Source organism: Sycon ciliatum, chromosome 3, assembly GCF_964019385.1.
Source record: "Sycon ciliatum chromosome 3, ocSycCili1.1, whole genome shotgun sequence".
NCBI lineage: Eukaryota > Metazoa > Porifera > Calcarea > Leucosolenida > Sycettidae > Sycon > Sycon ciliatum.
The window spans coordinates 28,104,420-28,245,593 of NC_088645.1; the positions used below are offsets into that span (position 1 = coordinate 28,104,420).

The 141,174-nt window shown below is 46.4% G+C and overlaps 3 protein-coding genes and 1 long non-coding RNA gene across 6 annotated transcripts; 2 read left to right on the plus strand and 2 right to left on the minus strand.

Annotated features, from left to right (window-relative positions):
• Window positions 1-4,124: 4,124 nt before the first annotated feature.
• Window positions 4,125-4,698, minus strand: LOC135812626 (uncharacterized). The gene is made up of 2 exons (XR_010552881.1): window positions 4,483-4,698; window positions 4,125-4,308 (listed from the first exon to the last, which is right to left on the minus strand). It is a non-coding gene; the product is annotated as an uncharacterized LOC135812626 (long non-coding RNA).
• Window positions 4,699-10,868: 6,170 nt separating this feature from the next.
• LOC135812968 (uncharacterized) lies at window positions 10,869-22,420 on the plus strand. The gene is made up of 3 exons (XM_065326187.1): window positions 10,869-13,335; window positions 21,408-21,972; window positions 22,408-22,420. Exons 1-3 carry the CDS (start codon window positions 10,869-10,871, stop codon window positions 22,418-22,420), a joined length of 3,045 nt encoding a protein of 1,014 aa, XP_065182259.1.
• A 3,604-nt stretch (window positions 22,421-26,024) lies between these two features.
• Window positions 26,025-43,291, minus strand: LOC135812627 (uncharacterized). The gene is made up of 10 exons (XM_065325927.1): window positions 43,191-43,291; window positions 38,107-38,157; window positions 37,006-37,323; window positions 36,199-36,585; window positions 35,586-35,765; window positions 33,792-33,959; window positions 33,376-33,480; window positions 29,906-30,073; window positions 28,993-29,097; window positions 26,025-26,651 (listed from the first exon to the last, which is right to left on the minus strand). The coding sequence occupies exons 1-10, from the start codon at window positions 43,249-43,251 to the stop codon at window positions 26,350-26,352; spliced, it is 1,845 nt and encodes a 614-aa protein (XP_065181999.1). The 5' UTR covers window positions 43,252-43,291; the 3' UTR covers window positions 26,025-26,349.
• A 16,525-nt stretch (window positions 43,292-59,816) lies between these two features.
• Window positions 59,817-119,338, plus strand: LOC135812628 (uncharacterized). 3 transcript variants are annotated; one of them, XM_065325929.1, is made up of 8 exons: window positions 66,553-66,655; window positions 66,731-66,779; window positions 84,512-84,585; window positions 90,889-90,945; window positions 91,177-91,482; window positions 96,805-97,212; window positions 109,433-109,630; window positions 118,207-119,338. In XM_065325929.1, exons 3-8 carry the CDS (start codon window positions 84,561-84,563, stop codon window positions 118,278-118,280), a joined length of 1,068 nt encoding a protein of 355 aa, XP_065182001.1. In that variant the 5' UTR covers window positions 66,553-66,655; window positions 66,731-66,779; window positions 84,512-84,560; the 3' UTR covers window positions 118,281-119,338. The 3 variants fall into 3 exon arrangements, with proteins under 3 accessions (XP_065182002.1, XP_065182001.1, XP_065182000.1); XM_065325930.1 differs by lacking the exons at window positions 66,553-66,655; window positions 66,731-66,779 and adding an exon at window positions 59,817-60,006; XM_065325928.1 differs by having other exon boundaries at window positions 66,553-66,779.
• Window positions 119,339-141,174: the final 21,836 nt, after the last annotated feature.

Below are 141,174 nucleotides of genomic sequence, written 5' to 3' on the forward strand. Positions count from 1 at the left end.
CCACCATCATCCCGCCACAACAATTTGCGTACAGACGGCATCACTCATGTGAAGAGGCTCTGGCTGTTGCGATCGACAGCTGGCAAAGGGATCTCGATTCGAAAAAGGTCGTTGGCGTCGTTCTCGCAGATGTGAGGAAGGCGTTCGACAGCGTCAACCATCAGCTGCTACTGAACGAACTTTTTAATTGTGGAGTTGGTGATGCGGCTTTGGCATGGTTCAAAGATTACCTGAGTGACAGGACACAGCAGCTCATAGCGCCGGACAATCTGATACGTGCATCGTGCAGCCAAGGAGTGCCGCAGGGGTCTGTGTTGGGCCCAGTGCTATTCAGCATTTACGTAAGAGGCCTTCCTGGATGTGTGAGTGCCTCATCTGTACTTCAGTTCGCTGACGACGTTAACATGTATGCAGCTGGTGACACTACTGAAGAAGTCGTGGACAAATTGAACGGCGATCTTATTAAGTTATCGGATTATCTGAAAGGAAAGCGAATGAAATTAAATCCGGCTAAAACGAAGTTCATACTGCTCCACCGCAAGACCACCGATGTCCCGATGTCTGCCTATGTCACCATTGATGGTGTCCATGTTCCCTGCACGCAGTCTGCTCGCTACTTGGGTATTGTACTTGACGAAAACTTGACTTTTGGCCCACAAATAGACAACCTTGTAGGCTCTGTCAACAGGAAACTTGGTGCGTACCGCTTATCCCGCCATCTTCTGCCATACCATGCTCGGCGTACCTTCTATTTAAGTGTCATTCAGTCAACCTTGGAGTATGCAAGCAGCGCATTGAGCGCATTGAACATTGAGGAAAGAAGAGGACTTGTAAGCTGATGAATACAGCGGAAAACAAAAATAAAAAGCCTCAAGTTGAGACGAGATTCGAGGGAGTATAACTTAGCGTGCCGCAAAACAAAGACAGTCGGGGTACGGCGAGGGAGACCAAAAACCTGTTTCATGCTGATATGACTTAAAGTAACAAGGCGAGAGTATAAAGATGGTGTAAGACAGTGAGCATACGAGTTGCTGGCGTATTCAATAGTGGATTGGATGAGGGATAAATAAAATATTCGCTTAATTGTGTGATCTACTGTACGGCGGCAGCGGCGGAATGCTCCTATCTTCTTATAAACAGATGTACACACATGGTTGACTTGATCCTCAAAGGTGAGGTGTTGGTCAATAATGAGGCCAAGATGACGCGCTGTGGCAGAAGGTCGAATATCGACACCACCGCATGCAATGGTAAGATCCGGCGGAAGAGGCAGAGCCTTCTTCCGAAGCACCATGAACTTCGTTTTCTGGGCATTCAAGATGAGACCAATGCTTCCAAGGTACGTATTTAGTCTGTTCAACTCACTTGTCAACTTGTGCTGAAGTTCTCCAGTAGACTGACAGTGTATATAAAAGGCGATATCGTCAGCATACTGTTGGGACTCTGCGTGGCGAAGTACTCCAGGGACATGTCGCACGTACAAAGAGAATAACAGAGGCCCTAGCACCGACCCTTGCGGAACGCACGTACGTCAGTCACACGACAGCCCGCCGAAAAAAAGTTACGGTCGGGCTGAAAAATGTACGGTCGGTCGGGTGAGTCGAACCACAGACCTTCTTCAGTGTGGCCTTATTGCCAAAACACACCAGGATCCTCTGTAAATTCGATAATTTGTTCGGAATTTGCCGGCAATTTCTTTTCGTGGGAAATTCCGATATTTTGCTGGAAGCATTGCCGGCAAATTTGGGCGAGGCCTACTGCGCATACCTGATACGGTGGTGCGCTTATGGGCGGGCTGCCTGGGCCCCAGATGCCTCCCTGATGCGCCAAAGGGTGCAGTGGAAGCACCTGTATCACTTCGTTGATCCAAATGCGAATGCAGATTTGCCGTCGCCCGCCGGCCTGCCGCCTACGGGACCAGCCTGAGACTGGGCCTGCCGCATTTGGCGCTTCTAAACGCTGGAATCCGGTAGACAGTTCACTGGGCCGCCAAATACGTGACTGGCTTGAGGACAGTTCCATACTGCACGGCAGGGCGCCCAGCTCAGGTCGTACGCCGTAGCGGCGTGAGCTGGGTGCTGTGAGGGTTGGTGATAACTACAGTTTCCTCCTTCCTCCTCCGGAAACTTCCATTTATCACTCCCCCCTTACGTGACCGCGGACTCCTGCATATACACTCACACAATGGGGCTGTTAAGTGTGACGTCACGGCCCCTTCGATACGCATAGCAACGGAGAGCACTGGGGACAAATAAAAGTCGCGTCCTCTGGATGGAACCAGATGTCAAGGGCAACAGCATCTAAATGACTGGAGAGACAGTTGTTTTTCTTTGCTTTTTCTTCAAGCGATTGTTGTCGCTCTTTACTCCTTGTTCTTTCCTCTACAAAACTCCTGTAGTCGTCGAGTGCCTTCATGATAGCTGTGAAATTGGCTACCCACAGTAAACCTCCGTGTTTGAGAGTGCTTTGAAGATGTTTCGCGTCCTGATGGATCAAAGTATGAGCGCTCCTTGTGAATTCGATTATATATAGGTGAGTTGTTCAAGAAATCAGTGTCTTCTTTCTGTCTCTGCCCTCACGCTGGCACAATATCAGCCTCTATATCCATGACAGCTCGCACCTCCCGTAAACTGCATGACTTAGATATATTTTCGCCCTCCGTGGTGATTGAAGACCCATGGAAGAATTTATTATGTTCAGAATGATGTCCTAAGAATATAAAATAAAATAATTCTAGGGAATTGTCATAGGGTATTTTTGGAAGGATGGAGACAGAGAGAGAGAGAGAGAGAGAGAGAGAGAGAGAGAGAGAGAGAGAGAGAGAGCACTGTTTGAAGTGTTTGCCTCACTGTAAGTCACGCCCATGCTCCAGAGGAGTGCCCCAAGGCTCCGTTCTGGGCCCAGTCTTGTTTTGTATCTACATTCGCGACATAACACCATGTTTTAGGTTTAGCCAAGACCAGGAATATGCCGATGATATTGCATTTTATGTCCGGCATAGTGACTGTGATACTGTGTTGGAGCGTCTCACGGCGGACCTTGCTGCTCTGGACAGCTACCTTACAGGGAAGGGACTGGTTCTTAACCCTGATAAGACACAATTTCTGCTACTACGTCGCCCAACTAGTCCCTTACCCACCACTGTGTCCATATCATGCCGCAACTCCACTCTCTATCCTGCGCACACAGCCAAATACCTGGGCCTCATTGTGGATGAGCACTTGGCATTCGATGCTCAAGTAGAGCGAGTTTGCATTGCCGTCAAGCAGAAGGTCGGAGCCTACAAGCATGCCAGGCAGAACCTGAACCACAGAGCGCGTCGTCTTTTCTATCTATCTATTATTCAATCCACCCTTGAGTATGCTAGCTCTGCCTACATTAACTGTCTATCTCACCGTTCATACAACCAGCTGATCACAGCCAGCCGTACTAGTCTTAAAAGAATATTTGCCCTTGACCGCAGAACTCCCACTGAGACCCTGTACGCTTACACCAAGATCTACACACTAGAGCAACGCTTAAATTTCAAGCAATACGTCTTTGTCTTTCGCTGTCTGCATGGTTTATCTAGCCCACTTCTCAGCCTCCTATTCACTCCCCGCTGCACTGGCCCACATTCTTCTGCCACAACTCGGGGCCAAGCTACAGCTGCTCTTGTCTTGCCTGCCTGCCACTCCCGGTATGGTTTCCATTCCATTGCGTATCTTGGTGCCGACAGGTGGAATGCGCTGCCTCCATCTTGTCGCCTGGCCGAGTCGCCTGCTTTGTTTCGCGCTCACACAAAGTCTCATTTAGGGTTCCCAGTAAAAAGGCAACATTGCCTGTTGGGAAATCCCTAACAAAATAAGAAAAAATAATAATAATAATAATAATAATAATTACTCCAGATTATTGAATGTTGTATGATCTATTCTATATTTTCTATCATGTTTTTTCCTGATTTGCGGGATCTCTTCTTTTGCTGTTTGCGTGTTTACAGGAAGTGGCTGTCTGGTGTAACTGCACCAGATCCTGGGGAAATTAAGTCAGATACAGAGGCAGGGTCGTCCAGTGATGCAACGCTGCCGTTCTGTGTGCAACGTTACCGCTAATACCCCGGCGAAAACACAAAAAAGACTAACACGTGAAAAGACTACAGTATTGACCGTTCTGCTAATAAATGCATGACTGCTCCGACAGTCGATAATCGAAACACAGAGCACCAGCATGATGTTTTCATATTGGGAACCACACAACAGCTCAATTCTCAAGCCCAAAAATTGATGAATACAAAACACAGAGCGACGCAACAAGAGATCATCCGGCAACCTGGCTTCTGACCGCTGGAATTCTCTTCCAGCTGACATTCGCTCTTGCTCATCGCTTTCACTATTCCGCAAATCTGTACGTGATCACATAGGGTACCCTGTAAAAAGGCCTTAGGCCTGTGGGGATTGCCCTATTCAAAATTTAAATAATAATAATAATAATAATAATAATAACCAAACCAACCTGGGTCTAATGCACTGAATAGTCCTGAAATACGCAGGCCAGACAAAGCAGTGCAAGCACATAATGTTACAAGGTACATGCATTGCAGAACAAAGTGTAACCAAAGATACACAGGGTTATAGCTGCACACTTGTGCATGTGCTCGCTCAGCCCAAGAACACACGATCATGATGATAGAAACAATCCGGGGGAAACACGCTAACACCGAAGTAACCATCAACACGTAAATAGTGCAGCTCTGAAAAATTACATTGACATGAACATTGGTGTGTCGAGTGGTATCAGGCTTGAATAATCATCCAACCAAGACTTCATCAGGTCCCAGACGCTGAGATCGCACGCCGAATGTGAAGTGCATCTAGCCTCGCACAAGGCACACATATATGGCAAAATGACATCCACTCTGATGATTTCCAGAGACCAATCATGTCAGAACACAGAAATGAAAGCACGGGCTCAACCAAGTAAACGCAAAGGAAGTTAGTCAAAATAATCTATGCAGTGCTCTTTTAATTGCAGCGCTGATTGCAGTGTTGCGTCATAGCCCGATACCCGCTGAGCACAGACACAACTCCATTCGTCAGGGGCAAGACATACTCTTTTGGTATAAAGTCATAAAGTACAGCGTTCCAATGACATTACGGACACCTCGTGTAAATGCATGGTCTGTTCATCTGGCCGACTCGGCCACGCATGAGAGTGTGCATGTACATGCGCGCGCTTGCGCCCACACACACACACACCATGTATTCGGTGCGTATGGTGTACCAGCTGCGGGACAATGAAGATGGAATCATTATCATGATGTTACATGTACATCTACAGTGTATGTTTGAGTGTAAAGTAAATGTTATTTTATTGCACATTTCTTCGACACAACTAATTACTTACTTCACGTGTTCGCATTTCTCATAATCGATCCATCTGCACTCCGTATCAGTCGAGGAAAATTCTCCCAGATATACACTCGTCACCACTGCCATGTGATGACATTGGGATGGGCTTCAAGCACGATTGCACTCTCTAGTTACAATAAATTTGGCCAGATTATCTGTGAAGACAAAATGCAATGCATAGCGGCAATCGATGAATTAAGAGAGAGTTTATAAATACCCATATCTTTCCACTTGTTCAGGAGCTTACCTTTTGGAGTTCACATCGTTTACACGATCTCTCATGCTGTCTTGCACCTTGGTTTTGTTGACCCTGATATACGCCAACTCAGAAAACATTCTACAGGAGCTACTAATGCAGAGCGTTTTTCACGCTCGATCTCGGCGATCTACCTTGTCACGCCAATAAAATCTTCCGTGACACTGGCTACAGTCACAAGAGACGTCTCAGTAAGGTAATGAGAACGACAACATCGTCGAGTTCAAAGACAAAGAGAAAACAAAACACTCACTGAAAACAGCAAAGAAGAAACGGAGAAATGTACACGATTCCTATATGTTGCCACTGACAACTGGGTGGGTGGAGACGACGCTACTTTTGTTTGTACCCAGTGGGATCGTTGTTATGCGTATCGAAGGAACTGTGACGTCATCACTTAACAGCCCATGGGGCTGTTAAGTGTGACGTCACGGCCCCTTCGATACGCATAGCAACGGAGAGCATAGGGGACAAACAAAAGTCGCGTCCTCTGGGTGGAACCAGTTGTCAAGGGCAACAGCATCTAAATGACTGGAGAGAGAGAGCAGTTTTTCTTTGCTTTTTCTTCAAGCGATTGTTGTCGCTCTTTACTCCTTGTTCTTTCCTCTACAAATCTCCTGTAGTCGTCGAGGGCCTTCATAATGGCTGCGAAATTGGCTGCCCACTGTAAAACTCCCTGTTTGAGAGTGCTTTGAAGATTCTTCGCGTCCTGATGGATCAAAGTACGAGCGCTCCCTGTGGATTCGATTAGATGTAGGTGGGTTATTCAAGAAATCAGTGTCTTCTTTCTGTCTCTGCCCTCACGCTGGCACAATATCAGCCTCTATATCCATGACAGCTCGCACCTCCCGTAAACTGCATGACTTAGATATATTCTCGCCCTCCGTGGTGATTGAAGACCCATGGAAGAAGTTATTATGTTCAGAATGATGTCCTGAGAATATAAAAATTAATGAAAAGGGTTGTCGTGTTGTATACAATTATTAGTTTCTCAGTTATTCCTGTATTTTGCCTCTTAGGTCGATGACGGCTTCTCGCCCGCCGATCGTCCAAAAAATATGTGTTGAGGCCCCTATCCTGCAACAGGCAATAAGTGTGGCCGGGGCCGGGAGTATGCGCTAGAGGCCAGTCAGGACCGGCTGGGTGCCCGAGCTACGGTGCTAATAAGCAAATGCGAACAAGCAAGCTCGAAAGGAGATCTTCGGTTGCACTCCCCATCTCAGCTGCAAACAAACCACGCTCCGAGGGAGAGCTGCCCCTGCGTTTTGAAAGCCTAGCTGTAAATATACAAAGCTCCAAGGGGAAATGTCCCTGCATTTTGCAAGCCTAGCTGTAAATATACAAAGCTCCAAGGGGAGCTGCCCCTGCATTTTGCAAGCCTAGCTGTAAATATACAAAGCTCCAAGGGGAAATGCCCCTGCATTTTGCAAACATAGCTGTAAACATCCAATGCTCCAAGGGGAGCTGCCCCTCCATTTTGCAAACATAGCTGTAAACTTCCAAGGCTCCAAGGGGAGCTGCACCTGCATTTTGCAAGCAAACTAATAAACATCCAATGCTCCCAGGGGAGCTACCCCTGCGTTTTGAAAACCTAGCTGTAAACCAACAAAATCTTAAAGGGAAGCCGTCCCTGCATTTTGCAAATGTAGTTGTAAGCATCCAAGGCTCCAAGGGGGGGGGGGGGGGGGCTGACCCTGCATTTGCAAACATAGCTGTAAACATCCAAAGCTCCCAGGGGAGCTGCCAATGCATTTTGCGACCATACCTGTAAACATCCAACTTCCAAAGCTCCAAGGGGAGCTGCCCCTGCAGTTTGCAAGCATAGCTGCAAACATCCAAAGCTCCCAGACGAGCTGCCCCTGCGTTTTGCGACCATACCTGTAAACATCCAACTAATTACTTCCAAAGCTCCAAGGGGAGCTGCCCCTGCAGTTTGGAAGCATAGCTGTAAACATCCAAAGCTCCAAAGGGGAGCTACCCCTGCGTTTTGCATACCTAGCAGGAAACCTAGGAAGATCAGAGGGGAGCTGCCCTGCATTTTGCAAACCTGGCTGTAAACATCCAAAGCCCCAAGGGGAACTGCCCCTGCATTTGGCCAACATAGTGGTAAATATCCAAAGTTTCAAGGAGTGCTGCCCCTGCATTTTGTCCGCACAGCTGTAAACTAGCTAAAGATCCAAGGGGAGCTACCCCTGCATTTTGCAAACGTGGCCGTAGACATACCCAGCTCCAAGAGACCTTTAATTCTTTCTTTTCTTCTTCTTCGCAAACAAAGCTGTAAACATACCACGCACTAAGGGGAGCTGCCTCTGCTTTCTGCAAGCATCACTGTAAACGATTACATACAAGGCTCGAAGGGCTATTACAAATTTAATAAATAATAATAATAATAATAATAAGAAAGGGTTTGCTCCCCACACCGGAGCTCGCGCTATTCCGCCGACTTTACTTGACACTTGACTGACTCACGACTGCCATCCAGAGCACACGAGAAGTCCATCGAACCTTCGACTCGGCAAACCTGCAAGAAAGCACCACTCCCTGCTCAATACACAGTGTTTCGGGGAATTCACCCCTCATCAGTTGAACTTGAGTAGGCTGAGGAAGATTGTGCCTGAAGAGCACCACTTATATAGTGCTCTCCAGGCACAAACATCACCAGGGATACAAACTTACAGAGACGCTCTGTTTCCAGCGCGACACACACCTCTTGAACACCAGATAGTAGCGTGAGTCAGTGTCGCTCCTGGACGGTGAGACAGACGTCGAGGACCCTCGGTCATTCGCAATGCTGTCACCTCCAAACCAACTAGTCGCAAGCCCGCGCTGGGCACAACAGTACGAAGTAGTGGTTGCGACTTCGGCGATGACTTGTAAGAAAGGGTTTGCTCCCCACACCGGAGCTCGCGCTATTCCGCCGACTTTACTTGACACTTGACTGACTCACGACTGCCATCCAGAGCACACGAGAAGTCCATCGAACCTTTGACTCGGCAAACCTGCAAGAAAGCACCACTCCCTGCTCAATACACAGTGTTTCGGGGAATTCACCCCTCATCAGTTAAGCTTGAGTAGGAAGATTGTGCCTGAAGAGCACCACTTATATAGTGCTCTCCAGGCACAAACATCACCAGGGATACAAACTTACAGAGACGCTCTGTTTCCAGCGCGACACACACCTCTTGAACACCAGATAGTAGCGTGAGTCAGTGTCGCTCCTATCTGGTGTTCAAGAGGTGCGTGTCGCGCTGGAAACAGAGCGTCTCTGTAAGTTTGTATCCCTGGTGATGTTTGTGCCGGGAGAGCACTATATAAGTGGTGCTCTTCAGGCACAATCTTCCTCAGCCTACTCAAGTTCAACTGATGAGGGGTGAATTCCCCGAAACACTGTGTATTGAGCAGTGAGTGGTGCTTTCTTGCAGGTTTGCCGAGTCGAAGGTTCGATGGACTTCTCGTGTGCTCTGGATGGCAGTCGTGAGTCAGTCAAGTGTCAAGTAAAGTCGGCGGAATAGCGCGAGCTCCGGTGTGGGGAGCAAACCCTTTCTTACAAGTCATCGCCGAAGTCGCAACCACTACTTCGTACTGTTGTGCCCAGCGCGGGCTTGCGACTAGTTGGTTTGGAGGTGACAGCGTTGCGAATGACCGAGGGTCCTCGACGTCTGTCTCACCGTCCAGGAGCGACACTGACTCACGCTACTATCTGGTGTTCAAGAGGTGTGTGTCGCACTGGAAACAGAGCGTCTCTGTAAGTTTGTATCCCTGGTGATGTTTGTGCCTGGAGAGCACTATATAAGTGGTGCTCTTCAGGCACAATCTTCCTCAGCCTACTCAAGTTCAACTGATGAGGGGTGAATTCCCCGAAACACTGTGTATTGAGCAGGGAGTGGTGCTTTCTTGCAGGTTTGCCGAGTCGAAGGTTCGATGGACTTCTCGTGTGCTCTGGATGGCAGTCGTGAGTCAGTCAAGTGTCAAGTAAAGTCGGCGGAATAGCGCGAGCTCCGGTGTGGGGAGCAAACCCTTTCTTACAAGTCATCGCCGAAGTCGCAACCACTACTTCGTAATAATAATACTAATAATAATAATAAGGGGAGTTGCCCCTGCTTTTTGCAAACATAGCTGTACCAGGCCCCAAGAGGAGCTGCCCCTGAATTTTGCAAACATAGCTGTGAACATACAAAGCTCAAAGGGGAGCGGCCCTGTGTTTTGCAAACATAGCCGCAGCGCCGGGCATAACGCCACCCAGGCGAGGCGCGCTGCCCCTGCCTTGACCAATGCCGCCGCGCACAACACGTGCAAAGGGGCGCCGCCCCTGAATTTGCTCGCATAGCCGCCATATCAGACCGCTGGGTCACCCGTCATATCAAACCGCTGGGTTAGCCGCCGCCGCCATATCAGACCGCTGGGTCAGCCGCCATATCAGACCGCCGGGTCAGTTGCCATATCGGGCCGCCGGGTCAACTGCCATGTCGGGCTGCCGGGTCAACCGCCGCATGGGCTAGGGGCGCTGCCCCTGCCTCTGCCGCAAACAGAGCTCAAAAGGGAACCACCGCTGCATTTGCTCGCACAACCGCCGTATCAGGACCCCGGGTATTCCGCCGCACGGGCGATTACGAAGGGGAATTGCCCCTGCCTCCGCTAGTACAACTGAATAAACAGCATGGGCCACTCGCCCTGCCCGCCGGGTGCGCATAATGTGTGAGTGTGTGTGTGTGTGTAACGCACATACGTGTGTCTGCAATCTGCCCTGCGCGGTCGTGACGGATTAATCCGTCCCACCTCGGGTAAAGTGTTAATTACTGAAAGTAAGACAAGGTCGCCAGCCCGCGAAAACCGGCACTTACTGCCGGCTCGCCGTGGTATCTAAACAACAATGGCAACAGCGACAACAGCCGCAAGGAAATATGATAACAGCTCGCCATGTCCAAACAAAGCCCCAACACAGCAAAGTAGACCCCACATGCTGAGACTTGGTGTAATGCCGCCTAGTACGAGAGTAGGAAGGGGAGGGGAGTGACAGCAAATAGAGGCGAAGCAGGGTTAGGGATGTAGAAGAGGAGGATAAAGAGAGAAAAAGAGAGAGAGAGAGTATGTGTGTGTGTATGTTATCCATCCCGGAGCGCGACTTGTACGTCGTACTTGGTGACTTCAACGCCCGTGTTGGCAGCAGCCCAGGTCATGAAGAGGACGCATGGAGGCAAGTGCGTGGTCCTTATGGCGTTGGTACCATGAATGAAGCTGGTGAGGAACTGTTGAGCTTTCTATCCATGTTTAACTCTCGACTCTGTAATACGTACTTCCAGAAAAAGGGCATTCATAAAGTTACCTGGCAGCACCCACGTTCACAGCACTGGCACTGTATTGACTATGCGATCACCCGGCAGCGGGATTTTCAGCGCTGTACAGATTGCCGTGTGTACCGGTCTGCTGAGTGTGGGACCGATCACAAACTTGTTGGGTTAACGGTGTCACTTGGTTGCCGCCGCCGTTTCTACCCGCCAAAGAGCAAGGCCCCTGATCGCCGTCGCTTTGATGTATCCCAGCTCGGACCTGCTGACCCAACTGCATCAGAGGATGATGATTTAGTAAGGCAAGCAACTGTGGCGGAGTGGTACCATACCTCATCCGACTGTTTGCAAGACGCTGCACCAGGGACCTCAGTTCAGGATCAATGGAGTTCACTACGGGACGCCACAGTTAAAGCAGCTACCTCTGTCCTAGGCAAGAGTCGCCGTCGTCAGCCAGATTGGTTCTCAGCCAGTTCTGCCACTCTCGAGCCTCTCCTTGCACATCGTAACACTCTATTCCAGAAATCTTTAGCAGATCCATCACCTCTGGTCCGGCGAGAGTTTGTCCGCGCGCGCTCAGCTGCAAGGGATGCTGTTCGCAGTGCTAAGGAGGACTGGTTCCGTAAGATTGCGTCTGATGCCGAATCTAGGAAGTTTGGGTGTAAGGCTGTGTGGAACAGCATCCGGGATCTACAGACCGCCCGGCGCGGATTGATTCCCACTAAGTCGTGCCTGATCAAACAGACTGATGGCTCACCATGCTCGTCCGTTGAGGCACAGCAGCACCGCTGGTCTGAACATTTCGAAAAGCTGCTGAACCTTCCAAGCGGCTTTGTCCGATCTGAAATTGACTTGGTCCAGCAGCGGAACATCATGGAACACCTGGCCACCTCACCCACTGCTGAAGAGGCCCAGCGCTGCCTTCGCTATCTTACGAACGGGAAAGCTGCTGGAAGCTCCGGCATTCTACCGGAAATGGTCAAATACAACTGTGACCTATTCTATGCCAATCTGTTTAAGCTCATTACCGCGGTTTGGGAGGAGGGCGTAGTACCGCAAGATTGGGTGAATGCTGAGATAATACCGATACCCAAGAAGGGTGACCTCACTAGCTGCGACAACTGGCGTGGCATCGCACTCCTCGACGTCATTGGCAAGCTGTTCGGACGCCTGCTGCAAAATCGATTGCAGAAAGTCGCCGAAAGTGTGCTGCCTGAATCACAGTGTGGTTTCCGGAAAGGTCGCTCCTGCACGGACATGACGTTTGTTGTTCGCCAGGTTGTGGAGAAGTGTCACGAGCACCATTCCCAGGGATTCCTGGTGTTTGTCGATTTGAGGAAGGCATACGATTCTGTTCCGCGTGCTGCACTGTGGATTGTCCTGCTGAAGCTGGGAGTCCCGGAGCAACTGGTCAGCCTTCTGAAGTCTTTTCACGACAACATGACAGCCACGATCATCGTTAATGGTTCCCCCACTGAAGGCTTCCCAGTGTGCAACGGATTGCGCCAAGGGTGTACAATGGCACCAGTCCTTTTCAACTTGTTTGCTGGTGCAGTGATGGAACGTTGGTGCGCACGCGTCCAAGAGCGTGGAGTGTCTGGTTTTCCACTCCGTACCTGTGCCGATGGTCAGCTTTTCAAGAGATCTAAGCGTGGTAATGATATGGTCATCACAGATGGTGAGTTTGCTGATGATGCAGCCTTGTTTGCACCCAGCCACTCGGATGCTCAGCGTATGCTTGAGATATTTGCGGAGGTCAGTGGAGCATTCGGGCTGTCTCTCAACATGGCAAAGACAGTGTTCATGGCTGTTGGGCATCAGATCAACGACAGTGACCGTACCCCGCTAAGCGTACAAGGCAACGCCATCCAGCATGTCAGCCAGTTTACATATCTCGGCTCAGTGGTAACACCAGACGGACGATGCCACAGAGATGTGTCCAACCGCATAGCTGCTGCATCTAAGGCCTTTGGCAGCCTCTACTCGTCAGTTTTTCGGAACACTTCACTAACATCCAAGACGAAACAACACACGTACACATGCTGTGTGTTGTCGGTGCTGTTGTACGGGGCTGAGAACTGGACACTGTTGCGTGCCGACATACGTCGCCTTGAACAATTCCACAACCGCTGCGTTCGTGTCATTCTCGGCATCTCGCGTTCCAAACAGTGGGAGGACCACCTGTCATCTGCCTCGCTGCATAGAATGTGCGCTACAGAGCCAGTTGCTGACATGGTTGCCCGTCGACGGCTGCAGTGGCTTGGCCACATTGCCAGGATGGACGACCACAGGCTTCCAAAGGCAGTGTTGTTCTCGTGGCTCCATACTGCACGCCCTGCTCATGGCCCCAGGCGTCGATGGCGTGATGTGGTACGCGATGACCTCAAGGCGTTCGGTCTATACACCGGTTGGTACGACCTCGCAGCTGAACGTGGCGAATGGATCCAGTCCATCTCGGATGCTATTGTTGCACGGCGTTTACGCCTTGAAACGACAGCCAAGTCAGTGTGTTGTGCGATCTGTGAGCGACTCTTCGCCAGTGAAAGCGGACTTCGGCGGCACAAATGCAGGGAAGAGCGACTGAAGCCGATCCATGAACAGGCCGGTGCTGTGTTGTGCGAAACGTGCCATCGTTGGTTTGCTAGCCGAGGTGGATTTGCTGTGCACAGCTGGTCTCCCAGTCTTGGTGACGCTCCAGTTCCAGAGATTGTTGCACCTCGCCCACCTGATTGCAGCCAATGTCATTACCACTGCCACACCTGTGACCGCTGTTTCCGGAGCAAAGCTGGGCACCGCCGGCACAACTGCAACTGCAACCGCAGAACATGCAGCTCTGGCTCCGAGCGCCGCACCATCCCATGCCCGACCTGCTCTCGGAAGTCCACACGTCTCCAGTACCTGGCTCAACACAAATGCAAGAAGTAACTCTGCCCTCCTTGCCTCTTTGAGGCACTGCATCACCTTTAGGTGGCAGTTTTAAGGTTCAAGGTGTGTGTATGTATGTGTGAATGTATGTACTTCCTCCGTATACAAAAACTTCGTGACTTTTTTTGAAGGCTGCGCACAGCTCTGGAATTGTTCCGTTTGACTCGGAATAATACTTGTGGCATTGTCTAACCTGTTTACAAGCTATATTCAAAGAAAAAAGCAACTCAGACAAATGAGATTGAGTTTATTCAGAGTCTTCGTCGCTCCTGTCATTGTCACCTGACGACGCTGATGCCGCATCGCCAACAGTCGCTGCTTCCGCTCCCACTCGTTCAGATTCTTTTCAGCTGCAGTGATGATCTGATGCGGAACTTTGGCTACGTCCTCTTCACCTCCAGAGCTGTGTACAAATCGGTGTCGACTATATTCAGTCGTTCCAACCCGCGACCTCCATTATGTCGTGAAACGAGTCGCTCAAGCACACCCACACGCTTCGCATTTTCTCGGCAGGATAATCCTCCCAGCATTCTACAACGGCTTCGAGGAGGTCCCTGCGATTCCCCTAGACGACGACGGAGACGTCTGACTTGAGAGAGGCGAAGAAAGCCAGGTCGTCGACATTCCGATCCGGAGTCAGCGCTGGCTGCACGGCGACTGAAATGTTTCATCTTGCCGTGCGAGCGGAACCGATTTATGTTCTCACGTTGCATATGGGGGCCGCGCACCGCAAGTACGAGCCTGGCCAGTTTCAGGGCAGCGAATGCTGCGTGACTCCGTGTTCCAGCCGCGAGCTCCACTTCGTCACCGTGTCAGTTTCGAGCAAGTAAGTGTTAGTTTTTTTTCATTTGACTCGTGAGTTCCTGTCGGCAACGTCCTCACACGCATGGCTTCGGTGGAGAATCTGTTCGGGATCAACCAAACCTACCTCAAAATGAATGTGGGTGGTCGATGACAGCCTTTGGCGTGGTTCGTTGAGCAGGTTCTTGCTCAAAAACACCGTTGAAGAAAAGTCACGAAGTTTTTGTATACGGAGGAAGTATGTATGTATGCGTGTGCGTGTGCGTGTGCGTGTGTGTGTGTGCGTGTGCGTGTGTGTGTGTGTTTCCGTGCTTACCCACGTGTGCTGAGAGAGATAGACTACACAGCGCACGAAAAAGGAGGCACGCATTGGTTGAGAAGATGTTCAGCCAGTTTGCTGCCACGGTTAGTTGCTACCACATAGCATGAGTTCGGGACTAAGCCGAGTCCAGCAGCTTGTTAAGGAGCGGATGAGAGGAAATGGACTAATCGTTCACGTGAAAGAGAGCCCGGAGCGGAGTTGTCCGTGTCCGTAATATGGGTAGTCAGCGAGATAAAGCCTTGTGTTCTGCTACCATGCGGGGGCTGAAGTGGGCTAGTTCCGTCACTGTTGGATTTCGGCAAGTCCCGGATTCCAGACTGCTCAAACTGCCTTTTTGTCGCCGTGCAGTATGAATTTCTTGTCGGACTAATTAGGGCCCCAGAGGGCGTAAGCTCGTGTTGCAAGGTGCGATGGTGCTGAAAGTCTGCCAGGCCTCGACCCAGTAGATTAGAGATTCAGTTTTTCAGTTTTTTCTCTTGCCAATGACAATTTCACTCAGTGACTGCCATCGGATTGATTAATTCTAACACGTTTGGCTGCTGGCTGCGTGTGGGCAGGACATGAAGGAAGCATTGTGGCCAGCTCGAAGTATTCTGCACGCCGTATTGTCCTAATCGTCTCCCTTGCGCCAACAAATGCGTCGCCCCGGCCGGCATCATAGCGCCTCCAAGAAACTCAACTGGTCATGCACGACAGTGTCCATGCCTGCATTTTCGGCCGGCATGCTCATCGCCCGAGGCTTGTTGGTCAGGGCCGACGCTGCCGTCGCCGCGGTCTCAAACGAGGAATACCAGCGATCTGCTGCTGAGAAGGATCCATGCTCAGGTACGGGTATAAAGTTACTATAAACCATGTAAACCAACTAGCTTTAGAGCAAACGAGAGAAAAAAATTCTAGCCTTCTACAAGCAATAGCAAGTGATGAGTGCCGGCTGTGTAATGTCACACAACCATGAAGTCGACCGGATGATGGTGAGTGTCCGGCACACATCTTGCTCTGCTGCTCCACCTGCGCATACCTGATACGGTGGTGCACTTACGAGCGGGCTGCCTGGGCCCCAGCCCCCAGATGCCTCCCTGATGCGCCACGGGGTGCAGTCGAAGCACCTGTATCACTTGGGTGATCCAAATGCGAATGCAGCCTTGCCGGTCGCCCGCCAGCCAGCCGTCTACGCGACCAGCCCGAGACTGGCCCTGCAGCATTTGGCGCTTCTACGCGCTTCTACAAGTAAACGCTGCGATCCGGTATACCGGTAGACAGCTCACTGGGCTGCCAATACGTGACTGGCTTGAGGACAGTTCCATACTGCACGGCAGGGCGGCCAGCTCAGGTCGCACGCCGTAGCGTAGGCCCAGACAGATTCTGCTCCGCTCGCCTCGATATGTTGCCGCAGAATGTTCAGAACTGGTGTGCGGTGCGAAGCAGAGTGTCACGCCAGAGCGACCACAGTTCGGTCAGCGAATATGACGACAAGTCAATGTCGGGTGGCAGGAGTTGAGTATACGCTAGCGTTTCTCTCAGGGCGCCAACGTTCTCTGAATTCCAGTTCCAGGTCCAAGGTGGCAGGTTACGTCTGCCACGCTCATCTGCTGGTGGCTGCATGGAGATAGTTCCCTGGATTGCTACGTGATCTGAACACCCAAACGGTGCTCTGGAAGAAAGTGTGACCTCCTCCGGAGGGAGATTGGAGATGACTAGATCGAGGCACGAATTTAAATAGCCTCGGCAGATGTGGGTCGCAAAGTTTACATGCTGATGGAAACCATTATGCATCGATAAGATAGCTAAGTGCGTCACCAGCTCTGTCTGTGACATCAGAATCCAACCAAGAGCTGTTCTTGGAATTTAGGTCGCCGAGGAGGATGAATGGCGCTGTGGTGTTACATTTCCCGAGACACAATTCAAGTTCGCAGCAGAATAAATTCGGATCAGAGTTTGGTGGTCGATACGTGCATCCCACGGTGACTGTACGATCTGAGAGTGTAAGCTCTGCTGCAAAATCTTCGATATTTTGCCGAGCCTGGCACAAGCAACTCGATATTTTGCTCCATTTTGCTCCGGAAAAACGTGTATTTTATCCACTTCCCGTACAATCCCGCACAACGGTTCATAAAAATCGCAGGGTCGGTTTCTCAACACGGGCTTCCACGCACGTGTCCCTGAGTTCTTCTAAAATCATGTCGATCCACAGTGAACCCCAGTGATATTTCGGTGACATGATCTCGTCCTGGGCAGTGTATCCTGCTGAACGGGTAAGAAACAAGGAAATCCGAGGATCAGGCATCAATTTTACCCAAAATCTCGATATTTTGCTCCGATTTTGCCGGCAATTTCCGCTCTTTCAATTCTTCGATATTTTGCCCAAAGAATTGCCGGCAGGATCTGTCTGGGCCTACCGTAGCGGCGTGGGCTGGGTGCGGTGAGGGTTGGTGATAACTACAGTTTCCTCCTTCCTCCTCCGGAACATTCCATTAATAGACACCCTTAGCAAATAACGGTAACGCTATTTTTTACGGTACTCGTACTTTGATCACCCAAATAGCGTTGAAGCTGCAGCGTATAAACGTTATGGGGGCTGATTTATCGTTGTGACCAACGGTACGTGTTTTGGCTTTTTTTTTTTTTTTTGAACTCTTAGCCATTTTATTAAACTCTCAGAATAGAAATGAAAAACGTAAAATATTTGGCACCTATGAAGTCAGGGAATGGCCCACGCCTGGTAAAAAAAAACCCAATGAGGAGTTAAATACAAAGAAAACGAACTGAAAATACAAAAGTAAATGAAACACTATTAACAAAGAAACTGTACTGTATCATGTACACCGTTTATGGCACCAGGGCACATTCCGCAGCCGCCAGCACAGCCGAACCAGACAGATGTCGAGGCGGGTTCCGACGGTGACCACGTAGACTGGCAACCATTGCCCGAACAAGGCAAAGGGAGATCTTCGCCCGTACAAAAGCCTTCATAACCGGGAGAGGCTCACGGCGCTTTTCACAAAGCTTGCTGGCAATCCTGGCGAAGAGGGCGTACGTGTTTTGGCCAAATATTGCATAGTCCGTACGCATTTCACCTTGCATCGCGTATATGGTGACAAAAATGGTTGTACCGCGCGAAATCAAAGCTACTCTCGTGGCAACAGCGTACTAAAAATAACGTGCATCTTGCTAAAGGTCGAACCCAAATCACGGTATTTTCCCCCTTACGATAATACTGTTACAACATAACGTTTTTTGCTAAGGGTGTCTATTAGCTATGAAAAGTATGAATGCCGCAGACCCTTCCCTTAATCACTTTAGTTCCGTATTTCCACTGATGATCGGAGCTTGAAAATCGATTCTGGAAACACACAGTCTCAAACCTTGGACAAATTGTCATGTTGCGTGGTGATGTCTGCGACATCAACGAAGCATCCAGAAAATCGCCAAGCTCCTGCGACAGAACAGTTATCCCCAAGACATCCTCCACACAGCAACCCAACGAGCCATCCAACGAGCCAACGACGACGAAACACAGACACCGCGCCAGAAGAAGAAGAGGAGAGAATACAGATCAATTATCAAGGTACCGTTCATAAACGACCGACTCGCAAAGAAGGTGCGTCAACTTGTCAGGTCGTTCAGGAAGGAGGTGCGTGTAGTCTTTACGTCAGGCCGCTCCTTAAGGGACATGTTGGAATCGTCATCGTTCAGCAAGCCACAATGCTCGAGGAGGATCCAGCAGTAGATGAAGAAGAGAGGAAGGGGCAGGCCAGCTGAATGTCGTTCACGTGATGGTGGCATGAAGCATGAAGCGTGCATGTCCAAGGATGTCGTCTATTCGTTGAAGTGTGCCGTATTCCAGGAGGAATATGTCGGAGAAACCGAGAGGACAGCACTAAAGAGAACGGTGGAACATCATCGACGCGCCAGGAACGCCACTGTTGAGAAGCCATTTGGCGATCATTATCGGAGGAAACGCCACAACTTCTCGGCCCACTCACCTTTCTGTAGTGCACAGATTCTTGCCGGAAGACAGCGATCGTATGTTGACCGGGGGCTATTTATATCAGGAAGCGCAAGACAGCGGTGAACAGTGACAATGGATGGAGGTTGTTGGGTGATGTGTAGACTCATCACTGATACCAAGTTCAATGTTCTGTAGTATTGTTGCTGTTGTTATTGCTACTGCTGCTGCTGCTGCTGCTGCTGCTGTGGTTGTTGTTGTTGTTGTTGTTGTTGTTGTTGTTGTTGTTGTTGTTGTTGTTGTTGTTGTTGTTGTTGTTGTTGTTGTTGTTGTTGTTGTTGTTGTTGTTGTTGTTGTTGTTGTTGTTGTTGTTGTTGTTGTTGTTGTTGTTGTTGTTGTTGTTGTTGTTGTTGTTGTTGTTGTTGTTGTTGTTGTTGTTGTTGTTGTTGTTGTTGTTGTTGTTGTTGTTGTTGTTGTTGTTGTTGTTGTTGTTGTTGTTGTTGTTGTTGTTGTTGTTGTTGTTGTTGTTGTTGTTGTTGTTGTTGTTGTTGTTGTTGTTGTTGTTGTTGTTGTTGTTGTTGTTGTTGTTGTTGTTGTTGTTGTTGTTGTTGTTGTTGTTGTTGTTGTTGTTGTTGTTGTTGTTGTTGTTGTTGTTGTTGTTGTTGTTGTTGTTGTTGTTGTTGTTGTTGTTGTTGTTGTTGTTGTTGTTGTTGTTGTTGTTGTTGTTGTTGTTGTTGTTGTTGTTGTTGTTGTTGTTGTTGTTGTTGTTGTTGTTGTTGTTGTTGTTGTTGTTGTTGTTGTTGTTGTTGTTGTTGTTGTTGTTGTTGTTGTTGTTGTTGTTGTTGTTGTTGTTGTTGTTGTTGTTGTTGTTGTTGTTGTTGTTGTTGGGTTGTTGTTGTTGTTGTTGTTGTTGTTGTTGTTGTTGTTGTTGTTGTTGTTGTTGTTGTTGTTGTTGTTGTTGTTGTTGTTGTTGTTGTTGTTGTTGTTGTTGTTGTTGTTGTTGTTGTTGTTGTTGTTGTTGTTGTTGTTGTTGTTGTTGTTGTTTCAAATCTTTATTCTCACGATAGCCAGTGGTCAATAAGAGATAATAGTGTAAGAAAGGAGAAAGAGTGAGGAAGAATTGGGTGGGCAGGGCGTAGGGGTTAATGACTACTTACGTGTACGGGCAGGGGTGGTCGCAACACGAGCATACAGAGTTGTATACTTAAGTGTACGGGCGGGGGTGGTCGCTACACGAGCATACAGAGTTGTGCAACAGCAGGGATATCTCGGATTTGTAGGGAGTAAGAGAAGGTATTTCGCGACGCTGGGCGGGCAAGCAATTAAAGTAATGAAGGGCCTTGTACATGGGAGAATGGAGACAGCGGTCAGTCCGTGGAGTTGGCAAGTGGCAAGTACGAGAGCGACGTAAATTATACGAAGGTTGCACGTTGCTAGCAGTATGCAGCGAGAGTATATGTGGTGGGGCATAATTATGGCGCAGAGAATGCGCGAAGATATGTTTAACTTTAAAGCGTGAAAATAATGTTGGCCATTTGATGCGATGCAAAAGGTGGGAGTGTTCTAAGTGTGTGTAAAGGGGAAGGTGGAGACATATTCTGGCGGCTTTCCACTGGAGTCGTCCTAGCCTGTCAAGGGAAGTGTATGACAACGGTGTGAGAGCATTGCTCGCATACGGGAATATAGGCAGTATGTATGTCTGATAGATGTGAGATAAAGAATCACTGGTGAGTGTAGACCTCAGTCTAAAAAGAATATTGAAAGACTTGAGTGATTTTTTAACTATGTATTCAACATGCTCCGTCCAACGGAGGTCATGCTGAAAGATTATTCCGAGTTGTTTGTGTTTTTGTGCTACGGTAAGCGGACTATTCCTGAGGGTGGTCTGGGGTAGCTGTTCAGGGGGGAGGTTATCGTGGTAGAACGGGAGGATGACTGTTTTCTTTGTGTTAACCAGTAGGTGCCATTTTTGAAGCCAGTCTCCAGCTGCTGTGACACTCTGTTGTAGGTTTCGGGTGCAGTCTTGAAGAGTTCTCGCTATGGAAATCAGAGCGGTGTCATCTGCAAATTTGCTACAGGTGGTGCCGGGATTCTCACATGCATCCCATCGCCTATGCAAGTAAGACACTGTCCTCTGGTCAACGTAATTACACAACGACAAAGCGTGAGTTACTTGCTGTTATTGAATTCGCTCACTATTTCCGTCACTACCTGCTCGGCGCCACATTCCTACTCCGCACTGATCACAAAGCCCTCCTTTGGCTATCTTCATTCAAGAATCCGGATGGCATTGTTGCACGCTGGATAGAACGGTAATCAGCGTTTGACTATGAAACTCGGCATCGCCCTGGCTCTCAGCATGTCAACGCCGATAGTTTGTCAAGATTGTGTGGACATGTGTGTTCTTCCCCTGCTGTCAAGAGTATGTGTCTGCCGCCTGCTGCATCTGCTGCTGTGAGTTCATGCGGTGTCTCTCTGTCCACAGGCGATCTCGACCAATGCACTCGTGAGCCTGCTCCGTCAGCGTCCTGGCTGCCGTCTACCTCCCTCCGCACTAGCCAAGCTGTGGATGACTCGATTTCTCTAGTGATGAAGTGGGTGACATCACAGCAACGACCACCTAAGGGATCAGTTGAGTTAGCTTCTGTTCATCCTGATGTGCACCGACTCTGGACGCAGTTCAATTGCCTCATTGTCCAAGATGGTGTTCTCTACCGACGGTATGAGTCTTATGATGATCTGTCCTCGTATCTTCAATTGGTCCTGCCTGCGTCACAACGTCCTACTGTTGTCAGATCACTGCATGCCGGTATTGGATCGGGCCATCTTGGCGTCACCCGCACCATCGACAAGGCCCGTACACGGTTCTACTGGCCCCACATGGCTGATGACATCGAACAGTGTGTTAGAACCTGCCCGGAGTGCCAAAAACGGAAAGCACCTCAGCCCAAACCGAAAGCACCTCTGCAATCGCAAACATCATCCTATCCAAGCCAGCGTGTCGCCATCGACGTCATGGGCCCCCTTCCTATCACTGATCGAGGAAATCGGTACGTATTAGTCATAATGAATTACTTCTCCTTAATGGGTCGAGATTTTCCCCATGCCCAACATGCTCGCTCTACTGTCGCCGGTTTGTTCTTCGATGGTTGGATCTGTCGCTATGGTGCACCCGCTGCCTTGCACACTGATCAAGGTTCCCAGTTTGAGAGTCGCTTGTTTCAAAGCCTGTGCACTATGCTTGATATCACCAAGACCAGAACCACACCCTACCACCCACAAAGTGATGGCATGGTTGAAAGATTCAACCGGACACTAGAAGCTATGATTGCAACATCCATCTCTGATCACCGAGACTGGGACTTGCATCTCCAACCCACGGCACTAGCATACCGCACTAGTGTACATGCCCCTACTCTCCCTGCTGTTTTGTCATTGTATACTCTGTTGTATACTCTGTTGTCTTCTCCCCTTCTGACGAGTAGGTTGTGTACTTAGTAAAAAAAAAAAAAAATGCATCGACTTACTATTCTCCATTCCGCCTCCAGTTTGGTTATAATCCAGTTCTGCCTCTCGATGTGATGTATGGTTTACCCCGTAACACACCACCACCATCTTACCCTGAATTCGTCTCTTCTATTCGTACTTCAACTGAGACTGCCTTTGAGCGTGCCCGCCAGCACGGCCTTAAATCACACCAGCACCAGAAGAAGGGTTACGATGGCACATCTCGCCCGCCACCGAAGTTCACGAAGGATCAGCTTGTTCTCCTACATTCACCAGTGGTCCCTCAGAATGAGTCCCCCACGTTTCACCGATTCTGGACAGGACCATATGTCATCCAGAAGGTGATCGATGATGTCACAGTCCGCATTCGTTCGTTGTCGGATCGCCAGAGGCTTTCAATTGTTCACTTAAATCGCCTGAACTATCATCAAGTAACCGACGTAGATCTACGTCCTGCAACACCACCGACATACGATCCCGAGATACACACCACCCCTGCACATACACCACTACGTCAACTCCAACCCCCCGCTCCGCCTCCTCCTGCACCTCCGTACAACCTCCGGCCAAGACAGAACATTCACCCACCTGCCTACTTTTGAACATCACGAGGGCGTGATTATCTGTGGGAAGGGACGGTGTAGTATCCCTGCCTGGCTAATACGGAAGCAATACGGAACTTGACCTTTAAACTTGACCTTATGTATATTACTTTTAGTGTATCTCCGCATATAAGCGTACGGTGTCTGCGGCATAAAAGCTGCTGCGCTTTTCTGTTTTAATTAGATTAGATATTTTAGCAACGAGAAAGCTAACTCCAAGAAGAAGTAGTAAACCTGTAGGTGTGCACCGGAGAGAAAGTCAGTTATTGAGAGAAAGTCAGTTATTGAGAGAAAGTCAGTTATTTGTCGCTTCTTCTTTAACTTCTAATTATATCCCAGGTGTGTACCTAAGAGAATAATGATAAAAGATAACTGGTGTTAATTGCACCGCGCTTACCACTCGGCTACCTGTTACACTTGCATTGTGTTGCGTCTCACATTCACCATCAACGCCAGCCGCGATGTTTCTTTGTATGTTTACCGTGAATTCATAGGTCCGGTTGTAATCTGCTGTAGATCTGCGTGGTCTGTCATTTGCTGTTTTGTTTTGTGGATTAGTTGCTGTTGTTGTTAGATGTGAAGCTGGTGTTGCTGTTGCATGTGAAGCTGGTGTTGTTGTTGCAGCCATGGTTGTTAATCTTTCTGTTGAATCCAGCTCTGGTTCCAGTGGGACAACTCGACCGCCACGAGTACTCCCCACCAAAACAGACCTCGAAGGAGGAGGGTCAGGGGAGGCAGAGCTGCTGTGTTTTCTTCATAGTTATTACATGTAGTTTCTTTACCCTTTACATTTTTTGCATCATTTCCATCGCTTACATTGTTAATAAAGTAATCCAAATTTCACTTCAGCTTGTCCTACTTATTGCCATATTAAAATTAATGTCTCTTCGTCGAATATTATTATTATTATTATAGCGTTTCTTGTAGCTCCTTGGTCTTTCTCTTTAACAGTCCCGTAACACCCTCTCAGCTGGCTCTCTCGCATAGGGTCCACGTTGCACTTGTTCCTTACGTTACCTATACCACAGCTGATACGCTGGCCTTGTCACTGTTTGTGCATGCGACCAAGTACTTGCAAACACAACCGGGAGCTGCGCACCTTCACTGACGTCAGCTTATACAGTATGTATAAGTCAGCTGGCCTAAACTAAACTGCCTGCGCTTGAAGATTCTACTTTGAAGCATTTGTTGTTCCACGCTTGCTTGCTTCTCTGGCTCGCTGTTTCCTCACAAACTAGCTCTCTGCCAGAATTTTCCCCATCCCAAACCCACCCAACTTTAACGCTTTCTATGGTGCCAGACTTACCGCAAAAGCAACTCGTATCAATGTTACAAATAAATAGGGAGTCACAACATGGAGGTATTTGTTAAGTGGCCTGCAAAGCACTCTTACTCCAGGTTACCAGCCCCACCGCATTCGTCCTACCATGCGGTTGTCAGGGTGTAAGCGTACCCGTGTTAGCAGCTTATCCACATTTGTCCTACCCTGTGGAAGCATGGTGTAAGCCTAACCTCTTTAGCTGCTCCTCCCACATTTGTCCTACCATGTGGAAGTGCGGTGTAAGCCTAACCTCTTAGCTGCCCCTTCCACATTTGTCCTTCCATGTTGAAGCGCGGTGTAAGCCTAACCTCTTAGCTGCCCCTTCCACATTTGTCCTACCATGTGGAAGTGCGGTGTAAGCCTAACCTCTTTAGCTGCCCCTTCCACATTTGTCCTTCCATGTTGAAGCGCGGTGTAAGCCTAACCTCTTAGCTGCCCCTTCCACATTTGTCCTACCATGTGGAAGTGCGGTGTAAGCATAACCTCTTTAGCTGCCCCTTCCACATTTGTCCTTCCATGTTGAAGGGCGGTGTAAGCCTAACCTCTTAGCTGCCCCTTCCACATTTGTCCTTCCATGTGGAAGTGCGGTGTAAGCCTAACCTCTTTAGCTGCCGCTTCTACATTTGTCCTACCATGTTGAAGCGCGGTGTAAGCCTAACCTCTTAGCTGCCCCTTCCACATTTGTCCTACCATGTGGAAGTGCGGTGTAAACCTAACCTCTTTAGCTGCCCCTTCCACATTTGTCCTTCCATGTTAAAGCGCGGTGTAAGCCTAACCTCTTAGCTGCCCCTTCCACATTTGTCCTACCATGTGGAAGTGCGGTGTAAGCCTAACCTCTTAGCTGCCCCTTCTACATTTGTCCTACCATGTTGAAGCGCGGTGTAAGCCATTTCCTCTTAGCTGCCCCTTCCACATTTGTCCTACCATGTGGAAGTGCGGTGTAAGCCTAACCTCTTTAGCTGCCCCTTCCACATTTGTCCTTCCATGTTGAAGGGCGGTGTAAGCCTAACCTCTTAGCTGCCCCTTCCACATTTGTCCTACCATGTGGAAGTGCGGTGTAAGCCTAACCTCTTTAGCTGCCCCTTCTACATTTGTCCCACCGTGTTGAAGTGCGGTGTAAGCCTAACCTCTTAGCTGCCCCTTCCACATTTGTCCTACCATGTGGAAGTGCGGTGTAAGCCTAACCTCTTAGCTGCCCCTTCCACATTTGTCCTACCATGTGGAAGTGCGGTGTAAGCCTAACCTCTTTAGCTGCCCCTTCCACATTTGTCCTACCATGTGGAAGTGCGGTGTAATCCTAATCATTTCACCCACTGTGAGTCCCGATCTAGCCCAAACCTGGTCTTGAATGTCTGTGTGTGCAGTGGGATGTTAATTATTATTAACTATTTCCGACATTTGTCTAGCCCGTTCGTTTGCATTTTTTCAGCGTTGTTTACAGTAACAGTTTTGTTTGGTCGTCATGTCTGACGGAGAAGGTAAGTTGGATGCACGATCCGCCAACTCAGGTAGTAGCCCCATGGAGCAGTGGCTCGAGCTCATGAAGCAGCAGATGCTAGCTTCGGAGCAGAGGGATAAACAAATGCACAGCCTTGTTGCAGAGTTCCCTGGCAGATCAGTCTCCTCCAAGTCAGAGTTCTCCAAACACTACTACTAGTACTAAAGTTAGTACTTCTAATCCATAATTATCCTTATTCACAAAGGCGTTGAACAGTTTTAATTTTAGACTATAGAAGTAAGAAATCACAGCGAATAATGTTATTGCAGACAGATACACAGTGCGAGACGCGCAATCAGATTCGTAGGGACGCCTCAAAGTAACAAATATTTAGTACAAGCTCCAGCATGAAGTTATATTTTCTAGGAAATAACAGCAGATGAGTTTCACGGAAATTACTTCTACACTGTTTAGCAGTGAATCTCACGTTTCAATCTCTAGCATGCACATATCAATGATGAATTTTCCCATGAGAAAACAACACTCTGCTGTCTAAATTTTATGGCAGAACAGCCAGGTAGTTAGCCGTATCTCCCACCCCAACGGCTACGTATGCCTCGCTGCTCGTCATTACAGTCTCCCCTATCTCCGCATTTTCGTAGGCAATGTTTGGCGTGTCATGGCGTGTACTCTCTGGCGGTATCTCCGATCCTTTGGTGTCCAGATGGGATGCGCCACACACGCGTCGTGTTAGCAGAAATGTAATGAGGGAACCAAAAAACAGGCTTGCAGCCAACGCTCCGACGAAAATCTCAATGGTGATCGGTTGTTTCGTGTTGCACATCTTATCATGCTGTTGGGCTGAGCACAATGAAAGGAAAAGAGAATAGTACATAAAGGTTGTGATAACTCACATACGGTACCTGAATGGAAAGCTGTTTTCAAAGTATTTCGAATTTGGACGTAAGAGACCCTGGTGGCATCTAGCCAGGGATGTATAACAAGACTTATCACATGGCACATGGTTATTGCCCGTACTCCAGCGAACCAGAACCTTTCCCGCCGCGGGCAATATTATGCGATATTGCCCGCAAACAATTTGTGTATTTGCCGGCAAATTGTTTATTTCAGTTAGCTCGTGACTGTGTGATTAGTCGACGCTGTACGATTCGCAGTATACAGCTATCTGGAGCTGGAATAAGAATAACAATTGTGCACAGTATTACACACTACGGTGTTGTCAAATACATGTACTTGCAGCACTGTATTGGACGACTTCCTGGTACACATGTAAACCATGAAGAAACTCTTTGCTGTGCAATTCTTAGTTTATCAACTGAAAATGATGATTCTACTGTGTTTTATTGTAATTATTATTGTTTTAAAAGGATTCCCCAAAGGCTTTCGCCTATCGAGTTGTGGTTGCCATGTCTATTGTTATGACGATGCCGTGCCGTCTCTTTTTTCTGTCTCCGTTGTTCAGTACTGTAATACTCTCTGACGGACTGTAGCAGACTTTTTGTTAGGGTGTAGGGGAAATATCTTCATTTTTCCTGTTTTGATAATAATACCACAGCAATATGCATTTTGGTCAACTGTGTTGGCATTTGGGCTAGTTTCAACAGCCGCCCAATGGTCTGCTCTGTGGGCCATGCGATAAATTTGTTATCACATGGTTACTGCGGGCCGTATGGAATACTATTGCCCCGAGAGGTTAGCCCGAAGTCTATATTTGAAGTAAAATCATCGCAACCATGCGATAACATTATACTAATCTTGTAAAAGAACTTGCAGCTAAATGCGAGATAGGCACTAATTCGAGTCTTTATGAGTACCCTTATCGACACTTCAACTCGTTATAAGATAACTGAAAATCTCCAAAATAGCTCTTCTGTTGACGCAAAAGATCCCACGGATCTACGAACCCATAGATAGAATACATCGTGTCTTTCTGATTATCCTATGTGTTTTCGCATTGATCCTGCATGGTAAATACATGTACTAACTTATACAGAGGGTGTGGTACTTCAGGGGCCTGGGCAAAGCGTCGTTATAACCGACTTCACGTACTAACGATTTAGGTTGTAACCGGACCTGTAAACAGTTGTATGTTTTGCCAGGTGAACTCAGAACTGTATTTACTAACGGTGTTTACGTACTAACCGAATTCATTATAACCAGGGAGCACCTGTAGCTTCTTTTCCAGCGACGCACGAACGTTTTAACGTGTTCACTTGCGTCAGTTAAGTCGGAGCATAATTTCTAAGACTTGAAGGAAAACATGTGCTGTCTGGATCTCAGTAACTTTAGAGCGATTTACAAGAAGGAGAAATCTTGAGAACTTCGAAGGTCGAAGCACCACTATAGCCCTGTCATCTTTCCACCAAATGTTTAACCTATAACACACAGACAGACCAGGTCTGTAGTTGTATACTTTATGTATAGTGGAAATCAAAACAAGCGTATGCCTACTAACAATGCACCTACTGCCTAAACCACGCACAACGATTGTTTCCACGTCAGTTTCAGCCAGGAGGTAACCATCAGATATAACGTAGGGTACCAGGGTGGGCAATAGTGGACACAGATTTGCCAACGACATTCTAGATAGCCCAGCAGGGATCCGCGTTCTTGTCACTTGTTACCACAGCCACAGACCACGTGACGCGCTGCAGGAGAAGAATCCCGTCCCGAACATTTCCGATAATAGAGAAGTTTATAGAGATCCACTGTCCCGATGGCGTTTGACTTTCTCACGGAGTCGCTGGAATGCACGTGCGAATGTCACTAGTGTATTGCCAGCGTGTTTCTTGCCAAACTCGTTCACGCTCACAGGTCCATCTGAATGCGTCGTTACTCGTTAGCCATATCCTTGTATCCTTTGAATAAGTTCATAATTGATTGTGGGTAGCAGTATAGGGCTGGAAAACCCGTTCCCTGGCAGGACTCGAACTAGATACCTCTCGTACCTCAGTCATGTACCCCTTCAGTCAACCCCCTCCCCTGTGCTTGCTTGGTTGGAACTAAAAAGCCAGGGTGGGGTATAATATTTTTAAAATAAACCCGATTTGCGCGTTGCAATTCCTTTAAAACCTTTTAAAACCTATTTCGGGCACTTTCCATCTTTCCTTTCCATTTCTTTAATTTGTTCCCAGATTTGGTGACCGGATTGAAGAATCTTTTGGAGATTCTGTTCCCTTACCGAAGCACCCGACAGTCCCGTTTACACACGTGCACATAAAGCCGGGTGTGAGGTTTGTGCAATAAAGGGCACACGGCTTCTCTTCCATGGAGCATTCATCAATATCTGCAAGAAATATAATCAGACTCGCACTAGTAACGTCGGTTGGTGTATAGGTACCAACTGAAGTGGACGAACAGATAGGCACGTTATCATTATCGCATTCAACAAGCAATGAGGTAACAGAAAGTTGGGCATGCAAGCAAATCAGGAAAATCAAATCGTTCCTTTCGAATGCTATTATTGCTGTCTGTTGTTGAACGCAATCCTCAGCACGGGCGCAGGAAAAACACCAAGGACCTCCTAAAACTTAAAGCAAAGAACAACACCTTGCGCTCATACCAAATTGTGCCTACCGGTGGCTACTTCCCCTACCTCGCCTTTTTTATCAGGATGGGTCCAACACGTAATAAATAATAAAAACCACCAACAAAGAGTCATATTCAAAAGCAGACAGATCGTTGCATGGCTGATCTTCGTACAAACTTGGGAACTGAGTTCACGCAGAAAAGTCAGACCCGCGACTATATAACCCACGGCACTTCAACATCCATTTTCTGTACATATCTTTGGAAAATGTAATGATAGTCCGCCTCCTCGAGAGTTCAACAGAAAAACGTAACCTGATCATAATTGGGTGTTTAGGAAGAGATGATTTGCTATTTTTCCGTAAAAGCCGGGGTGATTTCCACTATACAGTTTTTTATTATTATTTTTTTTACTAGCAAACACAGCCCTACTAATAATCAGGGGAAGAGGGCAACTGAAGTGACACTGGACAACAAGACAAAGGTTGCCCGGGATACTGGCGAGTCAGTGTTAAATAACTCTTCCGATGAAGTACAGTACGACCAATGTTTTTGAGAATGCTCACCGTGGCATGTAGGCAGCTCAGTCCACTTTCCACTGGCCATGCATGTAACTGCTGTTGGCCCCAGTAAGCTGTCGTATCCACGGCGACACTCCACAGTGGCAGTTTGACCAATGGCACGCCTCTCTATATAGCCCACTGTTGACTGGTTCACAGCTGCACAATGTGTCACTGGTTGGGTAAGAAAACAGGAAGGTTGATATGGAGGGCAAGCAAAGAGTGGTGTTGAACAAGCACAGAATATCCATACAACCTGTACACACACCTTGTACACACTCTCTCTAACGGTCTCTAGGCTACACTGCAATTGATATACATTAGCTCAAATTTTCGGGCAAGGCCCATCATCAGGAATAAGTCTACTGTAGACAGAATAGGGGTTTATTATATATGTGACAAGTACTAGTGGCCAAAGTGTAATGGTATAGCGTAAAATGTTGCAATACCACAGGAAACGAGATGATAATTCTGTGTGATACGTATGAAGTGAAAATATAGTGCAGTGATAGTGCAGGGTTACTAGCGTGAGTACAAAGCAGAAAAATACGCACTTCTAGCAACACTCACACACATACATACACACACACACACACAGTGCACAAATTCTTGCACAAATTATGGTAATGACAGACATATTTACACATCACCCAAAAGTCGCCAACCATTGTCACTGTTGCTGCCATAAAACAACTTCCTAATAGGCCTTTCACACGACGGGACAAAGTCACGTCTGTTCGGGCTCGCGGGCGGATCACCAAGGCGATCATCAAATGGCGGGAAATCTGAATCCGTAGACCCGACGGTCTGCCCGCGACATCCTGACCCCCTCCCCTGGCTGTGCGTTTTCGTTTTCGATTTCGTGTTTCCTGTACTGGTTTGGCTTGTGTTCGCGATCGCGTCTTCTCACTGAGCGTTTCCTGAACAGCAGCACAGGTCCGACTTTCTGAACAATGGCCACCCGGACATTCAGCCCAGAATCCGAAAGGATGCTTATCGAAATCTACTGCTCCCTACTTGAATCGACTGATAAAATGATGATGACGCGAGCAGCGAAAGAAGACAAAGCAACAAAACGGCTGAACGGCCAAAAGGATTTGGGAAATCGAACGGGGCACTCCAAACCCTGCAGATTGTGAGCCGATTGCCCTGTCCAGACCCAGTTGCCCAAGGCCACGGAAAACGAACAGCAAAAATAGAGCAAAGCTACGCAGCTTTGTCAAATCCTTGGTCCCAGAAATCCAGTCAAGAACGCCAAAGCAACAAAGTCGTCTTTTCAGTCTTGTTCTACTCCAACATCAGGCAAAGAGAGTTTGAATTTTTCCCGGGAGGCATGAAAAAAAAATAGTTTGATTTATTTCCATCAAAACACGTGCCTCCATTACAATTACCTAGGCAACAGTCAAATCGTGCCCGACTCGCGTGCGCCGTGTCGGCAGAGCTAGTCGTCGTGTGAAGTGTCTTGCCGTGAATCGTAGAACCATGGTACTGTATCGTGAAATCGTGAGCACGAACCGTCGTGTGACAAGGCTATTAGGTGGTTCCCGACGGTAAGCGCCGTTTTAGATTTCCGATTTATTTTTGAAAAATAATGCCTTTCGGAGTGGAAAAATGGGACGCGCTCAAGCGAGTGAGTAGTTTGGCCACTGAACTCACAGCGGGTGCTAGCTCGAGTCGAGACAAGATCTGAGGAAGAAGCTCAGCCACTAGTGCACTGGCGGATTTGTTTTGACATCGGCGGTTTTTGGATAGCTTGGTTTTCTTGCCGACGTGTCGTGGAGATGAAGACGTGGGAGAGTGATCCGTCACCCACGACGTGGCCTCGCAGTCTGCGTACTGAACGATTCAAGACGCCGAGGAGGGGACGTTTCACAAGGTCAATTGATCGATCGAGTTCCTGAAAAACAGAAAGGGCGATCTCCAACACCAACGCCACTGGATTCGACTCCCGCGAAGAGGCCGTTCAGTGCCCCTCTTCAACGTCATTCCGTGTCAGCAGAGTGACATGGAGAATTTTATAGATAACCATTGTCGTGTAACTGCTCAACACCCTGGCCCTGTGCTTTCTTAAACAACACCAAAGCTGCTTTGGGTAAGTGTGTTTTTCAATCTCATAAGATTTATTCATGATATTTGCGAGTCATTGCCACCCTAGGGCTATGGAAATGTATGAGCACACTGTACGCGCCGCGCACGGGCGTGCGTGGGTGTGTTTGCATAGGCCTGCATGTTTGTGCATGTGTGCAACATACGCATGTATGAGCATGCGCATGCATATGAGTTCATGTGGACGTGTCCTCGCATACATACTATACACACGTGCATGACCACTCCCAGGGCATGTTAGTGTGACATGTGTATGGGGGCATCTCCACTCATGCACATGCGTGTACACATGCATTTGGGCGGGTGCGTACACGTGCGTGAATGTATGTGTGCAAGGCGCATGTGTGTGTGCTATTTCATGTGAGAGCATGTGTGCATGTGCGTGTGTGTGCGTGCGCGTGGGCGCGCGTGTGTGTTTGTGTGTGTGCGTGTGTAAATGTGTGGTGGCGCGTGTGTGTGTATGTGTGTGTATGTGTGTGTGTGTGTTTGTGTGTGTGTGTATGTGTGTGTGTGTGCGTGTTTGTGTGTGCACGTGTGGGTGTGTCAATGGTGTGCATTTTTGTGCCGGGTTAACACTCTGATCCCTAAACCGCATTACCGGAGCTCCCAAGCTACAGCCTCACATCGATTTATAGTTCATCGTTGGGAATGATTTCGCTGCTCACGATGCTGTTGCGGATGTTGCGGCCCTAGCTGAAATTGTGGACGCTAACCCTGATTCTAGTATCCTGTAACAGTCTCAGAAACACTCTGTCACATTTTGCATCAGCATGTTCGGGGTGGAGTTTGCAGAACATCAGCAAAAGCGACTGGCCACTCTTCAACCGTTGGCCTAAGCAACATGCTTCTGCAAATCAGTTGCAGTGCGGGCAGCTGATAGTGGGATGGTGATGAAGCACTTCACGAAGGTCTGGGCCCTCAAACGAAGTGGCGAGCCAGCCATTTCCAGACTGATGAAGGAGCAAGTCGAAGATAAGAAGCGGCTGACAGCCTCAAGGAAGATTACATTAGCGGTGGCTGAACACCTAGCCAAGAACCAGCTTCAACCCAACTGTAAGCAACGCCCTGTGGCAGAGTGCTTGACTTGCTTCACTTCAGTGCTTCACTTGTTTGTGCGCGCCATAAAATGCCATCATATTTGCCAGTGTGGGAACACGTTCTAGCTTGCATAGTTGAAGAACAAGAGGACTAATGGTGTCTGTTTCGTTCCAACATGTCAGCTTTCATTGTAGTTTGATCACCAGTTCATCAGTTGATCAAAGCTACGGTGATTTTTTCTCCACAATAAGTTACGGTCAATTGAATGCCATAATTATGAAATTGATCGGTAGTCTTCCCCCTTAATAGTAACTAGGAAAATGAAATCTCACCAAAGCATCCCGCCGTTCCATTGAAGCAATTGCATACATATCCAGGTTGAGCGTTAGTACATTTCTCAGAGCAGTTATGATCTCCAGTTATGCATTCATCAATGTCTGTGCAAATGATATAATAGAAAGACATGTGACACACCGTTTCCAGCGCGATAAACACCTCGCCAAATCCAGACGTCAGCGCAAGTCTGCGTCACGTATGGAGGTGCAGAACAAACGCTGCGAACCATCGGTTTCAAGATACCAAGTTATCCGAGCCGCACTGGAACTGATCGTCAGGTCATTGAATATACACATCATGACTCATCACTATCAAGCTTACAATTGCCAGTGTTTGACAAAATCTGGTAACTTTTAAACCGTTCGTATGCTAGTTCGGCTTTAATTAATTAAATTAAAGAAAAAGCACGTACCAGGGCAAGTTGGGAGCGTACTCCAGATACCTGCAGCCATACACTGCACGTTGTTTGGGCCAGTTATACCGCTGTAGGGCTCACGACATTTTGTAACAGCAGAGGCTCCAATTGGTGTTCTAGGCAGGTAGGTGATCGTGGAGTGGTTCACAGAGGCGCAGTGCGTCACTGTATGCAAAGTTTGAAAGCGGAAAACACAAGAATCCCTCTTGTACAAAAATGAAAAACAGATAACTACTGACCGGTTCGGTCAAGTACAGCTCAAGTGCAAGCAAAGAATACTTTCTACTCTTATATGTTTGGCACGGGGTGCCTAATTCTCTGAGCACTAGAAAAGCCACAGGCTCTGCCGGAGATTCTACGCAATTTATTATGTTGCTCAGCTGGGTTTCGAGGTGTTTTGCTATCATGACGCCAGCCCCGGGTGACCCGCAATTTTCGTAGTTACTATTATTTGGGAAAATGACTAGAGAACCTCAGTTCACTTAATCTACCACCCAGCACATTGTCATTCTCTCGGTTTTTGCAAGATCCATGTAACCCCTTCTACATGATACGACCTAGCTCGTTATCGACCTATTCTTTACGTCTCTCGTGCTCTTCACTGGCACATCAGTGTCGTCCTTTTCCGCCACAGAGTTGTTGGTGCTGATGCTGTTGCCAATCTTCCGTTTTCCCGCCTACCACCTACTTATTTGTATTGTCTTAGTTCGCTACCACACACTCTGCTGACATTGACCGGTTTTTCTATAGAGTCTTGAGGTGTAGCAATTTGTGACATTGCTCAAAGTTTTCTGTATCGTGATAACGCCGATACAACACCGCTGATAACAAAAGGTTTAAATGTTTTTAAAAGGAAAAAGATAAATGTAAACGCGATCATTCACAGACACAGAGCAACGCGACAACATATTTTAGCCCTTTCAATATTTCAATAATATCTACCATCAGAAAAGGCTTACCACAATGAAAGCAAAAAAGGGGACTGAGTTGTGAAAAAATGTCATTAAATTTAACAACACAGCAGTGATGGAAGATTCAATCACATATTGTCAGAAGGTGTAAAGGTAGGGAGTCTGAAAAGTTGACACTACAATGTCTTGCTAACTTTTTAACTCTCTACGTTTTCACCCTGACACCTTGGTTCAATATATATGTGAGGGAATTTCAACTCAGTTCTGTGCTTTTTCTTTGAATTTCTCCCCTTTTCTGAATGTAAATCGGGTTATCGGGTCACTTTCATTATTTCAGAAATCTGTAGAGGTGGGAAGGACTGTTGGGGGGGGGGGGGGGGGGGTTCCGCATCCGCCGCATACAACATTAATGAAGTGTATACAGTACAGGCTCTTCCGTCACGAAGAACTCGAGGAGGCAACAGTAACCTGCTTATCGTCCCTGCAGCTGCTTCTGCACATTCTACCAAATTGGTAGCACATGCTGGCGCAGTTCTCCGGAATTCCCTCCATGTGGATATCCGACGCGTCACCAAACTGGCCGCCTTCAAGTCAAGCCCTTTGCAACACATTCTTGCCTGCTTTTAGCTTTACGCCCATGTTTCTGTAGCTGTGCTGGAACTGCTCTATTTCGCCGCCACTATTTTACCATTAGCCATGTCTCCCCCTCCTCCACCCTACACAGGGGATCCACTGTTATTAGGCATCTGCCTGTTTTGGTTTCTCCACTATGAATAAAAGAATACTACTACTACAGGGAAGAGATGGAATAAGAAAAACAGGGAGCCGGAAGAGGAAGAGTACACGAAGGCGTTCAGACTAACATGTGTATCATACATACCAACACACGTCGGGAGAACTGTCCAAAATCCGTTTGCCAAACACGTGACCTGCTGCACTCCATTGGTTAGATTGTATGGAGGAATGCACTGCACATTCACAATGCTACCTCTCTTGCTAGGTGTTGATGACGTCACATTCACATTCAGGTTGAGAGTGTGTAGTGCGCTACAGCGTGGTACTGCAGAATTAGAATGATAGTGAAAAAAGTGGAAGCAGAGTTTTCACATTATCGTTATAACAACCATATCCCATTCGGCTTGGCGGCCCACACTAGTACATGATACGTGATTTTTATTTTTATTTTATTTTCTTTGTTTTACTTCACAAAATCCAAGCAGGGGCTTCATTTTCACCGGAGGATGCACTCAGTGTGCTGACAGTGCTCAACACCGCGACAGAGCGTAATATCGAACAACCAGTGCAATCAAGGCATTTTTGGCCCTACTTAAAGTCTGATTGCCTTTGTTGTTCAGTGCTTCATTTTCAAAAAATAGTTCTCTTCTTTGCAGTGCGGTTGACGTAATGAAGTTGGGTGCTGCTACCCTCCCCTATAGCCCGTCAATGAACTTTCGTCCTCGTTATTCTAGTGGGAAATGTTGGAGAATGCGTACCTTGAATAATGACAGAAACAGACGTAGATACTGCCTGGGAGGAATTTAAGCACCTTTGAATCACATCGTGAGGTCGTGCAGGAATTGAGCCCACTGCAACACAGTCGAAGTTTGTAGTATACCAGGTCTTACGGGTTACGTTGAAGGCAACACCGGACGTATCACGCTCTGTTATTACGAACTGTGGGTCGTTCAGCTTGAAGCTGAACGTCGAATGTACGATATTCGCCGATGTCATTGTCCGAATCAGCTCAGAATCCGGAGATAGTGTTGTGTTCCAAGATAATTTGAGAGGGAAATTGCCACTTGACATGCATGATATGGTGTGATTGCCATCCATGTAAACTAGTGGCAGTGACGTAGGGAATGAGGACCGAATCTGTCGAGCTACAAAAGGGCGCAAGAGAACAGCAATGGTGTTATTCTTTCATTCCATGATTTAGTGACGCCAATAAGGACGATTGATAAGTGTTATAGAACTGATACTAGCGAGAAACAGCTAGCTGGAAATTACCCGGGAAGGCAAGCAGCAATGTATCATGCCAAACAAGCGGGATGATCGAGTTAATACACATAAGAGATATCAGAAACCAGTGGGGGGGGGGGGGGGTGCACCGAGCAGGAACAGGTACTACTCAAAGGAAGACTAGATGCATTGTTTTGGAAAGCATTTCTACGATGCTGGGTTGTGATGTCGATGGGGAGTGAGTTGTAGAGGGTGAATGCACAGTTGATGCGCTATGCACGGTATCATTAAAAAGCTGCCCTCGATGGACAACATGAGTAACATCTCAAACTTAACCTTACCCACAACATTGAGCTGGTACAACTGTGGTGAGTAGCGGGCGTCGGTTCGGCAATGGTACACTCCAGTGTATGATGCGTTGAGTGAAGGGTGTGCTGTGGTGTTCAAAGGGGCCCTGCCAAAACCAGTGAACGAACCGGTCACACCCAGCACCAGGCTACCATCAGTCTTCTCTAGTCGAATGAACGGTGCTGATCCACTGGTCACAATACACACCGGCATGTAGCTGAGAACGTCAGCGGTAGACTGCCCATCGCCAAATGTCATTATGAATGGCGTTCCTTGTCCTGTACCAGCAGCAACGAGAACGGGATATTGACCTGCAAGGACGTATACAAGATTGCAGTGGAGCGATGCCAGCTCAATTCTAGTTTTAAACGGCATAAGTTGATCCACATTCTTCGAGAAAGTATCCATTGTATCCTCAAATACAGTTGTGTTGGTTTCCGATTCGACATTCCCTGAGTGGCGCGGTGGGAGAGAAGGGTAGGGGGTGGGCATATTTCTACCTGCAATTGCTTGAAGACATCAAACAGTCTCGTGACTCCGCTGGCCTGGTCACGGACAATGTAGCTTAGAATGCGCGCGCAGTCAGGAATGCATTTGTCGCCAGCATCTTTCCCACAAGGATTAAACAATAGTACGAAATAGTGGTTGCGAAGAGCATCACTGAAGTCATGCTCTTCGGGCACATTCTGCCTCATCCTTATTAAAGCTCAAGTGATCAGTAGTGAATTCCCCGAACCACTGTGTATTGGACAGGGGGGGGGGGGGGGGGGGTGCTATCTTGCCGATTTGCCAAGGTGAAGGTTCGATGGACTTCTCGTGTGCCCTTTCCTATCAAGCAACACAAGCCAGCCATGGAGCAAAGGAGGCACCACACACAGTTCATTTCTCAGACTCTAACGCTAGAGTGCCCTTACTATGAAAGTAGCGGACAATGCGTAATGCAGCAGCACTAGAGCAGTGTACCGAGAGAGCTCAACAAGACGAATGTCGAGGAGCATATCAATATTATAGATTCACTGGGTAACTCGACCGAACACAAAGTCACTATAGCATAACATTCTTCATCATAAAGAATTGCTCTCAATTTCAATTACCTGTTCCTACATGGACCTGCAAGAACACGAATACCGCTATGTGCCAACATGCTGTACAGAACAGAACCGAACATATAATAGATCCAATGGCCACAGTGAACACACAAACACAGTCATTATAATACACACAGAAAACATGTAACTTATGTCAGAATAATAGAATATGTGAAGCATTACAGGTCTTCATGCCGTATTTAACACACTAACTTTTCTAATGTAGTGCGATGGTTATCTCCCTCAAATCTTTACCCACATAGCACCTGCCTTAGTCATTTTGATTTTTCATTAATAACGCCAAGGGCCTCACTGTCCCCTCGACGTAATCAGAAGTCAGTAGATCTCGCCTGACCTTTCCGGTAGCCTTGGCCTGAAACGCACTGCCATGGAATGTAAGGGAGAACAAGGCTGCTCAGATATTTATCCTTGCCTCCACCCTCTGCACCTTGCAATGAATGCTCCGTATGACTTTGCCTGTCTACCCACTCCGTCATGTTTTCCTCTCTGCGTGCTTGTGCACCAATGAACTCTTCGTGTTGCCACTGTTGACCTGCTAAATCGCTTCTCATATCTCCCATGCTAAATTATTCAGCAGTTTGTTCTTCGCTGCTACCCCCAACCACGCGTTGAAGCACCCACCACGCACCACTGATTCATCTCCCCGATGCACCTAACATCACTGTTTCACTCTCCGTATTTCTACCTATCCTTCTCTATCCTTCGCCTTGTTTTTTCTCTCTCTGTGTCTGCCTGTCTATCTTTCTCTCTGTCTCTGTCTCTCTGTCTCTCTCTGTCTCTCTCTCTGTCTCTCTCTCTGTCTCTCTTTCTCTCTCTCTCTATCTCTCTCTCTGTCTCTCTGTCTCTCTCTCTCTCTCTCTCTCTCTCTCTCTCTCTCTCTCTCTCTCTCTCTCTCTCTCTCTCTCTCTCTCTTTCTCTCTTTCTTTCTTTCTCGCCCTCTCCCTGTCTAACTTTCTCGCTGCTCTCTGCCCGTATATCAAAAATTAACAGCAACAAGAGCCCATGAAAAGAAGGGAACACGAACGCTCGGTTCTGAAATTATCTCATTGTTCCTTCGGACTGGTGTGAATTGCGGATGCATGTACTTCATTGAAGAAGTACGGTTCAGGGTATGATAATTATTATGTTTTGCACAATGGGCAATCGGCCTACTCACGATACAAGGGGATCAATCTAGGGTCGAAATCCTGTAAACAGTGGAGTGGTGTGCCACCCGCAGTATGATGTACTGCATACATGTGAAGTCGTATCTGCAGCTAGGCCAGATATTAATTTTAGCAATCCCGAAAATTCGTCTGACTTCTAAGGCTGCGTTCACACGACAACGATTGACAACCAAATCGTTGAGTTTACTACTGTCGTTTACACGACAATGCCCGAAAATGAACACACTTCAAAGTGTTTTGAAACGTTTTCAAAACGTTTTGGTTTTCGTGTAAACGGTGAAAACAGTGAAAACGATTGGAAACGGAGCGCGGTCATGGAAACCATTCTGCGGGGGGACTATACCCAACCCTTGCTCCGGCCAGCACTTGCCAACTCCAACTAACGTGTTATTTCCCGCGCTTGCGACAAGCCAGCAGGTGCTAACTCCAGCCTTATCGTTTTCTGTTTTCGTGTGAACGGTTCAAAACGATTTGCCGTAAACGGTTTGAAAGGATTCGAGGCCAGCGCGTTCTCGTTTAGCTTCGTTTCGTCTCCGTGTAAACGCAGTCTAAAATAATGAATGCAAAAGGTCCACGCAGCGATGCCTGACCTACCTTAACTGAAGGGCGGGGGGGGGGGGGAGATGCGCTCTCCATACGCACAAGCCATTCAATGCACTTCATGAAGTTCAGCCATGCCTTCTTTGATTCTGGGTGGGAATGCAATGCACAAGGTCATTTTTCATATTTTTCAAGAACCACTAAATAGCAGCGTCAGTGTGCGTGGCTCGCGGATATGCAGCACATGTGTTCTAGACCGCTGTTCGTTTCCAATCTTGTCAACTCCAAAAACACGTGTTCCTACCTACACTCCTGGCACTTTGCCATGTGAGCGCATCGCTCAGGAGGTCGGATTTCAGTTGCCAGCACTGTAGCCTATGTAGGTGACTCACACTACTACATTGTATCTTGATGTCACTGGGTATTTGTAGGGCAGGAAGCGGACTGTCTGGGTAAATATAAGTTACTAGTTAGTATCTTTCCGGTGGTTATACGGACTGAAGAGCACGTCATGTAGAAACGTGGTGCCCTTCGCGCGAAATCTTCCCCGGCCTACTCCAGCGCAACTGGTGAGCCATGAATTCCCGTAAACATTGGGCACTGAGCGTGCAGTTGTGTGTTCTTGCACGCCTGGGACGTGGAGGGCTTATCGACTTCCCGTGTGATCCTAATGGCAGTCAGGAAGCAGTCAAGGATCAAATCAAGTTTACGATCCAAGTTCATCATTATTTTTCGTCCGTGTCATAATTATTTTTATAGTAATGCGGGGTTCGATTGTAACTTGTCAGATAAGAGAGCTGGCTTGGGGAGGGCTTGTGTATTTGCCGCCATGTTACAACCCTTGAACGATTGGGACGATCATCTCTCTATGCGGATGACACGACCCTCTACCAGTGCCTGTCTGCCCCCTCCGAAATCGCCGACTTCACATGCAGCTCCAAGCCACCTTGGACAGCGTGCCTGAGTGGGACGCAGACTGGAGAGTAACGTGTGAGCCACCCAAGTCTCTGGCAATGACCATTGACCTCGTCTACACTTCATACATACGTGCCTATTTTCACATAAGCACCAGACCGTCCGCAGATTAAGCACCAGATATATAGACCTGCTCGTACACTAATCATGATTGGTCAAATTTTGATCCCGCGCTTCAATGTGATTGGTCAAGTGTTTTGCCTGATCCGACTAGAGACTAGAGAAGTCAGAAGCTGCTACGGGGTCTAGCTGATCCTCACAGCTCATGGCGAGTTTTCAATCTTGCACTCGTACAGTCCTACACTGTGCTGTACTATCGATCTCAAACTGGAATTTGCCAAAAATGAGTTTGGCAACGAGGGCGGCGATGGCCACAAAAAAACGAAGTTGAATGTCACCGTAGGTATAAATCGAATTCACTGTATTACCTTCAGCTTCGTGTGTATGGTTTGATATTCACCACGTATACAAACCTCGGGGTACTCAATTCGGCTTCAGGTAATATTACTTCAATTATACAATTATATTTATACAATTATACAAGTGTCAAGTTCGGCAAGAAGCGTGTGTTCCTAGTTGGAACAATCAACTTCATGACTAATACCGCCGAAGTCGCAACTTCTAAGTTCGTATTGTTGTCCCTCACGCGGACGTGCGACTAGTTGTTGGAGGTGACAGCGTTGAGAATAGCTATACTGGCTCTCAACGTCTGTTTATCACAACCCCATGAGCGACTCTGACTCACGCTGCTACCTAGAGCTTCACGAGGTGTTTGTCGCGCTGGAAACAAAGCGTCTCTGTAAGTTTGTATCCCTGGTGATGGTTTGGCCTGGAGAGCAGTATATAAGTGGTGCTTTTCAGGCACAATCTTCCTCAGCCTACTCAAGCTCAACTGATGAGGGGTGAATTCCCCGAAACACCGTGTATTGAGCAGGGAGTGGTGCTTTCTTGCAGGTTTGCCGAGTGGAAGGTGCGACGTGCTCCTTGTGTGCTCCGGATGGCAGTCGTGAGTCAGTCAAGTGTCAAGTTCGGCAAGAAGCGTGTGTTCCTAGTTGGAACAATCAACTTCATGACTAATACCGCCGAAGTCGCAACTTCTAAGTTCGTATTGTTGTCCCTCACGCGGACGTGCGACTAGTTGTTGGAGGTGACAGCGTTGCGAATAGCTATACTGGCTCTCAACGTCTGTTTATCACAACTCCATGAGCGACTCTGACTCACGCTGCTACCTAGAGCTTCACGAGGTGTTTGTCGCGCTGGAAACAAAGCGTCTCTGTAAGTTTGTATCCCTGGTGATGGTTTGGCCTGGAGAGCAGTATATAAGTGGTGCTTTTCAGGCACAATCTTCCTCAGCCTACTCAAGCTCAACTGATGAGGGGTGAATTCCCCGAAACACCGTGTATTGAGCAGGGAGTGGTGCTTTCTTGCAGGTTTGCCGAGTAGAAGGTGCGACGTGCTCCTCGTGTGCTCCGGATGGCAGTTGTGAGTCAGTCAAGTGTCAAGTTCGGCAAGAAGCATGTGTTCCTAGTTGGAACAATCAACTTCATGACTAATACCGCCGAAGTCGCAACTTCTAAGTTCAATTATACATGTATACATATTATGCAGTGGTGGATCCACGATCTCAAGGAATGTGTGTATGCCGGGTGCCGTGTGCGAATTTTCGCAGACCATTATCAGAATTAAAAATAATAATAATAATAATATTTTTACCGAGTCCACGACTTGGGTGAATGAAGTTGAAGACACCACTGCAGCTGTACTTATGGTTGATAAATATGGTGGTAAAGACACACCTGGCAATATTGTGGTAAACACACGCCCGCCCACACACGCTCTCTAAGCTGTGGGCGGCCGTGTGTTTGCTGCCATATTGCCAGGTGTGTCTTTACCACCATATTTATTTTTACAGAGTCCACGACTTGTTCGGTTTGCTCTACACTAGCCAAAATGAAGAATTTTATCTTACATGTTGTGCTCACTTGAAAAATGCAGCTGCAGCATGTGTAGCGGCCGTTTGCTTATGTTTGTAACCCCACCATTCCCTGAAGGAGATGGCAGCACTCGTCCCTCCTGTTCCCACGTCTGGCTTCACTGCTGTTATGCTCTTTTCTCAAAGAAACTTACAGATACAGCACTTAATGGTGAGGAGGGGGGGGGGGGGTTAGGGTCAACTATGGGCACGGGTGCGAGACGCTCACTAAGGCGCATTTGCCTACATCATGTACATGCAGCCAGTGTGCTAGGCCACACGTTCCCAGTTTTCTGTGCTGAGCAGAACGGCTGGAAACCTGACCCATTGAAGGACTGGAACAAGGTACCATTCCCTTCTGAATCGCGGTCGTAGACCAACCTACTCTTCAAGTTTGGTAATTCAATTAAACTTACCTCTAAAATCCACTCGCAGCACACTGGCACTCCTGCTGAATGCCATCGTTGTAATTGGCATTCGCCCAATCTGATACTCTTCTTGAAATGTACTCTTACCCCCAAAGCCCGCCAATTTGTGTTATAATTATAAAATCGCTTCCTTGGTTTGCGCTGTGCTCCAGTACTCCCTGCATTCATCAGCTATTTCACAGCACAGTCAGTGACACCTCAAGTGTAATTAGTGTCAAGCAGAGAGTCATGCATGCTGAATGTGCCCCTAGGCTTGTCAAACAAAGCTGGTGAACTTGAAGCCTTCACCAGTGACTGAAGGCACGAGAGAAGAATGATAATTATATTTCCTTCTACCCGTGTGTGCAGGTCCGAAAACCTTTTATGTTCTCTAATTGCGCGGAGTGACTCTAATCTTGATTCAGGGAATTCAATCTTGTTTTACAGACACAGAAAGCATGAAATCGGCCTTATTGCAAGACATGCACGTGCAGATAAGTTAACGCGTTGTAGTGTACTGTATGAATCAAAACGAATCACTTCTATTAATTTGTGTACATGGCACAAGTCACTAAACACTTGGTATCTCCGTGGGTGTGATAATTAATTTGAAGGCGCTACAAATATGCGCAGGTATTTGCTTTAAAGGTATGGATCAAAATAATGACAATCGTACTGCTGAAAAATTGTAAAAGTGATTAAACAAGGGTAAACAGCACCATTCGCCCTTGAACAATACCTTCCTTTGCCAAGGAAAGTTTTGACCTCGAAAGAAGTGTACGGAGGAGCTGACTACCGCTGACGTGTCTCTTTACTGATGGTATTCTGTGGCAATTTGTCGAAGTCGGCAGGAGAGTCCAGTTGGGTTGGTTTGGCTGATGGAACAAAAATGTGAACACGGAGAGTAGAAGCAACTCGCACGGTGTCAGGGCCCAGCAGAGCCCAGCTGGTGTGACCACATGACATGCACCTGTTACTTGTTAGCCTTTCTGTCAACATATGCACGCACGTACATTGTATCTGTACACCAAAACGTGACTGTTAACTACCGGTGTGATGCACTTTAGACGCCCTGGCTGAGAAGTTACCTATGACCACTGTTTGTCCGGTCCTGCTCGCCTTGCTTCCCGGTACTACTACTACTAGTGTATGTGTGTGTGTGTGTGTGTGTGTGTGTGTGTGTGTGTGTGTGTGTGTGTGTGTGTATTGTAAGGATTTGAAGTCGTCCAGAAAACGTTGCATCACACACAGCGGTATGCATTGATTCCCTTGACGTCTCGTGCTGGGGGAAAACCCACTATTATCTTGAAATTCATTCAGTACCCGTAATCTACTGACAAAGAGTGAGTTTACTAGGATGGCCACACCCATTCCCAGGGCACGAGTGCGCTCTAGGCAAGGGCGGGTAATGCTAGCATTATGGCTGGCATTATAGTCCCTTTTTTCCAAGTGGCATAATGCTGGCATTATAACACCATTTCGCATGCAAAATTGGCATTACAAGCATAATTGCCGGTCGACAACGGTGTCATGCATGAAGCTGGCTAGGTCCAGTTCCGAACATCGTGCATCTGAACCCGTCCGGCGTCGTCCGGAGACTTGACGTTGCAAAACAACCTTCTCAGTGGATAGTTTCAGACGACATGCTCACTGCTGTTGAAGTTTATTCTTCTTCTACGCTTTGGCCTTGATCCAAAACGGCCTTCTTAAATCGCAGGCTGTCCAACCGTCCTGCTTTCAGCAGGACAGTCCTGCTTTGGACCCAAACACGTGTATACATTTACACGGGAGAGAATTGCCTTTGTAAACATTGAATATGGGTGTCCTGCTTTGAAATGGTGGCAAGGTTGGACAGACTGAAATCGACTTTTCCAACTTTCTAACTCCATGGCATTATGGAGTAGTGTGAGCATTATAAGTGGCATTATATCCTGATGAGCATTGCCTTTAGCATTATCGCAGCAAATTACGAGAGAGCTTGGAAGCTCAGGGCCCTGCGCTATGCTTTGTTGCCTAGCTTATCGTGTATGTTGTTAGAACTGATGTAAATGCTTTTTCCTTTGATTAGCTACATCATTGTATTGCAAAAACGTTTCGATGAGATACTGAAGTAACGTCTTCTGCATAGCTATGGGACCGGCGCTAACTCTGCCGATCACGGGCGTTCTGGAGTCGACGGGATGTCTGTCCTGACGTTTCCTGGGGCCGGCGCTGACTCTGCCGATCACGGGCGTTCTTCTTCGTCTTATTATTATTATTATTATTATACTGACGGCAACTAACATCCATTCTGATTGCATTTACTCGTCTTCCTACTTCGTATTTCTTTCCAGAAAATCTCGCCATACAGCAGGGAGTCGTTTAAATAATATGACTCCCTGCTATACATCTACATGACTGTATATACGTTATAATTATTGTGCTATCGGCCTACATGCGATTCCCGGGCTGGTCGACAGGCGGCTCAGCCAGCCTGCTAGTGGAATCTCGGCCTTGCACACAAATCCACACAAAATGTTACGGCACTGAATGCATTCCCCCGATACACTTCACTCATTCTCTTGATGGTACCGTACTCTTGATGGTACGGGACAGGTACGGGATAGCGCCAGGCATGTCGATGGCACAAACAAACAAAAATATTGTGGCCAGCTGTCTTTGCTGGTACGGTACAGTACGGGACAGATACGGGATAGCGCCAGGCGTGACACAAACAAACAAACAAACAAACAAACACCAAATTAAAGCTGTGTGGACCCTGGCTAGCGCCAGACGTTACTGAAGTAACGTCTTCTACATAGCTACGGGAACTAGCATTACCCGCACATGCCTTGTGAGCTCCCGTAATAATTTCGAGTCGAGCAACAAGGACGTGCTGTGTTCCTGAAAGTTTGACGAATTGAACGCGCTCCCGACGTGATCCAGCTGTTCTGATGTACGGTGCACGTGTGCCACTCATGAATCCATGCAACAAGGTTCCAGACACTTTGTCCATATTTTCCCTGTATTCACCCTATACACACACACACAACAGAGGCGAAAAGCTGTAGAGCTATAACTTTGTGTTTCTTGCATTTTCTGCGATCACCAGACAGCAGCATTTTACTATTGAATCCTCTACGAGCAGGTCTAGATATTTGGTGCTAGTGTGCAAGTTATTGCGCGTATGTGTGAAGTGTAGGCATGGTGATGTGAATAGAGGCGATAACGGTGCGCTGTTACCACCATCAGAGGCATGAGTTGTTTTCTCAACATGGCGCCACCTGTGTACCAGGTTTGGCAACGTGGGGCTTTCCCTCTCCCTCTTCCCGCCTGTTATGTTCCAGGGTAATGTAGCTATCGCCCTTGATGACTCTGTAACACTGCCCTTCTTTGTCTTTATAGTGGAAATCAAAACAGGCAAAATGCCTACTTTATAACATTGGACCCGCTGTGAATAATAATATGTATTTAAAGGATATTGTGGATAAGTAGAGATAGGAGAAAAAGAGAAAGAAAAAACGGAAGGTTGGTTGTAACGAACAGATTGATATAAAACCAGTGAGCTTAGGAAAGCCTATGTCGCTGATATATATGTATACCGCAAGGCTTGAGATTTGAAATCCGAATACCTATTTGAGAATGTTGTTGCTGGTGTCAATCTACCCTGGTATCGCCTCTATTCTCACCTACTAGTATGTCTGTTAACTCTCACAAACGAAACAATAGAACTATCTCAATGCCTCGTCTACACTTCATACATACCTGCTTATTTTCACATAAGCACCAGATAAGCACCAGATATAAAGACCTGCTCGCGCACAAATCAGCTGGTGTGACCACATGACATGCACCTGTTACTTGTTAGCCTTTCTGTCAACTTATGCACGCACGTACATTGTATCTGTACACCAAAACGAGACTGTTAACTACCGGTGTGAAAAGTTCACTGAAAACGAAACAATAGAACTATCTCAATGCCTCGTCTACACTTCATACATACCTGCTTATTTTCACATAAGCACCAGATAAGCACCAGATATAAAGACCTGCTCGCGCACAAATCAGCTGGTGTGACCACATGACATGCACCTGTTACTTGTTAGCCTTTCTGTCAACTTATGCACGCACGTACATTGTATCTGTACACCAAAACGAGACTGTTAACTACCGGTGTGATGCACTTTAGACGCCCTAGCGGAGAAGTCGCCTATGACCACTGTTTGTCTGGCCCTGCTTGCCCTGCTTCCCAGTATTACTACTAGCGTGTGTGTGTGTGTGTGTGTGTGTGTGTATTGTAAGGATTTGAAGTCGTCCAGAAAACGTTGCATCACACACAGCGATATGCCTTGATTCTCTTGACGTCTCGTCCTGGGGGAAAACCCACTATTATCTTGAAATTCATTCAGTACCCGTAATCTACAGACAAATAGTGAGTTTACTAGGGTGGACACACCCATTCCCAGAGCAGGAGTGAGCTCCCGAAAAAACTGCGAGTCGAGCAACAAGGAGGTGCTGTGTTCCTGAAAGTTTGAGGATTAATTGGACGCGCTCCCAACGTGCTCCGAGCCATCTGTTCTCATGTACGGTGCACGAGTGCCACACGTGTGCCACAGTGAGCAGGTTGCGTGTTTGCCAACACGGCTCTGGAACGAATGAGGTTACAGCTCGCCCTCTGACTCTGAGTCTTCCATCGATTCATCGTCAGCAGCCAGATGAATCGAGTTCACCAAGACTTCACGGAGTGTCTAGACTTCTCCCAGCGACGTTCTTTCGGGAGCCGGGATGATGGCTTCAACATCATCCGAAAGTAGCATGGAACAAGGCTTCATTTTCGTACATTTCCGTGTCGTATTAATCAAGACCCCGTTTGACCATACCGTAAAGTCCGGAGCAAACGCCCACTTCGCAGCAAACGCCCACCCCAGCGGGTCCATACTATTTTCGTCTTTTTCAGGTCAATATAGTTCTAAACAACTGGCATGAAGGTCGAATGCGTACGAGAACGACTGTAATGCCTACAAACTGCCTATGTCCTACCAGGAGGCTGTGCAAAAGCGATTGTCATTATCTTCCTGCAAAGAAATAACTTCTGTCGAGATTTCCTTTTATTCAGTAAATGTGGTAGTTCGTTCTCCATGTGGTACGAGTAATGCCGCATAAATTTGTGCAGTGCCACGATGTCGCGCTGTCAGGAGCAATAATTGTTCTGATGAAGCGTCAGTCAACGGCTTGACTGGTCCCATTATTGCAGTTGCAAGTCGAACAGGGTATGTAACAGAAGCTACACCTACAACGTCGCTGCTAACTTGTTGAAAACTCCGAAGTGCCCAAGAAAAACATTTGCCTTTCGGCGCTGTGTGATCTCGAAATGATGGCTTGAAACACCGTCAGAAGTGCATTTGGTTCCTTCAATACTCTGTTCTTCGGTACCTTGTTATTCGGAAGAAAACCCGTTCGGATTTGCGAAATAAAACAACCATCATTATAAAATCACTACGAGCTAGCTAGCTCGTGGCTATAGCGCTAGTGCCCAAAGAGATTTTGAAACCAGGAAAGTGGACATAGTTTACCGTAGCAAAGTGCTCTTCCCGCTACGGTGTGAGATGCACTTTCGTACAGTAGGGGTGACAGTGCATGGGGTCAGTGTGTACAGGCCAGCAGATCTTGCAAAAATGGGGTGGGCGTTTGCTCCGGACTTTACGGTAGTAGCCTCCGCTGGTGCCTGTCTCGTAGAACTATCCACGAAACATATAAACTTAAATAAAGGGGAAGAGTGTCGCCGAAGTCCCACCAACATCTTCGAAACATATAAATATATGAATAAAAAATGATAATAAATAAACTAGCAGAAGTAGGCAATTTGAAGGCTGGACATTGGCTAAAAGTGGGTTTACCTCTACCTGTTTGGCGTTCTCCTTTCGTATTACGTACATGTAGACCTGACCATCTACGCAGCTCTGCTGTCCGATCCAAGTTCACCACGCGCAGGTCCACTGGACACTGGAACGTCAGAGACCAGGACACGGGCTTGATTCATAATTATTGTGTATTTGTGCAGGCGTTGAGGACACGGGCTTGACATCGTTGTTGACTACGAAATTCCAGAGAGTAGAGATTGAGTCTTTACTTGGCGACAGGTTTGTGGAACTTACATTTCAATTGTCGCCAACTACATACGCTATTCTAAGCGACTTCCAATCATCGCAGACAAAATCTGTCTCCAAAGTAGGGATATCAGCGAACGCACTGCGCAGCCCATCTGCGCAGGTCAGCCTGGCCCAACTACGCACGGCCGACAAGAAAACACATGAACACTTTCCTTTTTTGCAGAATAAATCGTGCCAAGAAGATGCAGGGAATGGCTGAAAACTAGGCTCAGGAATAGTAGCACCCAGAGACTCTCAAAGAAATTCATGGTCCATCGCTTCTGACAATCGCAGCGAAGACATCCAGTCCGTGCGCCAGTTCAGAAAAAGTCGTCTAAAAGTTGCACTTTTATTTTCCAGATTTGCCAGATTTCGCAGTTTTCTCAAGATATCACGAGACGAATACTCAATGGCGTCACCTTTTTCGTCCTTTGGTTTACGTCTCCCGTGAGTTCTTCGTCTCAGATTGTTGTCGAAATCCAACCTAATAGTTGTTCTCTGCCCTAAGTTTTGTCCGTGGCGATAACAAATAACGAGAAGTTGAGTTCTCGCTCGTCGCTTGCGTGTTCGTTATGTCGCTGATATTTTGGTTGAACATGCTATAATTTTGCGCCGTTGGTTTGTACAAGGGCTTCGCTATTTCCTGCTTATTTATTCAGAAAGAGATATTAGCCAACAGTGCATCCTCCAATTTTGGCTTGTGCAAAATATCCGACAGCGGTGATACCAACCGTTTTGTAAACACTGTATTTTTGACACATTTTGACACACACATGTCTTCAATTGGTGAACTTAGGAACGACCGACAGAATCGTTCAAGGGGTCCTAGTATTCTGCGATGTACCAGCCAGATCATTGTATCCGTCGACCACGAATTTATAAACAACACGAACCTCAACAGGTTGCTGGAGCTCCAAACACAAACCCTTACAGATCAATGCATGTGCCTATACTTGTATGTACAACAGCAACAATATCAAGCCAAATACAGTACTGAGGTGGGAAAGAAACATAAATATGCAGATAGGATGACACTCTAAACACAGCACCTGAGACAATGCAGAATTGAAGTGAAAAAATGGCATCTGCGGATGGCCGAATAAGGTGCTACTGTTTTTACAGCACAACCGCCATGCCACAAGCTACAAACAATAAAGTACACATGCCCGTACGTTCATGCACGGTGGACGCATAGAGCAAAGAATATGCTTACCCGCACACCCGTACATGAAAAAAAGAAAAATGATGGCACCTATGTACAGGGGATGGCCCACGCCTGGTATAAAGTAATTACGTAAAAGAGAAAAAAAGTAGTACAGTGAAATCGATAACAATAGTTCAGTTCCCACACAATACCGCTCCTGAGCCGGATCAAACCACAATCCTAGCCTCGGCAACCGCCAGTGCGGCAGAAGCAGAGACAAGGCGGTGCACACCCGTACATACATGCACACGGGATCTGCCATGTGTTCATGCGGTTTTATCACATGGCACGTGATTGTTGCCCGTACTCCAGCGAATCAGCACCTTTCGCGCCGCGGGCAATAATATGCGATATTGCCCGCAAAAAAAATAGTTTAATTGCCCGCAAAAAAATAGTTTATTTCAGTGATCGCGTGACTACGCGTATACGACGACTCTGTAGACTGTACGACTCGACGACGAGTCGCAGTGTAGCATTGAGACGAAGATGGAATTTTTTTGGAGATGGAATTCTTTTTGGAGATGGACGTCCCGGCAATGGATATGGCCTCGGTTGTCTGCCGTGTGGTGCTTGCAGGGATCATTTTGTTCAGTCATGTTGGCAGCGTGACCGTCCGTAAGCTTGTGGATAAGATTCAGTTCTGCTCGATGTGCTACTATACTGTGATCACAAACAAGTATTTGAAATAACACAAATTCCAATCAGCATCGTGCGTTTTCAGATCCTCGCAAAGTCACTGCCTGTGTGTGGTCTTCCTGTGCCACGCAAAACTCTTACCAGGCTCATCTGTCCTCTGCCTTCACCTTTGCTTGAACAACAAACACATCAATTCAGGAATGTTTTGCAATGAAAAAATACAGCCATCTGGAGCTGAAAAAAAGAAGAAGAATTGTCCTCACACACACCAGGCCAGGGAGTCGTCAAATACTTTGGCAACTAACTTCCTGATACACATGTAAACATGAAGAAACTCTTTGTGGTAGCACTCTTAAATTTTCAATTGAAATTATGATTCTGCTGTGTTTTATTGTGGTTGCCATGTCTATTGCTATGACGATACCGTGTCGGCACTTATTTTTTTCTGTCTCCGTCTTTCACTGTTTCAGTAGTGTATACTCTTTGATGGCCTGTAGCAGACTTTTTGTTAGGGTGTAGGAGAAATATCTTCATTTTTCCTGTTTTGATAATGATAGCACATCAATATACATTGTAGTCATAATGTGTTGGCATTTGGGCTAGTTTCAACAGCAGCCCAATGGTCTGCTCTGTGGGCCATGTGATAAATTTGTTATCGCATGGTTGCTGCGGGCCTTATGGCATATTATTGCCATAAGGCCCTCGCAACCATGCGATACCATATACTTAAACAGACGCACACACGTCTGCATGACTGCTTGTACATGAAAACGCCCACATACATGTACATGTAGGTGCACGAACGTACACACCCATACCCGACCACACGCACGCACATGCACTAAACTATGGGAGCATGTGTACACGAAGCGTCCCACGATTGCATTCATAAGTTTACACAAGCCAGCCAGGAAATGAATGCATACTTGTAGTGGGGTGGTAGCTGCTACAACAAATGGAGTATTGGCTAAATATTGCAATAAGGACAGTGTTATGACAGTCATGCAAACCAGGGAGTCGTATTGTACGACTCCCTGATGCAAATGTTCTGCTGTTATCAACGGCGTGGATGCCTCTCATGCTAAGTCCAAGATACATGTACATGATTGTACTCTTATTTGAAACATACTTGGAGCAGCTTGTATCCTATCGTAGGCATCACGAGTCAAGGCAGCAGCCATCAATCTGTAAGATTCACTGATATTGAGGATTCGAACCAGGGTGGTGTACTGATGAAACTTGCAAGAACACCTTGTTGAGCTGGATCTTCCCCACCGGCACAGCCACCTCGTGACTCTACTATTCGTGGTCTCTGCTCTCCGGCCCCGGTGTCTTCATTTCATTGGTAGGGTTGTGTTTGACGAAAAACCAATTTGACTGCCTTCCAGCAGATGGCTTTCAAATGTAAGCAAATACCATACATCACTTCAAGCTAGGACCAATGCTATTGATTGTACATTGTTCACAATCGCTGCAATCGCTGCCATTTCTCATAAATACTATTGTCATGCAGTATAGTTACGAAACACACCGCCAGGATGCCACAATACAATGATGGCAACATTTTGTCACCAAACATGCAATTATTGCGAAAAAATAAATATTTCCATAATTTCGTGCCGTTGGTTTGTACACAATTTCAGGGCTAAAATAACCTTTCTCTGTCATGGCGATATCTTTGACGAGTTGAATTCACCTAGTGTCCCTTGTGCAAAAATATTCCGTCGTGGTGCTGCCAGCTGCAATGTTATGGCAACCCGGAATAGGGTGAAAATCGAAAACTATAAATTCCTCGCCTCCCGTCCATCCAACTGCGCTGGTTGCATAAAGTACGATGTTTAGAAGACGAGTGGCATCCGACAAACGACTGGCAACATATTTCTTGAAGAAGGAAGCCCTCATTTCACCGACTGGCCTCGAGGTAGGCAATAAATCGGCCAACAATTTACTCACCGGCGTCGTCATCTTTCCCTGCATAACGTCTCCATGTAGTGGTAGTATAGTAGTAGAATTTATTATTTTGATAGGGAAGGCCCTACAGACGTTGCCGTCTTGTTACAGGGAACCCTAAGTGCTCTTTACGGAGCGAAACAAAAACGGATAGATGCTCAACCTGACGACACGAGACAGGCAGAGAATTCCACCTATCAGCGCCAAGGAAAGAAATAGAGAACATGCCATATCTAATGGTAGCAGCGGGCAAAGAAAGTGAAGAGAATGATTGCGCCTCTTGGTGCAAGTAGCAGCCGACTGGAGGGTGAACATTAAGGAAAGAAGAGGAATTGTAAGCTGATGAATACAGCTGAAAACAAAAATAGAAAGCCTCAAGTTGAGACGAGATTCGAGGGAGTATAACTTAGCGTGCCGCAAAACAAAGACAGTCGGGGTACGGCGAGGGAGACCAAAAACCTGTTTCATGCTCATATGACTTAAAGTAACAAGGCGAGAGTATAAAGATGGTGTAAGACAGTGAGCATACGAGTTGCTGGCGTATTCAATAGTGGATTGGATGAGGGATAAATAAAATATTCGCTTAGTTGTGTGGTCTACTTTACGGCGGCAGCGGCGGAATGCTCCTATCTTCTTATAAACAGATGTACATACATGGTTGACTTGATCCTCAAAGGTGAGGTGTTGGTCAATAATGAGGCCAAGATAACGCGCTGTGGCAGAAGGTCGAATATCGACACCACCGCATGCAATGGTAAGATCCGGCGGAAGAGGCAGAGCCTTCTTCCGAAGCACCATGAACTTCGTTTTCTGGGCATTCAAGATGAGACCAATGCTTCCAAGGTACGTATTTAGTCTGTTCAACTCACTTGTCAACTTGTGCTGAAGTTCTCCAGTAGACTGACAGTGTATATAAAAGGCGATATCGTCAGCATACTGTTGGGACTCTGCGTGGCGAAGTACTCCAGGGACATGTCGCACGTACAAAGAGAATAACAGAGGCCCTAGCACCGACCCTTGCGGAACGCCTCATGTACAATGTGTCTCGTCTCCTCTGTTATTTCCAATTTTCACCTGTTGTCGTCAACCCTGGAGATAGCTGGAGAACCACTGTAGTGCTACTCCGCTTATGCCAATAGCTTTAAGCTCGTTAAGAAGTAGTTCATGGCGTACCCGATCGAAGGCCTTGCTCATGTCCATGAGTATAACCCCGCGATACTCGCCCTTGTCCACACTCATCATCCAGCGGTTTACTGCGAGAGTTAACGCATCCTCACAGGAGTGCCCTCTGCGGTAGGCGAATTGCTCGTCTGGGAGAATACGAAGCTCAGCGTGATCTTGAAGGAACCTAATCATTTGCCGATGTACTACCTTCTCAAGGATCTTAGAAACAATCGGCAAAAGTGAAAGGGGGGGATAATTCGACGCTTCAGATTTGTCCCCTGACTTGTGGACAGGACACACTGTAGCCAATTTGTAGACGTCTGGCACCATTCCAGTGCTTAAGGACTCGTTAATGATCTGCGCTATGGGACCTGCAGCGGCAGGCTCACAGAGGCGTAGGAGCAGAGGAGGAATGTCATCCGATCCAGCTGCCTTGGCACAGTTCAAATGCTTCAACAGGTCGCTTATCTCCAGAGCTGAAACGGCACGAAATTCTTTAAAAGAAGGGGCGTCTGCGTCAGCTGTTGTCGACATGTCAGGTATTAGGTTGCTCAAGGGTGGGCAAGGATTAGGATCAGTGACAATGGACGCAAATATGGCACTCAGATCGCCTAACGTAGCTTTTGGTTGTTCACGGACAAAGTTGCGCCCTGTGAGCGAGTTTAGAAGCGCCCACTGTTGCCTTGGCTTATTCTTCGCATCTCGAAACTCCCTGTTGTAATACTCTCGTCTCAGCTTTCTATTTAACAGTGTGCCTTCCCTCCTTGTTGCCCTGTACTGTTGTTTCACAGATTCATTTCCGGGATGTTTCAAAACCTTCGCGTGGAGGTGCTTGCGCCTTTCTAACAACCTTCGGAGTTGATCGCTTACCCAAGGCTGTGGTTTAGGCTTAGCCCTAGCACTGATGGTAATTTGTTTCACAGGCGACTTTTCGTTCAGAACTCTTTTGCATAGAATAGAGAAGCTAGTTGCCATTGTGTTAACGTCTGGTGAGCCATCTGGGGGTACTCTGCGGAAGGCGGAATCAGTGAGTGCATCAAGCATGGAATCGGTGCATTCGTCTGCAGGCAGTTTCCACAATGGCGGCTTCCGTAACTGCCGCACAACTCTCGTAGGTTTAGTCATAGGCAAGACAGTCTTTACTAAGACCAGTTGATGGTCAGTAATGCCGTGCAGGGCTATGGCATGACATGCGGAAGTTTTGAGGTCGTCAGAGCATAGCGCTATATCGAGACAGGTACCCGAGGGCAGCCTGGTCGGTTGGGTCACGACATTCCGCACACAAAATTCTGGGCAGTGTTGACGTAGGTGTCCGTATTGTGGTGATGTGTTCTTTAGGACATCAACCTTAAAATCTGCTAGAATGATGGTCTTGTCATTCCGCGCTATGACGTGGTCTACAGCGGAGGAGAAGGTCTCCCAAAATGCGACAGGCTGTCCTGGTGGTCTGTAAGCGGTACCAACAGTGATCAGTTGGTCTCGTTTTGCATGTGGCACATTGATTTCAGCGAAGAGCACCTCAGGACGTACTAATGCCGTGGTAATTGACGATGGGAGTTGAATTAATCTTGCGTCCAAGTGACTTTGGATGTAGAGTGCAACACCACCGCCATGCCGATTACGGTCATTGCGAAAGACGGAGTACTGTGGAATGTGGATGGCTGCGTCAGTGATGGAGTCATCTAGCCATGTCTCATTGACGGATAGAACGTGTATGTTATGGTCATGTAATATTTTGTGAACATCATGCACTTTGTTTCGTATACTAGAAATGTTGATATGAGCAATATTCAATTCGTAATCTTGTATAGGACTAGGACATGTGACATCAACAGAAGGGTTCCCACGTGCATCCTATTGCAGAATGCGAGCAATTTCATCCGTGCTCATAGGACGGCCTTTACTCAGGATAACGTCCCGAGCGAGGTAGGGTGCAGGGGAATTTCTTCTCTCGGAGGGCCTTACACTTTGGAATCAACTCACGACGTCTGGCCTGCTCTTGTGGTGTCAGATCGTGGTTGACAAAAACATCACGTGCGCCATATTTAGCAGCACGTTTCCATTCATTAACACTCGCTTTCCCTTCTCTGTGAGCTTGACTTTTACTAGTCTTGGGCCAGCACGGGCGTTCCCAGTTGCCTCACCCCGCTTCTTTGGTGTAATGCGCTCTGCGCTGAGGACATAACCAGCATCGAGACCTGGAACGAGACCCTGTACAATGGACTGGAGGTGTTCCCCGTCAGCCTCCACTAGGCATCGGAGAACCGCGTTGTTGCTGCGGTCCGGCTTCGCCAACTCCTCTGCCATGACGTCACGCATGACATGAACTTGCTGTGTGCGCGAAGAGGTCGTTTCCTGAACCAATCTAGCGAGGTCAACCTTATTTGGCAAATTATCTACCACGTCACTGAGTTTGGCAGAGAGGCCGTCAACCTGGCGCCGAAGGTCGACAACAATGGCGGATTTCCCGCCATTGTCGACATCAGAATTGGCTTTATCACCTGCAGCCTTGCATTTGTTGACATCAGTCTGCAGCTTCTCACTCTGTTTTTGCAGTTGCAATATCTGTCTCTCTACGACTCTAGCTTCGTCATGCGGTTTTCGAGAGGAGCTAGGAGATCTGAAAGTGCAATTCTCATAACCCCCCGAAATTCCTCTCTGAACGAGTCGAGAAGCTGCAGCACACGCGACACAGGCAATGAGCTGTCGTCAATGCTATCACTTACGTGACGCGCTGTTTCATGATGTGCAAACTTTCAGAGAAATCGACGGGGGAGAACGTGGTGATTCGATTTTGACAGCATGTTACCAGGCGAGGACGCATAGTGCTCCTGGCTACAACCATAGCCCAGTTGGCAGAGGCCCAATCGGATCGGAGATTATTTTTTCGATCTCCACAAAAATAATTAACCCAACACACACGGTTTAGGCGATAGAGTCTACGGACTCGTACTCGTGACCTGGGCACCGCAAACCCAGCTCAACGGAGACCGCACACTCACCTCACCGCGCACCATATCCAAAACAAGCGGTATGGACAACGCCCCGGTCAAATACTGACCCCAACGGCGGGGATGCAACGCACAATCGCGAAAGAAGCAAGTCCGCAAGTACGACTCGCATTTGTCGAAACGACGAGGACGACAAACACTCCGGAGTACCACGCGCGCCATCATCACCGCACGCAGATCTACGCGCGATCCCCGCGCGCGACCTACGACACCACGCAAGATCGACGTCTCCAGAGCACAACTCGCGACGACAACAAGAAGCCTTCACGTCGTGTCCGGCTACACTCCACATATCTTCCTCAGCCTGCGTTCACCTTCCACGTCGACGACCATCTTACCAGCTCCTCGGACAACCTGGAGAGATCTCACGATAAGTCCAAAGTCAACACGCGTCTCTTTTAGAGACCCACCAATGACACTTCTTTCCTCCTTAGACACACCAATAACCGCTGTCTGTGTGTTTTATAGCTCCGTTCACCTGACAGAAGACTCAGCCCACGCCACGAGGAACGTGAAACAACACTAACCCATTCATCAATAATTAATAATAGTAAACAATTTCTCGTTTCAACAAAGGATTAATACCGGAGAGCCCACCCCCCTGGGGAGGCACAATTAATTAACTACGAGTGAACCGAAGACGGTCCAGCGCAACAGCCGAGGTAAGCAATGCTGACTCCGACATTTGACCCCTAAAACCGGCGTACCTCGCCTGAAAAACATCCTGGGCGCTGCACTGAACTTATGTCCCATGTTACCAATTGCAATATTCCACAAATCGTTCACAACTGAAAAGTACCCTGACGCTGATTAACGAAATATGACTCTGTTTTATATGTGGAATCAACAACGAGAACAACACTAAGAAAAACGACAACAACAACAACAACTACAACAACAACTACTACAACAACATCAACGTACATCAACACCAACGTGCAGACGGGGTGTTCCGACGTGGTGTAGGCCTACCCATGGCCTCGTCGGAACATCACTAACCTCGTAGGCAGCGAGCACCTTCTCACAACAGTCGTCATGGTGATGACTATGACTGTTACAGCTGACGAGCTGAGAGAAGGATGCCATGGGCAGAAGTTGGAAAAGACAAAAAAAGAACAAACGAACAAAAGAAAAAAGAAAGATAACCTACAAATTACAGAGGAAGACAAGAAAATAACAACATCACATTCCAGACGTGATCCCTGCAGCGGCAGCAACGCGACAACGTTAACAATACTGCGGCGGCAACACGACGACTTCTACAACACAAAAAAAGAAATTTTCTAAATCCTAACAACCCCTGGAGTAACGAGGGTCCGGACCTGGGTTTCCAAATACGGTTCAAATGGTCGCAAGACCGGGACTCTGCCAACCGGGTTATGGTTGTAGTCAGGAGCACTCTGCGTCCTCGCCTTGTAATATGCTGTCAAAATCGAAAAACATGTTAAACTACCAAGCAAGGCTTCTGCAAATGAGAACGTGGTGAGTACGTGAGTTCTCCGTGTCGCGTATGATTTGAATGGTCGCGGGGATCCGGGACAGAAGAACAGTAATTTTACGACTCCCAGCGGTGCAAACAGACCGCGGCCATGTTTTCTCTGTCGGCGCCACCGCGATCACATTCAAAAAATCGATGACGCAATGCATGCGCAGAGTGTAGGCCTGCGCCTTGCGTTCACTGACCTCCCTAAAGTCCCTATCCAAAGCCGGCCATGACCGCCCAACCGCTCGCGGGTCCATTTTTATAGAACAACCTGCCATCCGACGTGTGTGGTATTACCACTGATCACCCAGCACCACGAGTTCAAGCATGCCTGCCTCCCCTTTTGTCTTGATAGCACCGACTACTGAACTCTACGTGTACCCTTGAACGTTTGCGGTACTCCACAGTACCAGTCGTGCGTCGTGTGCTATCTGACGCCTCCCCTGATTTTTGTTTATAACTTTATTCATTGACTGGGCGTTCTTTGCTTTGCTCTATCATAAAAGTAGTATTAGGCTATTTTCTACACTAGTTTATTGTTTCCATTCGCGTCCACGTATCTGGGCGATACCGCACGTTTGGTTCGGCGAATTCAAATAAAAATACACCTACCTACCTATAAGTATAAGGGAAATAGTTGTGTTGATGACAGTTCCACTTTAAGGCTTTAACAGAAGTTGAGGTTCGAAGGTCGGAAGGTCAACCTCCGCCGCTTACCGAAAATGTCGTCATTCGAGCACAATGAGCTGCTTGTGGACGCGAAAAGAGAGATTGCTATTTGCCAGTACCTGAGTGATGAGCACGTGCCGGGTCAGAAATTTGGAGACTGCCTAATCATGCGCATATCGGAGCCTGTGAGGCCGAGGCCGAGGGCTAGGGTCAAGCCAAGGTCACATCATAGCCGTTTCCATGGATTTTTCAAATTTTGAAAACGCAGCTTCGGCAGTGTCGGTGAAAGGAGTCGGTTGCCTTCGCGCAAGACTGCCGTTATAAACGGTTGGATATTGAGAAGATGCCAGCAGAAACAGAATACAATGTAATGCTTTGGTCGTTTGGAGGTGAAAAGGTGTTTCGGAAGGAAGTGAAGACATTGTTTTGGTCGGACGAGTGCTGTTTTCTAAACGTTTGGCAAGCGAGTGTAAGCGTACCAGTTTCAAGTGCGGGCCAAAGTTGATTTCAGTAAATCTACTCTTCTCCCAGTTGTTCGTATACCGGCGTCTGTAACAGACGAGTTGCCATCGTTGTTCAGGTGAGTTCTTGTTATTCTGAATATACCTCGATTACATTCGACGGAGCGCAACGTGACAGAATCTGGGTAGCAGCGGGAGCCAATGGGAGGCTTACGAAGTCGATCGCTGGTGTCCAATGGAACGAATCCCCTCTTACGACACAACTACCGTACTCGCGCGATAAGAGCCCTCTTTCGAATAGTGCCTTAATCTCCAAGAGCCAGAGAAAAATCAAGCCCTTTCTTGAATAGTGCCCCCCCCCCCCGGTCTTGTAACCAAGCCCATGTTCAAGTTTGGTGTTCTTTTGCTAATGTTCTTGGCCATTGCTTTGCACTGGTGTTTTAAGGAACAAAATCGAAGGTATTGTTCCCGTTTCTGTGGAGTCGTGAGCGTTTACAGTACACTTTAGCTTCTGTTTTTCTTTATTTTAAGCTGGATGACGCAAATGTACCAGCAATGAAAAAATAGTGCCCTCTCTTGAATACTGCCCCATCTGTGATGGACATCGAAAAAATAGTGCTCCAGGAGCACTAATCGTGCGAGTACGGTAATAGGAATGCTAGACCGTTTTTCGGGCTGGTATCAAAACATTCTTGCCATTGATTAGGTTATGCCTGCACGAAGTCTAGCACCCTATGGTATGTTGGGCGTACAATTGTGTGCAAAGCTGTCCATGAGAGTGTTGTAGTCTAGTTCCCACCTGTCATGGTTATCCTCGCTTGTAGGCGCGACCAGCGTGTATCCGCGTGCCGCGAGGATGTTGTTGCCCCATGGATTCCTGGTGGGCTGCTGGGCGAGAAGCGGCAAACGCAGACCAGTGACTGCATCCGCCACACATCTATGAAACAGCAAATTCCCATTTCGCTCAAAGGTTTGCTCCATTCATCCTCGGAGGGGCCTCACAGCAACACGGCAACAGTTCGTTCCATATGGGATGTCATTGAAATTCAAAAATCGAGGAAACGTACCAGAAGAAAGAGTCACAGGGACTCAGGTGCGAAGCTCTACCAGACTTACATGGAATGCGAAGCAATTTCAAATGCGCCTTGTGGTCAAGAAAGTTTTCTTTTTGATTCCAAGTAGTTGATAGACATGCAGGAGGCGTACATGCCACATCCACATGGACATGAGAGTACAATATTACACAGCAATGAATCAAACAAGTCTCATTCCGCTGTAACTCCGAGTTTCGTGATGGACATGAGAGTAGATGTGTGCACGAAAATGATGAAAATGAACTGGGCACTGTGAAAGTGCCATGTTTTTCAGGCACGCATACACACTCATGACTCTTGCCGTGTATCCCACACTGGCTGTTATTCCCGTAGCTATGCAAAAGACGTCACTTCAGAAACGTCTGGTGCTAGCCAGGGTCCACACAGCATTAATTCCGTGTTTGTTTGTTTGTTTGTGCCATCGGCATGCCTGCCGCTATCCGGTACCGTTCCATTAAAGACAGGTGGCCACAATATTCAAATATTCAAATATTGCTTTCAAATGCAAGATCTTAATGAGAACTTGGAAGAATGAGTATGCATGCGAAGTGTATCGGAGGAATGCGTGCAGGGCTATAATGCGAGTTCAAATCCTGGGTTATGTCTTAAAAAAATAGGAGAAATGAAAAATGTATAACATCCCTATGGATTGGATTGGATTGGATTTTATTTATAGTGGTGACTATAACAGACAATTGCCTAATAACAATAGACCCACTCGAGGGAAAGATGCAAAAGATCTGAATTATTAATATAATAGACTATTGGATAGGTGATCATGTTCGCGATAGAACGAATGGTTGAATCAACGGACCATGCACGCCCAACTTTGCTTTTTTGCCTAGGTCATCAAGATGGTAGACAGTGATGTATTACCCTCGAATGCAAAGAGAAAGTTAATTTCTTTCGATCAGGGTCCTACGCTATGCTTTATTGCCTAGCACCTCATGAAATTAAGATAATAAATTAATATTTATAAACTCAGATACTGACAGAAAGTGCAACAACTAGGCACAAAACTGACAGAGTACTGAGACATTCAACGTCCTGACACCTAGCTTCTACACATCTCCATGGTGGAGAGTTACTCGTTTCCATATGTCCTTTTCCTTTCTACTTTTATTATTCGCTCAATACCCGAGTTTCAGATACTGAGCCAGTAATTAAATGTAAAAAAGAAAAGAAACACTTGAGAACGAGTTATGCAGCAACTATCCGCGACATTTTCGCTCGCTGCGCTCACCTTCCCCTCTTCGGTCCTACGTAACCATGAACCTTCCAAGTTGGACGGCTGTTGGTTTGCGCACTGGGGATGTGTTAGAGCTAGGCGTCGGGTCGCTGAATGTCTCAGTAGCCTGTCAGTTTTGTGCCCTATTATCGCGCTTTCTGACAATTTATCATCTTGTTACAGTCGTGGATAGTTGCTGCACAACTCGTTCTCATGTGTTTCTTCTTTGTTTTTACATTTAATAATAATAAATAATTCATTGTCTTTTGAACAGATTGAAACTTTTTGCAATACAATGATGTAGCCGATCAGTTCGTTGTGGTATGGCTGGGAATCGTAGCCATTATTTTTTCTGGTTTTGGAGTTCGTATCGGAGCAGCCATTCTGCAGTTCAAATCGAGCCGCCATGGTCGACGTAAAACACTATTTACATCCACAAGCTCGGGGAGCAAAAGTCTCTCTGTCCCATAAGCTGCTACATACCAACTAGATATGGGGTCATGCACATCACACGAGCTGACTTGCACGCATGGCCCTTTTCACGAACCCAGACAAAGAGATTGGTCTATTATAACTCATGTACGAAGTCACTAGATTACACCCGCACCAGAGATGAAGGCGATGGCGCCAGACATCAATACGGTGTTGTACGGTATAAGGATGTCGTATAGCATATCGTACAACAGTATGATGAAATTGTGGGAGATACCAGCGACCGCTTGAGAACGATGAACATTACAACAGTCTTACTGTGAGTGAGAGTCAGGCCAAATTTCTGAAGATCAGTAGCGAGTCCTATCCCGAGCATTATGTTAGCATTACAAAAGCGTAGACAGGTTGTGTTATAGGAGACCCAAGTTGCTGAAGACCAGTAGTCATTGCTGATAACGTGCAGAAAAACTAAATCCGTAGCCTCTTTTGCCATCGGACAGGATGCGTATTATAGGAGGCTGTAAAGTTATCTAATGTGCTTCACAGGCAACCATGCATTCGGCCGTCAGCAACAGTTAAGCACAAGCACACTATCAAGGCAAGGACATTTTTGTATTATTGTATTGTACCGCATTGTATGGAATATAATTTTACCTCATTGGCTCAACAGGTCAATGTACTTGTATTACTACAAAAAGGCCAGAAAATCCGACTATAAGGAGATAAAAGGAAAAGAAGGTGCAAACCAAAAGTGGATGAAGTGAGAGAAAATAACTTTTCGCGATAAAACCTTCAATTAATTTTGCGTTCCTCATATTCAAACTCATTGAAACGTTTTTGCAATACAATGATGTAGGCAATCAATGAAAAAAAAACTATTTCCATCAGTTCTGATGAGCTTGATGAGCTAGGCAAAAAAAGCATAATAATAGAGGTGAAATCCTGATAATTCGAACGTCAAAATGCCAGGAAAAACTTCTAATTATCCGGACACTCTAATTATCCAAACATGAACCCACAACTCAATATGTATGTCAAAATGCTCTCATCGTCACGCAGAGTTGCGCTATGGACCTTAGACACAAATTTTACGGACACATTTTTGTATTATTGTATTGTACCGTATTGTATGGAATATCATTTTACCTCATTGGCTCATCAGGTCAATGTATTCCTACAAAAAGGCCAGAAAATCCGATTATCAGGAAATAAAAGGAAAAGAAGGAGCAAACCAAAAGTGGATGAAGTGAGAGAAAATTACATTTCGCAATAAAATCTTCAATTAAGGGGGCACATCAACCAAAAATTTCATATGGCATTCAATTGACTGTAACTTTGGTGTTTCTCAGTGGATTTGAGTGAAATTTTGACCACACACTCCTGCCACTATGCTGGCCCTCAGGACATGATTTACAAGTTCTTGCGCCTCACTGACAGGCTTTCCAGGCCGGAAAAACTCAAATTTCCGGCATAGTGCCACGGTGTGCGAGCCACCCAGGAGCCAAACAAATGCATTTACATTTTTTTAACATTTTCGTGCCCATTCTGTCCGTGCGCGGGACCCAAACCTAAAACAAGTCCAGAAGCAGCCATGGGTGTCGGGGTAGGGCCCCTCTACGTGGCCCTGGAATCTGTCACAACGGAACGAGTGGGCGTTCTCTCGCGGACTCCCACAGGCCCAAGTCAATTTTTGAATTTCTTTAGGTTTAGCACGTGCTCCGAGGTCGTACCTTTGATAGAACATCCAGTGCTGGGACCTCCACAGCAAGCCATTTCCACCGCGCTGCACACCAAATCCGGGATGCCCTCAGAAACCGGCAAAGACTGCCACTCACGTTTCACTACTGCCTAGTACTGAATCCTACCTGACTTCTTGACACGACTCAAACTTGCCAAAGTCACTAAATCAACGTCAACTACAATAATCAAGCCACATATCTGCAACGTCACGAGGGTGCTGGCTAAAAGTCCTGCTGCACGGCGGCGGGCTTCGCCCGCCGCCGTGCAGCCCAATACGTGGTTTTTAACGTGATTTTTGGACTTTTTTGGACTTGGGGCAAAATTCTGCACACTTTCGCGTGTTTCCATAATACGACAAGTTGCGCACGGTCTGCTCACATTCAAAAGACCATAGGTCTGTGGGAAACACCCTAGTAAAATAAATAAAATAATAATAATAATAATAATAATAAATACAGTGCTGCCAACAAATGACAGCATGCAACAAAAAAATCTTTCCTTGCAAGGGCACATTTTCGGCCATAACTCTTGAACGGCTGGTCAGATAGGGACACAGTTTTCAGAGAATTTGCAGCTATTCATGCTCTTGTAACTGACGTAGCACTCAATATGAATTTACAAATTCGATTTTTCAGCGAATTTTTGGGTGATGTGCCCCCTTAATTTTGCCTTCCTCATATTCAAACTCATTGAAACGCTTTTGCAATACAATGATGTAGGCAACCAATGAAAAAAACATTACCATCAGTTCTGATGAGCTTGATGACCTAGGCACAAAAAAGCATAATATTAATAGAGGTGAAATCCTGATAATTCGAACCTCAAAATGCCAGAAAAAACTTCTAATTATCCGGACACTCTAATTATCCAAACATGAACCCACAACTCAATATGTATGTCAAACTGCTCTAATCGTCACGCATAGTTGCGCTATGGACCTTAGACACAAATTTTACGGACACTTGACTGACCGGCACAGCCTGCTCATGAAAACTGAACTGACCAGTACAGTGTACAGTGAACTTCGAATTACACTTTGCTAACTTCGGGCTTTCAAATACAAGATCATAACGCGAAGCAACTTGGAAGAATTAGTATGTATGCGAAGTGAATCGGGGGATGCATGCAGGGCGATAGTGCGGGTTCGAATCCCAGGTTATGTCTAAAAACAAAAAGTAGAAATTTATAAGAATTTATAACATCCCTTTGCTTTTTTTGTCTAAGTCATCAAGGCAAAAAAGCATAGCGTAGGGCCCTGAGCTTCCAAGCTCTCTCGTCACCTGCAGCCTTGCATTTGTTGACATCAGTCTGCAGCTTCTCACTCTGTTTTTGCAGTTGCAATATCTGTCTCTCTACGACTCTAGCTTCGTCATGCGGTTTTCGAGAGGAGCTAGGAGATCTGCAAGTGCAATTCTCATAACCCCCCGAAATTCCTCTCTGAACGAGTCGAGAAGCTGCAGCACACGCGACACAGGCAATGAGCTGTCGTCAATGCTATCACTTACGTTACGCGCTGTTTCATGATGTGCAAACTTTCAGAGAAATCGACGGGGGAGAACGTGGTGATTCGATTTTGACAGCATGTTACCAGGCGAGGACGCATAGTGCTCCTGGCTACAACCATAACCCGGTTGGCAGAGTCCCAATCGGATCGGAGATTATTTTTTCGATCTCCACAAAAATAATTAACCCAACACACACGGTTTAGGCGATAGAGTCTACGGACTCGTACTCGTGACCTGGGCACCGCAAACCCAGCTCAACGGAGACCGCATACTCACCTCACCGCGCACCATATCCAAAACCAGCGGTATGGACAACGCCCTGGTCAAATACTGACCCCAACGGCGGGGATGCAACGCACAATCGCGAAAGAAGCAAGTCCGCAAGTACGACTCGCATTTGTCGAAACGACGAGGACGACAAACACTCCGGAGTACCACGCGCGCCATCATCACCGCACGCAGATCTACGCGCGATCCCGGAGCCTGTGAGGCCGAAGCCGAGGGCTAGGGTCAAGCCAAGGTCACATCATAGCCGTTTCCATGGATTTTTCAAATTTTGAAAACGCAGCTTCGGCAGTGTCGGTGAAAGGAGTCGGTTGCCTTCGCGCAAGACTGCCGTTATAAACGGTTGGATATTGAGAAGATGCCAGCAGAAACAGAATACAATGTAATGCTTTGGTCGTTTGGAGGTGAAAAGGTGTTTCGGAAGGAAGTGAAGACATTGTTTTGGTCGGACGAGTGCTGTTTTCTAAACGTTTGGCAATCGAGTGTAAGCGTACCAGTTTCAAGTGCGGGCCAAAGTTATTCAGTCAAGTTGATTTCATTAACTCTACTCTTCTCCCAGTTGTTCGTATACCGGCGTCTGTAACCGACGAGTTGCCATCGTTGTTCAGGTGAGTTCTTGTTATTCTGAATATACCTCGATTACATTCGACGGAGCGCAACGTGACAGAATCTGGGTAGCAGCGGGAGCCAATGGGAGGCTTACGAAATCGATCGCTGATGTCCAATGGAACGAATCCCCTCTTACGACACAACTACCGTACTCGCGCGATAAGAGCCCTCTTTCGAATAGTGCCTTACTCTCCAAGAGCCAGAGAAAAATCAAGCCCTTTCTTGAATAGTGCCCCCCCCCCCCACCGGTCTTGTAACCAAGCCCATGTTCAAGTTTGGTGTTCTTTTGCTAATGTTCTTGGCCATTGCTTTGCACTGGTGTTTTCAGGAACAAAATCGCAGGCATTGTTCCCGTTTCTGTGGAGTCGTGAGCGTTTACAGTACACTTTAGCTTTTGTTTTTCTTCGTTTTAAGCTGGATGACGCAAATATACCAGCAATGAAAAAATAGTGCCCTGGCTTGAATACTGCCCCATCTGTGATGGACATCGAAAAAATAGTGCTCCAGGAGCACTAATCGTGCGAGTACGGTAATAGGAATGCTAGAACGTTTTTCGGGCTGGTATCAAAACATTCTTGCCATTGATTAGGTTATGCCTGCACGAAGTCTAGCACCCTATGGTATGTTGGGCGTACAATTGTGTGCAAAGCTGTCCATGAGAGTGTTGTAGTCTAGTTCCCACCTGTCACGGTTATCCTCGCTTGTAGGCGCGACCAGCGTGTATCCGCGTGCCGCGAGGATGTTGTTGCCCCATGGATTCCTGGTAGGCTGCTGGGCGAGAAGCGGCAAACGCAGACCAGTGACTGCATCCGCCACACATCTATGAAACAGCAAATTCCCATTTCGCTCAAAGGTTTGCTCCATTCATCCTCGGAGGGGCCTCACAGCAACACGGCAACAGTTCGTTCCATATGGGATGTCATTGAAATTCAAAAATCGAGGAAACGTACCAGACGAAAGAGTCACAGGGACTCAGGTGCGAAGCTCCACCAGACTTACATGGAATGCGAAGCAATTTCAAATGCGCCTTGTGGTCAAGAAAGTTTTTTTTTTGATTCCAAGTAGTTGATAGACATGCAGGAGGCGTACATGGCCACATCCATATGGACATGAGAGTAGATGTGTGCACGAAATTGATGAAAATGAACTGGGCACTGTGAATGCCATGTTTTTCAGGCACGCATACACACTCATGACCCTTGCCGTGTATACCACACTGGCTGTTATTCACGTAGCTATGCAAAAGACGTCACTTCAGTAACGTCTGGTGCTAGCCAGGGTCCACACAGCATTAATTCCGTGTTTGTATGTTTGTTTGTGCCATCGGCATGCCTGCCGCTATCCGGTACCGTTCCATTAAAGACGGGTGGCCACAATATTCAAATATTCAAATAGGGCTTTCAAATGCAAGATCTTAATGAGAACTTGGAAGAATGAGTATGCATGCGAATTGTATCGGGGGAATGCATGCAGGGCTATAGTGCGAGTTCAAATCCTGGGTTATGTCTTTAAAAATTAGGAGAAATGAAAATGTATAACATCCCTATGGATTGGATTGGATTGGATTTTATTTATAGTGGTGACTATAACAGACAATTGCCTAATAACAATGGACCCACTCGAGAGAAAGATGCAAAAGATCTGAATTATTAATATAATAGACTATTGGATAGGTGATCATGTTCGCGATAGAACGAATGGTTGAATCAACAGACCATGCACGCCCAACTTTGCTTTTTTGCCTAGGCCATCAAGATGGTAGACAGTGTTGTATTACCCTCGAATGCAAAGAGAAAGTTAATTTCTTTCGATCAGGGTCCTACGCTATGCTTTATTGCCTAGCTCCTCATGAAATTAAGATAATATATTAATAATTATAAACTCAGATACTGACAGAGATTGCAACAACTAGGCACACAACTGACAGAGTACTGAGAAATTCGACGTCCTGACACCTAGCTTCTACACATCTCCATTGTGGAGAGTTACTCTTTTAAACTCGTTTTCATATGTCCTTTTCCTTTCTACTTTTATTATTGGCTCAATACCCGAGTTTCAGATACTGAGCCAGTAATTAAATGTAAAAAAGAAAAGAAACACTTGAGAACGAGTTATGCAGCAACTACCCACGACATTTTTGCTCGCTGCGCTCACCTTCCCCTCTTCGGTCCTACGTAACCATGAACCTTCCAAGTTGGACGGCTGTTGGTTTGCGCACTGGGGATGTGTTAGAGCTAGGCGTCGGGTCGCTGAATGTCTCAGTAGCCTGTCAGTTTTGTGCCCTATTATCGCACTTTCTGACAATTTATCATCTTGTTACAGTCGTGGATAGTTGCTGCACAACTCGTTCTCATGTGTTTCTTCTTTTTTTTACATTTAATAATAATAAATAATTCATTGTCTTTTGAACAGATTGAAACTTTTTGCAATACAATGATGTAGCCGATCAGTTCGTTGTGGTATGGTTGGGAATCGTAGCCATTATTTTTTCTGGTTTTGGAGTTCGTATCGGAGCAGCCATTCTGCAATTCAAATCGAGCCGCCATGGTCGACGTAAAACACTATTTACATCCACAAGCTTGAGGAGCAAAAGTCTCTCTGTTCCATAAGCTGCTACATACCAACTAGATATGGGGTCATGCACATCACACGAGCTGACTTGCACGCGTGGCCCTTTTCACGAACCCAGACAAAGAGATTGGTCTATTATAACTCATGTACGAAGTCACTAGATTACACCCGCACCAAAGATGAAGGCGATAGCGCCAGACATCAATACGGTGTTGTACGGTATAAGGATGTTGTATAGCATATCGTACAACAGTACGATGAAATTGTGGGCGATACCAGCGACCGCTTGAGAACGATGAACATTACAACAGTCTTACTGTGAGTGAGAGTCAGGCCAAATTTCTGAAGATCAGTAGCGAGTTCTATCCCGAGCATTATGTTAGCATTACAAAAGCGTAGACAGGTTGTGTTATAGGAGACCCAAGTTGCTGAAGACCAGTAGTCATTGCTGATAACGTGCAGAAAAACTAAATCCGTAGCCTCTTTTGCCATCGGACAGGATGCGTATTATAGGAGGCTGTAAAGTTATCTAATGTGCTTCACAGGCAACCATGCATTCGGCCGTCAGCACCAGTTAAGCACAAGCACACTATCAAGGCAAGGACATTTTTGTATTATTGTATTGTACCGTATTGTATGCAATATAATTTTACCTCATTGGCTCAACAGGTCAATGTATTACTACAAAAAGGCCAGAAAATCCGATTATAAGGAGATAAAAGGAAAAGAAGGAGCAAACCAAAAGTGGATGAAGTGAGAGAAAATTACTTTTCGCAATAAAACCCTCAATTAATTTTGCCTTCCTCATATTCAAACTCATTGAAACGTTTTTGCAATACAATGATGTACGCAATCAATGAAAAAAAAACCATTTCCATCAGTTCTGATGAGCTTGATGAGCTAGGCAAAAAAAGCATATAGAGGTGAAATCCTGATAATTCGAACCTCAAAATGCCAGGAAAAAACTTCTAATTATCCGGACACTCTAATTACCCAAACATGAACCCACAACTCAATATGTATGTCAAAATGCTCTCATCGTCACGCAGAGTTGCGCTATGGACCTTAGACACAAATTTTACGGACACATTTTTGTATTATTGTATTGTACCGTATTTTATGGAATATAATTTTACCTCGTTGGCTCAACAGGTCAATGTATTACTACAAAAAGGCCAGAAAATCCGATTATAAGGAGTTAAAAGGAAAAGAAGGAGCAAACCAAAAGTGGATGAAGTGAGAGAAAATTACATTTCGCAATAAAACCTTCAATTAATTTTGCCTTCCTCATATTCAAACTCATTGAAACGTTTTTGCAATACAATGATGTAGGCAATCAATGAAAAAAAAACCATTTCCATCAGTTCTGATGAGCTTCATGAGCTAGCCAAAAAAGCATATAGAGGTGAAATCCTGATAATTCGAACCTCAAAATGCCAGGAAAAAACTTCTAATTATCCGGACACTCTAATTACCCAAACATGAACCCACAACTCAATATGTATGTCAAAATTCTCTCATCGTCACGCAGAGTTGCGCTATGGACCTTAGACACAAATTTTACGGACACCTAACTGACCGGGACAGCTTGCTCATGCAAACTGAACTGACCAGTACAGTGTACAGTGAGCTTCGAATTACACTTTGCTAACTTCGAATGATCAGCACAAATCCCACACATTTTCTATGTAAATGGAATCTGTGGGACTTCTATTTAACCGGACATGTCCAGTTCGGGGTTCGAATTATCGGAAATTTTATGTGGGAATCGTATGGATAGGAATCGGTCCTCGAAAAACTCTAATTAAGCGGTGTGTTCGAATTAAGCCATATTCGAATTCTCAGGATTCCACCTGTATTGACCTTTGATAAATACCCACACTAATTAGTGACCGCACCATCAACAGTATCAAATTCTAAATTAATAAATTTGCTTTGACTGAATAAATACCACCGCACTTTTCTATGTAGCACTGCACTTTCCCCTAAAAAGGAGTATTTTATAAACAGTATTTATTGGATTTTGAGCCAAAAAAATATATTTAATACAATGATAAAAAAATATACGAGAGAGCTTAGAAGCTCAGGGCCCTACGCTATGCTTTTTTGCCTTGATGACCTAGACAAAAAAAAGCATAGGGATGTTATAAATTCTTTAAGAAAGTCCTTTTTTTTAAGACATAACCTGGGATTCGAACCTGCACTATCGCGCGCCCTGCATGCATCCCCCGATACACTTCGCATACATACTAATTCTTCCAAGTTGTTTCACATTGTGATCTTGCATTTGAAAGCCCTATTTAAATATGCATTGTGGCCAGCCGTCTTTGATGGCACGGTATGGTAGGGGATAAGTACGGGACAGGTACGATCGAGGGTAATACGACACCGTCTCCCGTACCGTACCGTACCATCAAACACCGGTGGCTACAGCTGCCCGCAATATTCTAATAGGGCTTTCAAACGCAAGATAATAACGTGAAGCAACTTGGAAGAATGGGTATGAATGCGAAGTGTATGGGGGAATGCATGTAGGGCGATAGTGCGGGTTCGAATCCCAGCATATGCCTTAAAAAAATAGGAGAATTGAAAAATGTATAACATCCTATGCTTTTTTGCCGTCAGATATGGATAGCGCCAGGCGTGACACAAACAAACACACAAATACCAAATTAAAGCTGTGTGGACCCTGGCTAGCGCCAGAGGTTACTGAAGTAACCTCTTCTGTATAGCTACGGGAATAAAATACTCCTTTTAGGGAAAGTGAAGGTTAACATAATTAGTGCTGAAACGATTACGTTTTTTCCTTAGTGGCTTAGCTGATACTTACCATTGGCGGACTATGCTCGGCCAATCGTCAAATTATTCTTTTGATTATGCCACAATTATGCCAACAAATATGCTGAATTATGCTCGGTTCCACTATGTATTCACGCTGTACATAGAGGATTCAGAAACCACGCATACACACACGGCCATGCCCTAAGCATAATTTTTGTCTAAACCGAAAGATTATGCCGACCTTACACGTTGGAATCCGTATATTATGCCGGAGCATAATTTTTTGACGAAATCCCAAGATTATGCCAAATATTATGCCGGCATAATCCGCCAAGGGCTAGCTGAAACCATAACGATCGGCTTATCGGCTAAACGATTAATATTGTAAGACCTTATCCACACTACAGGTGTGAAGCGTTGTAGCGTCCTCTTTCAAGTGACGTGCAAGTGCACTTGCATCCACACTCACAAGAACAGCCGGCGTGAAGCGTGACTTTTGAGGAGCGCCCGCGGGAATTTCCCCTCATATTCCAAATTTTATCTCACAGAGTTCCACATTGATCTGAAAGAGAAACCATCGACTCAGAAATTTGTTCGTGGAGGCTTTATCTTGTTTTTCATAACTATGTCTCCCTGTTTGTTGATTCCAGTGGAGAATGCCTCCAGTTATGTAAAATCGAAGACGAAAGAGGTTGCTGTTTGCGACATACCTCCGCCAATCATTGAGCCGATCAAGTTTTTTTGACTGCACGCGCGATTTGGAAACTGATGAACAGCCAGGGTCTTCTTTCTTTCCCACAGCAGGACTCTTGCTGCTCCTGAGTTCAAGCACTACTTCGCTTGGCCGTCGATTGTGGACAATCTGCACTGTGATCTCCTTCTGAAATTTATCGCCATACAGCTGGCGGCTGAATAAATTCAACTTCACGGCAATCTCCTTCTCCTTCACCGACCGCTTTTGCACCGTCCCATTGCTCGCTTTCTGTTCTGCAGCCCACAGCTCAATGAGCTTTCCTTCCAGCTCTTCATAGAACACAACCCTCGGCATTTTCTCTAGATACATCAATACTTCAACAACTAGCTACTTCCGAAACCTGGAAAAGCTACTTGAAAGTAAAAAGTGGCCTTGTATCGTAGTTCGGAAGTTGCTGATTACGTTCAAGCGACTTTTCACTTTCGCGCCGTTTCCATGACAACTTACAAGGAAAAGTGACTTGTTCGCGGTTTTTGTTGTAGTGTGGATAGGCCCTAACTACATGATGCATCAGTACAGTCATGTACATTCTGTGAATTTCCTAAAAATTACGAGTCCAATAATGCCAGCGACGGAAAGCGGGTGCATAGATCCGATGATCCCGCAACAAGTCAGTCAGCCTTTCGGACTGACCAGACAAATACAGACAAGACAGAGGCGATGCACTGGTTGCAATCCAAGAGCTGATGGTGCCCTTCGCCTGTGACATCGCTGACTCCGATGATGAAGTCAGAGAAGCCGACCAGGGGTGCAGATCGGCGGGTTTCGACGGATGAGCTGACTTGAGGTGCGCCAACAAGTAACTAGTTGTTTTTCCTGTCTATGCTCAAAATAGGCCCAGACACCAGGCCTAGCTCGTCGTCGAGAAAACTGGTTCGGAACCGTCCACAGCACGTAAAACACGAAACTGAAGACCACTTTACTGTCTTTAGCTCAAGACTACTTCGAAGTACCCGCACGCGGAGGGAACTCCAGCCCCTGCAGCTAGTGTAGACACATACTGAGCCTGCCAGTCCTGCATGCTGTATGTAAGAAAAGTAGTCAGCTCAAAAGACGGCGACGGTGATCCCGTCGATGTTTCTCCGATCGCGCTTGTACTTTTATACGTACATCGTTGTTGCAAGTGTACAGACTCATTCATGTACATATTCATGTCGTAGATATACTCGCAACACTTTCGGTGCATGCACGCCTTGTGCGAACCCCAAAAGGGGGAAATCCCTTACCGAGCGCAAGTACCATTCTACTCGTTTTGTTGATAAAATCGAAATAACCGCTCGATCTTTTTATTATTGAGTAAGTAACGAGTAAACGATATAATCGTTTCAGCACTATGTATAATAAATGTAGTTGCCTCAGGATTTATTGCAATTGCATACCAGTGTAAAAACCGAGGTCCCCCGATGTTTTTATAACTCTTACATTTATTATATACATAGCGTAGGGCCCTGAGCTTCCAACCTCTCTCGTTTTTATGAGTGTGCCATGCACATTCTGATTCCGGTGTACCATCGCATGCATCTATTATTGCACGATTAAAGAGGGCAATATATGAAATATAGAACGAGTAGACGCCTCGGTCTTTTACTGGTTCTATATTTCATAATTATATTGGCCGATTATGCGGGCAATAATAGATTTATTCCCGTAGCTATGCAAAAGACATTACTCCAGGGTCCACACAGCTTTAATTCCGTTTGTTTGTTTTTGTTTGACGACGTCAGCATGTGGCGCTATCCCATACATGTCACGTACCGTACCATCATAGACAGCTGGTCACCTTATTCAAATAAAATAAAATAAATTTCAACTGCAAACTCATGACGTAAAGCAACTTTGAAGAATGTGTATGGATGCGAGGTGTATCGGGTGAATGCATGCAAGGCGATAGTGCGGGTTCGAATCCCATGATCCTATGATTTTTATGGTTTGAAAACATTGGAGAAATGAAAAATATAACATCATCGTTGTATACTTTTTTTAACTAGGTCATCAAGGTAACCATGTCGCATTATCGCGTTAGCGTTCAAATGCTTTTGTGTGTGGTGCCAATGGGCCGAGAATGTAAGGATCGGGTAGATTGCAGTGTTTTAATGCGCGCGGTTGTGGTATATTAGAATTCTGAGATCTTTAACAGAGGATTACGAGGAGCAAAATGACAGGGGTGGCAATGTTGAAGCTCAGAGCAGACGGTATTGACAGGTGTGCCTACACAGAGAGTAGAAGATGGGAAAAGAGAGGTCTCACCGCCTCGAGAGTATGTGTGCTTGCGAAAGGCTACGCCAATAACAAGAAACAACCAAGCAAATATCAAGTCGTTCGGAGACTTACGGACTTCGTGAAAGGATACATCGACAGCAAGAGGCCGCTGAACAGGCATCCAGTGGGCAGGAGAAAATACATGATCATGCCCGAACTTGTTCAGGATGCGGTGACTGCGGTCCGTAGACATAGGGCTGTCGAATTATCATTCGAATTTTTTTGGGTGTGCTGCTAAAGGGTCAGGAATGTAAGGATAAGGTAGATTGCAGTGTTTTAATATGTACCCTTGTTGTATAAATGGTATGGCAAGAGCACTTGCCCTATAACGCCTATAAGGCTATAGGGCGAATATATCTGGCTGACTGTACAGTGCATGCCGAGATGACTTCAAACTTTTGCCATTCAGTCAATCCGTGTTCGAATTCAACAAACGAAAGGTCTAATCGTATCGAAAAAAGCCTCAGCCGTCGGCTCCAAAACACCCGAAGACTGTCCGAGGTCATGGGAAGACGAGGGAAGACGATCCAAGGTCATGACGCAGAGTTATGACACTCGAATGAAATTTTCTGGCACGAGCCAGCTAGCGCCGGCGTAAATTTGAAACGCGAGCAAGGGATTTTCACCAACTCGCTGCCCACGCATGCACAAGTAGCATACATCATTCTGAAGCTGCATTTTAAAGCTCTCTCTTGCAAAAAAATTGACGGTTCTGCAATCGATATTGTTAAAATGACTAAGAACTTAGTAGCGTACTCTCAGGCATGGCATTGGAGCTCTCAAATAGCGCTGTGGCGTTACTCCTACGACTCTGTCATTTGCGCACTGGGTACGGCTGTGTTCGTCTTGGAGAGAGCTTTCCATAGAGCGTGAGATTGTTGGAATACTCAAAAGGAGATCTAAATTACTGTCCGATGAAAATTTTAGTTTGTGAATTTCACGCGTCTACTGAAATAATTTAGGCTGTAAATCAACAGAGGACTATGAGGAGGAGGAAAATAACAGCTAGGGTGAGAGTGTTGAAGGTCTGAATAGACGGTGTCGACATCAGTGCCTACACAGAGAGTAGAAGATGGGAGAAGAGAGGTCCCGCCGCCTCGAGAGTCGCCGTGCTTGCGAAAGGCTACGCCAAAAACAAGAGACAACCGCCGTGTTATAACTGATCGACTACATCATTGTATTGCAAAAGTGTTTCCATCCGATCGAATAACAATCATGATGAGCAAGGCAAACAAGCATAGCGTAGGGCCCTGAGCTTTCAAGCTCTCTCGTTACGACATAGCCTACCTGAACCGTTTTAGCTTTGTTTATAGGAAGAAAGGAATACCGTATTATCTCTATTGCAAGCGTAGTCTCTTATAGAAGCTCAGTCTCTATTTTAAGCGCACTCCAAGAGGGCTTCAAAGATATACAAGTGCAGTCTCCAATATAAGCGCAGAGCTTATAATGAAGAACCGTATGGATCATGTCCATGCATATTTGACGTCACACAGTATCACACAGTATCACACAGTATCACATAAACACATGCTGTGGTAAAAGACTGCAATCTCCGAGATCTAAAGTACAGACTCAGTGTACCAGGAAGCACAAAACTGCAGTCCGGGTGCCTCCTGGGAAGCATTGTGCTACTGATATAATGAGAGAGCTTGGAAGCTTAGGGCCCTACGCTATGCTTTTTTGCCTTGATGACCTAGACAAAAAAAAGCATAGGGATGTTATATATTCTTATAAATTTCTCTTTTTTTTAAGACATAACCTGGGATTCGAACCCGCACTATCGCGCACCCTGCATGCCTCCCCCGATACACTTCGCATACATACTAATTCTTCCAAGTTGCTTCACGTTATGATCTTGCATTAGAAAGCCCTATTTGAATATGCATTGTGGCCAGCCGTCTTTGATGGTTCGGTACGGGACAGGTACGGTCGAGGGTAATACGACACCGTCTACTGCCTTGATGACGGCAAAAAACATAGGGATGTTATACATTTTTCAATTCTCCTATTTCGTTTTAAGGCATATCCTGGGATTCGAACCCGCACTATCGCCCTACTTCCTCCGCGTCATCGAAATTGTCGCAGTTTGACTTTTGATATATAACGGGGTATTTACTCACGAGCACTCGTACCACAGGTAAGGAATCGGACATAGGCCACGGTCATCAGTATAGGGCGACGGCAAAGTTTTAATTTCTGTTATTGGAAGCTGAAATTTTTGAACTAGACGCAATTTCTTCACTGATGTCGCTGCGATGGTACTTTCGACTCGCTGAGATCAGTCAGGCGTTGCAGCCAGCACATTTCTCGTGTTTATAGCCAATCACTCAAAGTTTCATCACTGTTTTACCTTAGCTGGGATGAGAATGACTTCGTGGAATAAGCAGCAGCGCTTGGAGAAACGTCGAGGGGTCAGCAAACTAAATGCATGCAAGAGCGATATAATTTGTCGCTCTGGCTCAAGACACTCAGTACATGATTGTACCTGCAAGAGCCGTGTAGACTTTACGTGTAGTACTAGTGATGCACGCGCAGGTGCCATACCAGTGATGATGGAAAAGATTGTGCGCTGGACTTGATAGTACACTTACCTGCATGAGCTGTGACCACACAGCTAAAATAAATGGGCATACCACAGCTAAAAAAAAGTTCATTTCAAGATCGAGGTGATTCCGCCGAGAGTAATCAACCGACCTCGCAACGATCGTGTATTCTTACTTCGTTGGTGGTGAAGTAGAAATCATCTAGAGCTAGCAGACGACAAGCATACCAGCTCTTGTCCTGTGGAGAAAGTCAAAGCGTTTGAGATGAGGCGCGACCAACTAACTTGCAACCTTCCTTGTAATATTTCGGAACGATTTTTTTGCATCCATTGACATCGTCGACGACGAGGCCTTCATCTCTGTGTGAAAACTCTCAGTCTAACTGCCCAGGAACGTTACTCTAGCCTTCAGACTAACATAATTTGTACTAATATTTGTATGGTTTAGCTTCTGGAGTTGTCAGTAACAAGTGACAAGTCACTAGTCAAACTGCGACAATTTCGATGGCGCTGATAAAGTACATGCATTATCCCATGCACTTCGCATTCACACTCATTCTTCCAAGTTGCTTCACGTTATGATCTTGCGTTTGACAGCCTTATTTGAATATTGCGGCCAGCTGTATGTGGCCAGCTGTGTTGATGGTACGGTAGGGTATGGGACATATACGGAATAGCGCCAGGCGTGACACAAGCACACAAACAATCAAATACCAAACGAGGGAGCTTGGAATCTCAGGGCCCTATGCTATGTTTTTTGCCTTGATGACCTAGACAAAAAAGCATAGGGATGTTATAAATTCTTATAAGTTTCTACTTTTTGTTTTTAGACATAACCTGGGATTCGAACCCGCACTATCGCCCTGCATGCACCCCCCGATACACTTTGCATACATACTAATTCTTCCAAGTTGCTTCACGTTATGATCTTGTATTTGAAAGCCCTATTTGAATATGCATTGTGACCAGCCGTCTTTGATTTTATGGTACGGTGCATGATAGGTACGGGACGTACAGGGATGAATTTAATGTCATTTTTTTGGATAGCAGTTTTCGCGACGCAAACACCAAAATGCGTAGCAGTCCTTGATTTTTGATTAGCACTTTTTCTTCCACGAAAAAGTCCCTCCAGGACCGACATTCCTACCGCCTTGCTATGCATATCCGACTTCGAATGTTTCACCACATTGTCCTTCTTCAGAGCAGTCCCCGAAATCCCGTCCACAAAAGACCGACTAAAATTTTTCAGTCCACGGAGGGAGGACTCGTGCTGTCTGCATAGCTGGCAGAAAATTAACGTCACCGCTGCACCTGTAGCTTTCTCAGAACGAAGCCATTTCCTCTCGACATCGACCTCTGCCACCGGGGACCCACTTCTCCAAGGTACTCTGTCGTACAGACATGTTGGAGGCAGAACCAGACTAGACAAAAACTACAGCTTGGACAATTGTCAGAGAGAAGGACGAACGCGATTCCAGAATTTCCTCACGACCAGAAAGACCGACTGGCTACAAGCAGAAAGCTATAATATCACGAAAAGAGGTAAGTAAACCAGAAAGAAGAGAAAAAAACAAGACCTCCAACGGGATCGTGGAGGAAAGATGATGCTTGTCAGTACGGAATGTACCTGAACTTACTTACTGAATGAAAGCCGCGCAAAGTGGTACGTGTAGTTCAAGTAGGACACCAGTACATGCAGTCAGTATGTGCACGCAGAGCCAGCCACAGTTCACAGGTACATGACGTACTCAGTACTAGAAATCACACCAAGAAAAAGGCGGGGTCCGTGCACTGTACAGGTGTAGTGAGTGTACGACATGGTCACAGCATCACTTTTACTGACTGCGCGAGCTAGTATGCAGTGCTGTTTATGCATCGCAGTTTCCTGCGAGTCGCTGTGATTTTTGAGTCGCACTTGATCGATGTTGAATCGCAAACTGCGATGCGATACCGGATAAATTCATCCCTGGGGACAGTTATGGTCGAGGGTAATACAGACCGTCTACCGCCTTGATGACGGCAAAAAAAGAAAAGGGATGTTATAATTTTTTAAATTCTCCTATTTTTTTCAGGCATTACCCGGGATTCGAACTCGCACTATCGCCCTACATGCATTCCCCCATACACTTCGCATTCATACTCATTTGTCCAAGTTGCTTCAAGTTATGATCTTGCGTTTGAAAGCCCTATTTGAATATTGCGGCCAGCTGTATGTGGCCAGCTGTGTTTGATGGTACGGTATGGTACTGGACAGATACGGCATAGCGCCAGGCGTGACACAAACACACAAACAAGCAAACACCAAATTAAAGCTGTGTGGACCATGGCTAGCGCCAGACGTTACTGAAGTAACGTCTTCTGCATAGCTAAGGGAACGAGAGAGCTTGGAAGCTCAGGGCCCTACGCTATGCTTTTAATGTAAAAAGGCCAGAAAATCCGATTTTATGGAGATAGAAAGGAAAAGAAGGAGCAAACCGAAAGCGGATGAAGTGAGAGAAAAATAACAATACGCAATACTTTTGCCTAGCTCATATTCATACTGATTGAAACGTTTTTGCAATACAACGATGTAGCCAATCAACGGAAAAAACATTTCCATCAATTCTAGTAACATGTACAATGAGGTAGGCAAAAAATGTCCTGATGTCTGTCCTGACGTTTCCTGTGACCGGCGCTGACTCTGCCGATCACAGGCGTTCTGGCCTCGACGGAATCTCTCTTCCAACTTTTCCTGTGACCGGCGCTGAATCGCCCGTTCACGCTTATTTTGGAGTTGACAAGATGTCTGTCCTGACGTTTCCTGTGACTGGCGCTGACTCTGCCGATCACGGGCGTTCTGGACTCGACGGGATCTCTCTTCCGACGTTTCCTGTAACCGGCGGTGAATCGCCCGTTCACGCTTATTTTGGAGTCGATTCTGCGTCTGTCCTGACGTTTCCTGGGACCGGCGCTGACTCTGCCGATCACGGGTGTTCTGGAGTCGACAGGATCTCTCTTCCGACATTTCCTGTGACCGGCGCTGAATCGCCCGTTCACGCTTATTTTGGAGACGACGGGATCTCTCTTCCAAAGGATCTCTCTTCCAAAGTATGTTTTTGCTGACGCATCCTATCACCTATTCCGCAACTAGCGTCCATTCTAATTTTATTTCCTCCTCGTCTCCCTATTAATTTTCTTTGCAAATCTCCCTCTACATCAGGGAGTCGTAAACATAATACGACGAATATTGTGGCCAGCTGTTTGTGGCCAGCTGTTATGTACAATCCTGTAGAACCTTTGTAGTCACAGATACGGGACAGATACGGTAGCTCTAGGCGTGGCAAAAACACACACAAACAAACACCAAATCACAGATACGGGACAGATACGGGACAGATACGGTAGCTCCAGGGGTGACACAAACACACAAACACACAAACACACAAACACCAAATTAAAGCTGTGTGGACCCTGGCTAGCGCCAGACGTTGCTGAAGTAACGTCTTCTGCATAGCTACGGGAATTAAAGCTGTGTGGACCCTGGCTAGCACCAGACGTTACTAAAGTAACGTCTTCTGCATAGCTACGGGAATGAAAAATATTAGGCAATGTTCATGTAGCAGGTGGTTGGAAAATATTAAGCCCAGTCTCTAGTAGACGCCCAGTCTCCAATATAAGCCCAGGGTCCGGACTGGTTGAAAAAATATAAGTGCTGGGCTTATAATGGAGATTATACTGTACTATTGTAATAGTAAATAGTAGGTTCATGTGCCATTTACATTGGACATTATCTTTGATTGTCAAGTGCGCGCGCATCGATTTTTGGCGGCGCACGGACGATTTTTATTTTTAAATTCTATGCATGCATATGCGCGCATTGGCCGGCCAGCCATGCATGATGTACAAACACGGCTGCACTGTACATTCCTGGCATGCTGTGTACTATTATACCATGGTACGGTGCGGAGGGCCTGTTTTCAGCCAATCAACGCTCGTCTAGCCATGGTTATATTGGCCAGTATAAATCCCACGCGGGATTTGTGTATATATTATAACAAGGGACCGAGTGTATATCGAGAAATATAGACCAGCATAAAAACCGAGGCGAAGCCGAGGTTTTTATAACTGGTCGATATTTCTCGATATACACGAGGTCCCTTGTTATAATATATTTATACCTCTCCATGCGCAAGCTCAAGAGCAAAAAGGAGTGAATATAGCTTTCTTTCCCTAAAAAGGAGTGAATATAGCTTTAGAGAAAGAAAGCTATATACACTCCTTTTTAGAGAAAGAAAGCTCCTCAGTGAGTTTTTTTCTGATGGTTTTCCTCAGTGGTTTATATACCTCCTTAGTGGTGTATATTGAACAGTGTATATGGAAATTTATAAACTTCATGGGAGATCTGGTATATGAGTGTGGGTGTATATGGAGTGAGGTATAAATTGAATATAAATCCCGGTGCACGGTACGTACGCTAGGGCACTGCCACCGTACAAGTTCACTGCCTGAAAGGCAGTGAACTTGTACGACGGCAGCACTCCAGCGCACTGACCATTCACAACATACACCACATGCACGTGTACACTCCACACAGAACGGCATTACCGACGAGGAACAGTGCACAATGGAAAAGAAGAATGACCTGGAATTCATCTACCGAGTATTCTACATATATTATACTGAAACTGAGAATAAAGAACGTCAAATAACCACGAAGTATCCCGAATTGGTCAGCAATGTACATTGTAATTCAAATAGTTGAAGATCATCAACAGACTGTCTCCTTCGTAACTATGTTTATGATACAGAGTGTACTTCAAATCCACCTAAACCGATTGGAAAAACGCTAGAATGGATTGAAATGTGATACAGTGATACAAAAAAGTGTATGCAAATGCATCTACTTGCAAGTAAGCAAACCTGATTATAAGATGCCGCATGTGAAAATCAGCACTGTACCATAATCATGACAATAGTAACACTTACTCCCAAAGAGTCCAAACTGTACTGTAGTCTAACTAGTGACGGTAGTTTGATTCAACGACAACTCCAGCACCCCAGCAATTCAGTTGACTTCCGCATCGCTCGCAAGACAATATGCTACAATATGCACTGGAACTGAAAGGAAATCTGATGCCAAACATCCACTGAGGAATCTCCTTCTGACCTTGCTCGACCATTCTTTCAATTGACAACTGATAAACAGCAGAACATGTCCATGTACTGTATGATGTGGGAGATCTCCAAATAGGTTCGTTGTTCTGGAAATGCATAGGGGTACCTGGCATAAGTAGGATATGACCCTCGTAGTCGGGTTATACCGTACCCTCATAAAAATCCCTCCTGCTATCGCAGTCGGGATTTATATTCAAGCGGTATAACCCTCTGACTCGGGTTATATCCTCTACGTACGCACTGCACTGTACAGTCCTGGCATGCTGTGTACTAGTACGCACTGCACTGTACATTTTTTTAATTTTATATTTTTTTATATTTCAACAGTTTATTGACATCATACAAATCCGAGAAGAAAGAAAAGGGCGCAACCCTGCCCTGCCAGTTATTTGAACTTACAGGGGTTGCCATGGCAAATAATAAAAATATAACTGCACACTTTCGGGCTCTCCACCCTTCTCCGTAAAATTATAATACCATAAAAAGAAAACTAGAGGGGAACGAAGAAGCAACAATTAGGAATAGGAACTGGTTTAGGAACCACTTGCAGTCAGTTATACAGGGCAGCGGGCCTCGGCAACGGCCAAGGTAGCAGATGCATCCACCACATCGCTGACACGCAAGGGGCGTCGCAGAGCACCACACAAACAAACCATGCTGGAGCGAACCAGAGCAAAGCCAAGTCGGCAGCGAATCCACGCCATTACTCGGTTGTACGGCTCCTTCGTCTTGTCGGACAGGAGCCCGGCAATCCGCTTATAGCAGGCTGTTGCCGACTTGCCCATGCCGCCTGTTGAGGAGAGAACGAGAGGTGAAAAAGTTGCATGTTCGATCTCTCGAACATGCTCCTCAAAGCAGCGGCGTTTCTCCCGTTCGTGGCGCTGGTAGCAGGAAGGTACTGAGGTGGAGCGATTTGATCATAACGTGAAGCAACTTGGAAGAATGAGTATGAATGCGAAGTGTATGGGGAAATGCATGTAGGGCGAGAGTGCGGGTTTGAATCCCAGGTTATGCCTGAAAAAAAGGCATAACCGGTACGGGACAGATACGGGATAGCGCCAGGCGTGACACAAACACACAAAAACCAAATTAAAGCTGTGTGGACCCTGGCTAGCGCCAGACGTTACTGAAGTAACGTCTTCTGCATAGCTACGGGAATAACGTACACATTATGAGTTACATGTTCAATGAGATGGCTTATATTTGGAAGTTAAACGTAATTGGTCGCGTCAAAATGGGGCATGCAAGAGATGAGACGAGCTGTTGTGAGTCTGGTTACACAGTGTCACATACTGGGGGTGCTTATATGAGCACGTGGCGTATAACACTACGCTGTTTTGGGTGTAAATCTTTTTTTATGTGTGCATGTGGGCACCACACTGTATGTGCATGTGTATGTGTATGTGTGCATATGCATTTGTGTGTGTGTGTGCTTGCACAGGTGCGTTTATGTGTGTATGTGTGTATGTGTGTGTATGTGTGTGTGTGTATGTGTGTGTGTGTGGGTATGTGTGTGTATGTGTGTGTGTGTATGTGTGTGTGTATGTATGTGTGTGTGTATGTGTGTGTGTGTGTGTGTGTGTGTGTGTGTGTGTGTGTTTGCACACATGGCTGTGGGCATGTGTGTTACCGTTTGTACATACAATTTCTGTTGTCTGGATCGCTTCAAGGTTTTTCCACCATCCTCGTTGCCTCCTCTCTTTCTTCAAGGATTCTATCATGGCCGTCTCTGACCATTCTGCAGGTAGGTTCATCTGGGTCCGATGGTCTATATGAATCTGATGATCTCTGCAGGTTGTAATTGAATTTATTGCAAGCCTCACACAGTGCATAAGGCAATGCACGGAATCCTCATTTTCAGATCGCAAAACACTGAAATCAGCGGACATGAACTTTACTCGGGTTATGCTCACTGTTTTACTGATCTTTTTGAAAACTTTTCATTGGTCGAAAATGAAAGAAATTGTCTCCAACACTACTTCATCATCATCATCATCATCATCATCATCATCATCATCATCATCATCATCATCATCATCATCATCATCATTTGAACAGCCTCTTGTACGGGCAAGCAAAAACGCAATACATCAAAATTCAATTAGAATGAAAAAAGAGAGGAAAATGAACTCAAAGTGCACTAGAACTCAATATAGAAAGGAACGCAAAGTGCAGTTGAACACAATGAGCATGGGGCATGGGGCCACCAATCGGAGAAGACCGGCTCATAATGGAAAATAAAAGAATGGAAAATAAAAGAACAAACATAAACAAACATAAAAAACTTAAGACACCCGTACACATCAACGTCATCATCATCATCATCATCATCATCATCATGTGACCAAGCCGCTTTTACGGGCAACAATATTATGAATATAAAACGCAAGGTATTGTAAGAGCAATTTTCTGAAAATAATGTTAAAACACGAAATATAAAAATGCATTATCACACCGTAGCCACTTTTATGGGCAAATTCCAATACAAGGCAATAAGAAAACGAGGATGAAGTTAACCTTTTAACCCAAAGAAAAGACAAAAAATGTCAACAATAGAACTATAAATATAAAAAACAAACATCAGGTCATAAAAACTACTTTAAAACATAACCAAATGACAGCAAAGCGTGGAGAATGAGATTGACTTACAAAACAAAAGTAGTCCTACTATGCTTACAAAACAGAATCTACCTACACCACTAAGGAAGAAACATTAAATGATTGCAGTCTCACAAACACCGGCCTCTATCTAACGACCCATCAAACAATAACTCCTGAAATTCTTGACTGACTTTTTCTGGTAGGAGCTACGGCAGCCACGAAAACAGGTCACTGCCCAACGGAGTAAAGTGAAGGAGAGCAGGCACCGCAATCGACCCATAACCAGCGAGTAGGCCAAGTCACTGTGTTTATCGACATACTGGGCTGCAAGACACTTGAGAAAGCGGTCATCATCATCATCATCATCATCATCATCATCATCATCTCACCAGCAACCTGTGTGTGTGGTGAGCTGTTCTCAGTTGAGCATCAGCTATGTTGCGCCAGGGGCGGCTTCCCGACACTTCGTCATAACGAGATACGTGACCTGCTGGCGAGGGAATTGACTGAAGTCTGCACTGCCGTTTCGACAGAACCAGCGCTGCAACCTCTTTCTGGTGAGAGGTTTCCTCTTCGGTCAACGAACCGCCGAGAGGATGCGCGCCTGGACATAGCCGCTCGAGGGTTTTGGACCCGTGGGGAGGAAGCTTTTTTTGATGTAAGGGTATTTTGCCCAGATGCTCCTTCCTACGGGTCCAGAACCCTTCCTGCATTGTACCAGCAGCACGAGCGGCGTAAGTGGAACGAATATGGGCCAAGAGTCACAAATGTAGAAAGAGCCGCTTTCACACCTCTCGTGTTCTCTGTGCAAGGTGGTTGTGGGAGGCTGTGCAATGTGTTCCTCAAGAGACTGTGCCAGATGCAGGCCGAGTCATCGGGATCTCACTATTCCCAGGTCATTGGTTTACTCCGCTGTCGGCTGTCTTTTGCTTTGCTGCGTGCTGCTGTGTTGTGCATACGTGGGGCTCGGTCACGGTACCACCATCCGGCGAGATGTTTTCATGATGTCTCGATTGCCGTGGCCGAGTCAGGTCTAGTTTGTTAAGTATCGTGCTGTGTCCTGACTGTGCATGCGGGATTGGTATGGCGCTTACCCTTTTGTTGTTGTTTTGTTGCTTTCATGCCTTTAAGCATGTAATTGTGTTCAATTGTTGTATTTCATGGAAAAACGATCTTTGCGTTGGATTCATTTAAACTATTATTTGTGTAGGGTTCCACTCCTTCATCTTGGGAAATTGTGTTTTGTTTGCCCAAAGAAGTGGCTTCATAAAAAATAAAAATAAAATCATCATCATCATCATCATCATCATCATCATCCGCGTTGCCGAAAAAACAATAATAGTAAAATAAAAACGAGAGAGCTTGGAAGCTCAGGGCCCTACGCTATGCTTTTTTGCCTTGATGACCTAGACAAAAAAAGGGATGTTATAAATTCTTTAAGAAATCCTTTTTTTTTAAGACATAACCTGGGATTCGAACCCGCACTATCGCGCGCCCTGCATGCATCCCCCGATACACTTCGCATACATACTAATTCTTCCAAGTTGCTTCACGTTATAATCTTGCATTTGAAAGCCCTACTTGAATATGCATTGTGGCCAGCCGTCTTTGATGGTACGGTACGGTAGGGGATAGGTACGGGACAGGTACGATCGAGGGTAATACGACACTGTCTCCCGTACCGTACCGCACCATCAAACACAGCTGGCCACATACAGCTGCCCGCAATATTCATGTGTATGGGGGAATGCATGTAGGGAGATAGTGCGGGTTCGAATCCCAGGATATGCCTGAAAAAAAAATAGGAGAAGTGAAAAATTTATAACAGCCTATGCTTTTTTGCCGTCAGATACGGATAGCCAGGCGTGACACAAACAAACACACAAATACCAAATTAAAGCTGTGTGGACCCTGGCTAGCGCCAGACGTTACTGAAGTAACGTCTTCTGTATAGCTACGGGATGAAAACGGCATTATGCAGCTGTGTAAGTAGTAGACGCACAGTGTGACTGCCTGGCATCTCTGTCAGATGCCAACTAGCAATTCTCATGCAGAGACATACTGTAGTATCCCTGACCGACCAATACGGAAGCAGTACGGAACTAATACGGAACGACCTTATGTTGTATCTCCGCATATAAGCGTACGGCGCCTGCTGCATAAAAGCAGCTGCGTTTTTCTGTTTTAATTAGATTAGATTAGATAGCAACGAAAGCTAACTCGAAGAAGAAGAAATCAGCCTCTAGGTGAGCACCGGAGAGAAAGTTATTTATTTGCCGCTTCTTCTTTCACTAATAAATATATCTCAGGTGTGTACCTGAGAGAAGTAGAATAAAACTAATTCTTGTTGATTTCACCGCGCCTACCACTCGGCTACCCATTACATTGGTGGCAGCGGTGGGATTCGAACCCACGCCTCCGGAGAGACTGGAGCTCCAGTCATTTTTATTCTACTTCTCTCAGGTACACACCTGAGATATAATTATTAGTGAAAGAAGAAGCGGCAAATAAATAACTTTCTCTCCGGTGCTCACCTAGAGGCTGATTTCTTCTTCTTCGAGTTAGCTTTCATTGCTATCTAATCTAATCTAATTAAAACAGAAAAACGCAGCTGCTTTTATGCAGCAGGCGCCGTACGCCTATATGCGGAGATACAACATAAGGTCGTTCCGTATTAGTTCCTTACTGCTTCCGTATTGGTCGGGCAGGGATACTACAATACCAGACCACATCCGTCTAAATTTTGAAAAATTCAGACCACAGAAAAATTGTTGATCACCAATCACCATACCTACCATGTGATTGTCGGATGGTTTTCAGCCATCCGGCAGGATTCGCAAATTTTCCAAAATCGATGCTTTATATCCTGTCGAATTATCTTTGCTAAATCTGGGAGTTGAGCGTGTAAACTAGTGCTTGGAAAGGCGACATTCAGACTGCTTTGGCAAATACACATACCGTAGTTCCGCGCATATAAGCCCACAGGTCTATATCCGGATATAAGCCCACCTCCGTTTATAGGCCCATGGGCTAATAAACAGACCCAAACACCGTTACGGACCAGTTTGTCAAGTATATTTTTCACAATACCGGCACGAGCTGTTCTTGTTGATGAGCCAGAAAACAAGAAAGTGGAGGGTTAAAAAACCCGATATATTTGCCCGTGGGCTTATATGTGCGGAACTACGGTACAGGAAAAAAAGTTATTATCCTAAGATGCCTAGGATTTCAGTTAAATTTCTAACTACGTTGGAATCCTTGTCAACGAGACGAAATTCATTTCCGTCCCATGGCTGTAGAGGTTTCTAGTGGCATTAGTGGCTTCGCTCTACTGTCAAATCTCTTTAGCACGACCACCAATGGACTGATGATATTATTCCCGAAATTCAGGGCTCACAGCCGCGTACAAAAGCGTGGGCGCCATTTTGGACAGGCCGCTGTCACGCGAGCTGTCACGCGAGCCAGGCAGTATGCCAGAATCGTGTACATGCGATCGGGCAAATATCTCACGAAGCTTGAAAGTGGGGTGCATTCAAAATGTTCATTTGTACTGATGCTTTCTCCTAGGCCTTTCAAACTCTAGGAACATACTCTCAATACCCATTGTAAGGATTTGTCCGAGAGTTTTTTGTTTTAATCGATACGGTTTGGCGTACATACGGGGCCAAAGTATCAGTTGGTGCAGGCGTAATTCTGACATGAATTATTGTCCTAAAATTGAAAAGTCTCTCCGACAAATTCTTCTAATTTTCCTACTGAAAATTTTAAGCTATTGGCCATCAAAATCGGGCAAGAGACGGGTACAAACGAACATTTCGAAGGCGACGCTATCTGCAGTACAGGTACGAGGAAGAACCGCGCGCGCTGGACCGGTTGTGAATGCGGAAACAACACTACAGCAAGGCAAATTTTCGAAATGTTTTGCTACTCGCCTGGCGCTTCATCGCTGTGTCCTTCAGGAGTTATGGCCGACTGAAGAAATACATGGCCAGCACAACGGCGAAGCCACTGGACGTGTTCTCTTGCAACGAAACGGAGTGGCGAATCAAATAATTCACAACTCCACATCGTCACTAATGCGTTGCGCGGCTCTTCGCAGCGGACCAGGCGTATATTTACATTGGACACAACAGGACTTCACGGCGGAGAAACTAAAACTAGAACACTACGTGAGTCATTGCTCCATGCCTTCAACATCAAGGAGTGCATGTCCTCTCCCTCTCCCGATCCCGTCACCCGCGCCTGTGCATTAGCGGCGTAGCTGCCGGGCAGTAGATGTTGAACTCTTTCGTGTTCAACGAATGCAGGAATCTGCTCGGGGCTACTCCTCGCAGGACTCCGTGTGTGGACAGTCTCAAGGAAGAATTCAGCCGATGAGGCCAACAATGCTCGCGAAATAGTCCACTCGGAAGGAAACAATAACAACCGAAACAAATGGAGAACTGTCTCCGTCTCCTTCACCATCCACGGCTCAGTTCTTGTCACAGCAACTCAGCCCAAGCAAGTCAAAATCTCCTTGCGACTGTGAGTGCTACGCCTGCGCTTAGCAGTCACGCGTGCCCGTTTCTATGGTGATCAGATCCAATATGTCCTCCCACGTAATCGAGGTTTTGGCATACCGGCTGTGAGCCCTGAAATTGGGGGTTCTTGTCATCCAAATTGTCTACCCAGTGAATAAAGCGTGATTTTTCCTTTAGAAACAAGGAAGAACACACTGGAATGCGTTATGGGTTTTGTGCTTAGTTATAGCACTTCCCGACTGCTTATTATCTTGTAGCAGTAGTAGACAATTGCTCAAAATTCATACTCGTGCGCCCTTTCATATTTTTAGATCTACTTCTCGCTCAGAACCCGAGTTCAAATTGCCAACTTTCCCTCCAACCAACGAGCATATCGTACCCTCACGACTAGAGCCCTGTCTTGAACAGTGCTCTATCTCGGATAGTACCCCAGTCTCTAAGATCCAGTGAAAAATCAAGCCCTCTCTTGAATATTGCCCTCCCCCCCCCCCCCCCCCCCACCCCACCCCAGCTTCTTACCAAATGCATGGGACAGTTTGGTGTTTTTTTACTAATGTTCTCGCCTATGACATTGCACCCGGTGGGTTTCAGGATCAAAATTCCAGTTCTTGCTGCCGTTTGTGTTAAATCATACTAGTTTACAGTAAACTGTAGGCTCTGCTTTGCTTCGTTTTATGCTGGATGATGCAACTGTACCGACATTCAACAAATAGTGCCCTCTCGTGAATGTAGCTCTCTCTTGACTAGTGCCCCATCTTTGGTGGACATTGGTAAAATAGTGTCCCAGGCGGACTAATCCCGAGAGTAGGGTAATCCAAAAAGGATCCATATTGTAGTTCTTCTTAAACGGTTGTGTGTGTTGCCAGCATCCTTACAAGTAACGTTTCACTGTATTTTCTTGTATATATTTTTGCTACGTGGTTAAGGTGTACTGGTTGCCAGCCTGCTGCTCATTCATTCTCTATTGTTAACTGACTGCAATGGTAAGAGATATCATAATAATTATTTCTTCAGAGTATTAGTGTATTCAACTAGATCTGGCAGTGTCATTTCATGTGTTTGGAGTATCACTGGTGTTTTCTTCTGTGGTGTTTGCATACTAGCATATGCAATGGCAAGTTTGCAGTGCAATACTATTGCTAAATTATTGGCATGTGTGTGTGTGTGCTGCTTTGAGTTAGGTTTTTTTGTTACTCTTTTTTGTTCCTATGTAGGTCAGGCCGTCACTCTAACTGCTGGTGGTACGGGACAAACATATCCATTCAACGTGGCATTTGGTGATGGACAACCTACAGCCAGTGTTACCGATTACTTACCGTGGTGCGTTTTGGACAGTGAACGAAAATCATGGATTCGACTAGAGAAGACTGATGGTAGTCTAGTGTTGGCTAAGTTAGAGCACTCCGAATTAACAGTGATGCCCTCAGAACATCCCATACTGGACACGTCACACACTGGACTGTACCATTGTAGAACAGTGGATCGCAACTCAACACAAACATATCAACTCAACATTGTAGGTAAGTGCAAAATGCAAATGGATCTCTTTCACGAGGAGAAATGAGGACCCAGGAACTACATGTACAAGTTACGCTGCCAGCTTTGCACATTTAGCTTAGCGAAGTTATAATGACTGTTGTAGTAAGCTTGGCACACCGATATGCAACATGCATATCAAAATGACTCTCTTTGCTTATTGAATACCACTGAAGAGATCCTGATCTACTAAGGCCGCGGTCACACATGAAACGTTTGTACCGCTTTTGCGGAGGCGAAAAGCGTAACTGCGGCAGCCGAGTTGAAGCAATCTTCGCTTGTACAGCTATCGTGGATCGCTGACAGGCTGCTGAATGTCTCCTGTCAAGAACACTCGTGGATTTGGGGCACATTCAATGCGTTCTAGTAGAGTACGGGTGTATTTGAATATTAGTTTAGTTTAGGGTTGGTTCACATATCGCCGGTACGCGCCGGGAGTCACCGGCGGTGGGCTTCTTGCAACCTCTCCCGGCGCATTGCGATTGTGTGAACCAGTGCAGTCGTAACAAAATAATACGGTAAAATATCGCAAGGGACCGCCGGCAAAGTTGGACAGTGCCCAACTCTTGCGATCTGCCCCGGCGCCGATCCCGTACAATTATGACCAAAAGTGGTTTGTGAACCGTTCGCGCCGGTGATCGCCGGCTGCCGAGAGCCAGACTTTGTCAAAATATCAAACCAACACTTGTCCTACGTTTTCCTAAATTGAAGCTAGAGAGGAGGTCCGTTCGCCATTCTTGTAGTCGCTTCAAGTTGGCAAATAAGTCAGCATACCAGCCCGCCCTTCTCGGATGATCTGCTTGACCATTGTGCAACTTCTGAGACAAATTCAATTGAAACAAATAGAAAATATGATGGATACATTGGCAAGTTCTTGTGACTTCACCAACGTTTGCAAGCATAATTTCGACACAATCGCTTACTAGACTGCAATAAAATGTGTAGAAGTAGTTTCATGATCTCCAGTAAAAGTAGCACCGAGTGGCGATCACGGAAAGACCTTAATAATATAATAATCTTTATTTCAGGATTACCCAAAGGCTAACGCCTATCTGGGCGATCTCCTATTTGTGTATGTACCTTGAACTACTGAAGAAATAAAGAATTCAAGCTTCAATTGGCAAACCTGTCGTAGCATTGGGGCACATTCTGTACTACTTTGTAGTAGATTTGGTACTCGAACCGTATGTGCAACGGATCGGGAGCTGGCTCACCGCCGATGTCTTGCGGCGCAGATTTTGCTTATGTGAACCAACTCTTACATTAATTAGGGGCGATACGAATATACCGAACATTCGAATATTCGTTCGTTAGGCCACAGCGAACGAACATTCGTAGTTCTCACGAACATTCAAACTTTGAGAATGTGCGTACGGTACGATAAACCCGTAAAAACATCGTGATCAGTCATGATCGTTTCACACACCGCCTGTAGAATATGTGTAGCTGCGTGCTTGTGACCAGCGCTACGCCAGGTGGTACACGACCCGCACGCGCGCGCGCGGTTCACGATCTAAACCGGCATTTGGCTGGAGTTGTGGAGTCGAGTCGACAACATGTAGACGAACATCGGAACAAAGCATGAGCACTCGTGCATGTACTTACATATTTTGGCTGCTCGCTTTTCCTTTGACCATGTCGTAGTTTTCTTTTGTTTCGAGTTCACACTGTTCCCATGTCAGAATCTGTTGTCGGTCGTGCCCCCCGTTCTGTTGTTTGGGATCATTTTACTAAATCCGAGGATGAGAAGTCAGCTACCTGCAGGATTTCCCGTAGCGCAAACCGGCGAGCAACCTCTATGCGCAGCTGAGAACACAACTACGGTAACTTTCAGCATTCTTCTGTCGACTCCGGGAGTGCAGTTATTTCTACGGCATCAACACTGAACAGGAAGCAAGTTGATGACAAACATTGCTGTGACGCAACGTTCTGGTCCTCAGCAGTAGCAGTATGGCATTGCTCAGTTGGAGGCCATTGTGCCTCAAATTTTGAAAGCATCATAAAAGACGTACTGTAAAGTTAGAAACTTTCGCAAGTGATTAAATTTCGCTATTTTCGCGGCCATTGCGCATTCTGGAGAAGAAAAATCGCCACAAACTGCTCAGTACGTTCATTGCAGACAGCACAACTACAATATTCAAAAGAGGTAAAATTCTGATCACAAACCAGCCGCATTCACGAAAACGCAAAATTTGTGCGCCACAAAAGTTTATTGCTATACTGTATTCCAAAATTCCACTATTTTCTTGCCTATGCCGGTTCATGCGCGAGCACGCGCGTGCGACGAGAATGTTAGAGAATGTTCGTTCGTTCGTTCGTTCGTTAACATCGAGAACGTTCAAATCTCATTAATTTTATGTTCGTTTCAGCACTAACATTAATATCAAATTCAAATAGTTGTATTGCAGGGTGTCATTGCCTCCTCCAAGATCCATCATCGACCCCAGTGTGGATGCCTGTAGTTGCAGTGACTCCATGTGAGCGTGTGGCAGAATACTAGTTCGCTACTACACTCTGGTTGCAGTCCTAGTGTTGCATACTCTGATGGACGCATTGCTTGGAAATAAGAGAGGAGAGAGTTGGATATCATGCACGATCCCAGCCAAGGAGTTGTGAGATGGATTTCCTCACCAACTATTCACTCACAATGATGTAGTATCGTTTGAGAGATCTCCAGAACATAAAATACATTGCGAAAGAAGAACAATATGAAAACCGAATACCAAACGGCAACCAAACAACACCAGAAGTCCATGCCAGAAGATGCACACTAAACTCCAAAGTCATCGCCATGCAGGTGCCGCCCAAGCGGATCCGCGAATGCAGAGGTTCCGCTTGCATAATTTTGGAGTGGCGAAATCCAAACTTTCCGCCGAAGCGTAAGTACCGCTTTGGTGGCGCCGCCAAAAGTGCATGTGTGACCCTTGCCTTATGAGCCACTCTGATCAACTCAGGGAGTGTGTGTATAACTTCTACAGTGTGTCTACAGTAAGTGTTGAAAACATTACTTCGAAGTACACCTCACGCCCCAGGTCCACACACGTGTAGTTTTTGGAGGAACGCATGGATGCCAGTATGTTGGTTGAATGGAAGCAAGGATATGGAGCCGTGAGGCGACATTAAAAAAAAGTGATTCAGCCCGGAAAGACACCTGACAGTATGACATTTTTGTGTTCTACTGACGTCTCTGTGCGCAATGGACCAAGTGAACGCTGCGATACAGTGTGTTATAGTGAAAATTAAGCTATTGCGGATTATGTTATAGTGAGGAAATTTTGTAAAGAAGTTTCGGCAGGGACACTTGCGTTTCGTACGTCATGTTGATGTTTATTTATCGTGAGGGTCGATAGCAAGGTCTGATGTGTCGTAATAAACAAGCTGTCCGGATGAGTGGGGGGGGGGGGGGCAACTCGATTGCAATAATTATGCATGTTGTGTTTTACCATCGCGAGCCAGAGGCTTGTGTAGAAATTTGACAAGGGGTCCTGCCCCCCCAAGTTTTTTTAATAATTTATGCTCATGGCTGCATATCCTCGCTTCCATTCAATGCAAATACCGGCATTTGTGCATTCTTCCAACACTACAGTCGTGTGACGTCCTCAAGTACAATGAAAATCAACATATTTTGCGAATCGACCTTTTTTCAGCATCACTTTTCAACGAGGACGGAGCAAAGTTGGATGAACAGTACATAGATGATGACAATCATCTTGTCCACTTCAATATCACCTGACATAGGTACGAGGCGAAATAACTAACAAATTCACAAGAAAACTGTACGCCCACGGACACGCTGATTTCGGTCTGAGAATTTTCTATTACCATCAAAATGTACGAGGAGCGCCCAAAAATCAGCTACAGACGTACATTGTTGCACTATACTCCTTTTTTCAAGGCACAAATGTCGACTATCCACTTTTAAACCAGGAACAAGACATACTAGTGGTCCTTTCCAGGTGCTCCACGAGCGCAGGTAATGTTCACCAAGGGCGCAGAGCAGCAGTCATTCCAGAAAAACAGATAAAATTCAAGTGAAGCTGCATGCTTGAGTACTTTAGTAACAAATTGTATTCTTTTCAAATCCACTTTGGAGCGAACCTTGTCGAACGTGCTAATATTTGCTTCACCCCAAAGCAGTATGTAGGGAATTTAACGCCTTTTTCATCAGAAATCATTATCACACTGAAAGTGAATTTACATAGAAATACTGCATGGTGCCATACAGTGAACATTGCTTGATCTAAAACTAATAATTATTGGAAACACTGGCATCCTAAAAGTTGCAAATCATGAAGGCGTGATAACATGGCAGCATCATGTTAAAATTCATCGTGCAGTTGTAGTAACTGGCCTTTCTCCACCTGCTCCCAGTCCCGTGCCATCTCCACACTTATTCCAAGGGACGACGATAACATTTAGAAGTTTTTTTTTTCACTGTTTATTGACACGACGACGAAACACAACTAGACACTTGTTTGCACACCGCGTCATTACGTTCTATGCCAGATTTTTTAAACGAGAAACTACGAAATTTGAGAACAGATTTCTGTATTATTTAGGTGCCTGCAGTCCCAGGTGTGGTGGTGAAACTGGAGTATTTCCGCCGACCTGAGGTCTCAGATTTAGCGACACTTCCGTGCAACAAAAAGTGGGGAGGAGTAGAAGTTGGGGAGGGGAATGTATATTTTATGGAAGGTGAAAATGGAAAAAAATGGAAAGGTGATACTTGTAGTAGAATAATACGATTGAGCTAGTGCGAAAGCGGACAGGGAGTTCAGAGAGGGTTTAGAGGGCATTTGTGGCTGAGAGCCAGTATCGACTACGGGAGACTTTTAGCCGTCTTCCTTTCATGCCTGCATTACCTTCTACATGGGAAGGTTGCGTAGCAACTGAACTCGGAGTATTAAGATGTTCATATTGAACGGCATGTGTTTGGGTTATGCTGAGCTCACTGACTTTTCAGATTGAGCACTCTGGCAAGGTACATTCGGACCTGGTTTAAATCTGGCTTTGGAAAATGTATTTGTTATTGCAATCTGGCTCGGCCTTTCTCTGTGCTAGGCTGATGAGTCCACAAAAGAGGAAACAGTTCTTTCCGTGAATTGGGTACTATTATGTGTACACATATGTGTGTGTGTATGTGTGTGTGTGTGTGTGTGTGTGTGTGTGTGTGTGTGTGTGTGTATGTGTGTGTGGGGGGGGGGGGTGCGTGTGTGTGTGTATGTGTGTGTGGGGAGGGGCGTGTGCGTGTGTATGTGGTTGTCCGTGTGTGAACATTAACATTCTATCCCCATGATAATGTACAGCAAAGCAAAGTCGTACTACTGTCACTCCTACAACAATGGTTTTCAACTACACTGATCAGAGATATGATATACCATGTAATACTGTGGGTTCATCAGGTATGAGTGTAACTTGGACATCCACTTTAGATCTTAGAAAAAGAATTGTGAACAGATCATCTCAAAATGGACTGCTGGAATATGAGAACTCTACTTTCAGTTTTATGGGAAATGATTCCAGCGTAATGCTTACCGGAGATAACCCAGCTGGTGTGAGGTTCAATGTGACATGCACTGCAGCATACGAGACCAGTTTTAATTGTAGATTCGTAGATACTTCTGGAGGTGCAAGGCAGCCATCCCAGGATGTACTGGACCGATGTGTTGGAGCAGTCAAGCCTTTGTCAACAGCGTACTCCATCAGCATTCAAGGTAAGAGACACTTGTACATATAACTTAACAAAGTGCGGTGAACGTCTGGCTCGCAGGACCTATTGCACAGACTTGGTATTGTCTTTCCGCCTTTGTCAACAACACAATCATTCATGGTGAAAGGCAACAAAGGTTTGTTTTCTTTGTTGCCCGCAACGCAGTTAGCGCAGAATTATATGTCCGCACAGTGAACTCGCGACCAAGCAGAGAATGCATACCTGCCAAGTATCCATATTTTTTCAGGATTATCCCGCAATTTTAGATGAACTCCCGCGATCCCGAAATTCCTGTCGATTATCCCGAAATTCACTGTACAAGAAACAAGCTTGATATTGTACTTGGAGCACTTCACATGACTTGTCACAGGCCAGTAGTTGTCCTTATTGATTCCGGACCACCATAGCATGCAGTACCAGTGCTCCTTCCATAAACAGTCCCTGAAAACCTCCATTTTTGAGTCTTGAACATGTGTAAATGTGATCCGATTATCACCATCAATCATCTATTATCGAAATGTTGGTGCCATCAAAAGTTGAAAAGGTTTTTTTTGGAAAATACGACATATCCCGAAAAACCAAGGCAAATCCCGGGATTTTGCCATGGCGACCCAGAAAAAGCACTCTCAGTGCTTGGCAAGTATGACAATGCTGGAAGTGGTTTGCGAAGAAGACAAGGGCCAGGGTATCGCGGTCACTGGCGTCATAGTTACGCTCCGCGTTCGTCATTATTCAGCCGCCAAACGCAATGGCGCGTTCCACCTGGTCCTGTACCTGGCTCAGTACACCACCAATGGACACTTTAGAGGCATGTGTGTTCAGATAGAAGGGGCCGGCATCCCGGAATGCCATAACCGGAGCACTCGATAGCGCAGACTTCAGGGCGCGGAAGGAAGCATCACAAGCTTTCCTCCAGAGAAACTGCGTATTCTTACCTGTGAGAGCCGTCAGTGGGGCTGACCGCTGCGCAAACGCATGGATGAATCTGCGGCGATAGCCCGAGACACCAAGGAACGACCTGACCGCAGGGACAGAATTCCGCATCTTCCACGCAAGAATCACTTGAAGTGAATTAGCTGGTTTCCGGCTGTCACCTTCGGATCAAACTTGAAACCGTGCTTTTTTCGGTGATACGTGATTTCTTTGGAGCAGGAAGAAAACCTTCCGACACGACAAGATGTAACAAAGACCTACCACGCAACAAAACACACACCAATCAAGCGTCACCTGTCGGGCAGTGCTAGTTGTCTTGATATTTTCTCTCTTTTCTTTTCGCTTCGTTTTTGTCACTTATTGAATTTCCACGCTTTTTTTCGTGTCACTTCTACACATAATGGGAGTGATGTATCTCTGAACTTCCTTCCCTTACAGTTGTAGTCTTTTAGCTTATTTCCATCATTCCCAGTAGTATTTTGACAAGAAGGGAACAAAAACGTTCAATACTTTGACACATGTCCAAATAGGCTGGTGGTGATTCTTGCGTAGATGCATGCGTAGACAATACTTGGTCCGACTTCGTAAAATGTGAGCTTCGCTTCGAACGTCAACCAAACAAATTCAAATAATCTCAGGACGGAATAAACTTTCCAGCTGCCTAGCACTGTCCTTTAGTTGTCGATTTGTGATGTTAAAGAAGAAATGGCTCCAACTCCAAAGGAGGTAGCGCCTCAGGATCCTAGTCGAATCCAGCATTTTGCGTCCAAATTTTGTCGTCAGAAGACTCCTGTTGCTTCTTGCGCAATACAGAGAAGGCCTGGTGGTGAAATCAACACCCCAATGCGACGAGGAATTGTCACGGAGTACCAGAAACTCACGGGCGATCTTTTTCGAGTGCCTCCTGGCGGATTGAAATCGCTGCAGTTTCTGTTTCCTTGGCAGAATTTCAGCAAACGCATCATCCAGAAACTTGTGCAGAAAGAACCAACATCGCTCCGTCCAGTTTTCTGATCTCTCTCGCAGTCGTTCACGATGTGGCGGGCGACGAAACAAGATCACAGAAGAGATCACTGAGAAGTTAATCGAAATAAAAAACGGCCCTTGAGGTCGACTTTCAGGCGACAACCTGGCTCGAAAACTGAAGCGCAGAAAGGGTGAATGAAGTATTCGGAGAGATTTTTCCGGACTCGGACCACCTAAAGCTGCTTGGAGTCACATTTGGCTCTAAGCTTGGGTTCCAGCACCATATCGATGCTGTCGCTGTCAAGGCCGGCCAGAGCCTGGGATTCTTGTGCCGTGCTGCTTGGCTTCTGGGTCATGAGGGCCGCCTTGCCGTGTATAAGGGATTCATTCGGCCCATTCTGGAGTACGCTCCTAGCCACCATGTGTGCAGCCCAATCCCACCTAGCACACTATGACAGGGTGCAGTAGAAGGCAATGCTAATCATCGGACCTGGCACGATCCTTCAAAGCCTGCAGCTCAGGAGGGCAGTCTCAGGGCTTGCATATGTGTACAAGTTGCATTACATTAAGGGTCCACCCCAGCTGACAGCCCTCCTCCCGACACCGTCGGCGCCTGCACCTACTCCTAGAACCCGTCGACAACTAGCTTCTCGCCACCCTTTCCAGTTGCAATGGCCACTTGTTCGGACAGCACCGAACTTCCTACTGAGGCCATTCCCCTGAACCCTCATTGCGGCATGGAACGACATTCCTGAGCAAGTCAACCCGGAACCTCCTGCATCGAACGGAATGCAGGCCTTCAAGTCTCGCATTTGTCAGCACCTGATGCGCCAGGATTGTTGTGCGCGACAGCATTCCATGGCTAAATTTGACGATGTACCATTCTCCAGTCCCACAACGATCACCTCCTCTTCACCCCACTGAACTGTACCTTGCTCCCTAGAGCTCTCGAAACACCTCAGTGCAGAAAGTTTTGCGCTAATGTTTCATTCTTCTCTTCTTTCCTTTTTGCTTCTTTTCGTGGCCCCTTTCTTGCTGATCCAGTGCCTGCACACTGCTCTGCCTGGCAGCAGCTCCGATCTAGCTTCTCCGTATTGCCCCCCCCCCCCCACTGAAAACAACGCAGCTATTGGTCCATTGCCATAGTTTCCTGAACTAATCTGGCACTCACTCACTCACTCACCCTTCTTCACTCACCCCCGCCCCCATCTCTTCCTCACTCTATCTCTCTCTCTCCCTCCATCATTGATTGTCTGGCTCTCAGGTTCTCACTCTTCACACAAAGTCTTTCTTCTCTCCCTTTCCCTCATGGTGCATGATGTGCGCCTTGATCCCGAGACCATTGGTCGGGGGAGCGCACTTCACCTCACCGGCACAGCTCAATAGCACCTACATGCCCTTTGTAGTCCCCTATGTTCTCTTGATGTTGTTGTTGTTTGAATTCTTTATTCTCACGATGGCACCATCGCCAATAAGAGATAAATTGATGAGAAGGTGAGATTGTGGGTTAACCCTTTGCGGTGCATCAGTCATTTACGACTGATATTTTCTGGGGGTGGGTTGTATGCTCCCAGCGCTTGTGTACATCGTCTGAATGGGCTGAGATTTGGCACACACATAGTAGATACATAGGGGAACAAGCTGAAGGGGTAAAAGACCCGGGGTCCGTACTAAAAATATTGAGTTATCCTCGATCGTAGTCAGCGTTTTGACGCGCGGCGAAGCGCAGCGGAGCGCATCCTCTGCATACAAACTAAAGCCGCGTGCCCCATCTGACTGTATACTTGGGAAAAGAAACGATGTCTTGTTGCCGAAGTACAACACACTTGTTTCTTGTCGTTCGAAAATGGACGCGGAGCAAGCTCTCAATCTCTTACAGAACCTCGAGGCCGACGATGAGCCTCTGCCTGCTGAGAGCTCTGACTCTTCTGAAGGCGACTTCATGTCGTCGAGCGAAGAGGAAGAGCTGGACCGAGAGCTTGACGGCTATGTCAGTTCCGATGACGGATCAGCTGACGATCAGGTGGACGACGATGTTGGTGATGAGCCTGTTCCGTTGCAGGGCCAAGGACAACCAAGAGGCGGAGGGCGTGGTGTTCAGCAGGGTGGAAGAGGACAAGGACAGGCAGCCGTAGCGAGGGGTCATGGCGGTGGTGCAGGTCGTGGCGGTGGCGCAGGCCGCGGTGCTGGCGCAGGTCGCGGTGCTCGCGCAGGTCGCGCTGCTGGCGCAGGTCGCGGAGCTGGCGCAGGTCGTGGAAGAGGCCGAGGACGCGGTGCTGGACTTGGTTACGCACCGTTGTCGTCCATGGATGTCGTCGATGACGATGGACCTCAGCAGATTCCTGTGTTTCAGCCGTCCAGTGAACCTGGACTAAAACTGCCTCCTGGGTTTGTTGTCGACTCGGAGGCGAGTGTCTTCAAACTATTTTTCACACCTGAAATAGTAGCAGACATTGTCAAGTTCACGAATTACTTGGAAACAAAGCGCTAGACATCTTTTCATCCTATTCCTTGTTCTTTTCTGATGCGAAAAATGTGCTCATGTGTATATAAAAGTTGAACGGTTGTGGAGTTACAGTGATTCTTGTCGGAGTGGGTAGAAATGTGAATTTTTGGCCAAATCAGTGGCACCTCAAAGGGTTAAACAGTTGGAAAGTGATTTACATCACTTTGAACTTTACAAGTATGGGAGAGGGTGAGCGCTGCAGGAGCAGATTGAGTTAATCAGCAGTGAGCAGATTTCTTGTTTGAAAGCAGGTTGGGAGGAGATGTCACGAATGCTAGCAGGGAGGGCATTGTAGTATTCTAGGGACTTGTACAGTGGGGAGTCTTTACAGCGATCGGTTCTGGAGGGTGGGAGGTGCCAAGTGCGTGCGTGTCGAAGGCTGTACTGGGCCGTAACTTGAGCGGGGGTGTTGAGCAAGCGTATGTGTTGTGGGGCATATTGGTATTTTATGGAGTGAGCAAGAAGGGTGAGCTTCACTTTGCGGCGAGAGAACATTGTCGGCCATTTGAGCCGATGGAGCAGTGTTGAATGATCCAGAGGAGTGTAAAGGGGGAGACGGAGGCAGATTCTGGCCGCCTTGCGCTGGATTCGCTCAAGACGGTCAAGAGCTGCGATTGAGAGCGGGGTGACAGCAATGCATGCATATTCAATTATAGGCAGGATATACGTTTTGTAAATGAGAGAGAGTGATTTAGTGTGTAGAGTTGATTTGAGCCTAAAGAGAATATTAAAAGATTTGACGGCTTTCTTCAGCACAAAGTCAAGGTGGGCTGACCATCTTACGTCGTGCTGAAAGATGATGCCGAGGTGACGATGTTGTGTTACTGTTTCTAATAGGGTTTGGCCAAGTTTTATTTCGGGTAGTCGTGGTGGGGGTCGGTTAGCATGGTAGAACGGGAGGATGACGGTTTTCGTTTTATTGACTAGCAGGTGCCAGCGCTCTAGCCATTCTGCTGCGGCATCGACGCTTCTTTGTAGCGCAGCCTCACACTCAATGTAGCTGCCTGCAATGGCAATCAGTGCGGTGTCGTCCGCGAACTGGCTACACGAGGTTGTAGCATTTTCACAGGCAGTGGGCAGGTCAATGGTGTACGCCAGGAACAGAAGTGGTCCCAGGACCGAGCCCTGGGGCACTCCTGCTGGTATTGGTATGAAGGCGGATGTTGTGCCTTCAACCTGCACCCGCTGTCTGCGTCCTGTCAAGTAGGCTTCAAGCCAATTGTGAGCCTTGCCGTCGACACCATAGTGGCTCAGCTTTTTCAGCAAGCCTTGATGCCATACACGATCAAAGGCTTTACTGAGATCGAAGAAACACGTTACAACATGCTTCCCCGCATCCCTAGCTGTGGATATCTGGTGGACGATCCGTGCGAGCTGCAGTTCGGTCCCGTCTTGTTTCCTGAAGCCGGATTGGTTGGAGGGTAAGTGCGGTGCTATGTGATTGTACAGACGAGAGTGGACTATTTTTTCTTGTGTTTTTGATATTATACTGAGCAGGGAGATGGGTCGGTAGTTGGTAGGATGGGAGGGGTTGCCCGACTTGGGGATGGGTGTAATAGTTGCGTCTTTCCAATCCTGTGGTATTTCTCCGGTTCTGAAGGACAGATTGTAGAGACTAGTGAGAGATGGGGAGATTTCCTTTGCAGTTTCTTTCAGGAGCCGAGTTGGGATGTTGTCAAAGCCTGGGCTCTTGCCAGTGTCTAGACTGCATAGAAGCTTCTCGACCTCTTCCACTGTTGCTGCGATTGTATTTAGAGTATGACTGATGTCAGGGGTAGTGTTGATGTCTGGTGTAGTACAGGTGGTCTTGTCGATGGACTGTTGGCTTTGGGAGATAAAGAACTTGTTGAGAGCTGTTGCTTTCTCCATAGCCGTGGCTGCAGTGGAGTTGGCTGTCGATAGTGTGGGAATTGTTTGCTTAGGCGGTTTTTTCAGGTGCTTCAGTAGACGGTGGAGGTTTGTACCAGTTGACGTTGTTTGCTGGACAAAGTCGGACTTAGCCTGTCGCAAAAGAGCGGTTACTCGGTTACGCTGGGCTGTGTACAGTTTCCAATCTGAGTCTAGTTTGGTCGCCTTGTAGGTGCGGAACTGTTTGTGCTTTGTTTTGATCTGGCTGAGGAGATCCTTCGTCATCCAGGGACGAGTGGGCGTAGAATTTTTGCGGGACTTGCTTCTGGTCACTTGGCAGTGGTGCACGGCTAGTTTCAGTATATAGTCTCTCCAGAAGTTCCAGAATGAGGTTACTGGCTGAGGGTCAGTGGGATGTGGATCGTACTGCAGATTGCAGGTAGCAAGAGCTCCACGCAGTGACGCAATGCGTTCCTCGCTCCACAACCAGTATGTGCTGGAGGTGCTTTGCTGTGTAGTACTGCTCTCATTTTTATTTTTATTTGTATTATTGTTTCTGTGGGTGGTGTGCTGCTGGGGTCGTATGTTGCCTTGTATGACAACATGATCAGAGGCACCCATAGGGGGCAGGCTTGTGATGGTGATGTTATGGCGGCTGAGGCTAGAGATGGCCAGGTCCAGGCACGATGTAGGTGTGTGTTGGCGTAGGTGGGTGGCAAAGGAGACGTGTTGTGTGAGGCCACGAGTCTCGCACAGCCAATGCAGGTCCTCACCTTAGGCATCGGTGGTGTCGCTGGGGTGCCACAAGCAGTTCTTGGCGTTGAAGTCGCCAAGGAGAAGTATCTCATCCTGGGGTCTTTCAACTAGCTTTATGGCTCTCTCCAGTTCCATCACGAACTCTGCGGGGTCGGACCGCGGGGGACGGTAGATGTTCCCTACCACAAGGGAGGCTTGGCCGATTGTTATTCTAATCCAAATACATTCCGCTTGAGTCATGGGAATGGTAATTGTCTCGTGTTGGCAGCTGTGTGGTATGTATGTGGCGACTCCTCCACCAAAGGTGTCCCGGTCCGCTCTTATGAGTTTGTAGCCGTTGATGGCGTACATCCCGTCGCTGTCCGATGGATCCGCCCAGGTTTCCTGGATGGCGATTATTGACGGTTGTTGCAACTTTGCCACGTGGCTAAGCTCGTCCATCTTGTTGAACAGACACCTGACGTTCGAGCTGATGAAATTCGCGACTTCCATTATTTTTTATTTATTTTTGTAATTTGTTTCGTTTTTTTGGGTATTTCCGCAATTGAAAGTATTGTTCTCACTGATATTGTGTGGAGGACAGCGCTAGGATTGAGTATTGTGTGACACCAGTGGGCTGAAGCGTGAGCCCTGTGCCGGGGCAAGGGGTTGGCTTTGGCCAGGGTCGATGGTGTTGCTCTCTTTTTGTTTTTTGGAATTTTTGAAATCAGGTGAGGATTCCGCATTGGGACTGGGTCTCCTGCGTCGTTCGGAGGTAATCCAGGGGTTTGCTGGCTGGTTAGACATGTCTGTGTTAGTCACCAGTGAGGAGAGGAGGTCTTCAGCACGCGCCGAATCTGGGTGACTACACTTTGTTGTCGGAGTAGTTGTGTCGGTGTGCGGTGAGTTGGATGTTGTCGTACTTGTATTTGTGCTGCCTGGCGGCGTTCCGGGGTGCACGGTCGTGCTGGTTGCCGACATGGGCGATGCGATGTCGTGTTCGTACGACTCGTACTGGTTGTTGACTGGGTCGTTTGGGTGCGAGCTCGAGAGCACGTCCGCTTTCGGCGTGGTGTTGGCCCCATCGGAGGCCGTTTGGGATACGCCGCTGGCGTGGGTCAAACTCGGGGACGCTTTTGGTGGCGAATCGGTACGGTGAGACTCCGCTTCAGCTCCGCTGTTCATGTTCCGCTCTGTAGCTGTGCTGCCAGTGCTGCTGCCTTCTCTGCCGGCATGCGTGGAGGTGTGTGCACTGCAACGGTTTTGGCAGGTACGCGCGATGTGACCTAGCTGGCCACATAGCCTGCACGTGCCTACCTGGCCGTCGTAGATGATGCGGAGCTCGTGAGAACCTTCTGTCGTACGTAGGTACGACGGGATCGAACTGCCTGGTTTGAGTTCAAATGTGGCGAATCGCACACCAGTTGCTGTTTGGGTGCCGTTTGAAAGTTTGATTTTGCCGTGTCGTATCTCACCGATAAGCTTTCCGTACGGTGAGAGCGCAGCTTTAGGACACCGTCTGAGATCCAGATCGGAGCATCGTGGATGTGTATCTGTGTTGTTGGTGCGGAAACGAAGCGTGGTGAAACCCGTTCGCCCTTGCAATCGAAGCCATTGAGCACCAACAATTTGGCTTTTTCATACGACTCAACGGTAAGTCTACATTGACCCCTGCTTGTTGTCTGCATCGAAATGATGCCAGTGATACCTTGCTCTTCTAGGAGCTTTATGTAGGCCCCCACGCTTACCTGGGCTTGCGAGGGGAATACAACAGTGTTCTTCTTCAGTGTCGAAGACGAGAGCTGTCGCCAGGGCTCCGTATCAGCTCCGTTTCCGGCCATAACGCCTGGCGGTTGTTGTTGTTGTTGTTGTTGTTGTTGTTGTTGTTGTTGTTGTTGTTGTTCTCTTCCATTCTATGTAGGCATGTGCACTTTCATAAAATAAAAAAATTCTGCTGATACAGTGCGTGCGTGAATGGTGCAGAGTCCTTGGAACCGCGACCACGATAAGACATCGCTACATCATGTTAACTAGTATGCTAAAGCTCCGTCACAAGATCGCCAGTCTCCGGGGCCGGTGGATTCGTGAAACAGGCAGGGAAGAGCACGCATGGTCTGCCTAGATAGCATGTCGACACGGATCAGACTCAGTACGCGTGCGGCACACGGTGATGAGAAGTGATATTTTTATGCATGGTTGTTGTAGTTGTTCGCGTCAGTTGAAGGTGTTGTGGGAGCTTGAGGTGAAAACACCATCAACCACAATTCCGGCAGTCGTACTGCACAAGGAGGAGGCGAAGCCGATCGTCTAAATCGTGCCTATGGCATGAAAAAATCAATGAAGCACAGCGTAGCTTGGAGGAGATGAAAAAAATGTCGACGTTTTGCAGGTTGACGCACTTGCAGATGCACCCTGAGACACCAGCAGCGATGAAAACTAGAAGGTCAGGCCAAGTAACGACTCCGTAGTTATCTACCTACCATCTCTTGGTTGATTTTTTAGTACAGGTGCTCCTTGGTACATATGCTTGAGTTTTGAAGTGAAGCGCACATTCTAAAAGTCGGACCAAGTAATTTTTTTGTAATATTTTCGGCCTCTGTCCTAGCTTTAAATTAGTATTATTATTATTCAAAATATTGAATGACGCTTCACGCAGCTTCATTATACTTGAATCGTTTGCAGGCATTCTGCCTACACTCAAGAGTGCACTGCATTTCTCACAAATCCATGAGGGTTTCGTTACAACGTTTCGGTCTTTATGACCATCATCAGGAATCACCTAGGAATTCCTGAGGATGGTCATAAAGACCGAAATGTTGTAGCGATACCTCTAATGGATTTGTGTGAAAAGCAGTGCTCTCTTGAGTGTAGGCAGGTTGTCTGCAAACGATTCAATTGTTATTATTATTATTGTAGAAAAGAAAAAAAAGACATATGGAAACGAGTTGAGAGTAACTCTCCGCTGCTGTAACTAGATACTATACACATTCAGAAAGTGCAACAACTAGGCACAAAACTGACAGAGTATTGAGACAAAAAAGGAAAAAATAAATATATATACGAGCTGAGAGTAACTCTCCATCACTGTAACCAGATACTATATACAATCAGAAATTGCAACAACTAGGCATGTCTCATTGAATGTCTCAGTATTCTGTCAGTTTTGTGGCTAGTTGTTGCACTTTCTGACTGTACATAGTATCCAGTTACAGTGGTGGAGAGTTACTCTTAACTCGTATCCATAATGTCCCTTTCCTTTCTACATTATTATTATTATTATTCTCAATTCATTGATGACATGGTGTCAACCAATATAATGAATGAGGGCTACCAGCCGTGGAATAAAAAAAAAACAAGAAGGAAAATTCACACGCAAAATATTGCAAGTTAAAATAAAAAAGTGAAATAAAAGTAAATCAATCCAAAAACAAAAATTCAATTGAAGAGTTAGTAAATGTGATTTGCTTTGGAGCTTGAAGTAATACACAAAGAGAATGAAAATCAACGATTAGTTAATGAAGATCCACGTACGTGTATCATAGTATTTATTCAGCTTAAAAACACCTGGAGGATGTTGCTGGACTTTAATTGCTGAGAGAGAGAATCCCATAATTGGTATGCCATGAATACAGGCGAGTGGCTCATGGAATTGTTTCTTGTAATCGGGAAAGGAAGCGAGTTCCTGATTGTTGAGGATTCATTGAGCCAGTTTACGGAATGCTGTACATGCTGAGGGGCAGTGATAAGTTTGATTTTGTGAATGTATATGCAGGAGGATCGGTCAATGTAATGTTTCAGAGGAAATTTATAGCCGTCAGGCAAAATTACTGGTCAGTCGGCGACACGCATTTTTCACAAAAATTTGCGTTTCACCTGCTGGGAGAGTATGCGTGTACTCGAGTCTCATCCTGAGCACGTTTTTTTCTTCTTTTTTTCAGCTCCAGTATAGCTGTATTTTTCATTGCAAAGCCGTCCTCGATTGTTGTGTTCGTTGTTCAAACGAAGTGGACATTCAATCATGAAGGCAGAGGACATAGGAGCCTGATTGGAGTTTCTCGCGGCATAGGACGGCCACACAGAGACACTTTGGGATTTTCTGAATATAAAATACCATACGCACGATGCTGAGATCAATTTGTGCGATATCAAATTGTTTGTGATCTACCTCATCGAGCAGAACGGGATCCAAACACAAGCTTACCGACGGTTAGGCTGCCAACCTGACTGGACAAATGATCCCTGGCTTCACCAGACGCCAGAAGTCGGACACCATGTCCTTTGCCGCGACGTCCATCTCCAAAAAGAACTCCATCTTCGTCGTGAAAAGGCTTGAAATACTCAATATTCAACCGAGATTCGCGATCTCACCCTTTCTCAGATCGAATTATTTTTTGTTGTAGCAGTTGCGGGGCAGATCCCCGCCAATACTTCAACAGGAGATGGCTCCAAAGCATGCCTGGAACAAGCCATATCGAGGTTGCAAGCCACCCCTCTCAGCAAGAAATTCGAAATTTCAATGGTGGAAGATATACTATGAAGAGAATTTCAAAAAGTATGTTTCGCGGGGCGATCTCTCAACCTACGTCATTCAAACTTTGCAGAACGGTTCAGACGTACATGCTAGGCATGGAACCACAGAGGATGATATCATAGCTGACACACAGAGTCACACACACAGCAGATTCGTGTGCACAGATACTTAATTAGTGGACGTCGTCATCTTCTTCCCGCTGATCTAAAATGTACTATTACGTGCTATTTCGCCTGACGCAATTTTCATAGAGAATTGGTCTGTTGGTCGCGGGGTGGCAAACGAAGTATTGCCCGGAGAATCCGTCGATGCACAAACTCCAGCTTTGCAAAGAGGGCATTACCAGCGCCACCGTCCCACCTCACAGCAATACAAGAAAATAGGCAAAACGTATGTATGATAAAAAGGTCTTGCAGCATTCCGGTGAAATGTGGGGGAGATGGCCATAAAGAATACCGACTAATGAGCTTGCCCGCTTTTCCAGATTCTGGAAAAGTATGGTAATTGTCCAACACTGTCACCAGGTAACAAACATTCATCAAATGTAACAACTGGTCGCCATTCTAGTTGATTAATAAGACTAGCAGGGGTCTTACAAATACTTCCAACACATGTCCGCTGCACAAACATCCTGTGAACTGTGGTCTGTTCAACGATTTCCCTCACATACAAGTTTTTTCTTCTATTCTGTGTTTTGCCTGATAGCACCAAAAAAATCATCTCGAACTGACTCTGGAACGGCACCAAACAAATCCTCTCGAACTGACTCTGGAACGGCACCAAAAAAAATGAAAAAAGGAGTAGCAATTGGAACATCAGTAACAGTTGTAGTAGTAGTAGTAGTAGTAGGACTGGTAATGGTATTTCTAAAATACCGAAATACACCGAATGGAAGAAGTGAAGGTGAGATTCTTGTTTCACCAACATGCAATGATTTGACCTGGCTTTTTATGTACTTCTGCACAAAAGAAAATGATTAAGAGAGCATGTCTGAGAATACCAAAGTATGTGTGCAAGTGGATCTCTCCGATTTCGCTCAAGATTTGGAGGTAGGTTCCCTTTGGGGTGTGGATTGATTGTGCAAAGCCCTTAAAAAAGCTTCTGAAGGGAACCTTTAAATTTGCATACCCCTCAAAAGTGGCTGAAATATCACATTATTTATGGGTCTAGAAACGAGTCACGCCACAGCGTATATGAACAAGCTATGAACAAAACTCCATCAAGCCAACACTGCCTCACCTTAGAAGTGTCCCTGGAGCAGTACCGCTTAGCCACGCCAGGATCCCAGAAGACGAGGTCCATCACCCCCTGACGCCACAAATGATCGTCTTGATAAAAGCCAATTTACAAGCGCTGGCAAAACAGCCAGCTACGTCCTCAATAGGCCACAACTATACACCGGCAGATAGTAGAACACCTCTTCTAGCGCTGAGAATATGTCCCCCATCTTCCTTTTGGGGTTTTCTTGAAATAATGTTTACAATTTTTCCACTCGACCATGCTGAAATATGGCCAAAGTCATACCTGCGCAGGAAAGCTCGCCCCTCCGCGACGTCTCCTCAGCAATTTCTACTCCAACACTACTCCCAAGGCCGCAGAACAAAGTGTATTGTTGGCTCTGACAAGGAAAAGCAGCGGTGATCACTTGTCACTCCAAACGACAAGCTTCTTCTTGCACCACTAATACTTTTTTGTGCGACTGTTGATACAAAAGTGACTGAAGGCATGAGCGCAGTTTTTGAATTTTATTGCAAGATGCACGATGAGATCGCGTGCTCTGTGACGTAGGATGACGCTTCCTGGATCATGACACGCGGCCATCGATCGCGAACGTGACTGGAATGGTACTCGGAACAGACCACAATGGCGGAGGTAAGATGAGCAGTATTTCCAGCTTGATCTGCTGAGAACCCCCACAAACTGTCGTAGGAGTATTGCAATGGCAGCAAGCCGTTGAAATATGCCCTCGTACAGCATGGAGAGTTATTCATCTTTTACACTTACCCCCTGCAATCCCGAACATAGTCCAACAGTAAAAGTCCCTTTTTTTCATGTCGATGCTCGACAAAATCTGCTAGCTTGGTCGCTTTGTGTTGACTGGCACGCGAGCAGCACTGGCTGCACGTACTTGTCGCGTGAACTGTATGAGAGATTTCTTACGTCATAGACCACACTTTGCAGGTGATCTGCGGATATTTCCCCTAGTTTGTCGGGATTATGGCTCATAATCCCGTAAACGAGGGGATTTCATATCCACAGGAACTCTTCTGGATCCCCCCTCGGACCCAGTCCTTCTATCAGCAAAACCAAGAGAGCTAGCTCACTTGGCTGCTGTTTGAATATGCAAGATTGGGCCTTTCAGATAAGGTCTAACAAGGAGAAGTGGCTATAGTTGTCAAAAGAAAAGCATATTGGTGAAACAAAATGGCAATCTTTCTATCACCAACAAACAAAGCATCTTAATTTGCAACATGTTACATGAACCAGGTGTGCCGAACACCGGTAACCATGGAGACAGACCACACTCTCATAAAGATACTTAGAAGACGCCCCAAAATGTGTGTATGAAGAGACAGTGTGCTCAATTCAAGAATGGCAACCATGAAGGGAGCAAAGACGAAACATGTCAAAAGCACCAGAACCATGTTTGAATAAATAGACAAAATGCTCAATTCATATACTAATATAGCTATGAATAGGATGAAGGCCGCAGACATCACGCAACTACGTTACTTGTTTGACATGTATTACTGTGTATTTTATAACAAAAATATTATTGAAAACCCAGAATCGATTTTCTCGTTCCTATCATCAGTGGGAAAAAACGGAACTAAGGATACAACCAAAGAAACTGAAGTTAAGTACTGTAAATTGGTGTGTATGATGACTCTCATTTTTCTGTACTGTGTCGTGCGCGTTATGTCCAACAGTTGAAAGTCCTAGAGGCAATTTGTATACGTATTCATAAGCCTGTTTTGTGTAAGCAGAAAGAGCACATTGTTGCACTGAAGTTGTATTCGTAGGTTCACACTTCGTTCAGTGCCTTCTCGCCTTTGGTTATGTAATCTTGTTACCTTTCTTGCGTTTCCTCTAGTGGTTTTATTGCACTTGTATCTTGATGTTATTTCTAACACCTTTCTATTTACAGTACTTAACTTCAGTTTCTTTGGTTGTATCCTTAGTTCCGTTTTTTCCCACTGATGATAGGAACGAGAAAATCGATTCTGGGTTTTCAATAATATTTTTGTTATAAAATACACAGTAATACATGTCAAACAAGTAACGTAGTTGCGTGAAGTCTGCGGCCTTCATCCTATTCATAGCTATATTAAAATTATTATCTCCACGTAGGTTATTCATATACTAGTAGGCGGAATAGAATTATAACCATGATGGGAGCAAAGGCGGAACATGTGAAAAGCACCACAAAATGTTTGAATAAAAATTAAATAAATGCGGAACATGTGAAAGCACAAATGTTCGAATAAATAGAGAAAATGCCCGATTCAAATAAGCGGAATAGAATTATAACCATGATGGGAGCAAAGGCGGAACATGTGAAAAGCACCACAAAATGTTTGAATAAAAAATAAATAAATGCTCAATTCAAATAGGCGGAATAGAGTGGCATTCATGAGGATATGTTACTTCATGTTGATGATTATGGTAGCTCCTTGCTGTGCATAGATGTTGCCGATGCTTGCAAGAGGAGACCTCTTTGCATCTGGCTCAACAGGCTCACTAGTTGCACCTTCAACAGGCTTGGACACTCCTGAGTGCGTCGCTGATGCAGGGTTGAGCTGTGCCTTCTCTTTGGCTTCCGGTTCTGACTTCTTCGTGTCAGGAGTGCTCTCCTTACAACCATTGAGCACATCAGATGCACGCATCTCGCTTTTATGCGACGCCGTCTTGTAGGCTCGGACGGACTGGCTTCGGTGACCTGTGTGCTCTTTAATCAGCTGCTCGTCCATGCCCTCATCGTAGAGGACCATGGCACACGTTCGGCGGAGAGAGTGATTGGTTTTCTCAACGGCTTGAGATAAAAGTCATTGCTATCTGGACGCTTGTTCGTGTAGGTTTTGAAAAGTGAAACAATGCACCGCTCGGGGCACTGCGGATTATTGAAGGCTTTGACCGTTTTGGGGGTCAGTTTCCAGGTCTTGAGACCACCCTGGTAACTCTTCGAAACTTCCTCCGTGTACAGAAGGTACGGGTGCTCCCCGTCCTTCTCCACCATCTTGATCTGGCTGGTGGAACCAAAGCGCAACGCACGGTGCTCTTCTCCGCTGCGCAGTGCAAAATTCCTGCCAACAAGATAAAACATCGTGTCCACAAGCTGCTTTGGGTTTCTTCTGCCCAACACACCCGACTTCCAAAGAACATCTTCATCTTCAGGCCATATTGCCAGGGCCTGCATCGTCTTTGGTTGGCCAAATCTTGCAGATTGCTTCATGAGACCATCCATTACGTCCTGAAACGACTTGAATTCCCAGGAGCAAAGAAGCTGCAGTCAGGCCCCTTTCCTGACAGCTCTCTGCAGCTCAACCATTATCTCGTGAACGGTTTTGGCACAGTACTCCTGGCCGCCACCGTCACGGATTTCGAGGACAAACCTTTGCAGAAGCCACACCAGCTCAATGTCGTCTAACTCCACAATTGGACGAGCGGCTGCATTTTTCATTTTTTTTCGTTTGGATACTGTGCTGAATCCCTTGATGATCTTCACTTGTCCCAAATTGAAACGGCCCAGGCCATTTTTTCTGGTGTTCTTGGGCACACTTGACTTTGCCATGGCACTAACCTGTTCGTACGAAACCAGGGCAAAGCGATTACTGGCGTTATCATTCGTGGAACTGGAAGACTCATCCGGGACTTTATTATGATCATTATCGTCCTTTGCTTCATCAGCATCATCAGCAGCAATATCAGCATCAGCATTATCATCAGCATCAGGGACAAGCGGACAACAAATCTCATCAAACTCTTCATCCTCCACATCTTGAACTAGCGAGCAGCAAGGCTCGTCAAATTCATCACTTCTAGTATCTGTGTCGCAGTTATTCACCGGAGCATCCGGAACAAATGAGCAGCGAAGCTCATCATACTCCTCATCAGACACTTCCCATGAGACCAGATCTTTGCCCATGTCAAACAAGCTTAGCTACTCATCGTCCTAGAACACAAACAGCACGTTACCTACACCTATTCTAGCTACTGTTACCACGCAAGTTATCGCACTGTAAACGCTACTAAAATACTATTATTACAGGCTGTCGAATGCACAGCCAGAGTAACACAAGACAGCGGGGAGACGACGATCACAAGGACAGAAACAACAACTTGACCAGCATGAAATCACATAGAAAAAACAACATGGTAGTACCGGTCTTTGAAAAAGTCAAGCAACACAAAAACAGCACACAAAACAGCACACAAAACAGCACACAAAACGTGTACCACACTGATCTCCTGAAAAGGGTGGTCGATTCAGGATATTGCACAATGTCCGCGAGAATTATTTTTCATTATCCCCGCAGCGCTGCGTGCCTAGGGGATTTGAAAAATAATCCCCTCAGAACCGTGCAACATCCTATACAAAAAGAATGTGATTTCATCAACATTTCATTGGTCTTCGACCTACACGGGCAGGGAAAGTCCCTGTTAGTAGGCCTACAACACGGTCAGCGTGTTCTTGAGTGCAGTAACAACACAAGTGTGATCACTTCCAGACCAACGGGCGTTCAAGGCGAGTAACAAGTGCAGTTGACGAAGGTGACTCTGAAATCTCGTGAGCCGTGATTCACGCGGCCTGGCATTCTTGCGTCACAAGGCACGTGATTTCACCATGCCTCTCGTAGTAAAATTCAAGAATTGCGCTCATGCCTTCAGTCACTTTGCATCAACAGTCGCACAAAAAATTATTGGTGGCGCAAGAAGAAGCTTGTCGTTTGGAGTGACAAGTGATCACCGCTGCTTTTCCTTGTCAGAGCCAACAATACACTTTGTTCTGCGGCCTTGGGAGTAGTGTTGAAGTAAAAATTGCGGTGGAGACGTCGCGGAGGGGCGAGCTTTCCTGCGCAGGTATGACTTTGGCCGTATTTCGGCATGGTCGAGTGGAAAAATTCAAAAAGGTTTATTTCAAGGAAACCGCAAAAGAAAGATGGGGGACATGTCCTCAGCGCTAGAAGAGGTGTTCTACTATCTGCCGGTGTATAGTTCTGGCCAATTGAGGACGTAGCTGGCTGTTTTGCCAGCGCTTGTAAATTGGCTATTTTCAAGACGATCATTTGTGGCGTAAGGGGGTGATGGACCTCGTCTTCTGGGATGCTGGCGTGGCTAAGCGGTACTGCCCTAGGAGCACTTCTAAGGTGAGGCAATGTTGGCTTCATGGAGTTTTGTTCATAGCTTGTTCGTATACGCTGTGGCGTGACTCGTTTCTAGACCCATAAATAATGTGATATTTCAGCCATTTTTGAGGGTATGCAAATTTCAAGGTTCCCTTCAGAAACTTTTTTAAAGGGCTTTGCACAATCGATCCACACCCCAATGGGAACCTACCTGTAAATTTTGAGCGAAATCGGAGAGATCAACTTGCACACATACTTTGGTATTCTCGGACACGCTCTCTTAATCAATACCAATACCATTTCGGTTTTTATCGTTCCACAAGACAGAGAGATTGGAAGCTGTAGTGCAAGTCCAAGTTTCCACGATCATCAGGAAACCTGGTGGCTGATAGTTGTGGATACGTGTAGAAGCCTCTGATATCTATGGGCATTGAGGACTCTTTGGACAGTGGAGCACAGTTGAGTATCGTTATCAAGGTTGAAACGGTGTGGCACAAATTATGCGCAAGAGTTTGTTAGTTTTTCGGCTCTTTCTAACTTCCTTGCCGTGGAGTATTTCAGAGCTCATTATCAGTCTGGTGCTACTTTGTGCACGTCTGACTGTGCAGAATCTGGTCTAGTTTGCGAACTCTAAAATAGAACTTGTTCCACACCGCTTTCCATGTTTCCATTTAATTTAACCACAAAGGAAATTTAAAAAGTGCGATAGATCTAATGCCAGCCAGAAACAGTTACTTGAATTAAATAGAAATCAACTGGGGGCAAAATGCAAAACATTCAGTGAAAATAGGAGGGAGGATTGAGATATCATAAACCAGGTGGATGCACGGAGCAGGAGCATGTAATGCTCAAAAGCTGATGGGATGCATTGTTCTGGAATGGATTTCCACGAAATTGGGTTGTGATGTGGATAGGGGTGGAGTTGACAAGGATGACGGGACTGTTAATGGGAATAATACCAATATAAAAATTCATGAGCATGTGGCCTCTAATTTCCTACCACTTTGAAATTCTCAACAAAGTCCAAATTTGAAAGTGTAATTTGTGTTTGCTCGCAGTCGACATAGTTTGATGCACTCCCCACGATTTCAAGCGAATGGCCGAGGGACCTCTTGATTAGTGTGAGTTGCCAGTACGATGCAAGCCAGATATTGATTGATCGAAGAATGACAGATTTGCCATCACTGTAGATAAGAGTCATACTGTAGCTCAGTTGGTTAGAGCATTGCTCGTGAATAGCAAGGTCACTGGTACAAGTCCCGGTGGTGTGACTAATGATTTTCCTTCTTTCTTATCTGGCTTCCAAGTGTCGAGTTTCGGAGAGAAAAGAGCAGTACGAGGCATGCGGCCTCTATTTTCCTAACACTTTGAAATTCTCCGTGAAGTCCAAATTACACAAACTAGAAAGGACCAAGGAACTACAAGTTACGCTATACTGTCCACTAACACCACCAGTTACTAAACAATCAGCTCATGCGATAACATTGCACGACACTGACCGACGGTACTGACAATCTGCGACTATCTGGGTAAACGCTCTAGAACATCTTGAATGCGCACGCCAGCAGCCTTCCGTAGTTCCTTGGTCTTTTGTATAAAATAATCCTTGGCTCATATTGCTGGTGAACGAGATTTCATTTTTCTTGGCCAGGTCACGAAGTTCATCAAAGCCGAGGATGGCAAGATCGGCATTAGATAGATCCTCAGCCATACTATGTCCACTACTTCAGAATTACCATGCGTGGAAACTAGTAGAAAACAACAGCTTAGTCATGCTCTGAAAATCCTATTAATGCGAAGTAACGGAATTTGCATCCATGCAGCACTGTACAAAAACTTTGGAATGAGTTCGAGATTGCAGAGTGAATGGGCAGAGAGCGAGTCTGCTCTGAAACATTTTCCTCACTATATTTTAACACGGAAAATGTGGGCACAAGTTATGCGATCGTGTCCACCAGCTAAACCAGAATTGTTAATCCATGAGCCTTCCAAGTCAGAAGACCGTTGATTAGCGCTATCAAGCAGTGCTCAAGCTGACTTTCGTGCCGTGGAATGTCTCAGTACTCCTTGTCAGTGTTTGTGTTAGACTGTGCACGTCTGACTGTTTAAAATCCGGTTGACTGTTGAGTTAGTGACCTCGATCGCAGAACGTGTGCCCACATTTTTCCAGGTTACAATGTTTTCCCAGGCCCACCGTCTGATATCTAACTATAATTATAAAGCCTTCTATAGTCCAGCCCGGCCAGGCGAATAGGATAATTGATCACCCAGATAGTTGACGTCTGGATATTCGGCGTTCTACGGTGACTGTATGCTAAAAATATTTGGCTTAGTAAAGCAAGGGCCATTCAAAACAATGAGTTGATTTACTCTTTGAAAAAACTCTTTGCACCCTTTCGGTCTCACCCGATTCCTCAGTGCTCATTTTACTGGAACTGATAGCTCAAGAAAAGTCCTAATTTTTGGATTGTGGAGAAAGCAATGAGGTTGTTTCACCTCCACAATATGTGCTTTCTGCCCAACCTCATTTACATCAACAACGTGACTCCAAGCTGTAGATATTGGCCAATAGAATGAAGTCGGCCACAGTACATACAATGTATGTAGTTTGGCTGGAACAAATTCTATGATGAGTAGATGGAAAGCTCCTGAATACTCCCATAATCCTGAGGAAGCACTTGGTTTATAGGGTAGATTTAGTGCATACTCTACTGCACGTGCTCTCAAGAAACTTTAAATGCAGTGGATGGAGCAGTTATTTCGTTCTCACCACTCCATATGTGTATGTTGTGCGTTGTATGTCGCAGAATTTGAACTTTCTTCAACTTCTGCGACAGGCACCTTGCGAGCTGTATGCAACAGCTCATAACAGGCAGTTTCTTGTCGCAGCAGTCGAAAATCGCGTGTCGAGTGGCAGAAAGTTGTATTGTGAATCGGTCTTAAGCGGTCAAATATCAGTATTAACCATACAGGATAATAGAAGGGTGTTTGATGAGATCGAGCTCATTTAATCACTGCGTTTGTATTAATGTGATCGACATATCATGCTATAGTGTATCTCTAGTTCCGGTACATGTATCTTTAGATGCCTCCTATTATCTGTTTACTCTGCTCTTTTGATAATATTTGAAGGAACGAGGATCAACAAGGCTAACTCTAGCCCTCAGCGTCACAGCCCGAGATATCAGAGTGAAGTCCCCTGCTAACGCTGCTGAACCATCCAACCAGTGTGTTGCATGAAGAGTGGAACCAATTTAGTATTTAAGACGTACACCAGGTTTGTACGCTATTTTTCCTACGCATGCATTTTCCAACTATCAGTGTAACTACATTTTGTGCTGACCATTTCTTAGTTTATATGGACAGCAGCCCTTCTCTCTTCATACAATTCCTCGAGAATCACGTACTCTATTGCTAAAAGTAGGTATGTAAAACACATGCAGATGTTTGCTTTAAATTTGTTCATCCGAGAAATTTTTCTCACGTTCATATCCAATCGCTATATTAGGTGCTGTTTTATCTATGCATGTCTGGTTTGCTTCATTTCCATTTATGGCAAGCAAGGACATTTAAGAAAGCTATTTGAGATTTTTGTAAATATTTTTGGTTCTTGTTTACTTACCTCCGTATAATGTTATAGGGACTGGAGACTGTCATTAATGAAAACCGGAATACATGCCTCTCTGTGCGGTGTAACCCTTTGATTAATTTAGAGGAGATTAAGGATTTCTGTTAGGCTTTCTGTTTTCATTGAGAGATATGTTGGTAAGGTATTTCATTTGCGAGAACAGAAAGTTTCTATTTTATTACACAGCTAGGCTTAGTTATCTTGGATGTACATCCAAAATTCATTGCAGTATGGTTATTATGTCCAGAACTCAAAAGATGTGTATTAACATTATTATTTACATCATGATAGCTATATTTCATGTCCGATGGCGGCCTATCTTTTCGTTTTTCCTTCATTACCTTGGCACATGTTATTGGGGCTGGATATCATTTTCACTAAATTTAGAGGAGATAAAGATTTTCTGTTAGGCTTTCTGTTTTCATTGAGAGATATGTTGATGAGGTATTTGATTTGCGAGAGCAAAAAGTTTATATTTCATTACACAGCTAGGATCAGTAAGTGAGATTGTACTCTTTATACCTTAAATTAGGATTCATAATCTTCAGTATTTATCCTGAATTTGATTGCAGTGTGCGTATGGCGTGCAGAGCTCAAAGGACGTGTACCATGAGAGTTCTAATATATGTCCACTGAGGTCCTATTGTCATTTCTATGACTTGAAATTGATTTTGGTGGAAGATTAGACACACACACAGACAGACAGATTACAATTGCTGGGTCACGTTGGACCCGCATTGCTCATTGTCGTGCGTGGTGGACAAGACCCTTGTGTTGGTGTTGCACGCACGTGTGATGTCTTTCTGTAACTGTAGTGTTTCCAGGACCAGGAAGACCAGGTCCAGCCAATCTGTCTGGCGTTTGGGTCAACAAAATACGAATGACAAGAACATGCATGCATCCACGTAACAGTAACGGTCCATGTAGATCCAAAAGCCAGCATTGGTTATGCCTTTAGGCCTACTGTTAAATAGAAGCTTCAAGCCCTATTCTTTTGGGTTTGGGAGAGTATAGTTCTTATGAATAACTGTAGAGCAGCAATTACGTGTGGAACTGTTTTTCTGTAAAACTGGAGATTAGCTATAGAATCGTGAGCGGCGCCATTAGACCTTTCAATAATACAATGGCCCTGTATCCCTCTCCATCATGTCAGCTTCACACCTACCCCAATATCTCGCTTTTCTGCCCTAGATTTTTAACTAACCATAGTCTGTCCAGTGCATTTAGGAGAGGAGTAGGGGAACATTGGATTTTCTCGCCGTGAATAACTGGCGCTTTGCATAGGTTTTGGATTTTCATCCACACTTTTGACCCTCATGTCGGTGGCGTACCCGTGGTCAATGAAACGTGTTGTTGGCTGAGATTCTTGGGTGGATCGGAAATATCATAGATAAATACGAAGGCTATCTTTGCGAATTGTGAAAACCCAGACGCTACTATCTAATTGCACTCTTCGCGCTTCGATCCTACATGACCGTAGACGTGTATCGTGTTACTGTTGCATTGGTGGACAGTAACTTCATTTCCTTCATAACTCATACTCATGTGTTCCCATGTACAGCGCTGGCAACTGAAATCCGACCCCCTGATCAGCTGAGCGCACCGCTCAGCTGATCAGGGGGTCGGATTTCAGTTGCCAGCACTGTACTTTTCATTGTGTGATTGGTTCAGTATCCGAGTACAATATTTAAAATGGGTTTATTCAAACTTTATTGCCTACTTGGTATCATACCTGAGCACGGGGGTGACATAAACGTACATGTAACTGTATTTTGTAGAAATTTAAATGCACACTATAGCTTCCGTCTTCTTCAGTCATTCTGTAGGTACACAGCATTGCACGTTGTGCCTTCGAGGCTGTTATCGCCCTGGATCGAGCCTATGGGACTGGCCTCATGGCCAGAGCGTTTTGAGATATTCAGTTTGCTCAGCGGATTTTTCCATTTACACATCCTGTACTTTCACGTCATGATACAGGAGAGGAGAGAAGCTAGGACAAAAAAGCCCGTCAGCAGCGCACCAATGCCAGTTTGTAAAAGTATGCAAAGGGCCATGCTGGTGAGCTGCAAGGAATGGCCTACCATGTGATATAATTATCCTGGCCCAAAGCTATCAGGCGGATCTAATCATAGCCTAGAAGCTGTGGCATCTTATATGATCCACAGAAAGAAGCCAGCAATGCCTGTACCTACATGTATGGTGAAGTAAATTAAAGGCAACATCTATAAAGAAGCCGCCAGTTTCTTCCAAGCATGTATACCATTGGTCAATTATTGGCGAGCCTGGCCCAGTACTGCAGGGTTTGGGAAAATTAGAATATCCGACATGCCATTTGCTGGACTACTATGCTGCCAAAAGTCACCTCAACGAAGAGCTGTTTCCTCAGCCTTGCATTGGCCAATTATGTGACCATACTGGGGTTTTTCGTTGCAAACTTTCGTAGCGCCACCAGAAAGTACGGCGAGTGGATACACATGTCCATGTGTCTATGCATAAGTGTCTTATAAACCAGAGAGGTTCCAGGCTGCTCAGGAAAGTGCTCAATATCGAGAGGCAGAGCTAGTTCAAACAATACGAGGACGGACAAATGTTTTCAAACACTTTCCCGTCCTCTTATTTTAACTCGGATACTGAGCCAGTAATAAATGTACAAAAAAAGAAGAGAAGAAACACATGAGATTGTTGGTGCATAACTCGTTCTTATATGTTTCTTCTCTTTTTTACGTCCTCTTATTTTTTGTTTTTTACATTTCTTAAATGTCCATGCATCCATGTATCCACGTGGATATGCATGTCCATGTGTCCATGTTAACGTGGAATTACATGGGCTTGTAAAAAAAAAAAGTAAATTATCGTGTCCGTTCCCGAAGGGAACTCACGACGGCCGCTAACACCCCGTAAATCCTAGCGGCAGATGCAGCGCCTAACGGTGGGGGTGAGTGGATAAGTCTCACAACCACTGGCACAAGTGCCGAGAACGGCCCCATTAGCTGCATCCATGTACCCCTTGTGCCTGGCCACAAGTTTCCAGTTGACTGTGGGTAGCAGCACGGCTGGAAAAACCGCTCCCAGGCAGGACTTGAACCAGGTACCTCTCGTATCTCAATCATGGTCTTGTATAGTACCCCATATTTTCGGGATGGGCCATGTGCCTACTCCGAACCCACCCGACACATACTACTCATGTATAAACATAGCAAAGTTCAGTTGTCTGGGAACTCTCGCTATTGTACTACTCATGTATACGTTGATATGATTTTCGTACAAGAGAGCAGAATAATGAGCAGATTAATGGACGTTTGCGAGCAGGGTAAAAGCATGGTGAATCTGATCAAGATGCAGAACTGGCAAAATTGTCCCCTAACCCCTAAAGAAAAGCATTAACTCTCAAAGATTCTTTGTGGTAACCCTCAAAGATGTGGCTTAGAGCAACCTTTGATTAATATTATTATTTGAGTCTCTAGAAACTCGTCAAAATGGACCTTGGTACAAAAGAAGCGTTTGCAGATCGTCATAGCCAATCGCAGCCAAAGAGCCAATACATACGGTTTGCAGGAATTTGCCATCCTCTAGTTGTCCTACTCGCAACTTGTGAGGAAACTCCGTCAGATAACTGCCCTCAAACACAGCAAGCTTGGACGGAAAAATCCTTCAGCCTTATCCCAACATACAGTTTTGAAAGAAGGGTGCGAAGGATACTTTTACTGTTTCGATGAATGTGATCACCATCCAGTCTTGACTTTTCCCATCGCCTCCGGAACAGAGTCATTTTGGGTAAGTACTTTCGTGTCATTGTTTTTACACGAACACAAAACGATTTGAAGATGCTTGGACATTGCAATTGTTAAAATCTCTTGCCAAACTGCCCGCGAACACAAGAACGCTAGCAAGTCTATACCACAGTTTTTCTTCCTCAAGGCAAAGCTCAAAACCCTCCCTTCCCGTTCATTCCTACAACTTCCTACATCCGGCTAAAATAGGATTTCACAAACTGGTAGCAACATGGTGAGTATCAAATTTCCGCAGCGTGCCGGAAAGTAGCATGCGATATCGCATGTTGCTATGCACAATGGGAAAGGTGCTGATACACTGGACGTCAGGTAACAATCACGTGCCAAGTAATACTGGAATATATTGCGCTCTTGGACTACGAATCAAGTTGAACAATTGGAAATATAATTGGGGAAGAAGGAAGAAAATTGGAACGTGATTTAACGATACCGACTTGAACCGATGCTCCTTTTATATTTTTATATAGAAAGTGGAAGCGTCATGATGTAGTGTAGCACTGAGTCCGTGTTTTGGGCGGCAATTAAATATTCACAACAGAGTCGTCTTCAGGTAGCAGCGTGAGCAAAAATCGATCTTGGATTTATGCTAGAAAGATGTTGAGAGCTACCACTTATTGACAATGCTGTCACCTCCAACAACTAGTCGCACGTCGGCGTGAAGGACAACAAAACTGACTAAGAAGTTGCGACTTCGGCGGTAACCGAGCGGTTAAGATGCACAGTATTTCCGACGTGATGCGCAATTTCACGTCAAGTTTGGCGTAAACTCCAAATTTCGACGTGAGCTTCAGGTCACTCGCGTTGTTTTCCAACATGCAAACCAAATAACACGAGATCCACTTTCGCGTCAAGTGCATATTAACCTCTCCATTTGTGATAAAGTTGGTTGTTCCAGCGAGGAACACACGTTTCCTGCCGAACTTGAATGACTCTTGACTGCCATCCTTAGCACACGATGAGCACGTCAGACCTTCCACTCGCCCTCCCTGCAAGAAAGCACCATTTCCTGCTCCCTCTGTATAGAGGTGGAACAACCAACTTGTTAGTTTGATAGCAAAAACAAGGTGGAGGACACTGTGTTCGGAAACAGTGACCTTACTACAACCAACCACGGTTGTCAGAGCCCCGGTCCGTTGGGAACATCTGAATCACATGGGTGTTGAACCCGGGTCTGACTCTCATTATAATAGGGGTGGTTTTAGACGACTGACGTTAGGAGAAGACTCCCCGAGCATAATGAGAGTCAGAACCGTGTTCAACACACATATGGTTCAGATGGTCTCAACGAACCAGGGCTCTACCAACCGTGGATGGTTGTAGTAAGGTCACTGTTTCCGAACACAGTGTCTTCCACCTTGTTTCATGCTGTCAACCTAACAACATGTGTGAACTATAACACGGTTTATCTAATACTAGTATTGGGTTATAATTATAAGAAACAACTTGTATGATAGGTTTTTCATTTGACCCGACGAGACCATACGACGCTTCCAGACAATGACACGAACAGTTCAATTGAACTGTTCGTACTGTTGTCTGCAAACGTCGTATGGTCTCGTCGGGTCAAATGAAAAACCTATTAATACTATTTGACGGACCTATGGAAGATGGCATCAAATAATAATAAAAATTATTATTATTTTTGAACAACATGTATAACCTACAAGTAATAATTATTGAACTTGTGGTAGCAGCCTAGTCTTAAATTTCATTTGGCATTCAATTGACCGTAACTTTGGTGTTGCTCAATGGATTTGAGTGAAATTTTGACCACACACTCCTGCCACTATGCTGGCCCTCAGGACAGGATTTACAAGTTCTTGCACGTCACTGACAAGCTTTCCAGGTAGGCCTTGACAGATTATGCCAATATTTTGGTGAAATTATGCTTTTCGCATTGTTGAAAAAATTGCAGAATTATGCTAATATTATGCTTAAAGTTATCATATTATGCCGCATTATGCTCACATATGCTGCTTATGTATGATGGTTCTGTGCAAAATAACAGGGGAATTTTTTGCAGAGGGCGTTGTGCTGTAGTAGCAAAAGTTCAACGAGGTCAACACACCGTCCGACTTAGCTACGACCGTCACCCTGGTCACTGATTGTGTTGTGGACGGGACATGTTATCAAGGGAGTCGTAAACCTACGCCTTCCTGGTGCATCTATTTGTACTTGTACTTGTAGAACATGTACAATTGTATTGAATTTGATGCGAACAGGCGGATTATTCCAATGTTATGCCTCGAATTGTGCAATTATTCGATTTTGGTAGGAATTATGCGAAAAATTATGCTAGCATAATAATTATGTCAAGGCCTATTTCCAGGCCGGAAAAACTCAAATTTCCGGCATAGTGCCACGGCGTGCGAGCCACCCAGGAGCCAAACAAATGCATTCACAATTTTTCACATTTTCTTGCCCATTCTGTCCGTGCGCGGGACCCAAACCTAAAGCAAGTCCAGAAGCAGGCATTCGTGGTAGGGTAGGGCCCCTCAACGTGGCCCTGGAATCTGTCAAAACGGTACGAGTGGGCGGTCTCTCACAGACTCCCACAGACGCAAGTCAATTTGTGATTTTTTTAATGTTTAGCACGTGCTACGAGGTCGTACCTTTGATACAACACCCAGTGCCTCCACAGCAAGCCATTTCCACCGCGCTGCACACGAAATCAAGGATACCCTCAGAAACCGGCAAAGACTACCATTCACGTTCCACTACTGCCTAGTACTGAATCCTACCTAACTTCTTGATACGTCTCAAACTTGCCGAAGTCACTAAATCAACGTCAACTACAATAATCAAGCCACATATCTGCAACGTCCCGAGGGTGCTGGCAAAAGTCATCCTGCACGGCGCCGTGCAGCTCAATACGTAGTTTTTTAATGTGATCTTTTGGACTATGAAGTCTATATCTATGATCCAAGGAAAACCAACCAATTAATAATGAAGCATAAATGAGAAATATCTGACTCCTGAAATTGACTCAGAAAGCCACTGGTCACTTCCTAGTTTGAAAGTTACTTCACCTTGGCCGGTGTGTCCGCATAGTCATTCGGGTATGTTACTTCCTTCTGATCTGTACCTTTGTTCCTTTCTGCAAATGTACAGTTGTCGCTCAGTCCTACCCAGATAGTTCTTGAAAGTGCAACGTCACAATCGGCTGGAGTCGGCAATGGTCGTGATTACTTCAAGTATATTGTGCACTTCAAGAGCGGTCTACTCACACTGCAATCAGACACGCTCCAATAGCATGCGTATAAGTAAGCATTTTAAAAGAACAAAAAGGCATTTCAGGAGAGCTAATACATACAGTGCAGATTTCAGCATTTTCTCACTTAAAATCATGCACATTCCTGGTTCGGGAAAATCACTCTAGACATAATAACAGGTTAGTAATAATACTATTGGACACGACATGTTCTGAAACAAGGAATGTGGCCGATACTCTTCGCCATGGCCACAGTTGGGTTTTCTGACGACTAGTGTCAAACGACTGAAGCTGCATATTTTTGAAAATGGATTATTATGAGGATTCAAACGACACAGTTAACATTTTTTATATACTTTTTTATTATTATTGAAAAACCATAAACCTTCAGACATGTGAATGTGCACATTATATACAGTGTACATACGGATGTATCGAGAAGGCAACACTATTGACCACGGATGTATCCACAAGAAATGCAGGGATTGAACAACTATTGGTGAAAGTCCACATACGAGTAATGTGAATCCTCGGCTGGTTGAACTACTCCATAAGCATCACTTTTGGTGAGGACACTTTCTGCAAAGCCTGCTTCTCCATATGCTGCATTTTCCGTAAGATTGGGCACGGTCTCTGCTGGTACGCTTGGCTTTTTCGGACGTATTATCAAAACTAACACAGCTACTATCAGTGCAGCCACCAACAAGCCACCAATCCCGCCAATCAGTATTATAGCGCCTGTTCCTATGACCGTCTCACCTGGAAAGGCAGAAAAAGAGAATGGGAGAGAGTAAACGGGAACGAATGAAAACATTAGTCCATTATTCTATGCACCAAAACCCGTAAAAACAGTGTAACGCTGATGGTACGGGACGTAAGGGTCTTTCGGGAAGGCTAGGGTGAGCTGTGAAATCGTGTACGTCTCTTACGACACGACATGCTGCAGTCGTTGCGTCATTCAACTGCGAACGGCGACAGTCATAAGGCACGGTCCGTGACGGGGTGACTTTTGAACCTCATTTCTTGTTTTTCGGGACTCCTTTTCAATTATTTCTCCTTCAATGATGCGGAGTCAAGTTCACAATACCAGGTTTTCATGAAGACCAAAAAAGTAGCTTTGAAACGTGTACCATTCAAATAATAGCTCCAGGAAATGATATAACAGTTCGTCTGTCACGCTCCTGAGCTATTCCTAAACACCATATGTGACATCAGACCTTCTCTTGCTAAAATTCAACTCAAGTCCTGTTAGCCATTCTGCGAGTTATCAAGGGAAGCGTGGGTGTTCGAAATGTTAAAAATTTCCCAAGTACGAATCGGGAGCAGTCGGCGCACGACACCGTCTCCTGTTCACACTCAAAATGCTGTTGCGTAGGTTAGCGTCCCCGTCTACGCCCGTCTACGGTATGAAAGTTGAATCGATCCAACTCTTCCTGTCCTAGGCTAAATTTTCGAACCAAATATGAGCGTGTTTTACGATTGCCTGCTTTTGAGTCGTCCATAAATATCCAACATTTTTCACGAAACCAAATATTTTCGTTATGGGATAGGAGGGAAAAGATTGATACGATCTTACATGTATATGGCCGTTAGAGTGGCGGTAGACTTGCGACTTTTCTTATATACATTCCACATGTATACGTCAACATTTTTCACGTTCTGAAAGGGAGGCAGATGGGGGTTGGAACAATTTTTTTTCGTGAGTTTGTTTTGTTTTTTTACGGACAGCATCCAACTGGCGAACCGCTCCTATCGCTGTGGAATGCTGTAATTTTCACCAGCGTTTTCATACCGATAATAGTTGTGGTGGTAGGAGAAGCTATAATGTACTTGTAAGAGTAACAAATGGCCACTTTTGCTTTTCCTTGTCAAAGTGAACAAACGATCTTGTTCTGCAGCTTTGTAAGTGAAAATGGTAGAATTCGATACTTTTTCTGGTAAGTTTCATGCATGGTTGGTACGTGGATAAAGAAATGGAGCAGAATTCGAGGAATTGCCCGCCATAAGGTTTGTATGGTTCTGCTAATTTCACTGCTTTTCGAGCAGAATATGCCACCTTTTCGAGCATTATCCGCCAATGCCTACTCAGGGCCCTACGCCATGCTTTTTGCCTAGCTCATCATGCATGTTATTAAAACAGATGGAAACCTTTTGCAATACAATGATGTTGCCGGTCAGTTCGTTGTGGTATGGTTGAGCATTGTAGCCGGCATGGTTGACGTAAAACACTTTAAGACCAGTTCATAGATTAACGGCAGGTCATCGGACATTTTTCGGCCATTTTCGGCCACTGACTCGATGTTCTCAATTTCACCGGACATAGTGTCCGGTTACAAAAGCAAAAAAAGAGCAGCGACCTTTCGACCTTTTTATGCAGAGTTGGGCATTCTTCGGGGTTTCGTGCCAACTGCGACTTGCATATCGTACAACTAACCCGTACACCGTAGTCTCAAGCGTAGACTTCACTATCATTCTTTACTTGATCCGCCTGTACCAACGCGTTGTTGCTACACTTTTTTTTTACAATTGAGACTTTCATTACAAAGCACGGAGAAGTGTAAAAACAACAGAATAATGATAAGGCACCCATTTTGATAATCCTGGGGATGGCCCACGCCTGGTACTGCCACTGCATTATAAATCATACGTAATGACTGATAAAAGGTGTGAAGCAAACTAATAACAAAAGTGTAAATGAAAATTGCTGTTAGATCACACGAACGCCAAGTCACACTGCAAGAGCTAGTGCCCTGGAATCACTGCCTCGGCAGCAACAAGAGAAGCAGGGGTGGTAGAGTCGACGGAGACCTTGCGGCTGCTTGATCCACAGAGACACATGACGCTCGCCCGGAGGAGCGCAAAGCTTAGGCGGCAGCGGACCCATGCCATCACCACACTGTACGGCTCCTTGCACTTCTCTGCTAGCAGGCACGCAATACGGTTATACAAAGCTGTACAGTGGCGACTCATTCCACCTGTTGTGGCAAACACAGCTGGCACAAAATTAAGCATGTTCCACGTCGCAGATACGCTGCTCGTACGCCCGGCGTTTCTCCTTCTCCTGCCGAGTGTAGGTTGAGGCCAGTGAGGTGGCCCGGTTTGAGGACGCATACGGTTTAAACACCCTGACATCAGCAAAAGTGCGCTCAAACCGGCCACCCCAAAGGCCACTGGCAGCTACATCCAGACGAGCCTGCTCTTCCACAATAGCTGAGCGATAGCGAAACTGCTCTCCTGTGACAGGCTGGAGGTGAGGTTCCACGGCGACATTGAGGGCAACCTTCTTCAGCAGACTTGCCGTGATGTCACGCACTTCGTTGTAACGGATGGATGGAAATCCACCCGTTGGACAGGAAAGTGCATGGCAGGTAGTGAACCTGGCACCACAGGAGCAATCTGACGGCAGACGGTCTGGCAACCAATTGTACCGGAGGTATACCCCGTCGCGGAATTCACCCTTCTGAGAGAGAAGCCATGACGTGCAAGGGGCCTACAGGCCAGCCAACTTTAAGCACCCTTCTCAAAGGCAAGTTGGATGACGCGCTGCTGGTCGGCATCAAGGGTAGCAGTAATCAATGTGACTTCAGCCCGCAGTGCATCCCGAGATTGGGAGGTGGCAAGACGCTTCTGGGTGCGGATGGACACCAGTGCATCACCCAGAGATGGGTCCTGGCGGAAAATTCGTTGCACTAGGGAATCGGTTATGGCAAGGGACGACTGATGCTGCACAGCCATAGAGCTGGGGACGACGAGGCCCAGACCACCAAAACGGCAGGGCAAAGCGAGCAGAGTGCGTTCCATGTTACTCACCGGACGACTCAACAGAGCCAGGAGGAACTTACTAGTGACTAAGGAAACCAATTTTTCCAGAGCCACAGCCAGCTGAGGTGTCGTGCGGCAGAGGAAAGCCCATTTGCTCTTGAACCCGTGGATGAAGGCAGAATAAGCTGCTTGAGGCTGGGTCAGAGCAATCTCGGATAGCTTCGTGAGCTGATCGCACCAGGAGCGTGCCGCTTCCTCAATGTACTGGGTGATGAATTCACGGGAGCCAATGGCTAACCCTGGGCACTATATTTGGGCAACGTAAAGAGTGGATGCTCCTCCGACTCGATTGCCAAGTGGTGTACAAGAAGAGAAATACAAGTGATAAAGTGTTCAGTCTCCGAAACCAAGTACTTTGGAGTGGCATTCGCCCACGTCGTCATTCCAGCGGAACACAAGGAAGCAGCCCTCGGTCCAGATTTCTGGCCTCCAGAGGTCACTGCAATAGAATGGCGCTTTAAGCAGGACAGGATCACCTCTGACCACGCTTCAAATCAGTAAACATGTCTACTCTAAATCCACTCGCACCACCCTTCACCCCCCAAATCACATCCTCCTTCACCACCTCCCAACCCTCTTCCCCGTCTCTCATTCGGCCACATCAACATATGCAGCCTGCGCAACAAAGTTTTCGTCATTAAGAAACTCATTGCTGATAACGCCCTAAACATACTCGCAGTCACTGAGACCTGGCTGGATTCCAGTGTATCGGATGAGGAATTAGCAATTATAGGTTTTACATTATTTCGATGTGATCGACCTTGCAAGGTCCGATGTTCTTGTACAAGTGGCCAACCGTGTCAGAAAAGAGGAGGAGTTGCCTTTTACAGCCGCTCTGACTTAAACTTCTGCAAAGCAAGTATCCTGGTCCATGGAATGGAGATGATTTGGCTGCGCTCTACAGCAAAGATAACTAGGAGAGCATTTCTTCTTGGCTGTTTGTGTAATAGTTCTTCATTGAGCGAAGGAAGAAGAGAGCGTTTATTACTCAATATAGTGGTTATATATATATGAGAGTAGGTGTGACACAAGGTGATAAGGTGTGAGTGGTGAAAGTAGGTGTACAACTGTTACACCATCCCCTCCCCAACGGAAAGTTCCGTGGCTTTAACCAATTGTTAATCACGGAACCCAAGAGCATGGAATACAGTAATATCATGATGGTGTAGCAATGCAGCAGGTGGCAAGGAGCAACAGAATACCCAATTGTCAGGACCGGAAGCCTGTGTAACTAAAAAAAACTCAATAATGTCAGGAACTGAACGCAAATAACCACAACATGGAGGAGCTGCAGACCATGCTATCACTTGCGTAGACTAGATAGATAGTTCCGCAGCTGGACAATGTTTTTACCTGACTCGTCCACCAAGTTACTAATGGGCTCCCGTGTTGCCTCGCCAACGGGGTAACCCTTCCAAAGCACCAAGTACTGGCGCTCACCCCGGTCATCTCTGTGCTTCAGGATGGCCTCCACCATATAGCGGGTGTTTCCGTCCAGATCCATAAACGGAGGGGGCACTGGCTGGCGTCTGTTGGGAATGGTGTTCTGTTCGTAGTGTCGCAGGGCAGTGACGTTGAATTCAGGATAACAGCGGAAAACGGACGGCAGCTCCAATTCGTAGGCGTTCGAGCCCACCTCCCGAACGACGCGGAACGGCCCAAACCATTTTGGTTGTAGCTTCCTCGATGGCTGTTGTCGGGCCTCCGGTGATATCAGAAAGTCTCTATAGACCAGGGCCAGGTCTCCCACCTTGAGACGGCTAGGACTCCTACCCCTGTCGGCATACAGGGCCTGGCGGGCTTGAGCCGCGACAATACTATCCTGCGCTTTCTTAAGCGCATCAGATCTGGCTTGGATCCAGTCTGGCCTAGTTCTCCGCGCTCCCGTTCCCAGAATGAAGTCTGCGGGCACCTTCGGGTTAAAACCATAATTCAAGAAAAAGGGAGAATTACCAGTGGATGCTTGCTGGGAATTGTTGATGGCATACTCACATATGGGTAATAGTGCGGCCCAATTATCTTGCTTGTGGTTAACAAAACACCTGAGAATATCGGCAATTAATCTGTTCATTCGCTCTGTCTGTCCATCTGTTTGAGGGTGATTAGCCGTGGAAAATGACAACTTAGTACCGAGCAAACGAAACACTTCCTGGAAGAACTGGGCCGTAAATCGTGGGTCACGGTCACACACTATAGAAGAGCTAAGACCGTGAAGACGAAAAACATGCTGAATATACAAATTGGCACTGCCCTCGGCATCTATGGTTGCCGTTGTGGGTACTAGGTGAACACATTTTGTGAGTCTATCTACAAATGTGTAAATTGCATCATGACCTTCGGGTGACTTGGGTAATCCCATGATGAAGTCCATGGTAATATGGTCCCAGGGTTGCTCGGGCACAGGAAGTGACTGGAGAAGCCCAGACCTTAATTGAGCACCCTTAGCGCGCTGACAGACATCACACGATTTAACAAATTTCTTAACATCCAACCCCATGCGCGGCCAATAGAAGTGACGAGCGAGCTGGAAATACGTTCTGTCCCTGCCGGGATGACCTGCGGCAATGCAGTCATGGTGCTCCTGCAAGAGTTGTAGTCGAAGTGCGCATTTGGGAACGCATAACCTGTTACTAGGGGAAGATCGCAAGTAAAGATGATGGGCGTCACCATCCCAGAGGTATGCCTGGTGAACGTTGTCACTCGGAGAACGACGCATCCTCTGGATGATAGGCCATAACTCTGCATCGTGTTGATATGCTTCTGCTACCGTCTTCAAGAACTGATCATCAATTGCCAGAGCAAACTCAAGAGCGTTACACTGTGCAGCAGTCAGTTTTGTTTGACCTGCTGAGATCTCGCCCGGCTGAAGGTCAGGACGACGAGACAAGGCATCAGCAGCCGCATTGTCCCTTCCAGGTTTATGATGGACCGTAAAGTCGAAATCCGCCAGTAACTCTACCCAACGGGCCTCCCTTTTGGTGAGGGTAGGTTTGGTTCTCAGGTGTACAACGGCCATGTTATCCGTGAACACATCGAAATGCCCAAAGAGGTACACTCGCCAACACTTCAGGGTTTGGACTAGAGCGAGGGTTTCTCTTTCTCCGGCTGTGTAGTTGCGCTCGGCGGAGGACAGTCTCCAGCTAGCATAAGCGACTGGATGCCAGAGATTTCCTGGTTCGCCTTGCTGCAGGAGCACTCCAGCAATGGCGAAATCGCTAGCGTCGGTTTCTACTCGGAATGGCTTTTTAACATCAGCAAGTCGCAATACGGGTGCACTCAGTAAGGCCTTCCGCAGCTTCTCAAATGCAGACTGACGTGCGCTGTTCCACTCAAAACGCGAGTGTTTCCCTGTGATTTCCTCCAAAGGTCTTGAAATCATGGAATAGTGATCAATGAACCGTCTGAAATAGTTCGCGAAACCCAAGAACTGTCTCACTTCCTTTATAGAGGACGGCGCAGGCCACTCCTTAACCGCAGCAATTTTGTTTGGGTCGGGAGAGATAGATAAACCACTCGGCTTGTGGCCTAGGAAGATGACATCCCGCAACCCAAATTCACACTTTGAGGGTTTGCAGAATAACTTGTTGGCTCTCAAGGTTTCCAAAACAGTGCTGACATGCCTCAAATGCTCGCTCCATGTTTTACTGAAGATCAGGATATCATCAAGGAATACGACCACGAAATCACGTAAATAGGGCTGTAGTATTGAATTCATCAAGGCCTGGAATGTGGCAGGCGCATTGGTTAGACCAAATCCCATTACCCGAAACTGGAAATGTCCAAAGGGGGTATTAATGGCCGTTTTGGGTACATCTTTTTTACAAATTCTGATTTGGTTGTATCCCGAACGGAGGTCTAATTTCGTGAAGTAGCGAGCCCCTTGGACGGTGTCGAACAGATCGTCAATGTTCGGAAGGCAGGCTTTGTTTTTAATAGTGATCTTGTTTAGATCCCGCCAGTCACAAACGATTCGTAATGACCCATCGGCCTTCTTAACAAAGAACACCGGGGCTCCGTACGGGGACTTACTAGGCTCGATGAATCCTTTACCCAGGAGGGCTGTCAGCTGCTTGTGTAGTTCATCCATCTCGGGCTTGGATAGTCGGTACGCTGCCTTGGATGGTGGCGTTGAGTTGTGTTCGACCTCAATCTCGTGGTCCACCGACCTTTCTGGGGGAAGCTGTGAAGGGAGGTCATCGGGGAACACGTCCGAGAATCTGTGCAGCAGCTCATCGACGTCACGCTGCTTGTCCGGAGGTACCTCCTTCCGAGGCTCATGTGACGAACTGTCGTCGGGGGAAGATAGCCAAGCCAGGTAACCCTCTGCGCCTTGCCGTAGCGCATGCCGCGCTTGTTTGCCAGAGATGAACATCAGCTCCGAGGGAACAGCAGCGTCGCCTGTGGGTTCACCCGCGATTAGGGATTCGGCACCCAGTTTGACCTCGTTGGTGCGGTAGTTGATAGCTGGGTTATTCCGGGTCAGCCAGGGTTTTCCCAGGATCACATCATATCGATCAAGGGGAAAGACCGTCAGGCGCTGGTCATCGCCATAGCCTCCTTCGGCCAAGCGAGCGTCGGTGGTCTCTAGCGGCCGCGAACTGGTTGATCCGTCCGCCAAGGCCACCTTTAGAACCTCCTCCACGATCTTCGTTTTCATCTTTTGTTTTCTTGCGAATCGTTCCGAGATAAAATCGTGTGTTGACCCGCAGTCGATTAACATTGTCGCTCGGTGGCCGTTCACCTTTCCGTTCACAGCAAGGAGATCGTGGTCCCGCGCGTGCGAATCCAGGGCAATGTTGCTGACGTAGCTCCGCACGCACTGTGGGCCTTGAGACTCCAGGGTGTCGTCGCCATCATCAGTCTCCACGTCGTCTGTCTCCAGGCAACTAAACCTGTTGGCGACTGGCACGGTGACCTTGGGTGCTCTCTCACACGCCAGTAATCGCACCCCTCTTTTTACTGGCGTCCAGCGTTTGGGTTCGAGTCGCATTGACGTGCCAGATGACCAGGTCGGTGGCATATGTAGCATCGTCGTTCCGTTTCCTCGCGATTGGCACGGAGACCAGGAACCGACAGTGGACGACGTACCAAGTTCCCCTGCTGCTGTCGTACCGTAATGAAGGGCATCACTTGCGATACGGCGAGCGCTGCTTCTGTCGCCTTCTGCAGGGTTGTAGAATGCTCCTTCATGACTTCACGCCTGAGCTCCGGGGCCAGGCCCCTGACAAATAGTACTGCGCGAGAGTGGCCATCCAGGTCAGTGATTAAAAAACTGAGCCGCGAGAATTCTGCGATGTAGTCTCCTAAGGCGCCGCGCTGGGAGAGGGAGAACAAACTCCACCGAGCTCTCTCTTGGTCGTACCTCACACCGTAAGCCGCCTCTAATGCCTTCTTCAAGGACGATCAGTCTGGGTATGCAGCGCCGGCTTCCAGGGAAGTCATCAACCACAGACGCGGATTTCCAGCGATATAACTGGCTGCAAACTCAGCTTCACGTTTAGGCTCCGCGAAGCGCCACGAAGCCAAGGCCAACTCGACGGCAAATGCCCATTCCCGAAACGTGGTGGGATCTCCGGTGAACACGGGCGGCTCCTTGACGTGTGGGCGATCACGCGGTGCAGGCTGGGAAGCTGAAGCACGAGACTCAGGAACACACTGGGGTGACGACTGAGTAGAGGGTAGAGCTTCCTTCCGGAGACGGTTGACAATCCAGATGCTGACGACGATAGAGCTGATAGCCGAGGCCAGAACTACGCCCACGAACGACCACAGGGGATGGAGATCCATCCTCTTGCTACCAATGTAATAGTTCTTCATTGAGCGAAGGAAGAAGTGAGCGTTTATTACTCAATATAGTGGTTATATATATGAGAGTAGGTGTGACACAAGGTGATAAGGTGTGAGTGGTGAAAGTAGGTGTAAAACTGTTACAGTTTGTATCGTCCTCCTTCAGCCGATGCTAAATTTTGGAGCTGTGTTCAGGAGCTTGTCCACCACATCCAGGGTGAGGATATTATCTTGCTAGGCGACCTGAACATTGATTCATTCCAGACCAATAGGCCAATGTATCAAAGCTTACACTCGTCGCTACTTCTTCCCCTTAACCTCCTGAACAAAGTTTGTTCTGCGACACGGACCACCCCCTCATCTGCTTCGTCAATTGACTATATCCTCACAAATCTGGCTGCAGTCAGAGACGGAGTAGTGTCTCCCTGCGAGTTCTCCGATCATGATCTGGTTTATGCAGCATTGGATGTAAAGTCCAATACACAACTGCCTGCTTACGATGTTACCTTGAAGACCCGCGACTATAGGAACATCAACTTCCCAGAGTTAATAGGTCTGCTTGAGCATGCAAACTTGTCTTCCTTCTCGTCTACAAACGTCGATGAAATGCTTGACGAATGGTTGGGTAAATTCAACACTGTTCTAGATGTGGTAGCGCCGTACAAACAGCCTGGTAGACGCACAAGACCGCGCAAGAAGAACTGCCCGTTCATGACCCCAGAGCTCTTGGCACTCATCCGCCAGAGGAAATCAGCTTTCGTCGATATCGCGCCAGTGGCTGCATTGACACTACATCACAGCGATGTTTTATCTCTCTGAGAACTCGGTGCAACAATCTCTACCGTCGACTTAGAAATTCCCATTTCCAGAACGTGTGCCTAAAATATAAACAGAACCCAAAGCTGTTGTGGTCCACTATCAACCACATAACTAATCCATGTCGTTCCCACATCCCTCCTGCGGGTGCAGCTGACGAGTTGAACACCTTCTTCCATAAGATAGTGAGTCAGTGATCCAAACCCCAGGTACGACATCCCAGCTGGACCCCGCCTCAATCTGCATTTGGTATGTTTAAGCAAGTCACTGTAACAGACGTCCGGGCAAGACTTGCCTCCCTCGACAGCAGCAAAGCACCAGGACCCGATTGTCTTCTTCCCAGTATCCTGAAGGCCACATCCAATGTTATTGCGCCTTCTATATCAGCCATCTTCAATACTTCTCTTCAATCTTCGACTTTCCCTCATCTTTTTAAAATCGCTAATATCACCCCCATTCTTAAATCCCGGCAGGGGGATCACACCTCTCCGTCCAACTATCGCCCAGTGTCGCTTAAGAGCATTCTCAGCAAAATGCTCGAACGTCTTGCCCTTGACGAACTGCTGCGGGACTTCGACCTGTATACTTGTCTACACGATCATCAATTTGGCTTCCGGCCCCAGCAATCAACAGTGCAGGTCATGACCTTGGCTGTAAATGACTGGACGTTGGCTAGAGATGTGGGTCATACAACCGTTGTAGCATTTATTGACTTAAGCAAGGCCTTTGATCGAGTTGTGCACCAGGAACTTGTCTTTACTTTGCACAGCTTAGGCATTCATAGTTCTGCCCTGAAATGGTTCGCTTCCTACCTGAACGGCCGGCACCAGCGTGTATGTACAGCCTCTGGAACATCATCTCTTCTCCCTGTAACCCGAGGGGTTCCGCAGGGAACAATCTTGGGTCCCACCATTTTTAACCTATATGTGCGACTCTTAACTTACCTGGCTGCAGGGAGCGGTGCAAAGCTCCTCATGTTTGCCGATGAAAAGACTTTGTACGCTTCCTCACTAGATCCAATAGTATGCGCCGATGTCGTGTCCTCGGCTCTCGCTAAGATACACAATGAACTAAGATCACTGGGCATGAGCGTTAATGTTGACAAAACCGTGGTCATGAGGATCTTGCCGAAGAATGCTCCTGACGTACAAAGACCCGTTCTTGTTGAGCTTGGCGGCACTACCTTAAGGGAAGTGAGTGTAATTAGCTGCCGTGGTATCCTTATCGATAACAAGGTCTCATTTGCTCCACACTTAGATCACCTCACCAGCAAGGTGTCACGCAAGATAGGCGCGTTGCGACGCACCTTCCGCCAAATGGCAGCATTTGCCCGTCGCCAGTACCTGCTTAGTGTGATTCATCCCGACTTTGAGTATTGTTTCCCTGTACGCATCTCACCTATCAGCACAGTCCAGGGAGAGATTGTTTACCTTGTTCCGTAGAGCTGTACGAGTTACCTGCGGTGCTTCATATCATGCTGTTGTACCACCCCTTCTTGCTTCTCTTCAAATAAAACACCTTGAATACCGATACATTTATCAATTTCTTACGTTTACGTTTATTTGGCATATTGTTCAGCCTGCATCATGCTTACGCAGTCTTTTACCTTTGCCCACCTCTAAGCGGTCAACTCGTGGAACTACAACAAACAATATGTCAATTTGCTTGTATAAATCCATGGTAGAGTACAATTCCTTTCCCCCAGAGCATCCCTTATGTGGAATGCCCTCCCTGCTCACTTGAAAGGAAGTGAGGACATTAGATCATTTTCTACAGAACTGTTGCACGCTCTAAATGACGACATATTGACTATATCCCTATATCCCCTCATTTTTGAAAATGTGTTTCACCAATAAAATAAGGCTTGGAATTTTTTAAACATGAATATCGGCGGACATGCCCCTTCTGTTCATGCATTGCCCTGCTCTAGTAATGGTTCATGAATCCGCCCAGTCCACATTCCTTCTCCGTTTCTATCTAGTAATGGTTCATGAATCCGCCCCCCCCCTCCCCCCCCCCCCCCCAGGTCAACATTCCTTCTCCGTTTCTCTCCGTTTTCCTTTCCTTTCAGTTGCATCTACCTCTTTGCTCTGTTTTATTTTCTCTTTTAGTTCGTCCCTGTACTGTTGAGGCAACGAACTGAAATAATAAAAAAACAACCAAACCAACCAACCAACCCCAGATATCGGACGCCATCAGATCGGATCTGAACGCCAGTCGACTGGAAAACTCGGCGTGCCTCATCCAGGAACTCTGGCTTGACGAGAAGGATAGACTTCGCTGGATTGGGGAAGTACCCAAAAGAGGGCCCTTTCTCGGCAAGGCTATCCCACCATTGGCAAATAGGCCTCACCTTGCCACCAGCCGCAGAGTTGTCAGCATACCAGGCTTGGGTTGAACCCTCGGATGCCACTTCCTGCAAAATAGGAAGGGTGGCAATAGCGTACAGCGGAATCACTATTGGATCACCCTGGGTGGTACCTTCACTGGAGAGCATATACGCACCACCTACATATAGGGTGGCTGAGTGGCGGTAACAGTTGATGGCGATTGGGGCCAACGCTGGGCAGAGGTGCTGTACATTGCGGAGGCACACTTCCCTGTTGATGCTATTGAAGGCATTGGTTGCATTCGCAAGGAGAACACACTCAGACTCGCTGCTGTTGAAGACTTGTCGCATGGCGTGAACTGCGGCTTCGATCCCGCATTCCTGCCCAGCACACAACTGAAGACTTCCCGCGGCCTTTTGGACGTCTCCGCCAATGACAGCAAGGATGGCCTTTCCAATCGTAGTGGTAGTCAACACTCAACAGTCAGCGTGACCACGTGACCTGGTGACGCTTCTGCCCAACAAGTAGCTGTAACAGTAAAACTACCCGTCATGCATGTACATGTACATGATATCAGTGGTCGTCGACGGGTCTGTCACAGACTCGCAGTCTGCTCCACACCATAGTACATCATGTACATAACATTGTACTGTCGTGGACATGGAAATCCGGTCGCACGTCTAGCGGCCCCAGGGCGCTGGCCAAGCCGCCATGGCATGCAGTATGACCGCGACTCCCTGGTATTACTATTACGCGCTGCTGCTGGTCGCATCGTATCAACATGTGCGCTGCATGCAACGACGACGTTATGTACGCGCTGAGGGCGCCGGCCCCGGTCAATCGACTGTATTTCCATGTCCGCGACAGTACGTATGAGATTTGCTGTTGATCATGTTGATCAGACAGTCTGTACAGTGAGTTGGTCAAAGACCAGTCAAAGTGATGCTGTGACCGTTGGAAACACAAGTGCAGGTGACGCGACTTTTGTTTGTTACCACTTGGGCTTGTAACTACGTGTGACTACGAGTTTTCAGGCAGCTTGACGTAGGCACTTCGACAGCCTATAGTAGAATAGAAAAGAAGCACTGGCAAGAAAGTAAAGAAAAGACACGAAGTTTATCTGGTCAGTACAACACTGATGGCATACTCATTACCACAATCTCCCAAACATAGCTGCACAAAACAATAAAACGAGAACATGGAGAAAGGATCCATGTGGGCTCAAAACCCATGGCGAGTAGAAGTTACATAAAATAAATGATAGAGCAGAATGGTTTTATATGACGAGCGTCAGAATTAGAGTTCATTCTTAAGTGCAAGTACATCGAACTTATTGATGTCATCAATTCCACTTCAACAGGACACTGCCTGTGGACTCTCCTGTCAACGTCCCCATGGATATCCTGCCCCCCCCCCCCCCCCTCCCCCCCAACACCACCGAGGAGGAAGGTGGTGATGACCAACAGGCTGCAGCCCAGCCAGACACAATCACAACAACAATTGCAGTCAGCCAACGGGTACCGCAAAGGTCAACGACTAAATGCAAGGTGGCACGACCATTTGTAGTTGTTGCACCCGCAACGAAATCCCATGTATACTCAATTGAAGAAGTATCTTCTTCCGGGGAGATTGAACTGCTGACGTAGTTATGTAAGTCCACTTCCTACAACCCAGCACTACTTTTACATGGAAAGCTTAAGGTTGCATTTGTTCGGTCATTCCCCGAATGGGCAGGCCATGCGGTCGGTACCCATCGCGGAATCGGAATGAGGGTAGCAAACAAACCTGCCCGCGTGGACTCGTGAATCTGGCGTTTTGTGCAACTCTGAAAATGATGGTTGGATGTTTTGTTTGTGTACCAGCTTCGCCTGTTGTTTTGTAGCCTTGCAGCCTTGCCAAGGCTATCGGTAGTTACTTTTTTGCTTGCGTACATTTCTGCATGCCCCTTACAACAGTCCAGATGATGGTGCGGCCAAACGCGGCGTAGATCTACGAGCACCCGTAACTAGGGTGCCTATACATGGCGTTTGTCCACTACTTCATCATGACTTTTCGACACCTCGTCTCAGACACAGAAACATCTCTAGTTCTACACGTAACGGAGGGTCATTTTTTATTTGACAGAAATTAGGCACTGCAGTGAGCAGAAGCCAAGTGGCAGGCTCAGTACCTGTTTGGAAGATTAGGTGCTGTGGATCGTGGGGCTCGACAATGAGTTCTTGCTAGTCTCGCTGTGATTCTAGAGGCCCTGCTCGACGATGAGGAGGAGAGGTGCGAGGCCATCTTTCCAGTTCTTATCCTGGGCGAACACTTTCTCAGGCAGCCAAGGGTCAAAATACCACCAACAAGTAACTATGCCGAGCTTCCAATGCCGCCCTATACCCCATACAATGTCCGGCAACATTGCGTATGGCAAGAATCGAGTTTAAAGTTTGTTGGCGGAGGTATGCAACAGCGGCAAAGGCCACAGTGGCCGAAGCGCATTGTCATTCCGCTCGGAATGAGAACTCATTCCACTTTTTCTTTGGAATCGCGGAAACCGATTCTGCTCCATTCATTCCTCGACCGGAATCGGCATTGCGCGAACACAGCCGGGTGTATCAAACGAACGTACTGGAACCAAAACAAGGTGCGATGACTTTGAAACAAGCGCAACCTGTGTCTGATTGTTGCTGGTGTAAAAGTTTATTTAACGTCACACCACAAAACTGACGG

Excerpts from the sequence above, each read along its gene's own strand:
- LOC135812627 (XM_065325927.1), bottom strand. The coding sequence starts at position 43,251 with ATGCCAATTACAACGATGGCATTCAGCAGGAGTGCCAGTGTGCTGCGA. Across the intron at positions 36,586-37,005 it reads GTACCAGCTCAATGTTGTGG|CTCGACAGATTCGGTCCTCA; the intron begins GTAAGGTTAAGT and ends GCCCTTTTGTAG. Across the intron at positions 29,098-29,905 it reads TGAGCTGCCTACATGCCACG|ATATTGATGAATGCTCCATG; the intron begins GTGAGCATTCTC and ends TATTTCTTGCAG.
- LOC135812628 (XM_065325930.1), top strand. The coding sequence starts at position 84,561 with ATGGCCGTCTCTGACCATTCTGCAG. Across the intron at positions 84,586-90,888 it reads CGTCTCTGACCATTCTGCAG|GTGTACTGGTTGCCAGCCTG; the intron begins GTAGGTTCATCT and ends TACGTGGTTAAG. Across the intron at positions 97,213-109,432 it reads GTACTCCATCAGCATTCAAG|CACCAAAAAAATCATCTCGA; the intron begins GTAAGAGACACT and ends TTTGCCTGATAG.
- LOC135812968 (XM_065326187.1), top strand. The coding sequence starts at position 10,869 with ATGAATGAAGCTGGTGAGGAACTGTTGAGCTTTCTATCCATGTTTAAC. Across the intron at positions 13,336-21,407 it reads GGCGTTCGGTCTATACACCG|GCGATCTCGACCAATGCACT; the intron begins GTTGGTACGACC and ends CTCTGTCCACAG.